Genomic DNA, 141,506 nt, shown 5'->3' on the forward strand with positions numbered 1-141,506 from the left:
AATTATTAATTGCAAATTATAAGAAATTAGTGTCTAGACCACAAATGTGCCCAGATTTAAAGAGAAAATGAAATGCTAAATTTCTGCTTTTTGATTAGTTATTTTGCTTTCCAGCTTTGGGCCAAGTCTACACTATGCTAGACTTTTTCTAGAGCCTTATATAGTTAATTTTAAAAACATGCAAATATGTGGATAAACAAAGAGAATATAGCATTGGAGGAACTCTTCATACACATTGTTGCAATTTGTTTTTTAAAATTTCTGGATCATAAGATTGCCACTTTATCAGTTTTAATAGTTTTCAGCCAGATAAATACGGCAGAGAGGGAAAAGTGTGCCAGTCAGTCCCCGTCTCCCGCACATAAAGGCATGTGTACTCATGCTGTATACATGCTGTATCCTTTAAAAACATCAAAAATTATTAATATCTTACAATACCTTATATAAAGTCCACTTAATTATAAAGTTTGCTCTAAATATGTTTTAACTAATGGACTGGTTTGGTTGCACAGCAGACATTTTGACTTGTCATGGAGGAGGCTCACCGATGTGTTAATTACTGCTGCATTCCACTTTGACCAAGTCCTGCTATTGTGTATGCTGGTTCACTGTCTCTCTTGTTGCACTTAAGGTAGCTCAGTCCATGTGTGTTTTTCCTGCTGTGAAAAGAAAATTAAATAACTGCTATGCAACCAATCTATTATATGATCAAAGATATAGATATCGGACTAGCAACACCTGTAATATTATACTGTCATTTTCTCAGCCTTTGGACCACCTGTGGACATATTCTCTGAACTGCTGGGCAGGGATGCAGCAGATGTGTCACCTCAAGTACACTCGCCTGTACAAGAGCAGTCTAAAAGGGTGTGAACCGTGACTCACATGTGGGAACTGACAACCGTGTAATGAAATCGTTTTGGATGTGAAAAATGAGATCTGCTGTATTATTTAATGAGACTATAGTGTGTCCGGGTGTCCATGATGTCTCCATATGGTTTCCAGCTCTGCACACACAGCTAGCTGCTGTATGCAGGCTGACTGACTCCATACCTGCTTCTGTTGAAAACAAAAAACAACTGAAAGAGCTTCAAGGTCATCTCAGGGTATTTACTGTTTGCCTAATGAGCCTCACATAGAGAAACCTAAACCTTCATTAAATCTTTAGGGTGTCTGGTCTTCTCTCTCTCTTTCTCTCTCTCTCTCTCTCTCTCTCACTCTCTCTCTCCCACTCCCTCTCTCTCTCACCCTCCCCGTGTGTGTGTGTATATGGTCTCCAGTAACAAGAGGAGTGAGAGTGTCGTGGTCCTTTGGCCATTTAGGAAAAACAAAGCAGTCAAGCTGAGCTAAACACATCCACACTAAATGCTATTTCACTTCTAAGAATCAGTATTCACCTAATGGGAATAACCAACCCTATGTAGCTACCTCTGTGTAATAATAACAAAGTCTAAATGTTGCAGCTTCTGGAGAATAACACAGCATCTGCATGATAAGCCACAGTGGATCACCTTTGGTTTCCAGAATTTACTGCACCTATCCAAGAGCACCTGTACAAGAGCAGATCACGTGCATCAGTCGTCATAGTGACGGCACTGTCAGATACCTGAGTTGGGTGCTGGCGGGCAGACAGAGGAGAGCCGACCTGCTGGGGGGGTAGACTGGACGAACGCTGCAGAGGACACAGGGGACAGAGGCTTTTTATTTTTCATAATGCCAAGAAAACGTGATGCAACTTCAGCAGATGAAGGTGAGCTGAAGACTGGAGGGCTGGAGGATTCATTTGTTTTGTGCCTTTATCATGATCGAAGCTGTGCAGGTTATAATAACGTCTGAGGCAGTCTGGCTCATTTTGGAAGAGAAAAATGCTTTCCGATAACAACACAAATGTGGAGAATAATTTCTACTTCATATGTGAACATAAATGATTGTTGTAGTCCGTCATTGATCGTCATGGGCACTCACTACTTACAGATAATGTGATGGCCTTTAATGTCTGAGGTGACGACTCAAGTCTTGCGTGACTCCTGGCCATTTTCCACAAGAAGGAACTTAATAAAGTGTGACATAGCATGTAGCCACATCACTGCTTCTGCTTTTGTTTCCACTGGTGTCTGCTGCTGGGCACCTGGAACTAAATGCATGTTCCAGGGACTCTGACGGGATTAAGGTATCTATCGACCAGGAAAGCCAATACTTCAATACGGCCGAGACTGCTCAGCTATGATATTGGCTTTGTGAGGCTGTATTTAGACATAGCAGCACTATAAAGGCTCCCTTTGAAGTTTTCTTGTAAACAAACAAAAGTTATGTTTACATTCAGTTAATCCCCAAAATAAAGTAGGTAAAAAGTACATTTCTTGCCCTAAATTTGATAACGGATAATTTAGAATACAATTACAATTGTTTGCTCCATGAATATTTGATTGTGTTGTTTTTTGTGTGTTCTTCTTCAGTTGGGGTCGAGATAGATGGAGATTCGAATGACAGTGATGGTGAGTGAATAAAATAGCATTTCATGGAACTGATTTAAAAATAATTATAGTCTAGAGTCTAATCTTTCACCAGAATACCAAATGTGGATTTATTTGGTTTTTATGTAGACGGTGTCACCCAAAGGAGAGCAAACAGAAGGCAGGCAGCTGGAAGAGGAGGTGCAAAGGGAAGAGGTCGAGGGAAAAAACCAACCAGCGAAGATGAAGATGAGGATGATGATGAGGAGGAGAATGAAGTTCCCAGGAAACGCAAGGGAGCGAACAAGAAGCCCACGAGGAAACGTGGCGGTGACGATGAGGATGACAGTGAGGAAGAGGCTCCCAAGAGGAAACGAGGAGGAGCAGCCAATAAGAGAAAAGGAGGCAAAGCCCAGGACAGCGATGAGGACAGCGACGTGGAGAAAGGAAAGAAGGGGATGAAGGGAAAAGGAAAGAAAGGAAGGAAGGAGGAGGAGGAAGAGCAAAGTAAGGGTAAAAAGGCAGATGCTAAAGGAAAGGACAAGGGGAAAGACAAGGACAATGACAAGGACAAAAAGAAGAAAAAGAAGAAGGATGAAAGGTAAATAACACAAAGTAAAACTACCCATAAGTAAGATACCCACCAATTGTAACTTTACCAAAACACTGACAATCTCTGTTTTATACCACTACAGAAAAGGTTTCTCTGTCCTACACTTTGGTACACAAAGTATAATGTGAAGACAAGGCTTATAGACGGCCAACAATGTCAACACTAATACTATTTTTGTTTTTATTCTTTGTATCATTTGCTACTGGCTTTTGTCCAGTTATGTACTGTATTGCATATGTGTTTTAGCACAGTGTTGTATGTTTTTAACTATTGCACATATTTTATTATTTTTCATTATTCCAGCATGCCTCGGGCAAGGGGATTACAGCCTTCTATCTAACTTGGTTGCATTTACATTTGTTTGAATGTTGGTAAATGTACAGAGTCCTTTTTAAAATAACAAATAAATTAAATTTAGTTATTTTTAAGTACAAATCGAGGCTTTGCCAGAGGTACAAAAAAAGCCTCTGGAGAACATAATGTAACCAGTGAAATTCATGAAAATGTGGCCACTAATGTTCAGTGTATAAAGTTGTAGCTTTGACAAATGCATTCCCTCCCTTCTCTGTCTCTATCTGCCTTTTTGCCTCCAGTTCCTCTGATTCCAGTTCAGATTCTGATGAGGAGGAGGAGGAGTCCATGTCAGAGGGAGAGATGGCTCGGTTGATGGAGGAGGTGGAGGAGAAGAAGAAGCTAATCGCTAACATCAGGAACAAGCCATGGAGAATGAAGCGGAGGCTCACACACCTGAGGTAATCTCTTACTTTTGTTCTGGTTTAAAAGTCGAGATAAAAGTTGTCCTTAACCATAAATCACAAAGCCACATTTCAAGTTTTGACATGAAAAAAAAATTAGATGCCATTTTTACTCAAATTGTTCAAGTTCAGTTTGTAGGTGGAATGCTAGGAATACCGTCACTGAAAATTCTGCTTTTAATTTTAGTGCATGTTTTCATTTGAAGCTTTTTATCTGAAACTATAAATGTGCACTTGGAGACAACACTTGCTAAATATTAGGGTGTGAAATCATCACGCATCTGAGAATTTTACCTGACATTAATAATGTCTGCCTTTAACTATTGTGTTCTTATTGTGACTCATGATGTAAATCAGTGCGGTAAACCCTAAATCTAGCTCAATTTAATGGGCGTTTATCTCACACGTGCTCCTGTTTGTTCACAGGGAGGCTCAGGAATTTGTGGATAAGTTTGAAGGAGCTCTTGGCAAAGGAAAAGGCAGAAAGTGGTATGCATACAAAGTGATGATGACAAAGGTTAGGCATTAGATTTAAAAAAATATATATTTTTTTAATCTTTGCTTTTTGTTTGTTTGTGTGTGTGTGTGTGTGTGTGTGTTTCCCTCCAGTAATCTTTTCTTTATTATTATTTTTTTTTAATCCCAGAAATGGATCAAGTTCCAGAGGGATTTTGAGAATTTCAGAACAGCCTGCATACCCTGGGAGAGGAAAATCAAAGAGGTGGAAAGTAAGTGTTGTTACACCAGAAGAGTCATAATGTTTAGCAGCTAAACAGCGACTCCTAGTGGATAGATAAGGAGCTCATTAATCTCCTCAACTTCCTCAGGTCACTTTGGGTCATCTGTGGCGTCCTATTTTATCTTCCTGCGCTGGATGTACGGCATGAACCTGGTTCTCTTTGGTTTCACTTTTGGACTGGTCGTCATCCCTGAGGTGAGATGATGTAACCCCGAAATAACCCCAAAATAAAAAATGAACAAAAATGCAGTGAACAGATTAATCAAGTGAAATCAAGATAAAAGATTAGGCTTCATTAAATGTTACTTGATTTAATTTTCTTTTCAACTGTCCAGGTTCTGATGGGCCTTCCCTATGGATCTATTCCCAGAAAGACTGTACCCAGAGCAGAGCAGGCCACCGCTCAGGATTACTCCGTCCTCATGGACTTCAACGTGAGTCTGATATATGGTTCATTAGTTTCAGTCCATACATTGTCAAATGATGATAAACAAATATAATCGGATGTTCGCAAGAGAGAAAATCCATAGGTTTGTAATCGACCATACCTGAATATCCTACAAGAGATATGAAATTAATAATAATTCAAGTTAAACAATATTTAAAAAATAATTAATCATTATTATCATTAATCATTATTAATAATTAATAAGTTTGATTCAGTTTTGAATAATCATTAATTCACCCCATGTATGTACAAAAAAACAAACAGTTTTTCCATGTTCTTCTATTACGTGAAACATTTTTGCAATAGTTTCATGTAATAGAAACCCACCCTTCATTTCATGTTTGTTATCTATAATGTTCTGAGATCTGAGATCTGTTCGACAGCATCCTAGCCAGAATGGCAGCACAGCTGTGCTGCACAAATGAATACCAACACTAAAGGCAGATGATTTAGGAAAGAAAAAAGTTGATAGCACCTCTCCTTTTCTTAGGGTTACTGCAAATATTCAGTCCTGTTCTATGGATATTACAACAACCAGAGGACCATCGGCTTGCTGAAGTTCAGGCTGCCTCTGTCCTACCTCATGGTTGGGATCGGCACCTTCGGATACAGCCTGATGGTTGTGATCCGCACGTGAGTCTGCAGTAGGATCCAGCTCAGGGCGCTTAATGCAGTATGGCCGCTTTTCAGTCGTTTACTGTCAAACAAGTTATCAAGTCATTCAAGTTTAAAATGAGATAAAGCAAAGCATGACACAGAAATAATGAAACTTTTTAATGCAATCTCTTTATAAACAGCAAAACTACAGTCTGTGAATTTGGTGGTGATGCAAATGTCCAGATTGCTTTTGATAATGCGCAAGCCTTCTATGTGCCCATAAAGAAGCTGATGTTTTTTTCAGAATGGCCAAGAATGCTGATGTCGGTGGTGGAGACGGAGAGGAAGGAGAGTTCACGTTTGCATGGAAGATGTTCACCAGCTGGGATTACCTCATAGGTAACGCAGAAACCGCTGACAACAAGTATGCCTCCATCACAACCAGCTTCAAGGTGAGCCTGGCAACAGTTTTACAACAGACACATACATGTCAACTGTTTTTTGTTTGGTTGGTTTTTTGAGTACAACTGCAGCATCCATTTGCTAATGTAGCAAATGATACAGCAAATAATTATGTTTTTTTTCATTGTTCCTGTTTTGACAAAAACAGGAGTCGATTGTGGACGAGCAGGAGAACCAGAAGGATGAGAACATTCACCTGCGGAGGTTCCTCAGAGTTCTGGCTAACTTCCTGATTACCTGCAGCCTCGGTGGCAGCGGATACCTCATCTACTTTGTGGTGAAGAGGTCTCAGGAGTTCGCCAGCAGGGATGACCTCAGCTGGTATGAGAAAAACGAGGTAATGATGGTCAGATTTTCATGGCCATGAAGTCAGCTGTAAACCATAAAGGTCAGCAAACAATAAACTTCCAAGGCCTACTAATAATTCCCCCATACGTACAAGTAATAATGATAAAGACTTGATTTGAGCAACTCTTAATAAACATTAATGAGCACCAAGTTTGATTTAGTAAAACTGAACTTTTTGAGGATTTCAAAAATTCTTGTTAAAAAAAATTCCTGAATTGAACAAAAAGAAGTGCTGCAACATACCTTTGACAAAATGAACAGTTATAGAAATGCTTTCCATCAGGGCACACTTCATGCCACTCAGAAGGAAAATCTGTACAAATAAGAGTGAGTAAATATCTAAAAATACAAAGAGACAAATGAAACTGTGATGTATATCGCATTGAAACAGTTATTAAACATGAAGATGTTCGTGGTGATTTTAACTGCTTTGGACAGTTGGAGATCATCATGTCTCTGCTGGGCCTGGTGTGTCCTCCTCTGTTTGAGACCATTGCTGAGTTGGAGGACTACCATCCTCGAATCGCCCTCAAGTGGCAGCTCGGACGCATCTTCGCCCTCTTCCTGGGAAACCTCTACACCTTTCTGTTCGCACTGTTTGACGAGGTCAACACCAAGGTATGGCAGCAGCGTCTGTGTGCGAGTGCGAGTCCTCCCTTGCTAAAGTTTGGCTGAACCGCTTTCTAACGGTGACCATATTTCCTGAGCCCTTGATAATGAGGACCCAGGATGTATCAAACACTTTTAACTGTTCTAATTTCCATGAAACTAAAGAACTTTTCTCGTTGTGCCAACCTCAGGTTTAACTTTTCTAGCCCCGTGTCTGCATCATAGGTTGAAAAGAACTTTTACTCACTAATAATTTATATAAAAAGGAGAATATCTCTCTACTTTTGCCGTTGTGTGACTGTTAACTGATCAATTCTTTGTGCCTTGTAGCTGGAAGAAGAGCAGTCCATTAAGAATGCTTCCATCTGGGCCATGAAGGAGTACTACGCCAACTACTCACGTCTGGTCAACGACACCGAGGCCACCCCACCTCCCATGAACCCTGCTGATGTAATCAGGGGACCCTGCTGGGAGACTGCTGTTGGCATAGTAAAGAAAATATTGATTCAGTTTTTTTTTTAAAATGAAACAGAAATTTCGCAATTTAGCCACACATTCTTCTAAATCATTGACATCATTTTCTGTTACACCTTATTAGTAAGCATCACTCCTGTTATGCTATGAGGGAAAGATTTCCTCCAATCACTTGGTCCATTTTGCAAATCATGCACTTGTCAAGCAAAAGAATCATCTGATTTTCAAATGACTGATAGTTGTTCAGACAGCAGTGACACAGCCTACATGCTGAGTAATTTTCCAACCTCTTGTTCAAAATTTAGAGCTCGCTTGAATCTCAGGATTGATTTCTTTTGTTTGTTGTTGTGATTTGAAATGTAATTTCAATCTTATATTCACAAAACACGGCTGAAACACATCACTTTCTGTCAAGCAGTTACGAACTGGGACACAAACCTTTATGTCAACATTGTGGTTCCAGGAGTTTGTGAAGCTGACGGTGTCAGACATCCAGGTGTCCTACCTGACCATCCTGATCGGTGACTTTGCCAGAGCTGTCATCGTTCGCTTCCTTAACTACTGCTGGTGCTGGGACCTGGAGGCTGGATTTGTAAGTCTGCCTACTGAAGCATGTTGAGGTTCAAATTTAATTAAACGAGTTTAATTATGTCACAGCAGAGAAGGCTCATGTGTTATTAGTAACATTAAGGGGTAGCTTTGGTTATTTTCCAACCTAGTCCTTATTTTTCCATTTTTTAGTGTCTAAGTGACTAAATGAGACAACAATTTTTGAAACTGATCCAGCATTAAGCAAAGGTGCTGCAGCCAGCAGCTACGAAATGGGCCACAATGTAATCTCTCTGGGCAATGGCACACCAAAGTACATCAACTTCGAGGGCTTGCTTTTGATTTCTAATCTGGCAAAGGAGAGAGGGACAGCTGGCCTTAAAAGGTGGATGACTGGAGGCAGGTGAGAGTCAGGTGTGCAGGAAAGCGGCCGATAGGGAGAAAAGTCCACTCCATACCTGCAAGTAACTGTTGTCTCTGCACTTTCAGCCCTCATATGGAGAGTTTGACATCAGTGGTAACGTACTTGGATTGGTCTTCAATCAAGGGATGATTTGGTATGAACTTTATTTTAACATTGCACACGCTCAGTTACATGTGTCTGTGTGTTTACACGCATGGGTGTGTGTTGCTGCATGCATATCCAGTATCACTGAGTGCATAAATAATGTCAGTATCAAAGATACTGCCAGTGTTTTGGTTTCAGGTTGCAGTGGAGCTACCCTGCTTGCATTATCAACAGCGCTTTGAATGACTATCACCAGTTACATGTTACATGTTGTAGTAGGTTTCATTGTATTGTGTAACATCACATTATGCTGAGTCATGTACATCACCTTGCTATGCTACAAAATGCACCATAATCCATAGCATTTTTATGTTCCATTTTGTTGCAAATGTTACATTATGATATAATATATATTGTTGTAGTTTTACATTATTTATTGTAACATTGGAGCTGTTAATCCAGAGTATGTTTTGATGATCTGTTTCAGAGCTCAGAGTTCATGACATAATTTCTGATGTATCAGTCAATGTGATGGTGTATTTCAGGATGGGTGCATTTTATGCTCCTGGTCTGGTGGGCATCAACGTGCTCCGCCTCCTCAGCTCCATGTACTATCAGTGTTGGGCTGTGATGGCCACCAACGTGCCCCATGAGAGAGTCTTCAAGGCCTCTAAGTCCAACAACTTCTACATGGGCCTACTGCTCCTCATCCTCTTCCTCAGTCTGTTACCTGTCGTCTACACCATCATGACTCTGCCGCCTTCATTTGACTGCGGGCCCTTCAGGTAACAAAGCATACATAAACCTCAAAGATAATAAATAATTGCATCATGGGAGCAAATACAAATACTGATGTTTGCAGTGGGAAGGGGAAGATGTTTGATGTGATCATGGAGACCATTGACCTGGACCTGCCGGCCTTCATGGGCACGCTCTTCAGCTATGCAGCCAACCCAGGCCTCATCATACCAGCTGTGCTGCTCATGGTGTGAGTGCAGAGGAGACACTGTGATATCATGCACACACAAATACAAAAAAAAAAAAAAACACACACACTGAGGGCTTTCAACCCATATTAAACTTTGGATCTAATTTTAAAAATTCTTTGTAGATTTTTAACCTGCCATCTGATTTTAATCGTAGGGTTAAATTTTATTTTTGAGTGTCTTGTCAATTTTTTCATTATCAGTTTTTTTTTTAATCACTGGACATTGCTCATTCACATGTACACATCTTATATAAACATGTTGTCTGTGGTCAACCACATGCACCCAGTGGTACACACACATATTCCAATGTGTGCACTAATGAAAATATGCTGATGTTGTAGAATGTGTATCTAAAAAGGCCGTAAATCTCCGCATGCTGCCTTGATAGCTGTTGACAAACGACAAAGTCTGTTATTTCATTTCATCATTTACAGACTGGCCATCTACTATCTGAACTCAGTGTCTAAGGCTTACCAAAACTCCAACATGGAGCTAAAGAAGAAGATGCAGATGGTAAGTAGAGGATGCAGATAAACGTGGTATACACGTAAATGAGGACTCCTGAAATGACAGAATTTAGCCACAATACTGTTGATAACAAAGAAGTGCATATTACTGTTAACTGTTTTTAACCATGTCTGCAAAGTTAACAACATTCCCTTCGGCCTCAGCTGCAGAGCTACATTGTGTCTAGTGCTAATCAGAGAATGTTGGCATGGTAAAATGTTAAGCCACTAGGGCTGCCTTGATAAACATTTACCTGCCTCATCAAACATCAGCATCTTTGCAAGTTATTATGAGCTTGTTAGCATGCAGGGGTTAGCACTTAGCATAAAGGAATATAAGTACAGTCTCACTGTATTGCTGCTTATACCAAACAAGTACCGATCTGCAGCAGTTTTCCCTATTTTGGGTCAAATACCTCACTACAGATACAGTTAAAATGGGGTCTGGTCTTCTATTCATATTATTGTCAACAAATCAAATGAAGACCACAAGACACAAATGATCTTACTAACAAGTACTGTCTGTGCAGCCAAAGCCTGATATATCTTCTTCCTCTGTGCTGTAGAGCTCCATTGTTATGAGCAGTCCAGCACATGAGCCACACTGTTGCACTGGCTGACATGTTCCTTCATTACCTTGAACACACAAAGTGTAGTTTCTTTTGACTTAATCCCACATAAACTGTCCCTGTCCACAAGTGAAAATTTTCCCTTACAAATCCACTATGTAGCCCTGTAGCCCTTTAACTGTACAGTGTCCAGCTGTTTTAGAAAGTGTTTTGCTCATTTGGTAAAACTGTAAATTATTAACATCCTCAGTGGGAATTAAAGGGCTTTGGGCTGAGAGATGGACTAACACAATGTTGGGTTTGGTGTTTGCAAGGCATTTATCTTTTGCAGATATATATCATATTGCCAGTTTCATCCTGGAAGCACCTTCTTGAAATTACTTTAACAAAACTTCCAACACAAATTCACATGCTCTTTATTTTATCTCTCTTCTTAAATGTCTCTGAAAGTCTTTTTTAATCATCTAACCACTTCTCTGTGTGTATCTGTCCAGGCTCGGGATGAAGAGAAAAACCGGAGGAACAACAAGGACAGCACCAACCAAGTCATGAAAGACTTGGAGGACCTGCTGCCGAACCGATCCCTAATCCCCCCTGCTCCTCCACCAGAGCCTGGTCAGTAAGCTCCTAAACAGCTGTACTGTGCAGGTATACTGTATCAAGTGAAAATAATATTTCACTTGATACAGTGAAATGTCTAGATGATAAACATATTTTCAATTTTTAATTTTGTTGAGAAGTATTATGTATATTACCTTGATATAAAAATACCAGACAGATTCAGCTGATTCTTCACTGTGTCTGTCTGAACAGAAAAGACACCAGAGCCAGAAGCAAAGCCGACTAAGACGAAGCCTGGATCAGCTGGTAAAGGGGTTAACCTGCAAAAAGATGTGACTCTGGCATCGCCCAACCCCAACGCTCGAGGACCAGTGAGCCGTCCGCCAGGGCCTAGAGGACCTGGGGCAACGCCGGGTCCCGGTCCTGGACCGGGTCGAGGCCGTGGGAGAGGGCCCCCTCCGAGATAACAATGTGAAAAAGATCTTATTCCTGCAGGCTGTGTTCATCCCTCAGACAATCTGTTCGTTCATAGATGGAGACATAAACAGGGACAAGAAACAAGGCGTAGAGATTGTGGCCTTCTTACTTACAAGGACCTTCATTAGGTCCTTATATTTCCTTTAATGATATAAACATTTCAAGGTTGAACAAAGGTCATGTTTGAAAATTAGAGTTGTATAAACTGTAACCCATAACACAGGATTGCAACACAGTGTGCTCAAAACCTGATTTTTGTCTTGATTCATAAAGGAAAACCATGTTGTTGATCCATGTTGATCCATGGGTAAAGCTGGGCAGGCACGGCGTGTTTTCATTCATCTTGAACGTTCTTTTAATTATTCTTAATCTTTAATAATAGAATCATCTATGTGTCAGGCTTTTTGTTTTCTCTTAACATTTACAGTGACTTTTATAGAACCCCAAAAAAGCTGAGGTGCTTTGTAAAACCTAAACAAAACAAAATGTGATAATTTGGTATTCAAATATACCCAGTACATACAAAGACAATATATATATCATGTTTTATCTCACTGAAATCATTGATTTTTGTAAATATATGCTTATTCTGAATTTTTTGGCACAAGTCAGGACAGGAGCAGCTAAAGACTCGGAAGGTCTTGTATTGACCATTAAAACACCTGTCTGCAACACTCCACAGGTGAACAGCCTCACTGGTAACAGGTGATATCGTGATTGGGTGTGACAGGAGCATCCTCGAAACGCTCAGCCGTGATTGCATTTTGTTTTTATTTACTTTTTACACAGCGTCTCAACTTGTTTTAAAATTATGATTGTACTTCACATTACGAATTTGACTTTGCAATAAAATATGAACCCTTTTAATAACGTCTCAGTTTATATCCATGTTTTTAAATTGGATTTTATCCCACTTTGTTTTTGTTAAGTGTTGATAAAATTTACTTTAGTTTAGATCTTTGCTTGCAACAAAACAGAGAAAAAAAAACAAACTTGGAGATCGAAGTAAATAACGTGTTGGTAAGAAAAATGAAAAGACTAACAAAGGCAACAGTTGATTTGTTGTATGTTTCCACCTTGAAAATACTTCAGCAGTTTAGCAGTGCTCCCCATAACCTTACCGTGATGTACAGTGGGAAGGGGAAGCTGTTTGACGTGATGTGTCACCAAATTTGATAAAGCAGAACCAGATGTATGTCTCTTTCTTTATTCCAAGCATTCTTCTTTCTCGTAAAAATTTACATTACACACTTACATTACCTTTAATGCAATTCAGCTGCTGTCAGTTCAGACAGAGATTCAGGTGTGTCATGTTAGGAGCAGCTGAAGTACTGTGGAGCTAACAGATGAGGAGTGGCCTCTAGAGGTATTATAAACTTCACACCACCAGAATTCAAATTTATATTCTTCAGACTCATGTGACATCGCTTGAGGCCTTTGTGCAGCAAAGTCTGAAGCCACAAAAAGTTTTATACAGCTTTTCCACAAATGCAACACTACTCGCAGCACCAGTAAACGGACACTGACATGTAAAATCAGTTGAGCTCCCTTTCTGCAGTATCAATAGAGGAGAAAAATGTGGAACATCAAGTTCAGCCATGTAATTGTACAACCCCCCCCCCCCCCCCCCCCCCCCCCCCCAAAAAAACAAAACAATGTGTTGTCTCAGGTCAATATTTAGGAGTGTTTTCTTCACCAGCTCCTGTAAAATATCCTGTTTGTCAGTGTTCTCTGCATGTCTGTATGAATGATAAGTTGTTTGATTAAAGGGTGATGTGTTTACAGGTTTACAATACAAGTCTGTACAGAAGAGTCACCCAACCAGTCAGAAGTGCTCAAACCTCTGACTGTCACCCTAAAGGAATGTTGTCTTTGACAGGTGGCAGACGATTGGCTGATCCTCTGCAGGTGAAAACAAACCTGGCAGAAAATCATCTACACAGTGACGGGTGGAGACACTGCAGAGTGACTTAAACACTGGGAATAACACAGAGAGCTACAGGCTGTGGCGTGAAGACGTCTCAAGTAGTGCAGGTGAGGGTTCTTTTGTTTTTTTGGACTTGTCATTATGAAGAAGAAATTAAATCATCTTGATTTCTTTTTTCCTCCTCTACAGCAATTTAGTTTCTGGTTTTAACATCCACGCGAGAATGTCCATCTTCAGGAGGTTCTTCAACAATGTCATCCACAACAGAGACCCCAAAGATGACACTGTCACAGTAAGTACCAGCTCATGTTAGAACAACTAGTCAGGAGCAGAAAACACCTGTTGGCTTACAGCAGTTTTATTTAACATGTCGTCATTTTTTTCTCAGTTTTTTTTTCCCAGTGTTTTGGAGTGTTAATATGAACTTTGTTGTTCTTTGGTAAAATGATTTGCTGACAGCTGTCTGTAGCTCTGTCAACCCTTGCGGCGCTGCTTGTTGCCACCTTATCGGCCTTTCCTGTCTCGTCTTTCCTGTCACTTTCCCTATGATGAAGCCGGAATGAGTCAGAAATCATTTTCAAAGCTGAAGATGATCTGTATTTAATAAAATGTATTTCTGGCTGTTGTAGGTGAAAGGTAAGCCCAAACCTAAATATTATGGAACAGTCACCCCACATCCAGACTTCAATGCCAGCAGTGATGCTTCAGTTCTTCAAACTGCCATTGAAAGCAAAGGTGTGTGTGCTCACTTAACTGACCTTATGCCTGTATGGTTGGGTTGTTTTGTCTGTGAATAACATTTATTTTGAGCTGGATGCAAGTCAAGCTGCTCCTCTGGTTTTCATAATGTTTTTTTTAAAGGTACAAATCTTCTTTCAAGATGCTCTCATGCTTTACTGCTTTAAAGCAACTAAGGTAAAGCACGGTTTGTCCCTCACAGGAGTGGACGAGGACGTGATCATTGCAGTCCTAGTGAAGAGAAACAACGAGCAGAGACAGAAGATCAAAGTAGTTTATGAGGCATCCACTGGCAAGGTGAGTAATTCATTTCTCATGAAGCAGTATAGTCTGATAATAACAAAACAACAACAATGAAGACCAAAAAACATCCAGAAGTTGAATTCTGTACTGGTGTAAATGTGATATGTAAAAATACAGATTAGCAGAACAAATTAGATCAAATATTATGACAGAAACAAGTCGTTCAGTCCAGGTTCACTGCATTAGAAAGCTTCAATTGTAATTTTTTTTTCTTAATAAACAGTTCTTATTAATCAACTCAGGTTTAGATTATATAAATTGTTGAGTTGTTTTATGTGAGAGTTCTTTGTTTTCGTCTTCACATTATTTTGCTCATTTCCACTTAAAAAAATTATGTAACTATTTAAGAAGTGAAGAAACAGTTACAGATTAATACAGTTCAACTTATGAGGCTTGCAGATCCTACAAACTGCGCCCCATGTAGACCACACACCTGCAGACCACACCCATGATCATGTTGCTAGCATGGAAAGAAGACAACTGATCTTAGCAAATCAAAAATAAATTTGAACTTTGATTAAAAATAGCAGTTTTAACAGCTATAACAGCAAAGAAATGATGTGTCTGAGCCAGAACACCAAACGCACTGCAAATAACGAAGGGGGAAAAAGTTTGCCATCTTGGTTCAGATTATGGATTCCTTGTGTTATTATTTTATCTTCTAAAGTACAGGCAAAACTCCTAACCCTCTGCTCTTCTGTGACCTAACCAGCCCACAAACCATACTGGGAAATTTAATTTCCCTCAAATTCCACTTCAGCTTCGCCATTATCCTGTTTTTACTACTTGTGGCTACGGTGGCCACTGTTAAGCAGAATATACAGTCTTTCATTAAAGCTGCTAAGTGTAGATTTGAGCATTTCCCACACATAGTGGCAGTATCACAAAAAGGCACTGTGGCAAATGTTATAATTTCCACATCACCAAAACACACACACACACATACAAAATGCAGCAGTCTTGGTCTGATTGGAACTGCCATGATTATAATCCACAGTAGAACTCTCATGTCTTTGTGTGGCTGCTCCCTGTGTGTTGCAGAATCTGGAAAAAGATCTGAAGTCGGCGCTCAGGTCACATTTAGAGGACGTCTCTCTGGCTCTGCTCATGACACCAACTCACTTTGATGCCTACCTGCTCAGGAAAGCCACAAAGGTCCATATGATGTGTCTGTATCCCTCTTATCTGTCTCCTATATCTCTCCATTTTATCATTCATTCAGAGATTGTATTGTACTCTTTTCCACGACAGCAGAACATTAAACCAGAAAGAAAAAGAAAACAGCTCAAAATTCAGCTGGGCTGCTTTTTCAGCAACAGTTGCCCACACTTAAACCTGGAAGCTCCTTTTAGTCCAGCCACAGTTTGATCTGTTGGCTACTGAGCACCTGTGTGGCAGCAATGCGGTGGTTAAGTGTTGTGATCAAGAACACCTTTAGGGGAATAATGGCAGACAGGCAAACAGGTCAAGTTCAGTTTACTGCCCAGATTTAATCTGCCAATCTGGGGATCAAACCAGCTACCTTCTGTTCACAGTCCTGCTTTTCCTTTAAGATTTAGATTAATTTTAAGCTCAAAATGGACAAATAAACAAAATGATTAGAATAATGTTTTAATACATTCATAACGGTTTGCAATTATATTCAAAGGCTTCTTTAAAGCAGTTTTCAGTTTCGTCACGCCTTGCGTTTGCTCTGATCCAACAGGGTCTGGGCACAGATGAAGGCGTCCTGGTGGAGGTTCTGGCAACAAGATCAAACCAAGAGATTCTAGAGATCAAGAGGGTCTTCAAAGAAGGTTTGGCCTGATTCAGTGCAGTCACCCTGTTATTTGTTTGTGTACATCCTGAGCTCTGAGGTCCTGAAAGGTTTTCACATTTTAAGTAACGTCTTAGACTCTTAAGTGTCTCGACTGCATGCAGCTGAGAATGACACTGAATTCCTACACAGTGCAGCACTGTAATCACAAGGACTCACGAGGACGGCAAGCCTCTAAACAACAGCCTTAACCACTGCAGTTATACTTAACTACCACTGTTATCTTGGTGCTGAAATGCTCTTTGTCCCTCAGAGTATAAAAAAGACCTGGAGGATGTTATTAAGGACGAAACCAGTGGTGATTTCTCCACGGCCCTTCTGGCCATGTTGAAAGCTAACAAAGATGAGAGCAGTGAAGTCGACATGGATCTTGCCCGAAGGGATGCAGAGGTAAAATCAGGAAAATCAACTTTTGTACAAATATATTATGTCTAACTTCCAACAAAGCCCATGAAAACTAAACAGAAAATACTTTTTATTAGTTCTTAATGAAGACAAACATATAATTTCATTTTAACAAAAGGCTCAGTAGTTTCCTAAATCAGCTGGCCACTGTAGATTGTAGCAAATGTTACTCGAAAAGGAGTCTGAATCAGGTGTTTCCAATAAGACAATATATCACTAGACTTAACCTGTGATGAAAATGTGTTGAAGAGAACACAGTTAACTGGTAATAGTGTGTAACTCTTGTGTACCCGTAGACTCTGTTTGAGGCAGGTGAGAACACCTGTGGAGTCAATGTTTCTGCCTTCATCGACATCCTGACCACGCGAAGCGGGCAGCAGCTCTCTAAGAGTGAGTGCACACGACAGCTGATTTCGTTTGACTCATCATGGGTTGAAACAGCCAAAACCTTCATTTCAAAGTGAACACACACTCACACACACACCTGGACAAACAGGTGAAACCACCCTCCTCCAGGTAACAAATGGAACACACCCAGGACTGTAGGAACAATACAGAGTTAAGTCAGCCTGATTCCTCCAGTAATTTTTAGGAGGCTATGTTTTGCTTATTCCAAGAAAAACAAAAAACAGAAAACAGATGTACCCTGGATGAGGTCATACATTCCTTTGAGATTTCTCTAGATTTATGTATCAAGTCAAGGTTTGTTTAAGCACACATACTGGTTCAACTTGGCTCCAGCCCATTTACAAGAACTTTTCTTGTGCTACTTACTTCACATGAGAACTGAATAAAGCAGAGTAAGAAAAAAAACAAAAAACTTCAAGCTCCGGTTGATGCGTCGCGTCTGGTGCCCTGTTGTTATGTACAGTAACAGTAATTGTTGTTATTTGGCAGTCACTGTACAATGATCTTTTACCTTGACTACAATAACCTTTGAGAGACACATCTGCTTTCTGTCTGCCAGGCAGCCCATTTACCCATAAATACTTGATGTTTCTCTCTGTTTACCTGCCAGCATTCCAGCAATATGCTTGCCTCAGTGATGTCACACTACCTAAAGCCCTGGACATGGAGCTGAGGGGAGACATTGAAGATTGTCTCATTGACATTGGTAAGGAAAATTTAATTACTCACAGTAAGGGCAGAACAAATTTTAAAGGCCCTGGAAAAACATTTTATTACTATAAGTGATGGGGTCCTACACAAACACAATATTTTCTACCAAACTCTGATGAACTTTTCCTTGATAGTTTCTCTCACTGGTTTGAGGATTTATCAGCATTTGATGTTTTGGGTTGAGACTGTCTGTGAAACCACACCCTCACAGTCCTGATGGAACAGATTAGCTTAGCTTTTTAGTGTTAAACACTTCATAAATATTAACAAAGGATGTTATTTACAAACCTGCTGTGTATTTAGTAATAGATATTTAATCATGCGACATGTGACATCCAGGCAGAAAACACAGGAAAGAGGACATCTATACCAAACCAGAATAAACAAAGCAAGTACAAAAAAATCAAAAAATCTGCAGAAACTTAAAAAATTAATTTCAATTTGAACACGTGAAAATGAAAAGAAGCACATGAAATATGAACACCATCTTCACTTCCTATTCTCATGTGACACAAGGCCATCAAGTCATATTGCGATCAGGGAGCACATAAAGCCTTGCGTGGACATAAAGTTCACAAGATGAACTACTACACAGAAGTACACAAAGAAATATCCTGAACTGTCAGACATATTAACATCTGTATTGTGCATTTTTTCGGCGTTTATGTTTTTGTGTCTTTGACTCGTAGTGAAATGTGCCTGGAACACACCAGCCTTCTTTGCTGAGAAGCTTCATCTGGCTATGAAGGTGTGTGTGTGAATATGGATAATGGTTGTCACAATTATTGCTTTTATGTTTTCACGCATGCTTAAGAATTTGTTTGTAATTGTGCAAATCAACTAGAAAGTCCACAAATGCTGCGTGAAAATTGACTTTACAAATCGCAAGTTGGCTTGTAAATGAATTTCTGTATTGCAGATGACAGTTTTTGAAGCTCTGATAACCATAAATCTTGTAAACCTCTGGAAAACACTACCTAACTGTAGTGAAACATTATGCAACCAACCGTACACAGTTGTAGACTGCAGTGATGGTATAACTTTAGCAGATATCATGTAACTATTGAATGAGAACTCTAACAAACCTGCAGCATGAGGTGATTTGCCTTCACTCATGCTCTCTCCCTGTTCAGTGATGGAGCCTCTGCTCTGTTCTCACAGGGTTACGGCACATGTGAAGACACACTCATCAGAGTGCTGGTGAGCCGCTCTGAGGTCGACCTGAAGAAGATCTTGGAGGAATACAGGGCCATGTATGACGTCAGTCTACAGGACGACATATTGGTAAAATGACACACCTATCAGCTGCCACTGTGTTGGGTTTTTCACATGATCAGTACAGAAACAAATGACAGTATAGTATCTAAGTACTTCAGCTGACCACACCTTTGTCTCTGTTTCAGAGAGACACAAAGGGACATTATCGGGACATCCTGCTTGGACTGTGTGGACCTCACTGAAATTCTGTTAGAACCTCTTTACTGGAAATCATCCAAGTTTGTCCACTGGATTCCACTGAATTCTCACATTTTTCCAAATGTCTGAAAGTGAAATTAAAGTGTCTTTTTCTTCCTTTTTTTTTTTGAACAATGAATTGTTCTGCTGGCTATGCGTGTCCACTTGTATACTGAACTGTAATTCACATCATGTTTGATGATTCATTATAATAAATTCAAATATATGTGGAAAAAGTTGTAAAGAACATGGAAGAGGTCGAAGGTGGAGCAGCAGAAAATAGGAACTAGAATTTAGGATAGAAAATCTAAGGCAAGTCAAGTCAATATTTTGAAATTTTCTGTCAAAATTATGACCTCTTCTGTCCTTGTGCGCTGCCACAACAAGTGAATTTCCCCACTGCAGGATCAATAAAGTTCATCTTATCTTATGAATAAGATCCTAAAATCTGTGCTTTTCCTGGCGCAGACGGGCTTCCACAAAATAACGTTGTCCATTTGGTTGGAAACGGAATTCAGCATCTGACACGATAAGCTAAATCGCAAGAACTTAAGAACGATAGCTGACACGTAACTACTAATGTAATGTAATGGAACGAGTAACGTGAAGTTGCCACCATCAGCGCAGGAACCTGAACTGCGCATGAGCAATTCTGACGACTATACGCACGTGACGTGGAATGTTTACCGTGTCCGGAAGTGCTGTGGCTTCTTAGCCAGCTGGGTTGTTTTATGCTTTCATTACGGGCTGTAGCTGTTAATGTGGGCAACTCAACTTTAAGCTATTAAGTTTCGTGCTCTAACTAAATGACCACACGTGTTTGGTTAACGGGCACCGTACCTAGAGGCAGTTTCGCAGCTAGAAACTTTGGATAAAATCTCACTAGCATGCCAGATGGATAGCTAGCTAACGTTAGCTCAGAGACTAAAGAGGCTGCCAGCTGACTGTATGTAGATGTGTATGTAACGTTACAGTTTAAGTAGGTCTAGTCAAGTTAAACAAAAGAATGTGAATATGAGTAAGGGTCAGTCATATTCTTCAGCTGTAAACGGAGTGCGGTTTAATTTCACTATTTAGGTAGTGATGTTAAGGATACTAAGGACATAATTACTGGAACTGGACTTCAACAGGTCGGGTTTGGTAGCTTGAAAATGGAAGAGAAATACAGCAGCAACGTGCTGTCAGGAGGAAAACTGGGCATGGTCGAAGTTCCCAATTCTAGGTATGTATCTATTTTTTAAGGTTACGTTAAACTCGTAGTCTGTATGTTATAGTTTGCTGATTTAGGAACAGAACTCCAACTAAAACTAAATTGTGGACATTGCTACAATGCTGCGAGGTGACATCTATAAGTTGCTTGTTGGGTCTGAACTCCAAATATATCAAATTAATGATAATATAAAACAGAGGAAAGAAGTTGACATTTTTGTTTTATAAATAACTTTCATGATCGGTGGATTATCAAAATTGTTTACATTTAATTTCCTGTTGATTGTTTCAGTCTATATTTTGTAGTGATAGTTTAGAAAAGTACAAAAGCTCAGTGGGAGTACAAAACCTTTTTAACAGGATGATTTTTTTTTTGTTCTGAATCACCTATCTCCAGTAAAAATGTATTTTCTTTCTCTCTTTCCCCTTTTCAGATTAACCAGATACTTAGTTTTACTGGTTGTCTCGAAAGTCCTCAAGGCTCTTGGGATCTTTGAATCTTACGATATCCTAAAAGTTGTTCACATAGTTCAGTTCATCTTTGTACTAAAATTAGGGTAAGTGCTCCTCAGTTCCTCAGTATTATTGAACACGTGCTTGGTGTTGTGTGTTATTATGACATCGTATGGTGGGATTTATGGATGGTGACATGATGGTGACAGTGATCCTTCTCTTTTCCCAGGAGCGCCGTTATTCTGCTTTTCTTTCAAAAGCCTTTCTCTTCTGGAAAAGTCATCTCAAAACGACAGGTTTGATTTGAATTCTTTCTCTTCAGCTTGAGCTCAGTCCAAGTCTTCCGTCATCACAGAAAAATGTTTTTCTCTGTGGTTCCGGGCTGCTTTTTCTTCTTCCTTTGATTATATCAGTAAGAATACAGACTGGAACTGTTTAATACATGTCTTACCTACCTGTGAATGTTTTTCTGTTTTCTTTAGTGTCTTGATGAGACTTTAAGGTTAAGCCTTGAAGAAGTAAAAGATAATTTAAATGAATGATAGTGGTATGAACCATGGTGCCACCCTGCCATAATGATTAATCTGTTTTCTTTTATCTGTTTTCTTTATAGTGGATAAAGCTACTAAAGCATGCTGTTTTTAGCTGTGTCATCTCCCTCCTGGGTTTCTTTGGTCTAACTCTCTGTGGACCTCTAAGGTAAAATGTCACCATAAATGAATGTGTGTCTTTTCCATAGCAATAAAAGACAACAGTACTGTACAGTACATAAGTGTACATGTGAGCAATTTGTCTGCGTGTGTGCACGTGCAAACTCTCGGTAGAATTCCCGCTGTGATACACATCTAGCTTGTGTCTTTTACAGGACATTGTTGCTTTTTGAGCACAGCGACGTGGTGGTCATTGCTCTCCTCGGCGTCCTGTTCACAAGCTCTGGAGGCGGGCCCTCTAAGGTAGGCCACAAATTCATACAGCTGCTTTGAAATCAGAAAATTGTATGTATGAAAAGAAATATCCCATATATTTACACTACGCTATTCATTGATGTATTCCAGTGTCTGCTCTTAAACCCAGTGACAGTTTTTATGCAGATGAGCACTCACTCAATTCAACGATTTTTAAAGAATTGTTGTTGTTTTTTTTTTTTTACCACTTGTGTGTCATTTTTTGTTTTATCCATCATTCTTATCAGTTTTAACTACACTGTACATATCCTGTACTCAGTGTGTAGCAATAACTTTGGTGGCTAAAATTTTCATAGCTAATGTAAATGATGAACAAAACTCTCAGATAAGAATCATCCTTCCATTCTTCAGCATTTTGTGCCTGACACAAGGTCATGTCACTGTGTCACTGCCTCAGATTAGTCATTCTGGTAAAAGTGTGTGACTTGAATTTCTGTTGGTTTGCCTGTGACTCTGTGCAGACCAGAGGCGCCGCTTTATTCATCATTGCTGTGATCTGCCTCCTGCTCTTTGACAACGACGACCTCATGGCAAAGATGGCGGAGCACCGTATCCTTTGCTCCGAGCGAAGGACAGCAGTTATTATCCTGATATGCTTGTGTTGTGTGTTATTGTATTTCTCTGTTTGTGTCGTTTCTCTTAACTCGTCTTCTAACCAGCTGAGGGACATCATGACAGCGCGCTGACTCATTTCCTCTATACTGCCATTGCATTTTTAGGGGTTGCAGATCACAAAGTGAGTAAAACTCAGGTCACACATGAAATTTTATGTTTAATGCTACCTACTTATGTGTAGTAAAGTATTGGTTTTGCTTCCTAAATGAATGTCCTCCTGTTCTTCCCATCAGGGTGGTGTTGTGCTGTTGGTGATCTCCCTCTGCCTGAAGGTGGGCTTCCACACTGTCTCTAGGAAACTGTCAGTGGAAATTGGTGGTGCTAAACGCCTATATGCCCTTGACAACCTGGTTTCGGCAATGGTGCTGCTACCCTGGGTCATAGTGCTCTCAGCAACCACAGAAGTAAGTCCACAGACCATGTGACTATATGAGAAATGTCAACATATGATCTTTTGGAATACTGGGTGGCATCACAAAACTCACAAAGGTCTGGAGATGTGAAGCTTAGAGATTGTGGAGAGGTAGTGTGCTGTGTCCCTCAGTCTTGACATCTTAATTTTTTCCCCAGAGTAAAGTAGAATCATGGTCCTCCCTCATTCTGCCATTTGGGATGATCATCTTCTCCGTAATGATCTTGGAGTTCTATGTCGAGGCCATCTGCAGCGCAAAGATGGAGATGCCAAGGTGCGCCCGCTACGGCGCCATAACCCTCTTCCTCAGTGCCCTGCTGTTGGCAAACTTCTGGACTCACCCACTGACCGACCAGCTGCGCTCCATGAGCAAACCGCCCCAGCAGCTCAGCACAGAACATGTGCTCTCTGGAGGAGTGCTAGTCAGCGCCATCTTCTTCATCATGTGTAAGTAACAGCTGTGAGTCACATGCAGTCATTTTCCGTTTTTTGGGTATACACAAGTGTTGCCTAGCACTGGGAAAAGCATTTGTGGCAGCTTATTTTATGTGTGTGTACCTCTCTCATCATTATTACTGAAAATTTTGAACAAGTTCCTGGTCTTTACTCAACTCAAATGTGTATCTACTTTAAATTTACATCAAATTGTCAAATTTAACAGTGTTAGTATTAGTTTAGTAACAGCTACTAAAGCTCACATTAGTGGTTTTCAGTGTGTAAAAGGCTAAGACTCATGGAATATGAAGACACACACTATAAACGCTGTGTCAGCATTTCACACTCCGCCCATCTTTGTCTCTGCAGCCTCCAGTATTCTCTCATCTCCTTCGAAGAAAGGTCAGAAGGGCACCTTGGTGGGTTACTCACCCGAAGGGACCCCTCTGTACAACTTCATGGGTGACGCGCTGCAGCACACGTCACAGTCCCTGCCACGGTTCATCAAAGATTCCTTGAAACAGATCTTGGAGGAATATGACTCCAGACAGATCTTCTACTTCCTGTGTCTCAATTTGGTACGTGTGGTGTCAGGAAGAGAAAACTACCAACTGACCGTCAGGTGAAAGATCAAGGGTGTAATTGGAGGGGGGCATAATTTTGCCAGGGAAATATCTGAATTAAATTTTTTTTATTTCAAAATAAGAGTTTTGGTAAACCAATAGAAAAAAAAAACAAAAACATGTCACTTTATTGGAGGTACAATAGAACATACAGGAAAAATGATAAAGTCTTTTAGTAGGTTGGAGGCATCTGTGAGACATATGGACATGGAAATATTTATGACTCAGACTATTTCAAACTCGGGAGTGGTGTATAGGGTTGGTTCCAAACTCTCGCATTGTGAGTTATTGTAAGGTTTGCCGCTTTGCATGTTTCAGGCGTTCACCTTTGTGGAGCTGTTTTATGGTGTTTGGACCAACAGCTTGGGACTGATCTCCGACGGCTTCCACATGCTGTTTGACTGCTCGGCTTTAGTCCTCGGCTTGTTTGCTGCCCTTATGACCCGCTGGAAAGCTACCAGGATCTTCTCCTATGGGTAAAATCTGTCAAGAACATGTGAAAAGACTTTGCTATTGGAGTAATTTCATAATACAGATGGATGTTTTAAAAAATGGCCTCTTGTTTTTGCAGATATGGTCGTGTTGAAATACTTTCTGGATTCATCAATGGCCTGTTCCTCATGGTCATCGCTTTCTTTGTCTTTGTTGAGTCAGTCACGCGTTTGTTGGATCCACCTAATATAAACACGGACATGCTGACTGTGAGTAAAGTCTCCCAGAGATTTACAGTACATTTTCCTACTTAAAGCAGCTACACATTACACACTTTAAGGTAACTTTAACTAAATAGTATTTTTAATCTAAAACCTTTGTGTAAAAAAAGAAAAAAAGAAAAATGGTTTGCATCATTTCTTGTCCCTAAAACGTAAAATAACATAGAACTTAAAGGAGTGCTTCACCAATTTGAAACATCTTCAAACAGTTGTATAATGTTTTATGTGACTTAGTTACAAAAACGTTAAAGAGAAAACCTGTACTACAAACTGGAGTTTGAACTTTTGCCAGACCGGCAAGATCTGGTGAAAAGATGGGCTATCAAGACACTACTGACCTACAGAGAAAAGGGGCAACACAAAAGGAAAGCAAGCAAAACATTGGCTATCCATGTGTCAAAACAGAATATATCAGATTAAACACAGTATGTAGTTTCTGTCACTAGAGGTCACAATTAAAGCAAAAGATCAAGTAGTAAAGGGCCATAGGAGTTGATCTTTTCATTGTTAAACAACCACCATTGCCAATGAAAAGCTTCCTGACATGAGTCAGGCAGGGATCTTCACAGTCTAGGTCACATTTTAAAATGCTTTATGTTACGTTCAGTCTCTGCGTCTGACTCTCCTGGAAATTGTTGCTAGAGACGACCAAATGAAATGCATCATACTCTGCTCCTATGCATTTCCTCATCCAGTTCACTCCCTTTAATCATTGCATCTATAAAAAATATTTAAATACTTGGTAAACAGTGACATTGTATAGGTGCTTCTACTCATCAGTGTAAGGTATTGGAAAAAGTGTGCAGTGATATTCAAGTCCCACTCTGCCCTCATTTTAACTTCTGTAAACCTTGTATGCTGCCTTGAATTATGGGAAACATCTGTTTCCAAGTGATAGCTCATAAGCATGTGGTGAAAGATTGAATCTTAGCAGTTTATATGGTCATATCATGAGCAGCTTTGGCACAGAGTTATCAGACTGACTCAAAACATCCATAAAATCTGTGTTTTTAATAAGTCACTGAACGCCAGTCAGTGTGAACTCTGCCTGTTGTTTTTGTCTCCTGCAGCCGGTGTCTGTTGGAGGTTTACTGGTCAACCTGGTGGGTATCTGTGCTTTCAGTCACGCTCACTCCCATGGTGGCAAAAGCTGCTCGTCCCATGACCACAGTCACTCGCATCATGGCCACTCCCACAGTGAGCATGGCCATGGAGGTCACGGCCACTCTCATGGTGGACACGGACATGGGCACGGCGGGCACGGGCACTCCCACAGCTCTGGAGGTGGAGGCATGAACGCTAACATGAGAGGTGTGTGTTTCCATTGATGCAGCAAATAAAGAACTTTGCGGAAACCCAGATGAAATCCACCCATCCATCCATCCATCCATCCATCCATCCATCCATCCTTCTATCCTTCCATCCATTCTCTGTACCGTTGATGCATGCAGGGTTGTGGGGGGGCTGAAGCCTAATCCTAGGTGCAGTGTAGAGTAGCCAGTTAACCCAATGTGCATGTCTCTGGGGCTGTGGGAGGAATCTGGTGTACCTGGAGAAAACCTATGCAGGTACAGGGGGAACATGCAAACTATACACAGCAGGGCCCAGACCGGGATCCAAACCTGGAACCCTCTTGCTATGAGGCGACGCTGCTCTAAAATCCTAATTTTTTTTTGTTTTTATTTCTTCCAGGTGTTTTCCTGCATGTCCTGGCTGATACATTGGGCAGCGTTGGCGTGATCATCTCCACCATCCTCATCCGTCAGTTCGGCTGGTTGATTGCTGACCCTATTTGCTCACTCTTCATTGCCACGCTCATTTTTTTCAGCGTCATCCCTCTTCTGAAGGACGCTTGTGAGGTCCTTCTTCTACGAACTCCCCCAGAAAATGAGAAGGACCTAAACAGTGCGCTGGAAAAGGTGAGGAGTCGCTCACGATGAGGACAAAGTTACAGCAGTTTGCTTAGAAAGATGGTGGTTTTACTGTCCATCATACTATCATGTGATGCTTTTTACCTCCACAGAGGAAGATATGTGTTTTGAATTCAGTTTGTTTTATGCAGGATATCTCAAAAAGGTGTCTACGGATAAATGAAATTTGCTGCGAAGTTGGGCCAAGGAACAAGTTTTTGGTTTTTGATTCAGATCCAGGAAGTTTTATTATTTTCTGTTCTTTGCAGTAGTTCAACATAGAAAAAGATTCTTAACTTTTGCACTCACTTGAACAAAGAAAATTTAGCATTTGTCCTATGATTACCTGCCACTGTAAATATTTTTATCAATTGAATCTTTTCAGTTCAGTAAAATCCCATAATTATAATATATTATAATCTGTTGAAATGTACTTAATCAAATCACTCCCATAGAGATAAGTCATTCACGAAAAGCTCTTGAACACCTGCAACACATAAGCTTTATGCCCCATTAGATATTTAAAAATAAACTGCTCTACTGATTTGAATGTTGTTTCAGATTGAGAAGATCGAAGGGGTTTTGTCATACAGAGACCCTCATTTCTGGAGGCATTCAGCCAACATGGTCGCAGGGACCATCCACCTCCAGATCATGTCAGATGTGGTGGAGCAGAGGATCATACAGCAGGTAGGGTTGAGTGTCATACTGATGGTTTACTGCACACTCCATGTCTGAGGGGTTAACTTCATCATGGCTCAAATTGTTGCCATGATCTCTCGCCCTTAGTTCATAGGGTTTTTTTTAAATTGCTGGAGTTATTGATGGTCTCAAATTGCCTGAAGTTTTAAGTCTGTGTCTTTGACAGTTCTGATTGGTCTGTGACTCTGTGGTTCCCCTCATTTGTAGGTGACAGCCATTTTGAAAGATGCTGGAGTGAATAATCTGTCAGTTCAGGTGGAGAAGGAGGCGTACTTCCAGCACATGTCCGGACTCAGCACCGGGTTTCAGGAAGTTCTGGCAATGACGCAGCAGATGGAGACCATGAAATACCTGAAAGATGGGACGTGTATCATGTAATGACCATCTGTGGTACCAAATGAAACTTTTCACTTAGTCTGTTTTTTCATTGAAATGTACAGTATGTATGTAAGTGGCTCAAATAAATCTGAATATATTGGTTTTACATTTTTCTCAGCTGCAGTGGTTTTAATTCATCATTATTATTATTTTTATCTGATTAAAAAAAAAAATCAAATATTGATATTGGCCACCAAAAGGCACTGTTGTCACACTATAAATGTCATGGTTTTATTCACCAGTAAGTAATCTCACAACCATATAAGGACTGTAGTTGTCACTTTCCACCCTGGAAAATACTTGGATATAGTAACTGCAGCTTCCTGGTAAGCTCTGACCAGATCTTTTCCATTGAATATAACAATTATTAATGTTGTTAAAGTGATCCGGACCTGGAAACTTGTGTCGCTATCTAAGTTTTAGTAATACCCATATGATGACCTCAGTCTTTCCTCTCTAAAATAAATTGTCAGATCATACTAAGCTGTTTTCCCACTAGGTGACACTAAAATTCAGTGTTCCCTTCAGCTGAAGAAAGAAAAAGTCAAAATAATGTTGGATAACTTTCTCGCTTTATTCGAGTGTTGAGCATTAATCTAATGCATAGAAACGTGAAGAGAAACACAGTTTGACACATTCTCTGTTGCTACAGTGCAGAGAGAAATGCCGACTATGACACGGCCGATATGTTTTGCTCTATGAAAACTACATGGCAAGTTTCATTTTACCCACATCTATTACATGTTCAAATTGACATGTAGGAGTCAGGTGTCTGTGCAAAAATTTTTAAAAAAGTGGAGTTCATGCATCCTACATAGCTGCTCTCCTCTTCTACTCGATCTCATTGGAGGTTCCACTGGAGGCCCTGATTTCCATTTCTGCAGGGGAATCGGAGAGAAATCAGGAAGCTGCTCCAGACCATTGGATTATTCACTTTGCGTTCTTGGATGTCAACAAATATCTTAAATAGATTGTTTACCTGGGCAAGGTCCACCTTCCAAGATAATGTCATCGATGGCAATGTCACTCCTCACTGATGAACCCCTGGTTGCTTCAAACACAATCTGGAACAAAGAAACAATTGCTTGTCATTCGGCTTCTTTCTGCAAATGACAGGCAGTAGTAAAAGAAGCCATTTTTTATTTGTAATATTGGTAATATTCTCAATAATAATTGTTGTTAGACCTCTTATAATATATATTAAAAAAATGGTATCACAAGCCAAAAAGATCGAGAACTACAGCTTTAATCTTTATTACACCAGGTCTGGGTGAATACTCATTTCTGACTGGATGCAGGGTGTCTATAATGACAATGGATACTTACTAAGTAATTCCAATAAAAGTGTTCACTGTTCAAAACAAGTGTACAGGCTTTGAAACCAATTTGACACAGGCTTACACTGCGAAGGAAGCAGCTATAAAAAGTGGATGCTTATCCCCATGAAATTAGTCATTCACTATTAGAAGTTGATCCATTTCGTCTAATATCATTTGGAAAGGCACAATTAAATCATTCTATCACCATAAAAATTACTGGAAGTTAGCCAGTGTACCACTTACAGTATTGCAATGTAAAATACTATGGGCCAAGTGGGAACTTGTGGGAGGAGCCTGGGGGAGAAACACTACTGCTCTTAGTCAGCGGACCCTGAAACATGGAAGTGAACCTGGAGGCTAGAAAAAAATTGAATTTGACTGACTAGGTGTCATCTTTGGGTTGGGTATCTAGTTCTAACATACATTTAAACATACCTGGGTAGTTTCATGTGTGTGTGTTTTCATGTGCGATTGAGCAGCTTTCATAAGAATGAACTGTCTCCAATGCTGTATTTGTGTTATTGATTTTGTAAGAAAAGAAAAAGTATGTAATGTGGAATCTAGCCATAGACTAATCTGTAGTGTAAATAATCATCAGCTGTGGCCCTACACATGTTAATGACTGGAAAGAGGCTTTATAAAATGTATAAAAGTCAGTTGCCATGATTGTCTTTCTGTTATCTCATCTTCCATGTCCAGCATAGAGGCTTTAAAAGCGGGAGATATTTTGTTACACTCTTGCCTGATAATGGCTGTCACTCTGGTACTCCACTGTGGCCCTCAGCCAGGCGACGCTTTGCTCGCCGCTCCGTTGCCACAACGACGAGTCCTCTCCATCCTTTCTGAGGTGAACGCTGAGCTGGCCTGTGCCTGAGCCGTACATGTGGTAGTAGAAGCTCAGACACTGAGGCCCTCTGGAGCCCCTCAGAAGGCGGGACAGCAGCCGGACACTCTGACCAGGCAGCATGGGTGACGCCTCCATGTGCAGGTAGTGTCCTGTCAATCAAAAGTCAAAGGTTTGTCTAATTACAGTTGTAAAAAGTTAAAATACAGAATTTTACCCGCGCTGTGTGAGCAGTGCCTGAAGGGTTTGTGTATTTTTGTGCAACAGAATAAAAATGAAACTTTTCCGATCTTTTGCTGAACACATCTGGTTTTTGTGTGCGCTAAAATATGCGAGCATTTTGGCGGAGAGTTAAAACATGGGGCCCTCACCGAGTCCTATGGTGTGGTCTCCCCTTGGCCCGGTGTACGAGGTCGGGGTGGGTCCTCTTCTCCACTCCCAGTCAGCATCATCACTTTGCTTATCCTGAGTGTAACCACACAGGCCAGATTCAAAGTCACAGTGTCCTGGGAAAGGCGACAAAGACAAACCTGCAACAGGTAGAGGAATGACACTGTGTTACTCAACTATCAGTTAGCTGGCTACGTGTCTCTGTAAAGTTTGTCATTCTGCCATTAGACAGATTATCAACAGGAAATATTTAACAGTTCAGCTGCACTAACCATAACCGTTCCTCAACAAATAGTGTTTTGCGACATCTCTTAAACCCATGTCTGACTCGGGCCTCTGCAGCCATCATGGCCCCAAACAAGCACATAAGGAGTTTGTTTGTTATGCACAAAAGCCACAGAGAGGTTTGGACTAACCTTAGGTTTTCCTTCATAGACACATAATTATTGTATTTTAATGGCACAAATTAGGAATTTAATTAGTAGTTGAACAAATTACTAAAATCAATTAATATGCAGTTTGACACCAGCCTTGATTCCCAGACTGGATTTATTTTGTCCTCCAGAAATCCTGGCTGCCTTCAGCTAAACGGCTTCAATATCTATCACTGTATGTATTTAGATGCAAATTGAACATTTGAAACAGTTTCTATTGTAGAAACCACTCTGTGGTTCTTTCTACAGTTCCTGCCCTGCTTGCTGGGTTTTTACCTGCTGTGAGCTCACAGTCTCCCAGGCTCAAACTGATGTCATCCAGAGCTGCAGAGCCACAGTCCCAGATGCTCCTACAGGTGCTGATGAAAACCACCTGAACAGCAAAGGACAGCAGCGAGCAGAGGCGTCTCCGTCAGCTACACCATCACAGAGGACTTTGCACATTCCTCAAACCTCTAATCATTTACAGATCAGCCCTAAATAAAACCAAAACACTCTTCTTGTGGCGGTTGTACTCTCACTTTGTACTCTGGTGTTTGTGTGAGATTCCCCTGTGAGGAAGAAAATAAATGCTCAATCGAGTGCTGAGCTCAACATGTGAAATTAAGAAGTTTGAAGTTTTATTGGCTTGTTAGTTTTTTAAATGATTCTTAAATTAGCTTCTTTGAAAATAGTTCCTTCGCTTTTTGTTAGCTATGCCAGGTGCTGGTTGATCAGCACCGTGGAGCGGCAGGGCTTTCAGCTTTCAGCCGCTCTGCTCCCCAACTCTGGAACTCCCTCCCTCCAGTCCAGACATCTGTAACACTGACTCCCTCCCTCAGTTCAAATCCAGACTCAAAACTCACCTCTTTAAAACAGCATACTCCCTCTACATCGTCCCATCTTACACTGTGTGCTGCTCTTATCTGTTGTCTTTCTATTTGTTTTATTTTGGTAACGTGTCCTTGAGTTTTGAGAAAGGCACTGATAAATAAAATGTATTATTATTATTATTATTATTATTATTATTATTAAATTTAAATTTAAATTATTGGGTGGAGTGTTCTGAAATCTGGGCCAAATACATTTCATTATCTCTTAAAATTAAGTTGAATTTAAATTGGTCCAGTGCATTGGTTTATACTTTGTGTTTAGTACTAACTGTTAAATGTTAGTTAAATCATGGACATGCTAACATCATTTTGAGCACGTTAGCATTTAGCTCAACACAAGTAGAGCCTCATCCGTCTTTTATTTGTTCTTCTATCTTATTGTTTTTCATTAATTTTCCCATCTTTCTTCCCTTCAGGCTTCCTCTGTTCATTTCTTTCTTCACTTGCTTGTTTGTCTCACCATCTTCCTTTCTTGATCCCTCATTAATTTCTTTTTTCTCTTTTGTACGTGTTTTTGTACTTAGTTTTCTTTATTCTTCCCCATCATACTTCTGTTCGTTCTTCGTGCATTCATGTTTTGCTTCCTGTGTTCCTACCTTCATTTATTTCTTTCTTCATTAAATAATTAATTTATTCATCCATTTATTTATTTATTCCTCTGTTCTTTACTTCCTTCTTTTATTTCTCTCTCTTTCTTTCCTTCCCTTTCACTTATTCACTTCCTCCCTTTCTTCATCCTTTCATTTGATCTTCATTTCCTTCATTCACTCTCCTTTTTTCTCTCACACACTCATTCTTTCCCTTCCTTCTTTGATTCCTCTGTATCCCCCTATCTTTTCATTCATCTTGCAATTCTCCATTATTTTTCTGACTGGTGTGATATTTGCACTTCTTCTCCACTGACTCTGGCAGGCTGTGATGTCTGGAAGGTGACGTCTGCCGCGATCCAGATTCCTCTAGACTTCTCCCCCTGAGTCCAGATCTTCTCCTGGCTCCTGCTCTGCTGCAGATAAACTGTGAGAGCTCGGTCCGTCTGGTTGAAACCTGCAGTTGCCAGAGTTATTTCTAGTTGGTGAGTCGGTAAAATAAATCACAACAGAGGATTCACACATAGTTTCAAACACCACTACATATCTAGAGAGTTTTAAGGTGCAACTCACCCCTCAGAGAGAAGTAAAATCTCAGGCAGTACTTCATGTTTCCAGGCAGAATTGGACCAATCAGACGGCTAACGTAGCTGGAGCGTGGGCTTAGCCCAGAGTGAGCCAACAGGAAAGATCCTGGAAGAGAAAACAGTTTCATTTTTCTGCAAAACTCTGTCTTCCTCTGAATCTTCTGGCCACGAGTGTTGCCATCACCAGTTGCACCTGGCACCGGCCTTGATTTCCTCAGCCTCACATCTTGTGTAATCCTACAGAACGTCATCCAGAAGTTTCACTGTTTTTAAATTTGCGTGATATGATTTCTGGCCACAAGGGATAAGAAAAATTCAAAACAAGCTGACAGATACACGGCCAAAACCAGATTTCTTGCTCAGGCAATTTATCAGACTTCGCAGAGCTCCCTCTGGAGACCCCAAAGGCTTTATTTTATTTTTCTTTTCCACATATACATAAATTTTGATGTGTAAAACTGGTGAGCTTTAGTGCGGGTTTCAATCTGAAATTCACTATCAGTTACTTTTATCCCACCTGCCCCTGTGGTGTGGTCTCCATTCCTAAATATGTTGGGCTTCACAGATACTCTCCTCCATGACGACCCCATCACCTGGTCCTGGGTGTAGTGACAGAGACTCGACTCAAAGTCACAGTTGGCAATGGAAGGGTCAAAGATCGGCTCTGTGGAACAAATGTATGCAATCAGCATGAAACTTTTGTATCTCTGGTTTTAGTAAGATTCATCAGCAAGACTCGCATCACAATTTTTATAGACATTTATAGCACCCAGATGATGAAGCTAACATTTCTCAATCCTCCTAATTTCCCTCTGGTGCTATTGTACTTATGGTGGTACTTTCCACCATACAGACAAAATATCAAAATCTAGCACCTCTATAGCTATGAACTCTAAGGAGCACACCCATGCTTATAAGAACGAAACCTGTGGATGACCTCATGGTTCAAACCCAAGAGGCACAGGACAAACTTGACATTTTCCCATACATGTAAACCTCCAAACATTTGATCTGTCAAACATCTCTCTCTCGCTCTTCTTTGATATTAAAATGAGCCTGTTTAGAACTGACAATGTCTGCGGTTGCAGCTCACCACTGTCTGTGCTGCAAAACTCTGGAGAAAAGGAAATGTCATCAACTGCAATGCGTCCACCACTCGGACTGTTAAAGGCCACTTCAAAGACCACCTGGAGAGGCAGACAGACACATGGAGACACACCCTCATAAACAAAGCTGCGCGTACATGCAGATTCGTACCCTCACACAGACATAAAATTCACGTACAATTCAAGTGCAATTTTGAGGTACTAGCACTAACAATTATTTATTCTGCTTGCACAAGCTAAATTAGCTAGGTTAAAGGCAATTATGGACATGCACTTTTTTGAAACAGAATGCAAAGAAAGCAAAGAGCATCTTTTATTTATTCTTATTTATTATATTATTTAGAGGGACACAAAATCTCACAAAAGTCTTCCAAATCTGCCCACTAAAACCCTGTCACAGTTAGTGGTTGCTTTGTTTTACATAATCTTTCATATGTGAAACATGTGATAAATTCATGAAATATGACTTTTTATATTTGAGCAGTCATCATCAATAATGATTATAACAATCTTTATTGAAAATGCTTTTTACTTAAATTACTTTTCAATATCATTGGTGAATTTTCTCAATTGTTTTGATAACATAAACAAACCTGAGTGTAATATCTATACTTTTCACTATGTCTTTACGTAAATTTGATGCTTTGTCTCCTTTACCCTGCTTGTGTAAGTCACTAAAATTACACAAAGTAATGTTAGCTAATATAATGTGATCACATTAGTTGATGTAATCACTTTCTCAGTTTCAGCACTTTGAATTTGCTTTATTATCTGTTTATATGAGAAACATGTACATAAAGCTGATAAGACATGTTCACACCAACCTGTAGAGAGTATGGTGCCTTCAGGTCCACCTGCACAGGTATCCATTCTCCCAGAGTCCTACTCCAGTCACTCTGGTTTTCTGTCCCCGCCCTCCACAGCTCCTGGTACTGACCCAGGCGGTCCCTGGTGAAAACAGAGAACATGTTCCCTCTCTCCTCACTTTGCTGATACTGAAAACTCAGGCAGCCGGACATGGGCACCGTCGTCATGGGAGACACCAGCTTGGCCACTTCTTTGAAAGTCTTAGCGTAGACGGAGTCCACATACATCAAGTGGCCTGAGAGGGAGGATAATATGAGTCTGTTGTTACCTCAGTGACCTAGAATTTGTTTGTACAGTAGGCGTTGATTTGGTAGTTAGCAGACTAAGAGATATCTAGGCATCTGTATCAAAACTGAACAAAATTTTGTTGAAAGTTTAATTTTTTTCTCTTTTCTCTCTTTTTTTTTAGTGAGACCCCTTGTTGGTAGCAGTGAACAGTTATATGACAAGGCTGATGATATTCTATAACTTTTTCCATTTTCAATAAAACCCACAAGACCAAAAACAATAATTTGATCCTACTAACAAGAACTGTGTGTGTACCCACAGCCTGATATATCTTATGCCTCTGTGGAACTGAGCGGTACTGTTTTCCAAACACTATTAATATGAATGAGCCACACTGTTGCACTGCTCCTTAATTACCATGCACTGTATTTTGAGTCAATCCCACATACACCTTTTTTTTAACAATACTCACCTGTCTTGTTGTTGTATGTGTGGTCATTTGGTATGGTGTTGTGAAGGAGCTGGAGTCCACCTCCTCCCACATACCAGTTTACATTGGCGTTCCACTGATTACTGTATCCACACAGGTGAGACTCCTCAAAATCACACTCTAGACCCATGAAAACGAGACCAACAGAGCTGCCATTATAACGTGTGTAAAAGACTTTTAATGAATATGCTCATGAGTGTCTGGAACAGGAACAGAGAGCACATGGTGTCTATACGTATATGTGAATTATTTCTCTCTTTCTGATTGAGTAAAGATGTGAGGGTGAGGTATGTGAGAAGAAACTGACCTAGGCAGTATCCAGGGCTTATGTGGATCTCAAATATGGCCACGCTGCTCCCAGCACCCTGTCCAGGTTTACCTTCGATGACGATCTAATCAGCAACACATGTTCAGTTAAACACTGCAATCAGTGATGTGGATGACATCATAGGAGGTGAGCGAATGCACAGAAGGTCAGAGAGAGTGCACTCAGAAATACACAAAAATTGAATTTATTTGCAAAGCTTTGGTGAGCAGCAGGTTTGCTTTGAAAGAAACAACACAGGAAGGCAGAGAAGAATTGTTAAAACATGAGGTCAGGGCTCACACATGTGAGTGTGCGAGTGTGTGAATGTGTGTGGAGGGGAGAGGGGGGTGTAGAATGAATACCATCTTTTTTTGTAATGAAAAACTGTCGACAAACCTCTTATGTATCAGCAGTTAGTTATCTATTTCAAAATCCAGCAGACTCATAGCAACATTATTGATTTGCAGTCATGTTTGTGTCCACAAAGTCACTCCTTTTCACTCTGGTTTGGTCTCCACCATCTCCTGAGAAACACATTTGGATCTTTGGCTGCTAGATGCTCCTCTTTCTTTTGTGGCTAATGTCAGATATTAACTTTGTTGATGTAATAATTCTGGGCATATACATATAGTGATATGTCTTTGGAGAGATGAGCCAGGTTTTCCCTTGTCTCCAGTCTTTGTGCCAAGCTAACCAACCACATTCTTAGTCAGCTACAAAATGTTGATTTATTCATTTGATGGGAAAAGCAAAGTGATGAAAGCAGTTTTAGTCAAAACAATAGTGTAATGTCAATTTCATGATGGTCATTTGAATTCTGGACAGTAGGGCCAACAGTTTTGTGGCCAGGGAGAATAAATTGGTGGGTTTGTGTTTATTGAGAGTAAACAATAGAATATTTTATCAGCAACTTTAAACCTCTTAATTAATTTTTTCCGGGCTGAAACATGTTTATGTGCTGAGGGGCCCATGTCACAGACCCGACTTACCATAATGTGGGTCACAACCCTGTCACAGTCAGCTCTGCCTCTGCATATAATATAAACACTCTGCTCTACTTTTCCCACATAGTGTTTAGAAAATGTGTGTGGGTGTAGACGGGTGTGTTTCTCCACACACTTCATATTGGCCTCGTTTTAAGGCTGCATGTTTAATGTAAACCTATACGTCTTTTCTCTACACCGATAGCATGAGATGTTTCCTGCATTGAAGGTTAACAGTTACAAGTGCTCATTACTGCACCTGACAAAGTGCAATCTTCAGTTACATGTTAAAAATAATAAATAACCTGTGAATCAGTGTAAAGTCAGCAAACTGGTAAGAAAAAATATCCCTTCAGAGAAGGGAGAACTGCAGGGGACCCAGCAGTGCACAAACATCACAGTAAGCATAAATGTGAATGGTCTCCAGAGGTCACATTGGCCTTGTTGGTCTCCTGTTTAAACAAAGACTGGAGGCTCTTCTAAAAAGTATTTTACCTTGTACGGCTCAGTATTGTTCTGCAAGTCCATGCTTGAGATGACCCAGCTGTCAGAGGGTGCCTGGCTGCTCCACAGTGGCCTGTCAAAGCTCTTTCCCTCTGTGCGCTGCAGGACCACCAGGCTTCCAGACCCAGTGATCTGGTAGACTAACCTCAGGCAGCTCCACTCGCCCTGCTCCAGAGTCTGGCTCAGCAGGACCCCTGTGATCTCTCTCTGTGGTACATCTGCTACTACCTCATCATCCTGGTCTTCATTCATGTCTGCATCCACTGCAACAAAACGGCCTGAAAAAAACAAAAACAATGTGAGATTAAGAAAAAAACTGTAAGCATTGCTGCTGTCAGGAAAAAAAAGCGATTTAAGGGACAACATTTTATTGTACAGGCACAAAATACTGTCAGCATCTTTTTTTTCAATATCAAATACTGTGACAACAAAGGTTTTGAATGCTGAATGGACCTCAGGACATCTCATTAAGAATTTCCCTTCAGGGATAAATAAAGGAATTCTGATTCTCGATTCTGATTCTGATATGACTCACCTGTATGGCAGTGTTTGCAGTAATGATTTTATCAAAGTATTTTTCTGTGAGGAAAATGTTCAGTCCTATTCTATGAGATGTGAGCAAATCACCTCACATGTGATCAGTAACACAAAATAAGGGGAGAGGTTTGAAAGTTGAAAAAAAAAAAAAAACTTTATGCAAGCTTTCATGCAAAATCTGAAATATGTCAGTGGAGTACAAGATTATTATAGTATTTTCTGGGATTATTGACAATTGCTGAGACACTTCACAATGGTCCAAAGTGACCAAACCATCCCTAGAGTCCCACTGATGTTTAACATGTAACGATTTGACTGTTGGTCATTCATTCTGTACAGAGTCATATCTTGGCAAAACATGGTTTGCTTTCAGAGCAGCGTTCTTCTGTTCACCTGGATGGAAACACCTGATGCTAACATCTCCTCTTTAGGTAGATCTGTATAGAATAAATGTGTTAATGGCTAGAAAGTGAACACCATCCAATTCATGTGACTCAGGGGCCTCTGAGCTCTCTTCACTGGTCTGTCATTTGTGGAATGCCCTGATGCCTCGGGGTCCCTATATCCTGGCAAGCACACATGTATTCTCACACTCACACCAGAGCTGAGTTCATTTCACCCTCAGTTTGGTCAGTTCAAAATGTACTTAATTTCTTTTGCCAACAAAATGCAACTGTTTGTATTTACACACTAAGCTGACTGAATATCCTTGGAACACACTCAGTCGGACATGGTGTCTTGATTTAATCAGTTTTAATTCCTCTTTGGATTCAGAAAAGAAGAAAGTGCATAAAAAGAACTGTGTATTTGACATGACTTCACTTCTCCGACAGCCTCAGTTGTGCGCCACACACCACAGAAAGGGAAAGGAGGACTGAGAACTGAGGGCACCATTAACATACCAACTACACTGACCTGTTTAACAAGACGTTGGTCATAGCAACAAGAAGGGAAACAGGAAAAGAGAAAGCAGCCGACACATCCCAGGGGGAACACTGGCAGTGAGACAGGCTGCAACAGCAGAGCAGTGGTCAGACAAGTACGAGCAAGGACCACGGTGGGAAAAAACTGTCTCAAGGAGTTTTTCCATCAAGGTCTGGCTGCAGGCACAGTAGCTACTGGAGCAGGCACTAGCATGCTAGGGGGATGTCAGCTTCACCAATGAAATGGGTTCAGATGAAGGAGATTCATCGGAAAACAGCTCACTCATAATGGAAAAAGAAAAGTTTGGTTGAAGTTACTCTGACAAGCACTCATGACTTGGCTATATCTACTGCATTCATTACTGCTATGCCAATGGGTGTTATGGTGTCTGTGGATTACAAAGAGTTCAGATGGAAGCAGGGGAGAGGAAAAAGTTAAAAATACACTTACCAACACCCTCAAAGCTGACTGATTAATGCATTTTACCTTTATCTGTTTAATTTTTACCAAAGCAGAAATGTAAGAACACATTTTGGTGGTTTTAGGGGAATTAAGTGTTGGAACAATTTGTAGACAAATAATAGTTTATCCACCCACCTTATACTTCAGTGTAGTGTTTTGTAGTGTGATTTCTGCAAGCAAATGTTTTGTAAAGTCACTGAACCCAGCTGTTACAGTTCCAGCACATAACTCCTTCTAAAGCCATAGATTATTGTCCACATTTCTGTTTGTGAACTTTGGATAAAGTTGGGTTACCTGTCTTCCCCTGCTTCCTGTCTTGAGCTAGGTCAGTTGCATCCTGACTCCAGCCTGGCAGCTAATAGGACTGATATCGATCTTCTCTTCTCAGTTTCAGTAAGAAAGCAAATAAGAGAATCAAGTGTGAAGTTGTATCCACTTCTTAAAGTTTATAGATAAGACAGAACACAGTGTTCTGGCACTGGACAATACTTGGACTAATTCTGGCACATCATTCATAGAGTCTGTCATAACAAGTCTGCCAAATTTGGGCGTGTTAAGTGGCCCAATTTAAATGTAGGGATCGGTGTTGTGCATATAAGATCAAGACAAAGATCTGGGAGAGTGTTTTCTAACATCAACATGACCTCCACCTCTTGAAGCGGGCCCCATTTCATGTCACAGTTAATGTGACATGACCCTGCTGCTAGCCTTACATGAGTCATCTGTCTCTAAAGACTCTCAATATTTTCTGAACGGATTTCGATCTACACAAAAGTGGCTTCGTTTGTATTAAATCTCAGTAATATCAAATGAAATGAGAAGTTTACAGAAGTTGTGTCATTTCTACAGCAAGGTAATCACAGTAAATAAATTACATGCAAATGATCTAATCTGCATTCATCTGCTGGCTTTGATCACTTCAGATATTAAATATAGAGACTTACTTAATTTATATCACTCACTCATCTGTATCAGCTGCACTACCAACCCAGCAAGAATACCTAAATCTGTTATTTCACTCACTCCAGATGTCCGTAGATGCTTAAATCAATGCAGACCAGATGGGTTTATTTTCACCAGTGTGCTTCAATGGCCACAACAGAACAACTGCAACATCACAGCTAAACCTGTAGTTATAACTTAAAGATCAACAACCTAAAAATGCTGTAAAAATGAGAGGACTGAAGATGCTCTGTGGCACATATTAAATTCTCCCTGTACCATCTTTATGCAGGATCCAGCTAGTGAGGTCTGCATCTGAAGTGTATCCACAGGTGTTGGACTCAAAGTTGCAGGAGCCTGGCAGCAGCTGGCTGTGGGCTTGGACGGTGGCTTGGAGCACATAGACAGAAGAAGAGAGACGGAATGGTAAGTATGAATCATAGCAACTGGCATTAACTGAAACATGCCCTCATGCACCAGCATCGGCACAACCGTTAAAACGTACTCACCAGCAAAAGTCAAGAGGTAGAGTGGAAGCATTTCAGCCTTCTGTGCAAATAAATCAACCCCAAGAGAAATAAAAAAACAAAAGTAACTCTTTTCATCCACAGTTGAACAAAAAAAAAAAAAAATCCAAGAAATGTGACCCAAGTCTTTTTTTGAAGCTTTCTCCTGTGTGTGTCGTCTGAGTGTCTCTCCAGCTCACAGACTGACAGCACACTGCAGACAGAAGTGTGTGTGTGTGTGTGTGAGAGAGAGAGAGAGAGAGCAGAGAGGAGGAGGAGGAGAAAGAAGGTGAGTGATGGGCTGATGGGAGGCCAGCAAGGGAGTGGAGAGGAAAAAGAGAAAAGGGAGGGTGGGGGAGAAAAGGAGAGGAGTGGTGGCTGTGGAGAAAGCGAGAATGCGGTGAGATCTGAGAGGGGTTACTGAAGAAAAGAAGGAAGATAAAAGAGTAGAAGAGGAAGAGTTAGTTTTGTAAAAGGAGATGTCCTGATGAGAAGAACAACGCATGATCATGTCAGTTTTGTGCTCAAACAATTAAAGTTTACATTTTCCTTAGAAGCAGGCTTTGGTGATGGTGCATATGACTGTCTCCAAGAAGAAAAGGTGAATGAGCAGACAGGTGAAGTGGTCACAAAACGGTCTGCTACCAACCACCGTTTAACCATGACAGTCAGTCTGTCTTAACTTTAAGCCGATCATTGCAATGATGGTCGTTTTGGAAGGTACTGGCTTTAAGGTTAGCAAACCTGTTGTACATCCTTCAGATTAAGTCCAGAACAAATTTTTCTCAACCATTTTATTGTAATAAGTGCATAATATGGCCAGAAATATGTGGACAGAGATCCCCTTATTCCTATCCTGGCTATACTGCTCTGAATTCCAGTGAAGGGACATCTTATTGCTACTGCTTTCGGCGACGTTTTAGACGGTGTTTCAGCAGATTCCAAGAATCGGATTTATAGCTTTCACACCTGTGATGTGTAAATCTCAAATCACCTTAAATCGATGTCATCAGCCTTATGATTTCGCCATACATGATGCCAGCACAAATTAGTAGAGTTTAGTCAGGAATAGCCACAGACCAAAAGAGAAAATCCAAATTTTTGGAAGACAACATCAAGAACAGATTGGAATCAGGCAACCAGTATTATTGAATTAAATGGTGGGTAGACAAACAAAGTCAAACACGCAGTTTGGCAGCGTGTCCCTGCTGCAGTGAACAGCGTGGAGCAGAAATACATGACTGTGTGTGATATTAAAAAGAAACTGTCTGGCAATAAGTTCATCACACCTTTAGTTGAGAATTCCTAACACACTGTTTGTAAAGCTCAAGCAAAATTTACCACGAGTTCATCATGTATCAAGCGTTCATATGCTTTTGGCATGTAGTATTTTATCAACTTATTTTTTTGTATTTGGTGCTAAAATTGCTTTACAACATGCCTTTGAGACCATATCCAGGAGTGGTATGATGGTTCTTCACTGTTTAAGGTGAGGCCTGAATACAAAAATGGTCTAAACTGTGATTTACAAACCTGCAGAGACTCAAAACATTTTGCAACCATCTAAAATATTTGCCCTAGCTTCAGCCTTGAACAGCTTGCAGGCATTTTCACATGAGGCAATTCTGCCTTAATCCTATAGACACCTAAATACTAATGAACCATGTGTGGCCATGACAAAGTCATTATCTTCAAAGACTAATGACTTGATAAATGTGACTCAGATTTTGAAATGGGTTCACTCATTATGTCCATTCCAAGCGCAAAAAACAGGTGCACTCGATTGTCATTGCAGAATAGATATGAAAGGTAGACAAGAAAAGAATGTAACATGCTGGACATGAGAAAACACACTTTGTTCTCTTTTCATGACAGCACACTCTCATCCACATTTGTGATCCGTCTGTCAGACTTGCATTCTCTCCCTCTTTTTCTCCCTTTCTGCTGTTGTCTTATATATCAGTGTTTTATTGAGGAGCCTTGCTCATTCTCAGACCAGGCAGGGGGGCATTTCATCCCTGATTATCTCCAGAAAGCCTGACTGCAGCCATAAGTGCTATTTCTTTAGGACATACTGAGACTCTGAATCATCTCCAGATGATTTTTGGGATAAAATGCTAACGGTTCAAATGATTTGGTTATGAACATTCATCAGAGAGGAGCTTGTGTCCAGGGATCTCTGCATTTATTCAGTTCCAAAGAAATTTCCATCACTTGTCTGTTTTAGTTCTGGATTGCCTGTGTCTCTGCAGACAATACTATAGAGCTTCATAAATAACTTAAGGAAAGCCAGAATGTGTCATGTGCAGCGCATGTGCAGCTTATTGTTTGCATGATGATACAATTATGTCATCCTCAGTATGTGATTTCCTGCCAGAGGGCTCAGCAGGTTAGATCCCCTATGGCCCTCCACCCATCCTCTGGGAATGCCCCAGACTTCAGCCCAGTGACTTGGAACAAGCAAATTAAAACAGCTATTATCTTAAGAAATTTATATGAAAATGTTTTGCTCTTTACATGAATCTTTATTTTAACCACTAAAGTGAACCTGCTCTGTTCTCAGGAGTGGAAGGGGCTCACATGATCTCACCTGAGGCAGGGAGGACAGCACCAACACTCCTGCCTGAGAGGGACATGTTTGATTTACTTAATTATCGCACATTGTTTCTGTTGAGATTTGATTTTATGTTAATCTTTGTGTTGCTCCTTTGCAGAGCCTCAACCACACATAGCAACTGAAAGAAACCCATAAAGAAAGTAAATCTGTATTTGCAAAATAAACCTGCCTCAGATCTTGTGCTTTTACTCCATCTGCTGGGAGCATTAGTAACAGTTCATAAGGTAAAGCTTTAACTTAAGAACCTTGTAATAACTGTTAGTTGATATGCAATAAACTACCTGCAAGTCCTTAAGATGTTTATTAACATATTTGTTTATGACTCTGTAAGTTTATAACCACCTAACGATGTTAATTAAAAGCCTGAAAAGTTTTTCAGAATTGCTTATGATAGCATGATTACTTCTAATCATTGCTACCACTGAGGTGGCCATGAGCAAGTCTTTTTATCCTCAGCTGGTCTAGTGGTGTGAATTTGTGTGTGAACAGGGTGCTTCCTAAAGTGTTCGTTGGGTATTTACACCACCCTGTTGAAGACCCTGACCCTGGACAGGTAGGGATCTCTACCCCATGTACATAATGCAGCCGATGGTGTGCGTTTTGAATTGAGGCCATGGGTTTCTGCATGATGAGAGATAACTGTAATGGGCCATGATGAAACATTAATGTGCCTTAACTCCAGTAATGGGTTCAACTCCCTGCGTGCTGTACGACTAACAACAGACCACATACAGTAAACCTTCATCCATGTATGCAGACGAGGCCACAAATTATTTATTTCTTCTCTGTAAATAGAAGAGCAGTGAATTGGACTCAGCATGAAACACAGAATGTGTGACATGAGTTAATGCCAGCAGCAGTGCCATAATGTTACCTCACATACACGTTGATGACCTATTTCTGCATGTTGCACATATTTTGAAGCTTTTTGATTGGCTCATGACTCAAAATGTATCACACACACACCACCAGCTGGTACTTTACACAGTCGTGCAGGCTGTTTGCGTGGGATCAGAGATGTGTGGCCGCAAAGATGGCAATAACAGATTGGATGCCATGGTTACTACATCACACCATCACCATTCTCTGTCACATATTGTTGTCACGGTAACGACCGTTCCGGCGGAAGTGTGCGCGTGACTTAGGTGAGAATACGATACAGTGGCTCGGTGATGTGTGGACACAGCAGGCCTCAGGTGACACTGAAACATGACCAGATTCTCTTACCAGGAGCCCCCGCAAGCACCAGCAGGACAACGGGCCTGGAATGAAAAGATTTAATGTGATATTTACAGAAAAGCAGACAATAAAACAGCAAAACAGCATTTGGAATATCAGATCGCTTTTTTAAAACCTCCATAACCTGTTAATGCTTTAAAATATAAATCAAGATTGAACCACTTAGGTGTTAGATGTAGACAGACATGTTGTATTACTATATGACTGCGCAGCTTAATTAATATAATTAATTATCCATTAGCATCCACGGTGATTATGATAAGACATTAATAAGTTCAAGAGCATCTCATCCAAATGAAGTCATCACCTGATGTCAGATCATATCATCTTCATGGCTGTGTCGTTTATTGTCATTGTTCATAAGTGAGTATGATACACTGTGTTGCATAGAAAACGTGAACCTTTGCTCTTTCCCACGTGTGACCCTTTTTCCCAAGACCTTGTCAGCTGCACTGCGATGTTCTACAGTGAGAGTAATTAGCAGGTGAAAGCATGACCAGATTTGGGAGACAGCAACAAACACGCATGAAATTAAACAAAAACATGTAAGAATATGGGATTATTGCAAAAAACTTGTAGACATTTTCCACATTGGTTAGGGTCACTTTCTGTCTTTAAAGTAACTCCAAACATGAAGCATGAAGCGCTGAAGACTATGAATACCTGGACAAACTGGCGGGTTACCTCTTGTCCAGCTCAGGTGTTTTAGCAGCCTAACTCAGGAGCGTGTTGAGATCCACAGGTAGATAACAGCGACACCACCGTCAGAGCGTGGGAGCTTAAGCGCCAACAGCGTTGCAGTGGGCAGGCAGAGCCACGGCAGCGCTGCGCAGGGCAGGCTCCTGGTGGTGGTGGTGGAGTAGGTGGGACGATGCTCCACTCGTGGCCGTAAAGAACTGTTGGTGTGTGCAGCTCCAGCATCAGCAGCGTGTGTAAAGGCGCTTTGTGCATCGCTAATCCGCTCTGATGTCACGGTGCAGAAGGAGGGGCTGAGCTCTCCGCTTTAATCAGAGCAAGTTGTCTGGAGGGACAGGCAGAGCCAAACCAAGCCGAGCCGAGCCGAGCGAGCAGGGTCGATGTGTGTTGCCGCAGCCGGACCTGGGCCTGTCCTCCTCCTCTGACATGCAGGTAAAAGGAGTGAATGCCACGTCCGGCAGCCGGTGACGGGAAGCCGGGTTTAGTGTGGGGCGGGAGGAATGTGCTGGGAGTCGTTTTCGCTTATGGCGGATCCGACACCTGCGGAGATTTAATCGGCATCGTCGGGGATCGAGGGAGGCATTTAGACAGGTGACAGTTTGCTGCACTTTTACCTTCAAACGGATGTCAGGCAATTGAGGTGTACATTGAAAGACTGTGTGTGTGTGATCCCCGGGACGTAGCGCGCATCATATCCAGAATACACCGTGATCATGTGTGATTTGTGCCATATAAGCGCATTTTAAAAGGCGGAGTGTAGGACACGTCGCTAATTGAAAATAAGAACCCATAACGAAGGATTTTGCCCTTTTTAAGAGAATAAAATCGTTTAAGTCCACGGCAGGGGATTTAAGAAGCGAATAAGCCTTCAAAATAAAAGCACTTGCCAATTTGGCACTTGTTCATGAATTTATCTTCTCCCTCCAGAGCAATGGCGTAGTCTGCATGTAAACACAGTGTAAGTAATAAGACTATTGATGCATCTCAACACGGACCATATGTTCCCTGAGTGACTGTGCTTGTCGCTGTGGCGTGTCTGTGGGAGAGAAATAAGGACGATGAATCATGCTCCCAAGAATAAAAAAAAAGATGAGGAGAATCTTCTAAAGTAAGGACAGTTGTAACTAATTATTATTTTCTTTGTTAATAATTTGTTTTAAATGTCAGATAGGAAAAGATTTTCAATATTCAATATACCCCAAAGCTCAATTTACAGTAACATAATTCAAAGTAAAGCTATAAGTCCTCCCAAGTGAAATAATTAATAAATATCAGAATCTTTGTTTAAATGTGGTTAAAGGAACTAACTGGTTATGAAACTGTTTCAATTTAAAACCGATGCCTCTGTATGACCCAAGCAAACAAGACCACAAGGGAGAAGATTATTATTCTTAGTGCTTGCCAACTGGTTGGATTCAAGAACTTAAAACTTTTTTTTTTTCCTTACACCACAGTGCTGAGGATAAAGTGACAGCCTACACAGGCACTCAATACCTTTACGATATCGAACGAAACAACATAGCACCAAGTAACATTGTAACTTCCCCAGTCAAACAGTGTCTGTATTTGATTCATTTTGCACCCCGGTCTAAAAAATTAAAATTTGTATGGCTTTGCTTGCAGCCAATCACCGCAAGCGTTCTTTGACTTAATGCATTTAATCCATACAGCCTGTGGTGTGGAGAAGTCGTGCATGGTGTGTCAGATGAAACTGGCACTTTAAAAACTGGTATTGGTGCTGATGTCATAAGTTTTTAAACGATACCTGGCGCTAGTTATGACATTTTGTTACTTTGTCACTCTCCTACAAAGATCTGTGTTTAAAATAGAAAAGTAGTTTTTTTCCCTTCACTTACTTCCAAAACAAATGCATGTGCTAGCCAGACCTTTAATGGCGGAGGCTGTGGTGCTCTTTCCATGTTTGTCCACAGGGGGCGCCAGAATGAACTGCACCAGAGCAGCTTAAAGCTTAATCAGTGCAGCTGTTTTTAATTTTACAAACAAGGAACACACAGCATTAAACAGATTCACCTGATGAGTGAAACAGTCAGTGCCTCTACTTGTTTGGTCTCACAGACTTGACAATTTTTTCACAAGGTTTTAATTTGTGTAAGTACCGCCCAAGTCACCAAATATCATAAGGTTATTGACATTGTCCACGCTGGACATTACGCTCGGGTCCCTGTGGTCTTGATCTGGTCAATATGTCTTGGCATAGTTGTGTCCTCTAGAAAAGCTAGAGCACAAACAAAAGTATTAATTCTGAAATTAACGACACGGACCCTTGAATTTGAACTTGAATACATAAGAATCAACTGGTTGCTGTCACTGCTATCAGCTAGCTATTTAGGACCAGGCCCTGGGAACAAAAGTGTTCATTCTGAAAATTATATTGTTAATGCTTGAAATGTTTGAGTTTAGCTAAAGACTGCTTCAAAGACGTTGATACAGTGTCACTTCTCCAGTCTCTCCAATCTCTCCTTCTTCAGGTTTGTGTGTATACAGTAGTGAGTCAGGACAGCAGACTCTACTGTAATGCTGTTTGGTGGCGAGACAGTTATGGTGTGTTCCTTTTGGTCTTGTAAGTCATTTTCTGAGTTGTTTTCCGACTTCTGAAGCCGGAAGTGACAAATAGAACGCCCTCCTTCCAACTCAACTCGCAGAAGACGCTGACTTCACAAACCAGGGTGGCTGCCCAGAGCATTGACTGTGAATAAAAGCTGTGGTTTTGTGTGTTTTTAGCCCATTTGTGTTTTAGGTACCTAGCTATGGACTTGTTAGTCATGAAATACCACGTAATGTGTTGTTTATCAACTGGTGCTGCTTGTAGCTGGTCGATGTTGCTATAACAACAATGGCTGAATAACATGACAAACGATCTGTCTTGTGTTGTGGTAAATCAGTACAAATTGAATGCAGTGTTGATGGTGGTCACCAGTCAACACTGCACAGTGTGTCCTGCTGGCGGTAGTGGATTCAAATGCTCTCCCTCCACGCTGTGGGACTCACTGGTGAATAGATGTATTCAGTGAAGGTCCTTGGAAGTACGTATAGCACGTGTGTGTTGTTGTCAGTGAGAGCCTGTCTGACAGTGTAAGATCAGCGAGTTAATGGTCTAGTAAATCCCCCACCCCGCAGCTTTCACTGCAGCCTGACAGATGGAAGTGCAGTGCTCGGCTCTGGAGGCCTGTACGTTTCACTGCCAGTCTGCCAGGGCCATCTGTGACCCGGGCAACCCCCCCGAGTCACCCAGCCATTGCCGTCCAGTCTTAAACTCCAGCCAGCGAGGAGTCCGCCCTCACTCCTGCTGCGTGAATTCTTGTTTCCTTCCTAGCAGTTGTGGTTTGTGCTCAGATTACAGGATCAACATTAACCTTTGCCCTTTGTGTCTTCTCTCCATACACGTGTTTGGTTTTTAAGTTTAGGATTTATTTATCTGTACTTACAACATCACAACTACATCAGTAAACCTTCTGTTGCCTCTTATTTCAATTTGAAATGTGCTGTTCTTGGGCTGTCCTTCACAAAAGAAAAATAAGGGAAACACTTAAGCTCCTTGGTCCAGTTTGAAATCCCTTTCTTTCATTTGTAATAATCTCAGTATAGAAAACACCAGCGATGATTTTTTTTAGGAGTCTACAGTCTTTAAGATATTCATTAAGTGCACAATAAAATGTAGATGTCTCATACATGCTGTCAAATTTATGGGTTCTTCTGATCATTGAGGTCAGATAAATAACTTATGAAGCTCAGTGGAACATATGGAGTAGCAATAATTAGAAATGCTTTTAAGATTTCACGTAGACCTCCTTAAACAAGCTCTAGCCTTTTTCTTTCTTTAAATCAAACTCAAGTATAATTCGGATCTGGTGGCCTTTGTCAGCTCGTTGACCTCAGACACAGCAAAGCTCGGGATGAGAGATAACTGATGGATAACCTGATAGGCTCGTCATATTTAATAAATATCAAAAATGGGCTTCTCACTCGCAGAGGGCATTTATTATTCAGCTGGCTGCCCTGTTCATCTCTTTCTGTCAGGTCTTATCTGATACTGAGATGTCCCTGCTTGTCCTTCTGCCCTGCCCTCTCCTCCTCCTCCTCCTTTTCTCTCTTCCCGTCCTGTGCCATCTGCCAGCTGCTGGTGGATGGATGAATGTGGTGCAGATTAAAGTGCACCACACACCCAGATGAATCCCAGAGGATTTAGGGTTTTGCTATTAGCAGTATAGAGACAGGGAGTCCCCGGCCTGATACGCAGCATCGCTTTGATATTTGCTGTTTGTGTGAGTGTGTAATATTGAATTTCCCTCGGGATCAAGAAAGTATCTATCTATCTATCTGTCTGTCTGTCTGTCTGTCTGTCTGTCTAATCGAGTGGGAGGCTGTAGGCTGATGATGGACCAGGGGGTAGCCTGCAGTTGGTTGTATGAAGTGTTTTGTCCTTTTTTCAATGGATGCACTTAATAGCTGGGTTAAAAAGCCTGCTGACCTTGGGCAGCCATTCACAAAACCATTAATGTCCACATTCACATCTGTGGGCCATTTAGAATCCATAGTGAACCTAATCTGTTAAGACTGTAGGAGGAAACCTTTTGCTGAGGCTAACAGCTGCACCGCTGTGCTGCCTATCCTTGATCTAGCTGAAAGAATGCTGTCTTTTGCTTTCCTGTCCTCCTTTTTTCTCATTTATACAGTTTTGTTTCTTATTTGCTTATTCAGTCACAGAAATGGGGACTACAATGGAAGTAGCTGTGTGAATAAGAGAGAGTTGGTGCTTAAAAGAGAAGTTCGTACTTTGTGTTAAGCATACTGACATAGTATACTTATAAAATGTCAAAAAGGCCCTTCACAGCAGTGACCAACAGGCAAAAGATATTCAACTGACAAGATACCAACCAAAGAAGCATTAAATGGTCATATTTAAGTTTTGTTTTCCATATTTGGATCCTAAATGCCAAAATTAATAAATTAATTTTCATAACTGAGTTTTTCCTGACTGACCAGATTAATCAATAATCAGAATAATCATTAGTTGACCCACAACACAAAGAATATGTACAGAAACGTTTCCCAAAATGAGACAAAGTCAAAACAGAATTAAACTAAACTCTGCTCAAAGTAAATGAGCAAGAATAAAAATCATGCATTTAGTGTCATTTTTTTTGATACTCATTGGCTTTCAGTGTCCAGTCCTAACAGGGATTCTGTTTTACATGTAAACATTAACTAAAGTAAACTTAAACCTTTCCTTTGACCTCTCATGTATGTCATTTCCTGTTTCTGTTTCCGTCTCTCCCAGGCTGTGTTATGAGCGAGGTTTTCTTATAGACAACAGGAGCATGTTCTGAAAATTGGAGTCAGATCACTCTCCAGCCATGAGCCACAACTATCAGGGAGAGGCGTCCAGGGATGCAGGTGAGGAGCACAAGGTGCCCCCAAAGAGCAGGCAGCCCAATGGGACAGCACCCAGCGAGCCTCCTATACGTCGGTCCTGGAGGCCATGTCAGATGCTCAACCAGGATGGGGAACTGAATCCTCATCATAATCATCCCCGTCATCATCATCATCACCCTCCTCACCACCACCACCACCCACCAATAGGTCGTGGACCCCCAAGGCATCGCCGGCGGCCTCCGTCAGGGCAGGGGCAGGGGCAGGGGCATGGCCAAAGTCAGACTCAGAGTCCTGGTCTGGCCCCGGGACCTTCTTCCAGACAAGAGAGTGGTGAGTGTCAAGACACAGAGACTCGTCCCGCCCAGAAACTCCGCCCTGCTGTTGCTCGTTATCGTCGTCATGGCGACCCTAACCCCAGACTCAGAGGTCACAGACGGAGGCAGTCAGTTGAAGAGATCCAGGACTCTTCACCTGGTGCGGATAAGAAAGATGGTCCAGCAGAGGTGCAGGTACAGCAGCACTCATCAGGTGATCCTGTAACAGACCAGTTGCAGGACAGGGAATCTCCTCCCCAGACTTCTGTTGCTGTTGTCAGCCCTACCCACCTCTCAACTGGTGCTGCAACCCATAACATGCCACTTCACTCCCGACACACTCCTCCTGCTGAGCCGGAGGTGGACCTCCAGGAGTGTAAAGTGGAACATGAAGAGGAACAGGATGGAGCTAAGGAGAAGGATGAAGAACAAGAACAAGCAGAGGAAGATGAAGAGCTCTGCTTAACTTCAGCGCCATCCAGCTACAGCCATGATGACATGCAGACAGTTGATGACAAAGCGGAGGAAGGTGTGGAAAGGGTGGAGGAGAATCAGGAAGAAGTGATGGATAATGTAACAGAGGACATTGTAGCTCAGGGAAGTGAAATCACTGATCTCTGTTCAGATACAGAGAGCGCTGCCTCACTAAGTATGGATGGACCTCTTCACAGCCCGCCACCACTCCAGTCACCAACTCCTCCTTCTTCCCCTGACGTTCCTGCCTTCCCCCAGCTGGACCACTTCAGTGAGGATGCCAGTTTGAGTCCCCTGCCTGACAATGACCTGCTACCTGAAGAAGAAGAAGAAGAAGAAGAAGAAGGAGCAGAAGAAGAAGAAGAAGAAGAAGAGGATTGCTCTGAATCATGCTCGTCTCACCTCACTTCCTGCTCTGAATCTTATCCAAAAACCTATGCAGACTTCTATTCAGAGTCCCACCAAAAATCATACCCCAAACCTGTTTGTGAGTCATACTCAGAGCCAAAATCCCATCCTAAAGGTTTCCCTGAGCCCCTTAAGACTTCCTACCCAGAGTTACACAGAGAACCTCGAAAGCAATCTGGTTGGAGGACAGAGCCTAATGAGGCCCAGCAGGAGTCCCATCTAGAACTTTTTACAAGCCATAGACACGAGAATTTACAAAAAGGCGCCCCACCCTCCCCCACCAAGGGCTTCCAGTATGCCCCAAGGCAGGACAGAGACCGAGGTTCACATCACTCCCTTCTGGACCGCTCTGTTGGCTGCAGGCTGCATCACTATGACGGTAAGTCTGACGGTGAGGGTGACAGTGCAGACCAAAGTCCCATTCCCAAAAGTCGCAGGCGGGCACCCAGACAAGCAGAAACCCAGGCCAAGGGCCCTGTGTCTGGGCAGAGCAGCTCAGGAGAGACCCAGGAGGAGCAGACCATGGTGGGTCCTCAAGGAGAGGACTGTTTGAAGGAGTCAGGAGATGCCATCACCCTGGCGATTAAAGACATTAAGGAAGCAATTGAGGAGGTGAAGACTAAGACGGTACGCTCCCCCTACACACCTGACAAGCCTGTGGAACCGATTTGGGTGATGAGGCAGGAGGTCAGCCCCACTGAAGATGGATACTCACTGCAGACTACAGCTGGCCATGTAAGCATGACTTCACCCGTCATTAAATACAAAAACCATCTTTGGGAAAAAAATTTTAAAAACACTGCTGAGACAGCTGGAGTCCCTTTCAGTAATTACAGAATGTTGTGCTCTGCACTGATAATTGTTGTTGTTTAGACAGTGCATGAGACAATACAGGACAGGTTTAACCTGGACTAGAATGAAGACACGAGACGGGAGGAAACAGCCAGCCTGCCTCTGGCCAAAATGAAACAGTGTGCATACAAACAACTCTAAAGCTGTCTTTCTTTGCATAACAAAATGAACATGAACAGCAATTTAAGTGACCAATTTAAGGCTACATTTTCTGTTTAGTTATTTATTTTTTTTAGATTTCTTGGTGCTGTTTCTTTCCCAAAATGCTGAACTATACCTTTAAGGCTACACTGTTGAGTGACATTGCCTTTAGTCTGCAGTATTGCAATAATTAAATTAGATTTCATTGCTTTCATAAACCAAACTGAAGATTTACATTCCTGGTGCTCATTTCATTTAAGTCTTTTCTCTTTTTCTGTTTTCTCCCTCTTTCCTCTCTCAGTCCTCTCCTCACTCGCCCTCGCAGTCGTTGTCGGAGTCTCCATCCAGCTACGCCTCTGTATCAGCTCGTGAGCCGTTAAGTCCGCTTAGAGCTGAGTCAGCCAGAGCATTTCAGCCTCAACATTACCACCAACAGCAGCCCCAACACAACAATCATCACCACCAAGGCCACCATTCGCAGCAGAGGGACAACGCGAGGCTGCCGCAGCCGTACCCGCACGTGCCGCCTAATCAGCGCCAGCAGCGTCAGCAGCAGCAGCAGCAACAGATTCAGCACCAACAACAGCATCAGCAGCTTCCAGCTCAGCAGCCTCGGCCGCAAGTTCAGCCACAGTCGCCTCCGCAGCAGCCTTCTGCCCAGGAGGTGAGAGTTCTCAGATGAACATGCATAAATCAATAAAATACAGTATAAAAGATGCTCCTTATAATGCCAGATCTTGCCAAAGATTCACATATTTTTAAGTCTCCTTCAGTATCAAAGTAATGATTTCCACATCCATAGCTGCACTGAAAAAAGGAACCACTCATGACTAATAATACATTTAAGTTTTATTGCTGCCAATTTGCCACATTTTAAACAAACGCAGGATAAAAAAAAATACTGCAACCTCAAGTAGCGATCCACAGCGCAGCTAACTGACTCTGCAACAACACGGATGATAAATTGTGCAAAGGCAGACAGGCATCTATTTTTTTTGAGATGTTTATCTGCCAACAGCTACATGGCTGACAGCACTAAAAGTCTTTGAGAATTTAAATGAGAGAGGGACCTGCAGAGTGTGAATAGAAACAATAAGGATGCTGATGTTGTTTTTCTCTTTGTGTCGCCTCAGATTCGCAGATCTCTTCCTCAGTTTCCAACATTTGTGGACGGTGAGTGGGCTCGTGAATTAATCAGATCATTCTCAGTTCCCTCTTCCTGCTTTTCATCTGCTAGTATAAAGATCAATACTTGGCATTTACAGTGTGTTTAGTTTTCATATTTCATAAATTTACTGATAGTTTTGATGTTTGGGGTAGAATTTTCCAGATCATTGCCACATCTACTTTTTAAACTTCATAGTATGTGTGTGTGTGTCAGCATGTACATGCATGTGTGTCCATGTGCCTAATGAGTGCATTTGCTTTATGCAGTCCCAGGACCATGTGACCCCGAAGACCTTATTGACGGCATCATCTTTGCAGCCACCTACCTGGGCTGCACCCACCTGCTGTCAGAGAGGACGCCCACGAAGAGCGCCCGCATGCAGCAGGCACAGGAGGCCATGAGCAGAGTCCGGGTGAGGGCACACTACAGCTTAACCGATTGAGTCACTACTTTGTTCGCTTACTTCTTTTTTCCTACATGACACAGAAGTTTGGGAGTTTCATCACTGACATGTGTGTCTGAAAAACAGAGGAGTGCATTGTGGGATTGTTAGCAGAACGTAAAAAAACATGCAGTGGACATTATTTGCTCCATTTCACTGCTGGAATATGTGTATTAAAGTGTATGAAATTCTCAGTCAGTTCAAAAACAGACTCTAATTTTAACATTTTTAAGAGTTTAAGTCATTAGAAAATACCACAATTTCATTTTTAATTTTATTAGTACCTGTCAGTCTCTACCTCTGTTAACAAACAACTCAAAAAGCTTGATCTAGATTTTATTATGGTTTATATCTTAGCATTGAAAATAAAGCAACAGTCTTGTTTGACTGTATAATTATACGTTATATTTTTTGTGCCTGCCCAGAAATATATACAGACTTGCATTTACGTAGTGACTTTTCAGCACTTGCCACATTCACCCATTCATGCACACATTCACACTCTGATGGAAAAGGCTGTCATACAAGGTGCTTTCTCCTATCCAATGCGCCCCATGATATTTCTATGCTCGGCCATTCACACAGACACTCACACATTGATGGAACAGCCATTGGGTGTAATTTGGGGTTCAGCATTGTGCCCAAAGACATGTAGCCAGAGCTCGGGGATAACTCCACTCCACTGATCGCCAGCCTTCTGATTAGAGGATGATGTGCTATACCACCTGAGCTACATTTTTTAACACACTTGGACACTTTACACAGTGATGTAACTGAGGTTCACCTCATATTTGGGTCTTTTAAAGTCAGAAACCCTGAGCAGCCAGCGGGCAAAAAGTCCCTGGGTTTGTGCACAATGCATCATCTACAGATCACTGCTCCTGAGCCACAGTCACACGAGCTTTAGTCCACAGCTCCACTGCATGTTATATAAACTTCTGATCAAGGCTGTGAAGCCCTGGAGACTGCAGACCCTTTCTGCTCCAGTCGCAGTGCATGGAGTCAAACACGCAAAGGAAAAACACTTGGTGATCAAGCTAAGTATAGCAATCCTTAGCAAATGTGGCTTACATCCCATATGAGTTCACGTGGGTTGTTTTTGCTGTTCGCATAAGAGGGAGCATCCAGTTATGATAGTGGATACACCAAAATACGGATCTGTGCTCTGTGTGTGAATGTAGTTCGAGTCAGATGAGGGCAGGTGGTGTTAGGGAGTGAGTAGCTTTCAGTGACAATGTGCCATTCAAACATAGAACTGTGTGAGTGTGTGAGGGATGAGATGTTTTAGAAAGATGAGCAAAGATAGTCTGAGGCGGGAAGAGGACAGGAGCTGCTGAGCCTGACTCTGCTCTCTGGATGGCTGACTGACATTTTCAGGACATCGCCTTCGTTAAGGTCTGAAACCTACAGGGCGGGAGAAGGTTAGAGGTTGTATAATAGATCGAGGGGGATATATAAGTCATTTGACTTTTAACTAGAATGGAAAAGACAGACTGGAAGCTCGCTGTCTGACAGTCTAAGTGAGCCAGCATCTCACTTATAGGGATGCACCAATCTGACACAAGGTAGCGGCTAACGCAGAGAACTGAGCTGATAGCAGAGCCAGCATGAGGTAGCAATTCTTAACTAATAGAGACGTTCATACACCATCACACTGTCGGCTTGTTATATGAAGGTAGCAATGTGATTAAATTTTATTTTGTCCATGAAGCTTTTCTAAATGACCTCCCAGTGAAAAATCCAATATAATGTTTAAATCTACATAATAATTATAATAATAACAGTGAAGGCCTGATAAACAAAAATATTCATAGAAAAGAAAAACATTTCTCACTTTCTCATTTCTCAGGACAATTAAAGGATTAAAAAGCTCATATATGCCTTACGTCTATGAAATATAAAAATAAAGAAGCTTGCAGTATATAGAATGTATTTTGAAGAAAATATCTTGTTTAATTTTTTTTCATGGCCATTAAGATTGAATATACTATACTACTACTAAGTACTAAGTAGTGGCACTGTATAATGTTATATAGTGCTTAATATTACTATAGGAAGTACTGTGTAAGACTGTTGCCATCTTGGATGTCCAAATAGTCCAGAGGGAAGGGAATCTGATGAATCTAAGCTCAGTCCAAGAATAAAAACGGGTCCAAACAAGCAGAAGTCTGTGTGTGAAAATAGATTTCATGAGGTGGACAGTGACTTTATGACAGCCTCAGCTCCACAGGCGGGACGGCATAGAAAGACGGACGCTGATTATTATACGATATGTCTCTCACATATAAAACGTAATACTGGAGGTGACATGACGGCTGTTAACAGAGTGACGCACGGTGACATCCACCACAGGTCGGGAGTCAGGCTCATGATGATGATGTGACGTGTAGCCTGAGAAACACTGACGTGTTTGCTCTGGGCTCAGAGAGGACAACAACAACAGACCATATAAACTGACATTCTCCTTACCGCTCTAACATACTAGCTAGCACTGTGTGTCAGCTTTAATAGAGGCATGAGTACCATCATTTATAGAAGTGAGATTATTTATAGATAAGAACATGAAGCTGCTCTCATCGGAAACGGGAACTACTGGTGCGTCAGTCCCAAGAACCGCAGAATATTGTGTCGCAGTAAAGTCAGAATATAAAAATGTCAAAATCGTACCATTGCCGGTTTCATAACCGAAAATTCAAATTTTTATATATGAACAATATAACAGTACACTCGTTACACATGAAAGCAGAAAATTGTGAGAGACGCCTTTAAAATGCTTTACCAGAAAGCAAAATAGTTATCTGGGTGGAAAATATCCAATTACAAGTACTGAGATGAAATTGTTTATCAAAAACGCCTATAAGAAATAATTGCATAGTAATAAACAAGATAAGTCTGCACCAATCATATCTGCAAACGGGCTCCACTTTACCACGGTTCACTCTGTCTATCATTAATCCAGTTGAATTTCAATTCAATTTATTTATATAGCGCCAAATCACAACAAGAGTTGTCTCATGACACTTTCCAATTAGAGCAGGTCTAGACCAAACTCTTTAATTAGATTTTTAGAGAGACCCGACAAAACCCCCATGAGCAAACGTTTGGCGACAGTGGCGAGGAAAAACTTCCTTTTAAAAGGCAGAAACCTCGGAGCAGACCCCAGCTCAATGTGGGCGGCCATCTGCCTTGACCGGTTACCATCTGATAACTACAAAGCTAGCCGCTGACTGGCTGTCTGAAAATAGTGACGATGATGATGATGATGAGGATGCTGATGAAGATGATGATGTGATTTGTTAGAACATTTATTTAGAAAAGGGCTGCATAAAGAACACAGTCTCTTATCTTTGATCCAGAGTGGTGAAGCTATCTTTGGCTGAATATAAATAATACAAACACCAGCATGCAGAGAGCATATTAGCCAGCATTTAATAGTAACATATTAAACAACCAAGAGTATTACATTGTATAGGTCTAAAGCAGCTAATGACTGTTTTCATTACTGATTGATCTGCTGATTTATTTTCAGTGGTTGCTAACTGAAACTGTTCAACCTGTTCAATAACTGAAAGTGCAGCTCTTTCAATGTGAAAATAACATTTTTTAAAATGGGATTTAATGTAACAAATCTAAATATAGCTTCCACAAATCATATAGCATATCAGGACTACACCTGTTGAAATGAAAGGGACTGCATTTTGAATCCAGGTAAAAGCTATGATCCTTTTGGTTTCACAGATTAGACCCACTTTTAATTGGATGTTAAACCTTGCAACAACACAAGGCACAGTTTAAAGAACAAAACGGTGGCACAACAAGCCAACATTTGGAGACGCAAACCTCGAGCTGCCACGAACACATGAGGTCGCTTGTCTTTCTTCAGGGTCGATTGTGTCACATTGATGAAGAGGAAACTTTTGATAATGTTTGCTGCAAAGGCCTCTGGCAGCCTGGTGTTGTCAGATGTGATAGACAGTAACATCGCTGTCCTCCCACACACACACACACACACACATGCAGCATACACCTTTAAGGTCCTTTTGTCTCTTAATTTGGCATTTGGAATGAAGACAGTCTACAGTGAATGAGGCGATTAGGTTTTTGTCGATCCACCCAAAAAGCTATTTTCTCATTCTGTCTTGATTTGTCTCTACTCTGCTTTCTGACCACTGCAGGCTGCTCAGAAGCAGGCGAAGAACAGGAAAAAGGTATGTTTGTTTTGTGATTTTATAAGTTTCATGTAAAACAAATGACTTGCATATACAAAAATTTGAGTGCCTTTATACAAAGTCCTTCTATGCCTTTTTAAAGTGTTTATGTGCCTTGTTTTCCATCTTTATCACCACCTTGATTGTTCTCTTATGTTTGCACCAGTGCAGATTGCATGAGACATTGGTGCGTTGCTTTTATTAGAACGTTATTTGCTGTCTCTGGATTTGCTGGCTCTTGTGACACCCGCTGCGCTCTGAACACCTTCGTTGCCTGTTCATCAACCTGTTGCTTCATCTGTTCACTTCTTTTCTTGTTGTTTCTCTCTGGCTGCGCAGAGCCCCGACAGGGAGACTCCATCCACTGCTGAGGTTGATCTGTTCATGTCCACGCAGAGGATCAAAGTCCTCAATGCAGACACTCAGGTATAAAAATGACAATATGCTTTGCTTATTTATCAGAAATTCCAACATTCAGTGGTTAAAAAATGTCCATCAGCAACAAATGATCCTTTCAGTAACCTCCAAATATCTCTATGTAGCAGGTAGCAAAAACCCCTGAAGAGGTGATTAATTAAGAGTCCCTTGTATCATGTTTGGATCACCAGGAGTCTTTAATGGACCTGCCATTAAGGACGATCTCCTACATAGCCGACATCGGTAACATGGTGGTGCTGATGGCCCGGGGGAAGATGGTGCGCTCCCGCAGCGCACAGGAAAACCTGGACCACGCAGCTGAGCAAACCACCATGACCAACGATGACAGACGGCTGTACAGGATGATCTGCCACGTCTTCGAGTCTGAGGATGTGAGTTATTGGAGCTTATATTTTGGGTTTATCAGAGGCAGGAAATCTGAATTTGTGAGTACTCTAAATGGAACTGCTTTAACTTTGTTGCAGTCTGCAGTCCAGGACCAGTTTAAACTGGCTTCAGTAGACGTAGGCGAACCTGCTGGTCTCAGAAAAATAAGCCTTCCAGCAACTGACTGTTTAAATGTTATTATCTTGTTAGGTAGTGAACTAGTCACCTATATGTCCAGGAATCACCTGGATTTTGTTTAGAGTTAGCTAAAATTGAGCAGGCCCACCTATGAACCATTTTTAATTTTAACACATACTGAAATTTGGCACTGGCATGTGATGACATCTCTGGAGTTGTTAGAAGTTATCTTTAATGACCTTAAGTCAAAAATTTCCACCAGCTTCCACCTTTCGTGCTAAGCTAGGCTAAACATGTCAGCATTACCTCTGTTCAAAAAGATAAAAAAAATAACTTCAAGGCTACTTGAAAGAAAGCAAAAAAATGTATTTCTCATTTTTTAACCTTTATGCTCTAATAGCTGCTACTAATAATTGGATTAGTTAGTATTAGTATTAGTATTAGGAGGAAATAACACGCTAACTTATTGTGCTACCCAGAGCAGCATCTTAGACCATTAGAGGAACTCTGGTGTATTTTAAACTGTGTTATATTTGTAGGTTTGTCCCTCACTCCTATCAGATATAATAACACAGTACTCACTCGTGTTAATTGCTTAGATCTGAGAGTGCAGTTCTTTGATAAAAAAGAAATAAAAAAATTGGAAAAATAATGTTTATTTATTATTTATTATGAGTTAAACTCTCAAAAATTCAGCTAATCTGTGTCATTATGACTGTGTGCAAATCTAATTAAACAACCCAACAACATCATCAGATTTTGATTAAAATATAATCAAATCCTGATGGATGTTTTGTGTCTGAGGCCACAAAGAAGAGCGCAGACACATGAGCAGGAATGTTTTGTTTTCCTGTTTGCGCCCCATCATGGTACAGTGTGTGTGTGTCATGCAGTGGGATGTAAACAAGCCTTTCAAACATTATGTCTGTGACAGAATTTCCACAAGGTCTATGAACACTATTTACAAGCCCTCGTCCTTATCTTCCTCCCTCTCTCTCTCAGGCCCAGCTGATCGCTCAGTCTATCGGTCAGTCTTTCAGCGTCGCCTACCAGGAGTTTCTCAGGGCCAACGGCATTGACCCCGAGGACCTGAGCCAGAGGGAGTACAGCGATCTGCTCAACACTCAGGACATGTACAACGACGACCTCATCCACTTCTCCAAGTCAGAGAACTGCAGAGATGTAAGTGAGCCAGCAGGTGGCAGCACAGTCAGCCACAGGAGTTTTTCCCATTTACTTCCTGTGCTTAAAATGAGTTCATTTTTACCTTCAAAATAATCAGACCCCCTCCTCTCTCTGCCACAACAGCCTATTGTTGCGTTTTTTTGCGTATCTTGCAGAACCTCAAAGCGCTTCTCTTTGCAGGTTTACATCGAGAAACAGAAAGGAGAGATCCTGGGTGTGGTGATAGTGGAGTCGGGCTGGGGGTCCATCCTCCCCACCGTCATCATCGCCAGCATGATGCACGCTGGTCCGGCTGAGAAGTCCGGTCGGCTCAACATCGGAGACCAGATCATGACCATAAACGGGACGAGTCTGGTGGGTTTACCGCTCAGCACCTGTCAGAGTATCATCAAGGTACGTTGCTGCTCTCAGTTCAGTTTACACCTTTTGGCTTGTGAATTAATTCTTAGTAGAGAGTGTTAGTCACCCTATTCTATTGCCTTCTCTGGTGAACAACTCAAGAAATAACAAAAAATGTTTAAAATTACATTGCGCGGTGTGAAAAACCTTTGTGGAAGATGGTCACATGTAACATTTAGGATACACTTCCTGACTTCCATCACACATCGTGTGTGTTTTAAAGATAAATGTACATTTGTGTTTCTGATGTCTGCCTAACCAGGTTCTGTCTTTCCTCAGGGTCTCAAGTCTCAGTCCAGGATCAAGATGAACATCGTCAGGTGTCCTCCCGTCACCATGGTGCTCATCCGCAGGCCAGACCTCAGATACCAGCTGGGCTTCAGCGTCCAGAACGGCATTGTGAGTATAGAGACTGAACACTCACACACGCATACAGAGAAGGTGATCTACTAAAGACAAGCTTTTATTTTGTTAATAGTGCTCTAAAACTTATATCAGTATCTTGACATTTATGACACGGAGTGGTTGTTATGGTGATGTCCAAGGAGGGACGGGGTTAATCTCTGCTGTCTCTGGTGGCTTGACATGATCCTCTGTGTGTGCTGGAGGCTGCCAGTCTGAGTTGTGTTTTTAACTTCGTGTGCAGATCTGCAGCCTGATGAGAGGAGGCATCGCTGAGAGAGGAGGCGTCCGCGTCGGTCACCGCATCATCGAGATCAACAGCCAGAGTGTGGTGGCGACGCCTCACGAGAAGATCGTCCAGATTCTTTCTAATGCCATGGGAGAGGTAGGAGTTTGCATGCGCGAAAGTTGTCAGTTGTCTGTTGTTAGTGAAACTCAACACTTCCTGTACAGACACTTCACATTAAAAGCACTTGCAAAGGGCACAATTCCTCCCTGAAAAGTATTCAGTTTGAAACATGTAGCAAGTGTAGCAAGACAATAACTCAATAGAGATTTGAAAGAATAGGAAAGTTGATGCAAATTGGACTTGAAAACAGTATTTCTGTGGAAAAATCTTTACAGTACAGTTAACTGCTCCTCCACATCCAGGTAATACACCCCTCCTACGTGTCTTTGCCCAGGTCTTGTAAGTGACCATTGGTATTTGAAACTCTGACATTACTTGAATATGATATTTTATGGTAATGTACAGTATTTAAAGCCCCTTGAAGAAAACTAGGATTTGTAATATTGGACTAAATAAATAAAATTGATCTTTTTATGGTCCCCAGAATGTGATTCAGATAGATATTGGACCCTGGCCCAACATTTTGCTTCATAACTTCAACCTAATAATCCAAAGTTATATTTTTATGAAATTCATTGTAGATAATTTTCATTATTTATATCACAGACTCCCTGATCTCTCACGTAGCGCCAGCATTCAGCCTAGACTTATGTCCAGCCTAAATTCATGTCCATTTTTATATAAAAAATACACAAATATCTGAAGGACAGTTCACATTCTTGCTCCCAAGAGGGCGAGCCCTTTAGTTTTTGTGACCCATTGAGCGTCCCTCTGGCCCCTCTGACCTCACAGCAAGCCTTACATTTTTAGCTTCACTACTGGACAGACTCGCAAAATAACTAAACCATCGGTATGTTGTTTTGTTGTGCTTTTGAATTCTCGTCTTTCTGCTCCAGATCCACATGAAGACGATGCCTGCAGCCATGTACCGTCTGCTGACAGCGCAGGAGCAACCTGTCTACATCTGAACACACACTTCTCACTCTTTTCACTGCAGCACTCCATCTTTCAGTTGTTTTGAACACCTTTTTCCTCTCTGTATCCCGTTTGATATCACTTGACTTGCCTTAATCTGTACAGTGAACTGTCATGTAAACATGTACATCTACAGTATGACAGCAGAAGGCAGATTATCTCACTAGGCTGAGTGTTAATGTGATGTGTGATGTTTGACCAAAGAGGAATTGTGGATTTTAATGTGAATACTTAGAAGGCAAACAAGAGTAAATATTATCTTTGGTTAAATAGCTGTAATATCTGAATGTACTCTAATCATGGTGGACCTATAAATTGTCAGGGCAACCCAGATAGTAAGGGACCTTTAAACCGAAATGGTCAAGCTAAAGGGGAATGCATGTACAATTCTGCTGAATAAACTCAAAATAGTCAGTCAGTTCCAGTTTGTTTTATTCAGCATGAGGTAAACTGGATGCAGCTGCTTGTTGCTTCAGAAAATAAATTAAGCATCAAGAAATTACTGAAAGAACATTTCAGTCTTATCAGTGTTAGGGTTAAACTTGTGCGGCTTCTTACTCTGAAAATGGGGGCGCGACAAGATGGTAGTCTTTAGTTGTCAGTATACGATGGTCAAACAGCGTCTTCTGACATCAGAATTTGGGAGGGGTCGTTATTCTTTGGTTGGGTCGATCGCACCCTTTTCATGCAGCGACTGGCCAGCTGTGAGGACATGAGAATGCACTCCATCACATTTGACAGAAGGCAGGCATCTCTACAGCCAATATCTTTAAAATTCACCAACTCACACCAAAACAGTCTAAACAGATGAATAGCACTACAGCTAGGATGAACAATTTAACAATTTCATTTTGGTGTGAATTGTCCCTTTAATTCCTCTAAAAGAGTAAAAGTGGAACCTGACACATCCAAATAGAAACACTGTTATAAAACAACGTAAAAAACAGATTTATTTATTGAATTTGAGTCTTTTGTTGTAACACTACAGAGATCACAAAATAAAAAAAAAGAGATCACAAGACATTTAAAAGAAACTCATCAACCGACATGATTGTCGTCACCACATTCCAGATGCTCCCATGTACAAAGACTGAGTTCAGCGTCAGTATAAAAACAGAAATGCAACAACAGTGCAATTGTCTTTGGCTGCAAGCAGCAAATAAAGACAAACGCACAAACTGTCAGAAACGTCAGGCTTATGCTGTGCTGCACTTAAATCGAACTCGAACCTCATAATTCTTCCCGCCGTTATCTGAAGTGTGTGAACTCTGACATAAATACAGAAGACGGACATCTGCACAACTTCCATCCTAAGGACACCTTACACTGTTTTCAGACTTTCAGCACAGATATTTCAACCATTTTCATGAGATCCTCCTGCACCACAACTCATCATCTCCAGTGACTCTTCTTTGGTGGAGGTGATGTATCCTGTTAATTAAATCTACAACTTGTGTGCTGTCACTGTTGAGAATACAGAAAAATTTACTCAAAACAGTACTTTCTTTTAACCCTTTGTTGTTCGTTCCATTTCAGTAAAGCTTCAGTTGTTTTCCCGAGCTAACATCAGAGCTGCAAGGCACTTGAAAATATGTTGCTGTCCGAGAATGCACTCATATTACACAGTGTAGAGTACATACAAAGTCAAATCAGGAATGTACAGGCGCACAATAAATCAGAGAAGACCTTTGTAGGAGAATAATCAGAAAAGAAAAACTAACACTTATTTGACATCAGTGCAGCTGCTGACAGAGTATCAGCCTGTCTCGCTGTTTGATTTTTACACTGTTTGTGACAGAACATTGGAGACATGCAAAAAAAAAAAACACAAAAAAAACCCACTTGCTAACAGGATGTAAAACCCAACAGTGTAGATAATGTGCTTTGGTTGGAAGTTGGTGTTACTCTGCACCAGTTTCTGCCTTCAGCCTTACCATTACATTCCAGTAACAGAAGTAAGCATGTGACTTTCTGAAAAATGTACACCTGCTGAGATTTGAAAAACCCGAGCGGTTGTCTATCAACACTTACAGATGCTCTGAAACTATTTACTGAATCCTCAGACAGTTCAAAGCCCAAAAATATTGAACCTGCCATATGAGAAAGATTTCTAACCCCTTTCCCAATTTAGACGTTACGTGGAGTAGCTGGTCACATATCCTCAATTTCTATTTGTCTATAGTATTCATTTAATAATTTAATTTTAATTTTAACATTTATCATGCAGAAGACAAAATATTTCTTGTCACAGGCTGTAAGCTAAATCCTCACAGGCTCTGAAAATCCCTTCAAAATCACAAAAAAGCACATCATTTTCAAAAATCACAAGGTATGCATCGTTCAGAAAAACATGCTGAGTCACTCCACCGCAGTGAAAGACCAACACTGGGGATATATGTCTGTGCAATGGTTGGAAAATAAAACGACTCTTCAGACATAACCAAAGCATATATACACTGACATATCAGGTCTGAAAGAAGGTATGCCAGCAACATCAGCCATGTTTTCTGTTTAGGACACGTGTGACGGCGAACTTGCCAAAATACACTCTCCATATGAATATTGCGTGTATGCTGCCTGGATCAGCATACAATCTTTGTACAAGCTTGTATGAAGAACAACGTGCACAGCAGTGAGACGACAGGACTGAAAAGTTTCCGAGATGAGAGCTGAAACAAAGTTCTGAGAGTTTTTCACCGAGCTGCGTGAGCTGCTACCAAGGCAACAAACGCGGTCTGTTCGTAGTGATGATGTGTGCAGGGGTGATGTCACTTCCTGGTTTCCCAGCCTACAGCTCAGTGTCTTTGTATTTCTGAGGATTGTAGTATCCTTTCTTGGTGTGCTCGGCCAGCTGCCTGCGGTACTCGGTCTCGTCGTCCTCGCGTCCTCTGCTCTCAGAGTACGGTGGCCTGAAGGGAGTCTGCTGCTCGGGATTGGAGCTGGAACTGATAACACACACACAAACAGACAGCAATGATGGAGCAGTTTCCTTTCATAAGACTAAAGCTCAATAACCTACATCATCTTCACAAATAAATGTCATTTTTATTGTGCTACAGAGAAGAAGGGCGCCCTCACCCTATTGGCTGAGGACGACTGAGGTTGGGTTTTGGCAGTTTCACTGGGACGGCGTAGATGTCTGGATGCTTCTGGGCAATTTCCAACTGTGTAGAGAGAAGACCTAGATATGTCAGAAGTAATACAACATTTAAAAAACACCACAAGACATCCTAATCCTGTTTGTCCAGCATGTCCCACTGTTTACTTAAAGGAGAAGTTCAGACTTTTTTTTTTTTTTTTTCCAAGTCTGCCTTAAACAATGCTCACATGTCCAACACTGAAAGGCTTACTGGTTCCTTGTTGTTCAACATATGGACATGCAAGTCCTGTATTTAGACGTGAAAAAATGTGAACCCTCTGTATCCATTGTGTATTTAAATGACTGGTGAGGTGGAGGTTGGAAGACGCCCTCAGGGTTACACTGTTTGATTTAACAGTGTAAGCGGAGGCACATAAGCAATAAATGTAGACATTTAAAAAAAAATAAGTTTTTCTTTTTGGTTTTTTTTGCAGCTGTCTGCTCTGTTGCCACAGTCAATGTGAACGACTGGGACAGGACACATCACATCCCGCTTCAGGCCTTAATATGAATAATCTGAATAAAAACGGTACTGACTCGAGCACTTTCGGCCTCTTGCAGCTCCAGCATCCTCTGAGCCCGAGCTAGGTGGTCCATCTTCTCAAAAGCTTTAATCTAGAAGGAAACGCATTAATATGTTCAGCACCGTTCCAGTTTTGAGGATTCATAGTACACACTGCACATTCACATGGCGTGATTGATAATGAAGGTGACCGTCAAGTCAAACGTCTCAGTGTGAGAATTTAATGAAATGAAGGTGGCAGGACACTGCTGTGACGGATGATGAGTAGTTACGGATTTGAAAAGGAGGGTTGAGATGAATGCAGACACATTCGGTTACCTGTTCACCCATTCTCTATTTCATATCAGAAGCAATAAAAGCAAAGGATGAAGAAAGAAAAAAAATTATTAGTTAACTGAATTAAGGCCTCTGTCTTAAACAGGAGAAAAACAAAGTCTAAATGTTGAGGAGCCAAGCGACTATCAGAGTATTTCTTCAAAGGAAAATGCCATATTTCATAAAATAGGAACTACTTTGTTGGCCTAAAGCTGCAATAAACAAAGAAATAATGATGACGCTAACCTTGCCCAGGAAGGATTTGTTGGCGGGGTCCTCCGCTGATTCCTCCTCCTCCCTCCCCGGGCTCGGCTCCTCTGAATGCTGGTTCAGACGGGTGACGCTGGGCTTCAGGGCCACGGGTGGGGGAGCCGGCTTGTTTCCAACCACCGCGTCACTGCTGATGGTGCTGCTGGAGCGTGAGTCATAACTCCGCGATGAGTCAGTCCGAGTCTGAGCCCGCACCTGTCACAGGAACAGGACCGTTCACGATACCATCTCAAATCTTTATTTAGCTGCCACATGGATTTTGATGGAGACAGTCTGCATCAGCATCATCCATCCTTCAAATTAAAACATGTGTTAGACCTGCTGCTTCTGAATGATGAAGGTCACTCCAGGGATTCAAACTGGCAAAAGAGACTATTTCTGGGTTATTATATCAGTTTGATATTTATCTGTTTACATCCAAATTGTGCAAATTTTCGATGATTCGATTGAGGCAAAGTTTTTGTACAGCTGCTTGTGTTTAGACAGTGTTTCATTTTGGCTTCCTTTCAGTATTCCTCACAGGGTGCTACTGAAAACAACTCACATCGTATTGGTTCATTATCGAATCTGGAAATTACACAGAGCCTGTTAAACTAAGAGCATTAATATTAAATAGGTGCACACAATTAATCGCCTTCTTATTCAAGATATTTAAGTAAAAGCCATCTGCATACTTACATTTTCATTTATTTATCTAAAAACTTTATTATAAACATGATGAGATTATCATTATTAACTATACTTCCTAATTTTTTCTGTTTGTATTACTTATTTTCTCAATTTGACACATTGTGGAAATGATGTATATTGTAGTCTTTTGGATGGACTTTTGAACACAAGTTCTTAACAAAGTGTGAAAAGGAAAGTGAATAGGAAATTAGTCATAGGAAAGCAGTCAGCAGCCAGACGGATATTATGAAGAGTTTTTGGGAACGGAGGAGGGAAGATCTCACCTTTGGGGGTTCAGGGACAAAAGAAGGGGGGGGACTGGGCTCTCTGTTCAGCATCTCTCTGCTCCCTGACCTCCTCATACGAGCCCGGGGTTCAGGTTGAGGCCTCTACACACAAACGCACACGCACACAGCACAGAAGGGTTGTCAGGTTATGCAAACACAAGTTGTATGGTGGGTGTATGCAGGGGAATAGTCTTATTAAACACATTGATCACTTAGTGGTCCTGTCTCCTTGTTGTGCTGTCTTACAGAAACTGCTCAGATTCTGCTCAAGTTGTGGTGTTCAGTATGACAATACGACTAACTCTATGAGACAGTGATGTCATGATTGTTGAAGACCAAGGAGGATCAGAAGTCCTTTATTCTTTCTCTTAAAGCAAAATATTAAGACCAAATTATCAACGAAGACTTATGTGATGATGATGATGATGATATGCAGAGCCAGTGTTGCAAAATTAATGCATAGGCCAATATGCACTCATGAATCTTTCAAATGAGTACAGATGATGTCAGAACAGTGCTTTTTAGAACCAACCGTACTCCATTTGACACAGCCATCTGTGCTGGAGTTACTGTAAAGCAAAAACTATAAAGGCTTCAGATGGCATACAAATGATGCAAAGTGAGTCATATGTTTGTAACTGGTGATGTTCCCATCTTTGATGTTGTGTTGAGTAATTCTATGTATAACTTATGATTCAGTTAACTGAAAATGACACAAGGTGCAATTGATTTTAGAAACACTGGACCAGATGTTTCTGTATTGTCATGCTTGTATGATAATAATATAAATTTAAACTGGGATAAAACTAGCAGTGAGTAAATGATGGTGAGAATGAGAGGTTATACACAGTATGGTGTCAGCGGGTGCTCCCACCTCATCTGGCAGCACGGGTTCTGATGATCGACTGATGGCCGACACCGGCTGGGGCTCATCCATTGGCTCATCTAGCTCGTTGTCAGTGTAAGCTCCGCCTTCATCTGCCGTGTCTTCGTAGTCGCTGGTCAGACGGCTGTCCATGCTCAGGTAGTCCGCGCTCATGGCTGACAGGTAGGACATGCGGTCGTCATGGAGATCCAGGTCCTCCTCTGAGCCGTCCAACTGAGAACGGGAAGTGACAATACAGACTTCATACTGGATGTCTCACAGAACTTGTCACAACAATGGACACATCATTGCTGTTTATTTTTGGAGCCCATTAAACTGTTTGAAAACTGCCTGTCAGCAGCGTGTCCTTCACACAGATGACAAGACCCACCTTGCCTTCAGACACCCACACAGCTCTGTCCTGCTGCTCCTGAATGGAATCCTTCACGTTGCCGTACCACGCGTCATTGGCCGAGTTCAGGTCGATGGTTGCTAAACGTGCAGAGAAAGCAATCAACAAAACAATCACCAACAATCAGTGTGAATCTTAATGATATCCAAAAGCCAGCTGTGGGTGATGTAAGCGCCAAGTGAGAAGAATGATGTTGTTCACGCTACGTGGATTTTGAGCCCCTTTAAAACCCTATCATGAATAAAAAGCATTTTATTAATAAAATACATTTATTATTCTTGTCATTATTGCTGGGGACAGCTACTATCATAGTAAAATCTACCTGTGAAAAGGTGCGAGCAGGTCTTCCTCAGCTTGACAGACTGCTCGTACAGTTTGCGGGTGCTGCGGTTGGACCCGGGTACGAGGCGGTTCCTCATGGTCTTGACCCCTTGCTTGCTGTCTGGGTTCAGGAAGATGACGATGGGATACCACTGGGTATAGTTCAGAGTGTCCACAGCTTTGGGAGTCACATCCAGCAGAGCGTGACGATCCTGAAGAAACAGGAAGAAGCTGTTAGTGTTAAATGATGTAAAGATAGTTCCATAAATGTGATTTTTTTTTTCCCTCGTGTGCTGCACCTGTTCAATGATTTGTCTGATGGTGTTGAGTCTCACAACTCCGGACGACTTCTCACTTCCTGCATCCTTGGGCTCCGTTCCTGTGTGAGGGAAGAAATTACAATCAGAATGTAAGAATCCGTCATAATAAAATACTACTTAATATTCATCACGTTGAACAGACTATGTGTGCTGCAATGCCACTTAAAACAACTTGAGTGAAGAGGTGATGATGTAAGCACTTACTGGCAACGACAAACTCGCTGGGCATATCGGTGGCCAGTTTTTCATTTACCGCATCAGAAATGGGTCCAAATATCACAACAGGTCTCTTGAAACCAGCTGAATGGAACATGTAGTGGAACATACAAATTCAGTCAAAAGAAAAACAAAGGACAGCTAAAATATATTTGTCTGAAACTGAGAGGCCACTAGAAAACTTTTTGGATACCTTCACGTAAGACCACTCTCTCATAGGCGGGGAACCGTGTGGTGACTGGAGTTGTGCTGAGGTCCTCCCTGCTCTTGCGTAAGTCTTTCTTCTTCGCCGCCCTTTGACCTCTCAGCCTCCAGAAGTCTCCCCTGTCGTTGCCTGATGCTGCCCGAGCGGCATTTTGAACGTTGGCCATTTGCTCAGCTCTGTTAGACAAAAAAAGCGCTTAAGTCCATTTCCATTACTTTTTAATTTTCTATGCTACATGATTTTGAGTGACTCCTGATGATGCAGAGCTTTGTAATGCCAGACTGTGGCACTGATCAGAGGATTCAATTGTTTCTAGCTTCTCCAAAGCCAGTGAAGGACTGGAATTTTTGCCAACATGTCCAATATTAATATTACAGATGCACATATATTATGCAAATCAATTTAACAAGCACTTAACCCAGCATACATGATGACCACAACCCCTGCACGCACCTGCTCTTGTTGGGGATGATTCCTTTCTCCAGCAGCTGGTTGTCTTTGTCCGAGCGTATCGCCAGCCAGTTGCCTAGTTTGCCATCGTAAAGTGTGTCCGTCACTTTGAAGATCTCTCCTCTGGTGAAAGGAAGGCTCTGAGGAGCCTCTTTCTCATACTCAAAGTGGGTCCTGATGAAGAAAGAGTCACCTCTGCCAGATGCTAAAATGTCCTTGTACACTGAAAACATAAAACAAATGGGAAAAACACCACACTTAACTAAAAACTAAGACTGCATAAATGTCTCAACCTCACAGCACTGATGAGTGGATTTGGTGAACCACAGGGCTCAAATTCTGGATCTCATGCTGTACATGTTGTATCTCAGTAAATTCTTTCAAAAATCTAGCACAACCACTTATTCCTATACACCCAAACTGACATTACCGAAGAGGCCAGTTAAGTGAATCAGCTACACATATTGTCTTAGTTTTCTAGTTATCTACACGGCACAGTACCTTCAGGTTTGCTTTGTGCAAGAATGGTTACATCTTCTCCTTTGGGAATCTCCAGGAGGTAGAGAACAGCATCCTCACGCACCATGCCTCTGAAGTCCATGTTGTTCACCTAAAACAGGCAAATACATACAGACTTAAATACACAATAATCAGTATATAACACCATATTACAACATGGACTGTGTCTGAGGACTGAGAATGAGTTTCTTTTTACATAATTTTACATTTTCTTTAATTTCTTTGTATATTTTCTGTCTTTTGCAATGTTTACAGTGGTGTTCAACAGCCAGTATCTACACACTGGTCAGAGTCTAATGTTTTATCTGCAGGGTTTTTAATGTGGAAGTGTCACCTTCACGATCTGATCTCCTACACGGAGACCCTCCTGCTCAGCTGCACTGTCCTCCTGAACACCAGCGATGAAGATGCCGACATCATTTCCCCCCGCCAGCCTCAGACCCACGCTGTCGCCTTTCTGGAAAAGCACCATCACTGTGCTTGGCCTGAACGATGAAAGCAAGGTTTAGTTACATGGCCGCAACAAAGGAAGGAAAATATCCAGAAACTTTTAACTATGGACCCCGGAGAGAGCAGATCCAACAGACGTGTGGCCAAAATTCTGGACAGAGACATGCTGAATAACCATTTGTTATGTACTGACCCATATACTTCCAGGTCCTCTACGTTTGGCTTCAGTGGCACCTTAGGAGGAGCATGGACCTTTGGGGCGACAGTGACTGCTGCTGCAGAAACAAACAAACATGTTTATGCTTTCCAGTTTATAGCCACGCCAACCTGGTAAATGATCAAAGCTTACATTGTGAATGAGACACTTGTTTACCAGGAGGTGTTTCTGATCGAGGCTCCTCCCTCTCTGCTGACAAAGTGGGAGTGTCTTCCGCTGCTCTGTCAGGAACTCTGAATGGTGTTGGCATGGCGCCCATTTTTGCAAGCCTGTTGGGCGGGTCATCTCTGGTGATATCAAGTTCAAGAATCATAATATGTCTTATCATGCTGGTAAATGCACAACATCAGTTGGCTGTTATGTGTCATCACTCAACCTCCGCAAAAAAAAAAAAAACAAGGAAAAAGAAAAGAGACATGAGTCTAATAACTTCCTGCCGGCTGATCAAGACAAAGGCAAAAAGGCTGATGAAAAATAAATGTGCGGGCAACTCAAATATTACAGCACTTAGTTGATGCAGAGAAACTGCTTTGCCTTGATTTAATGTGATGGACTGATTAATCTTCATGAGGCATAAATCAACATAATCCTGCATTATCCTGATTTTCTGCTGTATTTAACAACACACAGATAATGAAATCTTTGAGGATGTCTTCATGAAGCTGGACTTTGTGGCTTTGATAATCTAAAGAAATAAAAATCTCTGTAACTCCTGACTACAAAGCAGTTAAATCCTTGGGTGGCGGAAACAATTCCTTCCCACAGCTAAAGATTTAATGATATCTTACCTGGGCTTATCTCTCAGCCTCTCATTGGAGGAGTGTGAAGAGAGGTCTGAGTGGTGGCCCCGCCTGTCATCCTGTGGAGAGTAGGAGCGGTACGACTCGATCTCTGAGATATCTGCAACGCACACCGACAACCAGGTTGAAAAACATCACAGGCTCTCGGAAGCAACCTTTGGGTTCACGTTCAGGTAATAAAAACATGTCTGGAAGAGTCAAATGTTTCATTTCTCCTTGATGCGCTTGTATTTTTTAATTTACATAACGTGGCAAACTGACCCGCGGGTTATGGAAAGAGGAATGCACACAAACACACACACAAATGAAGGTGACATCACGACACAAAGTGAAGTATTTCTTGTAATTATTTGCAGTAGCAGCTCCAAGGATCTTGATCACAACAGAAACACTGGAACTTAGGAGGAAAAGCTAGATTGATACATTTTAGCACAGCAGGATTGATGAAGCAATACAATATCATTACCAATCAAAAAGATGCACTAATTTGAACCTTGCACAGCTAAATAAGACACACAATCACACCCAACTGTCAGACATCTTTACAGAGAGGGATGCTGGGCGGCAGGCAGCAGAGACCTGCTGTGGTGTGAACCTTAACTTAATGAAATTCTGTTATGCCCAATAGTAGGATTATGATGAGAGATTAGATCACCCTGCCCGAGGAGAGCGAGCTCTTTCACACATGCGAACACACACACGCTCTCTCACACACAAACACGCAGTCCCAAAACCAGATAAATTGGGTCACAAGTCTTCCGGCTACCCCCTCCCCAACCCCTCCCTGCAAACATTTGGTCAGTGAACAATCCACTCACACCACTTATCTAGATTGGTCCTGACCAATCACAGCATGCCATCTGGTCATGTGACATCAAAAACAGGTATAAAGGAGTGCGTAATCATTGGTGGAAGAACAATGATGACAGACTGAAGAATCTCTGGTTAGCTCATAGCGCTGGTACTGCTATGTAAAATACTTATCCAAAGTAAATATATTCAAACAATAGTAAATACTGATGAGTGAGCAGAACTTTTATTTTATGATGGAAAAACAGGTTTGGTGAACAGATACAACAACAACAAAAACAACAACAATAACAGCAACATTTCCACAGTTGATTCATATGAAGTTCATATGCAGTGGGTTTCTATATGATGATGGTGGCCACATGTCAGATTTGCCTTTACACTGGATAGGATCTGCTGCTTTTCAGTTTCGTTTGTCTCTCACCATCGAGCTCAGAGTCGCTGTCCACCATTGGGGGGACGCGGATCAGCACCTGCCGCCTGTCTCTCTGCACCACCAGTTGCAGCTTCCCGCGAGACTTCTCAATCAGCTTTCCTGCATCGCTGAGAGACAGGTTCTCTGTCACTGTGCCGTTAATCTGACAGAGAGAAAGAGGAGAATGCTTATCACGGCGAAGATTCAACCATATTCAACCACACAACACCATGAAAGATGGTGAGTTTATACCATTAAACCAGGAGACTGAGCACAGAGGACAATTTATTTAATTTTAATAATCAAATCTTAAAAATGCAAATGTATGGATGTACTGCTTTTAGGCTGTCCCACAGAAAACATCTCTTCTGCCTCAGTGAACTTGTTATTGGCATTTTTACACTATGTTTGACATTAAAGCTCCAGTGTGTAAGATTCAGTGACATCTAGAGGTGAGGCTAAAGAGAACCAACAGCAGCGGATAAAAATGGCACTCTTTCTTATACAGTAACGAAAATTTCCATTTCTGCCAACAGATCCTTCAAAATACTACACATTGGACCTTTGAGATGGCTAAACATATTAAACAAAAATAATGAGATAATTATAAATTGCAATCCATAATCTGCACTCTGAGAAAAAAGTTGGATCCTACCTTTAATATAATGTCCCCTTCCTGCAGGTTCCCATCTCTGGAGGCAAGTCCTGTGTTGGTCATCTCTTTAATGAAGAGCTGACTGCCCAGACGAAGGCCATACTCTGGAAAAGATGGTAAATAAGAATTAGCTTTGTATAGTTTCAAAAGAGAAATGTGTTATACCCCCTACATTTAACATTTGACTGACTCTACTCTGATTGGCTTATGTTTAAATGGAGTGTTACTTATACACACAAAGATCTGTCAGTGAGGGTTGGCTCAGGATTTCGCCCCACCGCCCCTTCATTAAAGCTATTCATTACTCATTTTTGGGCTTTTTGAGTCGCCGATTTTAACTGATTTACAGTTAAAAAGAAATGCATGAAGTCCTGGTTACTACATGTTCTTTAACACTTGGGAACCTTTCTTGCCTTTGTTTTATAAAAGTAATGTAATGTCTTGTGATTTCAAACACCTCTCAGCCAAACTTGGCTTTTTTGTTGAAATGTAGTCCAACAGCCTAACAAGAGCAACTGGTAACAGTGTTAGTTTCTCACCTTCGTTGGGCCGGTTCTTCAACAGCAGCACATTGAGCGGTTTCTCCAGTGGTTCCAGGTCCCGGGCGGGGCGGGGTAGAGGGATGGGCATGGCAGCGGGTGATGGCGAGCGGTCCAAGCGGTCTTTGCTCCCACTTCTCTTCAGCGGTTCATCGTACTTCCTCGGGTCGGCAGGGCCGTGATCACGTCCTCGTTCAAAGCTGTGGTCACGTCCGTGGCCTCGAACTGGGCTGTGGCTGTCTCGTCTGCGGCGCAAGTCCGGGCTGTTGGTGCGGTCCAGCGTTCGGTCACTGCGGTAGCGTCTGTCTGGGCTGTAGTCCCTATCAAGGGCGCGCTCGCTGCGGTAGCGCCGATCAGGACTGTAGTCCCGGTCCAGTGTGCGCTCACTGCGGTACCTTCTGTCTGGGCTGTAGTCACGGGCGAGCATGTGTTCGCTCCTGTAAGGGCGATCCGGGCTGCGCTCTCTATCCAAAGTGCGACCTCTGCTGCCGTCTCTCCTGTAGTGCCGGTCTGGGCTCAGGTCTCTCTCTGCGCTCCTGCCACGTTCCCGCCGATCGTAGTCCCTGTCATAGTCACGCTCACGTGTGTGGTAGCCAGAATCCATGTAGCCTCCCCCACCTCGTTCCCTCTCCGGGCTGTGGTCCCGCCCACCACCACTCCGGCCGCTGTACACACTGCGGCGGTCCTGCTCGTAGTTGTAGTCATCATTGTAGTCATTGCTGAAGACTCTGTCATCAGGTGATGGGGGACGGTTCAGCAGGTTCACTGGGACCTTCCTGGGCCTCTTGACTGTCTGTACATATGAAATTCAGCAAATAAAATTCTTAGAATTACGATGCTATTTAATCCTACTTATTATTAGGATTTTTTTTTTTAATTCTGGGTTTGTAGCCTTTTTGGAGCTGAAAATAAATACTATAAGAGAGGAGTGTCACAAAATGTGATTAGATTTCCCAAGCCAATTTCAAACCTACATCACAACCACATAGTAAAAAACTTCTCCATTATTAGCTAAGTGACGAGACTAATGTTCACACGACAAACCAAAAGCTTTACTTACAATTTTTGCCACTTTGCCGCACTTCCTGAGGGTATTGACTGCGAAGGAGTGGATGGCCCCCTCCATTGGGATGGCGTTCACCTGCACCACTCGGTCATTCTCACTAAACACAAACACACACTGATGTGAGCTACAGGCTGCTAATTGTGAATGTTCATTTCAAATTTGAGACATATTTTTCATACATGATTGTATAATATTCATATGAACCTAAAGTGACCAGTTGGAACACTAATAGCTTTGTATCTATTCAGGTGTTTGCTTGGAGCCCTCCCAATATGGCATTTAAGCTGCAGCAAGAACGGAAATAAATCCCTTGAGCCATGAAGTCCTTCAGAAAATGGTTAAGTCCTGCCGACAAATAAAATTATGAGTCCCTCCTGCTAAAAAAACAATCTGCAATCTCACAAGGTGAGCTGTCGCAGTTGTCTACAGTTATCTACCCTGTCAAAATCAGTTAAATACTTAGCCATGAATTTGGAAATAAATTCTTGCTGGCAGTTCCTCCCTGTGACCTTCAAACTCCTCCCTTCGACTCGCATTTCCTCTATCATCTTCCTGCAACAACTCACCTCTTTCCCTTGAGTGAGACTCGTGTTTCTGGTTTAACAAAAAGGATTTTATTTTATTTTTAACAAAAAGGCCCATCTTTGCAGGCATTCTTACTGTAATTTTGTCAGACACTCAGAGTGACAATCTCAGCCTCCAAGTGGCAAGAAGAGCACTTTAATGCGCATAATTTTGACGGTCACAGCTGCTTTAAACAATAACTTTGCAGCCGCTGTAGCAACGTTGTGGCTGCTGGGTGAAGTGATCAAATGATCAAATCATTTACATGCCTAAATAATTACCAGAGCCTCCCTTTAAAACAAAGCTTCCGAAAGCATCCCAACTTCACCACACAATTTGAGACACAGCCGCAATGTTTCTCAATGTAGCCACGTTTAACTGGTGACCAAATCATGACCAACGATGGTACGTACAACAACAATCCATCAGCAGGTCCTCCCTGCAGGACGTCGGACACCACAATGGACGTCTCGCCGGTGTCTTCATTTGGGTTGTCCCGCCCCCCTGACACTGCAATGCCAAAGCCCATCTTTGGATCCTGAGAACAGAAAAAGAAAACATGTGGAAATCATGTGGCGCCCCAATCTATTGTGTGTCAGTGAGTGTGTATGGTCCTGTACACACACAGGTCCTGTAATCCCTGTGATGTGTCACCTCACACAGTATTATCATTGCTGTATGTGTATTGTGTGTGGCGATTAAAGGGATTTTGATCGCGATTACAGTTGTGCATACTGGAGTCATGTATGACTGCAGCAGTTCAGCGCCTACATGTTCATCATCCGTAGTTCTGTGCATCGCGGGTGATTAACATTGATGCTAATCCTCAGCTTCACAGCGTTTGCAAGCGTGCATGAGTATGAGTGGCTGTAAATTAAGAAGCGTACAGTGTTTGATCACATGCGAACAACTCTGTTATTAAAGGCTCCTTGCTTCTCTGGAAACATGTTTCAGCTTTAAATGATTCTACCTGCTCCAGTTTGGCCAGATGAGATTAGGTCAGAGATTTGATGACCCTGTCTCTTTATCCTCTCCCTTCCATCTGTAGTTAAAAAACCCCTCATACAATTCACCACTTCCCTCTGTCTCTAGCAGATGGCTGCAGAGGCAGAGGGAGGGAGAAAGTGCGAGCGGACAAATAAAAACAGGCGAAAATGAGGAAACACGGGAGAAGAGGACATGTATAGAGAAGACATCTTTCTTAAACATGAATTACTATGAATGAAGAATCAAATAATTATGAAGCAGTTGGAAATAAAGAATCGGAAAATAGATTGTTGTTGTCAGATTTCCCAAAAGTATTAACTTTTCATGATCTGAGCTTTGATTTTTGACAACAAAGGATGTCTGACATGATTTTTGAAAAGGTTTTAGGAGCCTGAGAGGCCACATAAAAAAGAAAAGAAAAAACCAACTAGCTAGAAAAAAAAATCTGGAAAATCACCACAGGGATATAAAAGAGATTTAAAACTGACAGCAAAGACTGCAAAAGCAAACAAATCACCTCATTTCTTCTCCTCCACACGTGTCTATACTTCTTGTTTATTATTTATCTGACTTAGATTTTCAGCAACAGAGTTAACAATCATTTTTCAACATCAAGACTTTCTCTGCCATTTAAATAGTGAATTCAGCGGCAACATTCAAATTGTGCCTCTCAAATCTCCCAGTGCCTCCGATATCCTCCACGTTTGTCTTTATTCTTATTTGTTTTATCTAATAATATGAGCATATGATGCACATGTTTATTTAAAAAAGAACTTGATCTGTTTATCCCACATTTTGAGTATATATTTCAGTTGATTTTAATATTGCTCATCTTTTGTACGTTAGATGCTTTGTGTGTTGTGTGCCTGTTATAACTGTTTATAGCACTGTATGTTATTGCCTTTGTAAAGTTAACTCTTGTCTGTTGCACCTGTATGCTTCTATTCAATTAACAATTTATTAGTAGGTTAAGTTTTGTTTATTCCATGTTCTGCTGTGTGTACTTGTGTTTATTTATTATTGTCTTTTTTACCATCAAACGGCAGCTGAAAATTAGCCCTGGCACATTTAGAGATGAATATTATGTTATATAATGTCATGAATATTCTTTTGAATGTTGAGCCTGAAGATAGTGGAAGTCTCATACACTTCTACGGATGGTAACGTTCCTTTAACGAGGTGGGAGGTGTTCTGTTTGGAACAGAGGCAGCAGTGGAGGCAACATATTTAAAAATGCAGCTCCGTTAACAAATGGAGAAGAGAATATAAAGTCGATGTAAAAAGCAGAGTGGGACAGCTGGCTGTGGTGGTGGGGTGGAGTCACGGGGGTCACAAGCCTGCAGGAGAGGACCTTTTGGACTAAATCTGCTTTTCTGGCCTCAGTGAACATCGGCACAAGACAATGAGCTCATCCTGATGATTACCTAAGCTCAACTGGTTTACCGTGCTCACACAGTCGTACACGTGCTTAACATTAACGGCAATGCAGAGCCTGGTTGGCTTGGCTGGTGGCGAGATGTACAAAGCAGCAAAGATCTGAACCAAGGAGATGTAACATAACTCATGATTATTTCTACTAGAATGTGTCACAGAGCACGGACACTGAATCTTGCTTATTTTTTTTAAATCAAACAGTTCATGATTTCAATCTTGAGACAAAGCTCTTTCAAAGCCACTTATGCTCAGATAACACTGAACATATGACAACATTGGCTTCATTAAATTACAAAAAGAGTTTGTAGAAATACTTGCGCCCGTGTCAAGTCCTAAACACATTACAGGTTCCGAACCTGTAACATGTCACGATTCCTCACTTAGACTTAAGTAAGTGTTTTGCAACAACATGAAAATTTTATAAAAAGCACTAAAAATTGGACAGCAGTGTAATGTTTTAAGCATTGGTCATTTTACTTGATAAATGGCTAAAATCAACCATCACAAATTTTATTAGCGTTTCTGTCAACTGATTGATTAACCATTTTTCTTTTTCAGTTATTACTGATTATTGATTGATCGGGGGAATATTTTCAAGATTTATTGTTCAGTCTATTAAATGTCATAAAAATTCAGAAAAATGCTCATCGCGATTTCCCAAATTCCATCTTTTGGCCAACCAACAGAACAAATGGTTTAAATGGAAACAGCGTAAATGAGTTGGAGATCTGGTGTGGATCTGTGCAGATGGACTCACCCTTTGCAGGGTCACGGTGTACTGCTCCCACACGGTCTCCTCCATGACCGGGTTCTGTGGAGAGAAAGGGAAGATTACCCGAGGGTAGTTTCATTTCACTGGACAGATTAATAATGTATTACGTGATGTAATAACAAAGACAGTTCATTAGCCTGTGCTGTCGTTATACAACCAGGAACTCCCAGGAGAACGACAGGCCACTGCTGGCCTGTTTACAACACTTAAGATGAAAAAACAAAACAAAAACTCCTGGCTCGGGGCGGATAAAATGATGATGAGAACACTTGAACATCAGTTTACTTTCTTTAACAAAATAATTCAGGATGAGGGTTCCTATGACAGGCTGCTCTATGAAACCGCCAACGGATAAAATGAAAATAAACATCCACAAAACTTTCATTTAACGACCAAAAAACTGGCAACTCAAAGGAGTGTAGCAATTGTTTGCAACTAACTCCTACTTATTCATCTAATTATCAGTTTTTGATTGATTGTTAGGACTAACAAGGAAGCACAAGAGATTGATTTTGTTGTCCAACAATCAAAAAAACCCCTGAATGTATTAAATTGTGTGAAACAGAGTAAAACGACCAAATCTTTGCATGTAGAAAAATGAAATCACACCCCCACCCCACTTTCCATAATTAACGAGTTAGTTAACTCAACATTTTCCTGTTAAACAAATGATCAATAATCTAAACAGGCATTACAACAATCACAATAAAAGACAAACTAACTTTTGTCAAAAATATTCCAAGTGAAAGACCAAGCGATAGTAAATCCATAAACACAGGCCATACGTCAGCTTCTCTACAAAAATGTACCGTTACCATAGTCAAAATACCATATTTAATTTTGGTCCCGGACGATCATCTTACAACAGTTGATGCCACTTTTCTGCAATTTTGGCTCCCTCATTTTAGAACCAAACTCAACTCAACTAAACTTCACCTATTCTTGAAACACACAGCTCCACTAAAAGAAAACCCACAACTAACAGTCATGATGACAGAACCAGTCAGGTCCAGCTGCCTGCTACAGATCCAGTCAAATTGGAGCCACGGTAGCAGAGTCTCACTCACGAGTCCCTGAAGGATACGTATGGTCTTGACCGCGTGGGCCCATTTCCTGTGCAGGCTGAGGACGGTCTTCATCATTGGTGCTCTCCGGCTCTTCCTATCTGCGTCTTTCCCTGTTCAGTGCTCTGGCAGACTGATGTGCGCCACAGCCTCCTCCATGGTCACAGCTGCACAACCACCAGCAGCTCTCTTCCTGCATCTGCCCGCCTGCCTGCCTTTGACGTAAGAGGGATTCTGCTGGCCTACATTCAGCACAAATCCCACCGTCTGCAGACAGCGTAAACATAGAGACACACCAACTCCCGCACTGGCACGCGGTGATTAAACACCCCGGTGTTCATCCATAAACACAACAAATCACACTACATATTTTTGGTTTCATGTCTGCTCCCACCCAAAGATATATCAGACACTTGAAGTTCCAGAGCCGATTCGCACGTCGGCAAAGACAAACTAACACTAATTGCAAACTGGAGTTAGTGAGGGCACAATGGTTAGACTGAAATTGTTTTTTTGTGGTAGATAAAGAGGAAAGTGAAATCTGTGAGCCAATGACAGGCCTAGGCTTAGTGAAACGGGGGCACGCCTCGAGCTGGCAGCTCACCCATCATAACCCACTTTTTTGATCTTCTGGCCTACAAGAGGAAACCTGATGACCACCGGCAGCAGCAGCAGGGGGACTGCAGAGAGCCAAAAGGACTGTGTGAATGAAAACAGAACAAATGTAGCATCTCTACACACTACAGAGGCAAGAACACATTTAGAGTTTCGTGTTAACCTTATCAAACCAAGTGGAAACAGAATCTGCTTCCAGAAGTTTGTTGAAGCAAATGAACAGGGAGTATGCAGTCTGTTTGAAAGATGTGAGTGCGCCAACAATGTGAAAAGTGCACTATTTTACAACTAGATTTACTGGATAAATAAATGTCATCATCTGGAGGCTCAAAAACTGTTAATTTATATTGTTTGCATAAATACATTTTTAATGCTGTACCAAATGCATTTTATTCACGTTTGAACCTTCTATTCAACTTTCCTCATGAATCTTTACTGAATATAACTGATCCAAAGTGATTTCTTTGACATCATTCTATAGTCAGTATGACATTGCTGGTATCTTGATGGAGTGAATGCAGAAACATTATATTATCCTTTTTTTACTTTAACAGCTTAAGCAATTTACAATATTAGTGCAGACAACCCTGTGAATGTCTCAAGTACGTATCTGCCTTTGTGTGTATGACAGGCAGGCGTGACCGCAGTGGAAATGTTGATTTTGAAAGGCTAAAGTATATATATATACAAATATAGTCTGAAGAAGAATGTTTCATTAGATAAAAACATGTTGTGAATTTTGAAAATGATTACATTAACCTTTTTTTCAATATTTTAAAATAACTTTTCAGCATTCTAATGTTGATTTAAAAGTCAAATCTCCAACTATTCAGTACTGACGTAATCTTTTTTCAGTGTAAGAAGTTTTTGCTGTTACTATACACTGACCGCCTCAAGCTAAATTACCAACTGGCAGTGATGTAACAGAACATACTTGATCTGTGGTCCACAATAACAGAATAAATACAAAGCAAAGTTACATTTACCTTCCTTTTGTGTTTGCTGGTTGAAAAAATGATCGGTGAATCAAAACTGCGATACGATCCAAACCGTGACTTTTGTCATCTGATGCACCACTATAAACTGGAGTAACAGAGACTCATCTTTCAAAGTGATACACTGTAAAATATCAGGGTTGTGTGCGAGGATGGAGGCAGAAGAGGCCGAGGTGAAAAAATGAGCTGTATGTGTGTGGAGTATTAAAAAGCAGCAATTCCTCTTTTTGTTGGTTTATGTCTATTTGACATCCAGTTCTTTCAGTAAGGTCAAAAAATGTGCGGGCAGAAGAAACATATTAACTCATGGAAGTCAGATAAATGACTAGAGCAAATAAAACAGGGTTAAACCAGTTTTATCCAGGCCATCTTCTTGCACTGTGCATTGTGACGGCTGCTCGCAGGCAGGCCTGCTGGATAAGTCGCAGCCTCCGGAGTGTTGGTCATTACATAACAAAACACAAACGCATTTCCACTAATGAGGAGGGAGGGTGAAATACTGGGTCATCCTTGGAGGACGTGACTTACAAAACAAATCATTCGGACAAGAGTTCAACCATTTTCAAGCATTTGTGGGTAGGAAAAAAATTTAAAACTGCTCTAAAATGAAGTCTCTTTGGGTTACATTCAAACTCAAACACTATACATTTGCCATAAAATCTTTAGTACTCAGTAGAGACACCATGTTTTGTTTTTTTAACTGATCATGTAATTTATAGATTGCTTTATTCATTGTTTTGCCTGTAAAATTTCCAAATATGTCTGAAGTCATGCCTACAGTTATCTTGTTTTATGTGAGCAACAATTCATACCCCCAAAATATTCAGTTCACCATAATATTAAATAAGGAGCAGCAAATCCTGAAATAGGAGATGCTGGAACCAGAAAAAGTTTGATATTTTTCAATTACTGAATTGACTATTATCTAAAGTGCTGCATTGAGACGCACAATGTTTATGAGAGTGATAAAATATTGACCCCATAATGGGATATTTATATTATCAGATATTGGCTGATGAAGAAATTATATTTTTAAAAATTATTTATTTTTATACATATATTAGAAGTGCAGCACGCAGTTGTCACACTCGTGACATCAAACCGCAGCACTGGGTAGAACCAGACACTGTAGACTAGAGAGTCAAATATTAAGTTTTAACACTACAAATATTATTAGAGTTTTGGAATATTAAATGCTCACATCTTAGTCTCTCTTACCCTCAGGTGTGCACAAACTGCATATTATGAAATTCTTTTCAAAACACAAACTTGTGTGATTATGGATTATCTTATTGATATCAGTGATGAAAAGCTGGTAATTCTCGATTATCAGGATTGATTAAAAGATATACGAATTGTGCATCTGAACCGTTGCACGTTTCTTCAAACTAATCAATTAAATCTACAAGTGTTTCCTTTCAGGTTTTAAGTAGAGTTGGTGTTGCTGAACATTCTCAATATTGGCTTCAGTACAACACCAAGACAGTTGGCAAATGAATAAAGAAAAATCGAAATAAAATAAAATAAAATAAAATAAGCGGTAAGTTACAGTGTTTCTTTGTGGTGCTGGCGGCCGTTAACTAAAAGGTTGAACAAGTCTGCCCTCTACTGGAAACACAGCTGCGTTACACCAGCAGGCACAACAAACAACAACATCGTAGCACGAACAACTTAAAAAAATGAATCCATTACAATGACGCAGGATATTTGTAGCCTTTGGTGTGATACGTACTACATTCCGCAACACCGTAATTTGTTAGCAGAAAAAGTGGAAAATTCAAAACAAATTTCTTGACCACCAAAGGACAAACAAAGACCAGACCAGGCGATCAAATATGTGAAAAGTCGAGATATGAATATGAGCTATAAAGGTCAGACTAAGTAAACTAACCGTTTATAAAACTAGCTGACAGCTAATCACAGCAGGTGCAGCAGGATGCAACAGGCTTCAACAGGGTTTTGTGGAAACTCCAGAGTCCTCCTCAAAAACGTACATACAAAATGCGGTAGCAACAGTATCGGTGATATTGCTCGTCGACTTTTGTGTTTATTAATATCTTAATTTAAATATGGAAGTACTTACGGTGAAATACTGAGTTGCATATCTGCTCAGAGACAACAGCCCCCCTCCGTTAACTGGCATCACGCACTTTGAACTGTCGGGGACTGGTACCAAAGATTAAAACAAAACTATATTATCTACTTAGATGTTCCAGGTCGGATGCAGGCCAAAGTTTTAAAGAGACGGAGTTTCAAAGTGTAAAAAGTGTATTCTTATCTATTTCACTTGAAATACAGTATTAGTTACTACAAACATTAAGACTAGACATTCGGGGTAAAACTTAGCGCCGACGAGTCCTGGCTTGGGTCAGATTATGCCAAATGAGAGCGGGGGTGGAGATGGAGTTTAAATTTAAAAGCAACTGTGATACTTAACTGCAAACTAAAGCAGTTAAGTATTATAACCTCAACCTAAACTAAACTTGAAAACCTATTTACTTGGTTAACAGTAATAACGAATCGCTGATAACATTATACATACATGTTTGAAGGGGTCCAGCACCTGTAAAACAGCTGAGATGGATCCGTCCAAAATTCCCATTGATTTTTTTAGGGAGCCTGCTGTGAGATTCTCAGACCGACCCAAAACACATTTCATACTGCAACTCGGAGAGAGACATGTAATTAAACAAAAAGGATCTGGGCTAATAGAAAGAAAATGTATTTTAGAATCAATAAACCATATTTTAGACCACTTATCCTTACAGCAAAGACTAAAAAACAATTTAAGTGTAGTGTGTACGGAATTTAAAAGCACTTTAAATTAAAGATAGCATCCCAAAAAAGATGAAACCTAAACATTACATTTTCTTTTCCTTTTCTCAAATTTCAACACCTCTGTGCATTCCAGTTATGTTCTTCCACACCAAACTGAGAATGCCATTTCTGCATGCCTTAGCAACATTGTTACATTGAAATGGGAAAGGACCTTGAGCATACTACTGCAACAAAGTGGGAAATGTACAATTATTTAAATTATCAATGACCTAAAGCAAAACCATATGAGTGTGGACTTTAGCCGTACAGAACTATGTGGAAAATTTAAGGCACGAGCATAGGCACTGGAACAACAAGATGACTATGAGCAGCTGTCCCACACAAACCTATTGTTTGTGTGTGCGCGCGCAGGTCTGCCCTTATCTGGTATTTTGTCAGCATGAGACAAATCACAGATAGGGATGCCAGCTGTCCCCACAAATATAACCCCCCCAAAAGAAAAAACTAAAAATAAACCCCCAAAAACCAATACCATGTAAAATTCAACAGTTCCCTTTCAACACCATATTGACAGAAGCTTTTCTCCTGGCAAAAGGGACAACATAAAATTTCAGGGAAAAAAAAAAAAAAAAATCAAGGTCAATCAAATAAAATGACCGCAGTTCTCATCATCTCAAACATGCAAAATAGGTCTTAAAATAGGCCATTGTAATGCAAAACGGCTTCACTGGCCTGAATAATCTGTGTGACCAAAAGAATGATGCTTTCAGGACATGACGTGTCTCTCTGGTTAATCACCGTCCTGAATGCAAGAGGGGTCACTAAACCGTAGTTGTGTTCAAATAAGGGAAAAGGAATGAAGTCTGGGAAACACTGACTCACTAAACCAAATCAGTGTTTCAGGACAGAAGGAATCTTGTTTTCATTTTCAGGTCAGCAACTATTTTTGGAAAAACTAAGGAAAAAAAAAAACACATGCATGCATTTTTCAGCTTATCCAATGATGGGATTATGAAAGTGTTTCATAAGATTAAAATTTATGATATTTTCAAGAGGAGAGAAACACAAGAGACAATCATCCAAAGTGATGTGAAAGCATGAAAATCACAAAAGCTAGATGGACCTGTGAGGGTGTGCAACTGCCTTGTGTGTACATCTGACTGGATTCAAAACTGAAAAGTCCACTGCTAATACGAATGTTTTCATAATTGAGAATATTCAAAACAGATAAACTATGAGTGCAGACATGTTAAGTTTAAACCCTAAAACACAGTCAGGTGTTCGCAAACACACACACACAGTGAAGAGAAAGCTGCCAGCAAACCAGACTTCTTATGTCACCCTGAAGACACCAGCTTCACCTTTAAACATCACGTAACGTACCATCATGATAGCCGAGTAGCTGCGTGAAGAGAGGCGTCGAAGATATAAGTACTGGGCTTCTTTGGACCAGCGGAACTTGCGGCTGGACTTGAGCAGGTCAGTGCTGGTCTGGTCAGAGCCAGGCTGGTCCCTATGCACACAGAGGAAAAGAAATTTAGACCAGAAATTTCTAAGAAAAGCTGTGCTCCTGATTGGTCGAAAGCAAAGGACCCAACCCAGTTACCACAATAAAAAGTTGGCATTGTACTGCAAACCAAGGCTATTTTACGTATGTTTCATACATATCATATCAACATTTATCACATAACAATCAGATTACATGTACATGAGCTGACTCTGTTATCAGGAGGAGGGAATGGCAGTCACGTGAGATCCAGTCAGCAACCGCCAGCTCTGAAAAACAGGTATGTTTTCCAGCCTTGTTTCTGGTAAGGCAAAATATTCCATTTTCCCAGTCATATCCAAGTGGTTTATGTGCCTAAATCTAACCAGAAATTAAGCCCAGCATGGTTAAAACATAAAATGGGAAATGTAGGGTGCAACGATCCTGGAACCTGACCCCTAATTAGCACTTAACACAAAGTACTGCTGAGGTTTTTGCGAATGTTGAAAGGTCACTAAAGTTGTTACAATTCATTCTGAGGGGGACATGAATGTGTGTAGATCTACTAACTTCCATGGGAATCCATCCAATAGTTGTGAGACATTGTATTAAAATCGCAAATGCCAATCTTGTGGTAGAAAAAAGATCCAGGGCTCAGCAAAGTTAGTGGGATACTTTATGTGGGAAGAATTTTGAACCGATACATCCAGTAGATGTTGAGATATTTCAGTCTGGACCAAAGCAGACACACAAAAAACAACAGTTGCTACACGTTTACCAAGTAGTGCTACATGAGAAACTATGAACCTTCACAGAGTCAAAAGAACTACGCCACATTATTCACCCCGATACAATTAACTATAATACTATAATCTGCAGTCTCACTTTAAGAACAGCACCTCTGACATGATCGCTAACAACATGTCAGAACATGTGGTGTTCTCCACCAAGCTGAAACAACCTTTTTCTTAACCACCTTTATTGCAGCCAGTCAGAGGTTTCTGATGCATTCAGATGTCTGACAGGATAGTCAGAGACCTCAGTTGTACTGTGCACAGATTGCCTCTGCATGACTAAACCTGCTGCTCCTAAAACATTAGGCGCAGACTTGCAGGTTTAGTAAAAACATGTTGAAGGGCTTGGTATCGCCACAAACACCTGAACTTATCAATACATAACTCATTTCCACTCCAAGACACAAAGGTTTCCTCAAGCAATTCAGTATGGCACTTCCATGAAGTTGAAAGACTCACAAGAGACCAGATGGGTTGAAAATCCAAGAAGTAAGAGGTTGTGTTATCCCGATGTTTGGTGCCTAATCTCAATAGTGCCTTTCGTTAGACCATTCCTACCTGGTGACTGCCTTTCGAAGTCTAGTCTTCCAATTTGTAATGCAGTCTCTCTCTCACAAAGTCAGATCTCGGGATTAGAATGCTAAGTTTTGATCCTGAGACCTGAAGGTTGCACTCCCGAGAGGAGTACTGCCATTAGAATTTTCAAACCACTGACTCTATTCAGACCAAACTTCTGTTCAGTCAGATATAACTACAAATCCACTCAGTCATACTGAGCGATAATTCGTTACATTTACCTGCTTTAGAGGTAACACAGTCTACCAAAATAAAATCACTTACTGTAAATGTTCACTTGACTCTGAATAGCGCAGTAATTTAATACTAATGTTTAATGCCTTCCAGTGGAATCACATCATGGTGACACGACAATGCTGGGTGCATTTGATGATGCCCTATTCTACCATACAATACACACAAAAGATAGCTGATTTTATAGCATTGTACGTGTTTACAGGTTTGTTTGACATTAATGGAACATTTTTATGCAATGTGGTAAACACCAGTCTGATGTGGTTTTAGTTTAGGGTCACCTCAATTGTCATTACACACAGTAAACAACAGCAGTTTAGCATCTAACTAGACAAATAGACAAATAGAAGCAAATTAATATATAGAGAGACAAAGTAGAGAACACAATAAAACAGCGAGGCAGTGTAGTAAGAAGGCCTGTAAATGTGAATATTAAGAACAACATATACAGTACAAGTGAATGCAGCTGTGATATTTACAGTACTGATACAGTACATTGAGTAAAATGAGCCTAGGAAAGATATATACTGTGTAAACAACATGTGTGTACTTAATTGTCAATTATAAAAATGTGCCTTAATGTATGATTTATGTTGTTATGCATTCATATGCTTGTTTATCAATGTAAAGAATGTTTGCGTTGAGTAACAAATTTTATAAAAACACAAAGCTGTGTGTAAAAGAAACTATTTTACAGTAAGTTTCCTATTATACTGGACATTCAAGATGAACCAAATCACAAAAAAACAAAAGGTCAGATTATGAAAACAGCATCAGATACAGAATAAAATAAGACCAACTACAAACCTATAACTGATTAATTCCATCCTTTTCCATCTCTCAATTATAGTCATCTCAAGAATGTCTGCTATGAAAAGTCCACTGTGCTCACATGTTAACACTTCTAATCTGAGCCTTATTCCCTGTCACTCACAGTCTGTGTTAGAGCCTAAAGCTTGCACTACTCACGGTTAGGTCTCTGGTTAATGAATCATTTTTAACAATCTAAGAACTTCTCATAATCTTGGTATTATGCTGTTGATGCAAACTTGGCTGGACAGTAGCACTGGTGAAACAGCTCTTGTTCAGACAGCCCCTCCTTATTTCAATTTCATGAATGTTGCCAAATCTAATTGGAAAGGCGGTGGTTTGGCTGTCTTGTTTAGAGCTGAATATCAGTGCAAACCTTTAATCGTTTGAATATCTTTCCTTTCTCTTAAAAATTCTGCTTCTTTTAATGATGACTTTGCTGAGCTTTTATGCACTACATCCACTGAGTTTAACAGGCTGACACCAACCCCCACATCTGAGAGTGAGGAGTTCCACCCTGTGTTGAATACTTTTGATATCTCATTTCAAATGTTACTATTACTGATGTTGCCCTATCCAAAAACTGTTTTTATTTTCCTTGAAATGCGTGACACACCATTACCCCATAACAATCCTAAATGTGTTAATTACTCCCAATGTACATTAGCTAGTTCCTCCCCAAGCAGTCCGTTTTCAGCTGCCTTCCCAGCCTTTCCTAACACCAAAACACCTGAGGTTGCCCTTCCCTAACTGTTATCTCGATTTAGTCAGTGCTGCTCATCAATCTCAAACACTACTGCCCGCCTTGAAGAAATGAAAACCAAGTCCAACTCCCACCCAAACCTTTAACCGTGTGATCTGCAGGAAAGCAGACAACATATGCAAACAAAATCAATTTGAACTTTCATTCGAAAGACACTATACATATGACGTCGGCCCCAGCATACTTACCATCATTAACAGCTCTTTCTCTGCTGGGTCTGCTCCTTTATCCCTCAAACATGCCATGATCTACCTGAAAAACCCAACCTTGACCCTGAATTACAAAACCATCTCCAAATTACCCAGAAAGAGTCATCATCGCCCAACTAGTACTTCAATTACAAAAAAAAAATGGTTAGATCATGCCATGCTCATCAATCATATTCAACCTCCTCAGGCCCCACCCTGCCCTAGATCTCTCCATTCATCCAGCATGGGTCGCATAGTTAACCCACAATCCAACTTCAAACTCACTGGTGATTGTCATGGCAACTAAACTTCGGAACACTGACCCATTCTCTCGTAGAACAGCCTCTTCTTTAAGCTAATTTAAAACTCAATTGAAATCAACCTTTATTCTTCAGTATTTGTGTCATCCTGAAAGTTGCCCTTCTGTTTGTTCTGCTCGTATATTTTTATGGTTTTTTGGCTTCTGTTGTTTTTAAATGTGTTCTTTCATCTAAATGGGGAAAAAGTCATCTATGCCTTTGCAAATCTTGCAGCTTGGTTTGTCTTTAAGTATGGTAATTAACTTAAAAAATATATTACTAATTAACTTTGGTTTCTTTCTGCTAGTATATGAATAGAAACATGAATATGAACATATGATTTCATCTTTTTGTTCGGTGTCATCACTTTTAGACATGCACAGTCACCAGGCACAATGCACAAACAAAACTTCAAAAATATGGTGTTCCCCCACATTCAAAGCTGTCAGACCACCAATGTAATAAATTTGTTAGTCGATTAGTTTTGATTAAGTCGGACCACCACCAAAAGAAACCATTCAAAATATACATCTTTTTGGTTACTTCCAGGGGTACCTAAGAGGACAGATAGTTTTGTGCAGCTTGGGAGACGTCATTTTCTCATATTTCTACCTCTGTTGCCCTGGACTATCAAAAATAATTGGGATTTCTGGAAAGGCGTGTTAATGTTGATGTAATTTTTCAATGCTGTAAGGACCAGGAATCAAATTCCATTTACCTATGGTGTATTGGAGTAGAAACAGAAGATTCAAAACCTGAGCAACTAAAACCAATCTATCTGCATGATCAGATATTACAAGCATGTTTTCCTGCTTCCTTAAATTAGATACTAAAAGCTAACCATGTTTCACAACCATTATCATTCTTTCAGAAAGAGAGCTGAAAAGGGCAGCTGAAGCACTTGCTACAACATAGACTTCACTACTGCCATGCACAAGTCTGAGTGTTAAAGGTAATGACACAGAGACACATGCAGTGATCTGTCTTACCCTGGAGGTCTCCACAGTTTCCTGCCGGGTGGCAAAAGCTCCCGTTTGTTGAGAGGTACAATCCCCATGGCCGCCTGCATGATCGTGATGAATTTCTTAAACTTCATATTCTAATTCTCCTCTAACTGTAACAGCATCACAAACACTTGACTGCTGCTACACTTCCATTGTTTATCTTCTAACAAAGTGCAAGACCAGATGCAAATTTAGAGTCTCCACAGGATCTCCTTCCGCATCATCAAGGCTACAAACTCGTCATCACTTTCCACCTCATCGCATCACTTTCTCCATGACAACGAGGCACAGCTTCAGCACCCACAGTGGCAAGGTCTCCGTGCCGTGACGACTACGAGTCCTATCCTTGACTGCTGAATCTGACAGATGTCCTTTTGGCTTCTCTGAGTGAGGGAGGATAAAAGAAAAACAAACGGCCACGTTCCTGCCAGGCGGTGGGCTGGCTGAGAGGGGATGACAGCACGTCACTCTTACATAATTCTGGAGCTTCTCTGGACATTACACTAATGAAAATGCAGCCTCTGCCGCTGCCACCACCACCACCACCACTGCTGTTGCTGCTTCTGCTGCCACCACTGGGATAATTGTGGTACTAAGCCCTGACAGATCATGTATGCTCCCCGCCCCCCTCCTCGTATAATCCCCCCATCCAGGCTTAGCGTTCTCGCCATTTACACCCGGACAGACCAATCTATTTCACCGTCACATCCTCACACACCCATCTAACCCGGGCTGACCACGAAACACAGGCTTATTAATGGCAAAATGACTACTATCAAACAATTCTGTGCCAATCACTGACGTGCTTTCAATAGCTTTTGGACAACAATGAAGACCTACTGTATGGCTCAGAAGAATAAGATGTATCAAGCTTCGGATACACACACATTACATTACAGTAATCCACATACAAATAATCAAACTTAAAGTCACATGAGTGCAATAAAACTCAAGCCTCAATCTCTTTTGAAAACTTAACTATAGGGTGAAAACAGACAAAACTGGCTGTTCTAGCAAAATATTAACGCCAGCCCAGCTCATTACAACATTACAATGCACAACACAACACTACAATAACACAAAAATGATATGAATTGTTTTTTGTAATTTTTTGGGCAAGGCTGCTGAAATTCGGTCACATCGAGCAACAATAATTAAAACACAGCCATCAAATTCATTTCAGTGTATCACCTCCACTTTAAATCTAATCTCACCTGCGCACTCAGACTCAGACTGCACCAGCATAAACATTATATTTTACAACTGCTCAATATTTTTGTCAATAACTTCCATAAGGGATAGCAAGAGCATCCCCAACTCACTCTCCCTGTTTAAGAGCACACTTCTTCACTCCTACACTTGTGCAACCCCACCACGCATGCCACACAACCGCACAGATTAAATGTCTGTATCTTGTAGTCCCAGAGTCACCAGCTGACAGCAGGCTGCCATGTCCTGAGTGGTTTGAAATAAATAAATAATCTCTCTGGCCTCTTGATGAGCTGCCAGCCAATGCAAACTCTGGACAGGATTTATATCCCAGCAGCTTGGACGTCTGGATTACGGTTCTGGATGGTCGTGCCATGAGAGCTGCTGCAGATTTCACCGAGCAGCAGAAATCCCACAGCACTTCAAGGGGGGCTTAAAATACCAGAAGCACAGCGGGGGGAGACACAGACATACCAAGCATCCATTTTTGAAAACACTGGGTAACAACAGCACAAAGGAAAAGAAGGAGAGCGGTTTTTTAAGTTCACTCCATATGTCATCTTTATCAAAAGAAGCACAGATAAGGAGCCTCTTCTGGGATGAAAGCACAGAGGAGACCAACCCATTAAGCTGTGCAAAATTCACGCAGCGGCATGAGATTCACAGGCGGTTTTATCATAATCCAACACCTTACAGTAATCTCACAGAGAACACTGATCCAGTCTGAACTGCACCCAGACAGTCTGTATGTGTGTGCGTAAAGATACAAACACTACACCAGATGAACATGCACACAGAGGCAGATATCACATGTGTGCACATCTGGTACTTGATGAATGCAGCAACCCATAACCTAAAGACCTGTAATATTTCTCTGTTTGTGTTAAGTGCAGTCATACTTATTCTGCACATGCTGGGGTGATTATTTTGTTTCTACTGTTGGTAAAGAGAAATTAGCGCTATAATAACACCACTATAACATCTCCTATAGTTAAGAAACTGAGATGTTTGTCACTCTAACAAATAACATTTACTTCATAAGCACAGAATAAAACTATAGCAGCACGAGTACTTCATAACTTGGTTTTGTTCATATCCACAAAATACCTCAAAGTTCTCTTCTGAAGTCATTTTTTCCAGTCTTATGCTAAGCTAAATTCATCGCTAGATGTAGATTTACATTTATGGTACAGATATGAGAGTGGTCTCGATCTTATACTTTTATTTCCTAGAATGTCAATATATTCCTTTAAAACAGAACTACTGTGTCTTAAAAAAATGTAGTGGTAAAAATTCTAAACCTTCTGGAAGAATATACTACAAAAATTGCAAAAACTATACAAGAACTACCAGAGATGATCATCAACACTGAAGCTGTATGGAGCATTTTAGCCTCTTTCAGCTCATTGTTTAGGTTTCATGGAACACTTCCTGTTTTCGTCAGTCTATGCTCTTCCGACTCAGCAGGAAGCTGTTTAAAGGAAATGCTACCACCAGACTATGAGACCGTATATTGGACTTACATTCATCAAATGGACACTTGGATGATAATGTAGTAAACTGTTTTCTAACTCACTCACCGTATTTATTTCATAATGCAATAATGTTTTTTAAAAGAAATGTAGAAAGCCAGAGCTGTTTTCAACTACTAAATGAGTCTGTCTGCTTCAGTCTGCACTCTCAAGTACACTGAAACATTGATGGAAATCAATTTGACAGTGCGTCACAGTACCTTTTCTTTTCATCTTTCACTGCAAGACTTCACACACAAACACAGACTTCATGCTTTATAATGCAATGCCATCGATTTGGCTTTGCACAGATAATTAACTGATGATGACTTGTAGTCATTTCCTATCCAAGATTTGAACAATATTTTAAGCTTCTTGGCTCGGCTGAAGATGCATTTTCATAACTACAACATGAACCATTTTCCCCACGCTTTCCCACTAATCACTGTTTGACTCATTGGGAGCAGTTTGTATAATATTTACAGTGCAGGTATATTCATATATACATAAACTGTATTTTCACTAGCGTAGTTTGTCTAAGTTTAAAGAGAACAATTCAGTCCATTTTGAAATAGTGGCTTGAAATACTCACATATGGATATTATATTGTTCAGTGTGTTTTCACTCTTGAAAACTTCACAATTCAAAGCGTCACTTCTCTTCATCTGTATTTTTTCACTGTGAAATTTACTCAAGTAAACATTCTGAATGTGAGCTGCATCAAACCTGCAGAATAGAGCTTTTACTGCTTGAAATTTTTCCTTCAAATTATGAAAGGAGAGAGATTCATTCTTGCGGATAATTCCTTTGTCACTGCAAGTGTTCAGTATTTAATGAAGTTTGAGAGTGCCTTTCATTTTTTTTTCTTCAGCTTACACAGGGTGAGCAAATGCAGCTGGAGTTGTTTGGCCTTCTAATGCCTTTACATAAGCGGTTTGTTTCTCGGCCCCTTGTCACATTTCCCCACGTGATGGAGTAGTGCTGTAGTGCTGCATTAGTAAGGCCCAGGGCCATTATGCAATGTCCATATGCAATGCATGTGCGAGCCAGATGGAGAGACACATGCCACTCACAAATCTGTGATGAGAGTGAAGACAGAGAGAGTGGGGGGGGAAGAGACTGAGTGTGTGCACGTGCTCTCCACAGGTATAATCCAGATCGACAGGGAGCAAGACCTGGGGAAGCAAAGCAGAATCAGGAAAAACATGACATATTACAGTTTTGCTTTAAAAAAAAATGCCTGTTCTCACTGCTGCAGGATTTTGTTGTCAAGAGAGTGGAACAATGCAAGTCGAGGAATGTGAGAGCAGCTCACATTACATCCAGGTCTGTCCCGCCCTGCTGAACCCACCACAACCAGGGCTGTAACTGTAACCGAGTTCACTGAGGAGAGGACGTGTTTTCTGTATTGTCTCTGGGAATTTGGGATTTAATGACCTAAAGAAGAATTTACTTTCTGGAATTACCTTCTGTGAGTTTTTTTAAAGGCTCATTCTGATTATTAGCTAGAATCAGTATCAGCCAACAAGACAGCAGGACAAAGGGCTTTACATTACCTGTATTCACATGCCAATGTCATTTATAAAGCCGGCCAGGCTATTGGGGGTAATATGACAAATGTACAGTCCACAATGTCTTAGAAGGGATGGGGTTGTAGAGAGGGAATTTGTATTGTTGACCTTATATTTGTAAATTCTGGCTATGTGGCTCTAATCACAACTGTAAATATGAATCATATCACCATGATGAAGAAAACAAAGTTAAAAAAGTGGAAAAAAATCCACTGAATATTTTGTCCAACCAATTTACATTCAGTTGCCAGTTTATTAGGTACACTTTGCTAAAGCTAATGCAGTCTGCAGTCCTGCAATAAATCCTTCCTTCATGAAGCCTGTGGGTTACAGGTTGAGGGGAGGTGCTGACTCAACTGTGCACTCACTTTGGGGGACGTTGGAATATTGTAAAGAATACGGTATAGATATGAACAGTGCCCCGAGATAACTTCTGTTATTATTTGGCAGTCAAAAAAACTGCACTGACCTGAGTGTAAATTAGGGTGGGGTAAACTACCTCTCAGTGTAAGGAAATGCAATTTCAACAATATAACCTTTCCTACATGAAGGTGGTAGGCAAAGTATTGCTGAGCAGAGGTCATTTAAGTTTTGACTTAAAAGCACTAGCATCAAAATAATCTTTAAGCACCAAAAGCCAAAGTACTCATTATGCAGAACTGGCATCATCTTAAAATAATGTAGGCCTTTATTATATTACTGGATTGTAATAACTGATGCATTAATGTGTTGGCTGGTAAAGGTGGTTTAACTGCATGATATAGTTCATTTTCTGGTGTAACTTGTGAACAATACATTTTATCTAAAATATTACGTGTAATTTCTTTGTTGATTATATTTTACTATTTTAAACTAAATCTGCAAAGTATCTCGGAACTAAAGTTGTCAGATAAATGTATGGGAGTGGAAAGTACAACACTGGGCTCTGAACTGTAGTCGAGCAGGAGCAGAAAATGGAAATATTTAAGTAAAGTATTGGTACTTTAAAATTCTGCAGTAAATGTACTGAGTTCATTTCCACCGCTGCATTTTAAATAGATATACACGGTACACTGGGAACTGAGTGCACAATCTACTCCTGCTGTCAGATACACAAATATAACAATGAAATGGTGGGAGGGAAAGTCAAGTCTCACAGAACGGAAAGTGTTCACTCAGTCACTTTCGGCTAAGTTGGAGTTATCTGTGACTACTCAAAGTAAGTCATGAGTTACACTGTACTGGCTGTTAGCCAGTAAATCCACACAGCACACAATTCAGATACACAAGAAGCTTCATAACAACATTAACGCCAGCCCAGCCCTATTTGTGTCTCTTACGTATTTACACTGGAGCTTGTAAAGTTATAATACATACACGCAACACAGAGCAGGCTCGTTATCAAAAACACTGGGGCCCGACACACCGCGGGTCACGTTTGGCCAAAAGCTACACCTACCTATAAGATACACGCGAAAATAACAGACTGCTGCCTTTAAGAGCACGATAAAATATTGGCCTTATTAAGCTAGTGAAACCATATGCCTGTTAGGTATCAGTACAATGCCCTGACGAGGCGGGCAGCGCAATGAAGCACGGTGAAAACATGTCGACATCCGCGGCGAACAATACGTGATCTACTTACCAGGTGAAACTCCTTCGGTTTCCTGTTTTTATGTGAGCAGAAGTTGATCCGAAAAGTATGAGTGAATGTGAAGGATGCAGAGGACGATGAGTTTCAACGAGAGCGAAGTTTTGGTGAGTTGTTTGCTTTCGAAAGCTCCTAAAAACGATTTCCTGGTTCTCGCAGGTATGTGGGCGTGGCTTACAGACTTCAGGTGTGGTGTTGTGTGCAGGGCTGCAGCACTACCGTGGTTTCACATGTGTGGCCCTTTGGGTGCGGTAGGAGGTGTCATTCTCCTGAGTCACCCATCCTGTAGCCTTAATGTGACAATGACTCAGTTTACTGTTGGAAATCAGATTACCAAAGGTCAGTGAAGGCGTGAGTTGTGTGTGTATCTGAGACTGATATGAAATGACGGGATGTTATTCACCCCAGTAATTAACAAATAACTAATGAAGTTTCGGGGACCCAAAACAGTTCAAATTTGTCTAAAACATTATAATTTCTTGTTTAAATGTCTAATAAATGAATAAATAAAATGTGTGTCCTGTAAAAATGTCTAATTGAACAAACAACTCAAATGCTAACAATTTATCAATATATTCATTAGTGATTATTTCATTAATCACTGAAAGTGATCTTTAAATAGGCAGTAGAAAGTTTATACTGAATCACCACATCAATAAATAAGTTGTATTAAAAAGGGATCACATATAACAATCGGTTATAAACAGGATAATTGATGATATATATTGATGCTAAATGTGCAGAACCACATGTGCACATGCGTTTCTTTGGTTCTCTAAAATCTCAAGTCTCCAGTTTTTCTGTCTTTCAGATTATAGGCTCCTGTGTCGCCTGAGAAAGCGTGGATAATAATAACAAACATGCATCTAAATAAAACAAGGATGTTTTTCTTGTTTTTATCTTTGTTTCCCTGAAGTTACGGTGTTAAGACGGCCATTTACAAAATGTTATGTTTAGTCTAAATCTAAATTGCACTCATAATGTTTACCTTAGAATGTTTCTTGCTTACATGTCTATGAATATTCACATTATGAGCTGTTTAAAGCAAACTACTTGCTGTTGTATGGACATCAAGCTTAACTTTGCCCTGCAAGATATGAAAATTCTCTTTGATTCCCCACTTGTCTTTATGCCATCTTGTTTATCACCTCTTACAAATTACTTTGAAAACCAATGCTGATCAATGGATAACCGCAGCAATATTCATAAACTAAATGGTTCCACTTCTGCACGCATTGTTTGCTACTACTCACATAGTGCACATGTGCAAAAGCAACAGTGGGATATGATTTTGGCACTCGTCTGACTGGTTTAACATGTTCAGGTTATTAACACTCTCCAGCAGGTCTGAGGTTAGAGAAGCCTAGAAAAAGCTACAGTTAGTTTACTTTTCAGAATGAAACTCAACTCGAGCCCTGCTCCACTTCTTCCATAATAAGGGGAAATATTGTATAGTTTTTATATTTGCTTACAGTAGTATTGTAAAGTTTAAAGTGTGACAAAATGTAAATTAAAGTGCCATCTAGCCCAAAAGTCACACTATAAAATAGAGAATAAGTAAATATTTTGTTAAATTCCACCTCTGGCAGACGTTTTCATCCCAGTCAGATTAACCTAAATCCTCTAAACCTGCAGTGTTGGCTTCACACTCTGCTCTGTAAAACCTCTGAGTGGGTGAAGACAGACACAGAACGTTACTGCACATTCAGTATTCAATGGACCTGAACCAGACAGATTCATATTTAATAAAGTTAGATGAATACAATATATTTATTCAGTTTACTGTAACTTTTGATATTATCCAGAAAGAAACAGTTAACTTTGTAAACCAAAGACAATCATTTTATGATGCATTAGTTGTATGGACAGTAGTAGTGGACAGGCCAGACATGCAGACATGCAGAGTAGAGACAGAACCCGGCTATCATCATCTACTGCATCTTGCTGTATCATTGTTGCGCCCTCTTGTGTCTGAATTAAATATGACAACTGATGTGAGTGAGGCATAAGACGTTATTCATGGGTTTTTTTTTACTCTTATAAAACTTCATAAAATTTAACCTCATATAATGTCAGGGCCACGAGTGTATGCTGCAGTTTTTAAAAAATGTAGTCCCGCACTCAGATATATTCGGCATATTTTTTTTCATGTTGTTGTTCAATTTCTCTTCTCTTATTTGTGCTAGAAGATACCTTTCCACAGTGCTGATGCCCTGGTGTGGAAAGGTACCTCCCACTATTTTATAATGAAACTGCACACTATCTTTAAAAACATGCTGTAGTTTACATATATGTTTTTTTTTGTGGGTATTTTTCTTGAGATTAAATAAATACTTATTACTTTAATACCAAATATTGTCTGTGCACAAAATTGTAATAAAAAAATCAAACAAACATCACATTAAATATTAATTTATTTGACAAATTGAAGTTCAAATTATTGCTATAATACAGTTGAAGGCCTGTAAATCTCATCAAACACAGATTTTCAAACATCTGGAGGCATGTGGGCAAAAAGAAGGCAGCTGACATAACATACAGTCTGGTCTCTATTCACCTCCAGGATTCAAAACAGTGTATGACAAGCATTAGTTTTAAAAGATCCCAGTAAAAATGAAATGTATGTTCTCTAGAGAAATGACACAGGTGAAGGACCAAAAGTATTGATGTTGGTCGATTTACATCCTGTAGGGTATACAGGTAGTAAAACATGAAATGATCTCTCTATGACAATAAACTAAGCAAATATAAGCAGCTGCATGTTCAAAAAAATACACAGAAGATATAGAATAAATTAATTATTGTAAAATCAGTCCTATATAATGTTTCTAGGTGTACAACACACACATCACTCGTGCACATTTCAGTGTCTTGTCAGACAAATTGACATTTTTCCTCCAGATTCCAGAAAGCATAATGAACACAGCCCTGTATAATGATATTAGATATGATTTGAAAATAACAGCACATGATTACATTTTCTGTAGTTGATTAAGTTCCAACACAGTTTTTTCGTTGAGGGATCCAGCCACTCAGAAATGTGAACATTTGCAAAGAAAATCACATCAGACATCTGAGAGGAAAAATCACACTGAAACTCGTTTCTTTATTTTTAGCACTGTTGTTGTTAGCAGCAAAGTGCGCAATTACAGGAGAGGAAACAGCTTGATAGTGTTTTACATTAACACAGTGGTTCAGTGAGCTTAACACACATGAACACATACTGTATCAAGTTGATAATAGGACTTCTATAAAAGAACGAGTGATTTGGCACAAAAAGCACTATGCTCACAGGGGTGAAACTGTTACTGCTTGTAGTTTGTCTAACATTTACACTGCTGTGAGGTCCTGATGTCTCCACACCGTGGGACCGGGAGGTCAAAGCTCAGCGGTACACGTGGTGGGAGAGGAGCCATCACTCATTTCTGCTCACTAGAGAAGAAAAAAAGAGGATTTGTTTTTCTCTTTGTCATTTAGGTAACAAAGGATAACAATTGGTGTTAAAAGTTGAAGTAATACAGGCTTTTGCAATGTAGACACATACAGAATGTTGAATGAGTTTACCAGGCGCAGGCTCAGGGGCTCAGAGATTGCCTCATAACCCATCTATGATTCTACGCCATTATTTTCTTTCAAACACACGTTGGTCTTTTGTAAACTCCATTCAGTAAATACTTTTGCTAACTGATCCATTATTTTTACTATTTAATAAGTATTAAATATTTCATATTTTATACAAAGAAAGTGGATAGTGTGCAAATCCAATCCCAGCTGGGTGCAGTGAAGTAGCATGCAGAGGAAAAAGAGAGGTAGAACTAGAGCTTAGAAATGATTTATGCCACACTGGAGTCACAGAGCGGTGTCGGGTGGATGGCAAGTGTACACCAGAAACCACAGATTAGGTTTAGGCAACAAAAGCTGAAGTGAACATTTTAATCATCCTGGAAACATTCATTTACTTTAACAAAGATTTAACCTGACAGTTAACTTAAGTCTTTGTTTTTATTTGATAACGGCAAAGATTAGCTGGTTAAAACCATTGACTGTATGTAAAGATGGATAACATGAGAGCCAAAACATCTCAGTCACCCCCTGGTGGCTGGCTGCAATACAGGTTAAAAAACCCCTCCCCCCTCCATATCAGCAGAAGGCACATAGGCCAAACTGAAAACTCAAAGTACATGTCAAATAATTTTTTTCCCCCAAAGATAATTACTTATGTGATGCTATAAACAACTGTGGAATGTCATGATTGACAGCTGAGCACCTCACTGGCATCCTGCATTCCTGCAACTTCACCTCTCAATCACGATTCTGCAGACTCTGGAGGAAGTGGAGACGTGTCGTCCATCTTTACGTATGTCAATGATTAAAACATATAAAGATGCTCTTATGAGCCTTTAAATAAATGTTAACAATAATTTGATGGGGTAAAGAACACTTCTGTTCCTCTTTTGTAGACTGAATTTTATATATATAAAAAAATAAAAATAGGTGGAAATGTTCAGATCATTTCTCCAACCAATTAAATATAAGATAAAACAATTTTGCTGTTGGATGAATTCAAGGCCAGGTTTTCACTTTCACCTTCACTGTAATTTTTGAATCCCACTGTCTACTGTCGGAGGCTTTGAGAGTAGATTAACTCCGACGTCTGCAAGCTTCCCACAGAGCCTGAGTAGAACTGCTTAATGTGGGCTGAAGAACAGCTTCAGATAAGCCTGAATGAGGATTTTGTGGTTATGTAAGTTAAGTGCCATAGAAAAGGGGATTCGTGGAGGTTTCTCAGGCTGACACAGACGTAAGGACGGGGGGGGTGCAGGAGATGGGATTGGCTGAGTCATACTGTATAGACGTCACAGGATGCCAGTGGGCTCCCAAAGAAAAACAAGTCCCAGGAAGATGTAAGAAATTGCATGCTGGGATAGCGGCAAATGACAGGGAGGAAGATGTAAGCATGTGCAGACAATAAGGTATAAGGACCCTGTGTCTTTTTATTGATGAAGGTTGATGTCATTTGCTGCTTACAGTTTATGGCTGGAACACAAACGACTGATCAACTCCAGCTGGGTCGCCTGGGTGAAACTGTGTGACACTGAAAATGCAGAGACACCCAGTGACCCCTGGATTCATTGTGACGTTTCCAAATACACCAGATACACTCGTACAGCAAATTATTATGACCACAAAGGTCAACTATTTTGGTTTTGTTTTGAGAAAAACAAATCATAGAAAGGGCTGAGAATACAGCTGTACTTTTAAGAAGAAAACTGGAATTTTCAAGAATATTTGCTAGATAGATAGATAGATAGACAGATAGATACTTTATTGATCCCAAGGGAAATTTAAGCATTATTAACCCAACCATTTGAGAATTGTAGAGTAAGCAGTAGGTGATAGCAGTCTGTCAGCTTACATGTCAGAATGAGGGAAGAGGCTGAGGCAGGCTCTTTTAAGACTTTAAGATATTTAAGCCTGATTAGTTCATCACATGACAAATTAATATGAATTACAACAGACAATTTTGAGTAGCCTGATATCTACTTTTTTTCTCAAAATATTATGATTTTGTTCTCAAAATGTAGGATTTATTTTCCCCAAACTGTGGCTCCAATACTGCAGGTGGCACATTTAAATACTGGTACGTTTATTTGCTTTCTTGATGGCAGTTCAATGGAGGAAGTTTATACTACTCTCATTTCTATTTGCTAAATATGATGTTTCAGCCAGCAGATTAGCATCTAAGATAAGTGGCTGTTGACTGCTAGAGCGTTATAATGGATACCACAGTTTTTCTTGGAAGACCTGCCCTACTCTGCCTCTGATTGGTTGCCTTCGTTGGTTGCCTCAACAGCCAGAGGTTGGTGTGAAACTACAGCACACAATGTGCTGCATCAGTATTGCTGCTGCAAGAAAAAACAGACACAAACGCTTATACAGCAGCTGCTGTGCTTGACTCAGACTTTTATTCATAGTCATGCCTACCCGATGCAACCAACGAAGGCAGCCGATCAGAGGCACAATGGGGCAGTTGGATCCATCATATCTTGGCCAGGCCCGTTAAATTAAGCTACATATGTTACATAAGTGTAACTGACAGGATTTTCAGCCACTCTCATGTGGTGGTTGCTGCTTGCTCCTTTCTCAGCGGTTCTACTCGGGCTTTGACCATATTTGGATTTCCTGGTTTTGGTATCTGACAAGATAGTAGCAAATGTCCTTCCTTCAGAACCTTGTCAGTGATATTAAAAATGATATCTCTCAGTTTGTCATCTTAATAACCTCGTAGTTTCACAGCACTAAAAAGCTTTCCTTATGGCATTACTGTCTAAATTCAGATTTACCTGCTCTCCAGTGAACAATGGCACATTTTTGTAGCTGTCAGACTACACTTCATTGCAATTTTAGCACATTCAGATTATAAAGGACAAGGTTGGTGAGAGTCTATATTTTTCAAGGGACCGAAAGTTTCATGGGATTCGTTCGACAATGAGATGAGTTGAAAATGTTTTCATGCAGACTATTTTAAATAAAACATGTCATACCAAGTAGACGTCCAGTTCAGAGTCTGATTGGCTCCTGCTGAGAGGCGACAGAGGATCATCCACAGCGATTGTCGAAGTGGAGGCTCGTCTGTCATCACTGCAACACAAAAGTACAACTGAATATGGCGTAAATATGTGTTGATAAATGATTAATGCTGTTGTTTCGTTGGTGAGTCTCAATGATTGTTTTTGTAAATTAAACTTGTTCAGATTTTGCCAGTCCATATAGTTTTTAAGTTTAATATGCAGTATTAATATATTTATTAGGGAATGAGAAGTGATCATATAAAGATGACTTGTTACTCCACAGAGCTTAGATGAAAGCTGCACAAGTAAAATACCAGTAGTTGAAGTCCTCTTCATCATTTCTGGGAGGCTCCAAAGAGACAGCAGATTTTGGCAGAAGATCTGGTTGCTTGGAAGAACTGTAAACTGTTTCAAAAAGCAGATCCTAAATCAGAAACTAAAAAAAAAAACCCTCAAAGCTGCTTCTACAGTTACAAAGATGTTGGCCACTAAAGGAAAAATAAGCTTACAGTTTCCATCCAGGTTGTCCATGCTTTGGGCCTTCTTCTCCTCCTTCCTCTCATCCCTCTGAGGCGACAGAAACTCCTGAGATGCTGACTTTGCTGCATAAAGGGAACTCTTCTTCCTCCTTGAAGATGCTCCTCTTAAAGCTAGGAAAAATAAAGAAGAAAATATTTTTAAAAAAGTGAAATATGCAGAATACGGGAGTTGTGTTAGTGACTTACGATGAATCTTCTTAAATACGACTGAGCCCATGAATTTCAGAAATCTGGCAGCGTAAAAGCTAGGCCTGTGAACCGACACCGTGTCCTGAAAAACAAAGGAAGCTGTCAGACACACACATGCACACACACTTGTGCAGATCCATGTGCATGTACATGGACATGTATGTGAGGAGGATATGAAGCTATACATACTCCATCATGTACAAGAGCTTTCCAGGAGTGTTCCACCTTCTTGATGAACCTGAAAATAATTAAATTAATATGACAGATAACATTTGACACTCGTCACCTGTTTAATTTCGGTAATCACACTGTATACTGTATCTATGTACTGGAGTCTGGTAGTACACTGCAGACTTTGCTGACATATTATGTAACTTTAAATTAAAAATCACTTGATACATCTTTAATTAAATCAAGTGAAATTGATCTTGAAATGAAAAACAGAAATGTTAAAGCAGGAGACAAAAACATCGCTGAGAGGGAAAACAGCAGGAACAAACAAATTTTATTTATTTTGTGATTCTATTTTGAAATGTTTATTTCTAATTGATTCTTTAAGAAAGAATAAGGAAAAAGCAAAGCAAGCGAAACCAAATTTATTTTGTTCTTTTTTTCTTTTTTTTTACTTTGAGTTTTAACATTTTTATTGACTATTTTACAGCTGGTTTTAAAAACACACTTAATTATTGAATGATTACAATGAATCACTGAGAAGGTCTAAATGTAAACATTAAAGACTCCAAGTGCGTATGTCTGTGTGTGATAGCGTGTGCTCACCTGTATGACTGAAGGATGTCGATGAGTCCCAAGAAGATGAGAAGATTCTCGTCTTTATGTTTGGCAGGAATTCCACCCAATCTGAAAAAAAGCTTTACTATTGAATTTTAGTGTTTTTAATAACACAGGGATGATGCTTTCCTAGTTTTTGGGGAAAAAAACAAGGGAATAATGTTTACAGTAAAACACTTACGTGTCGTCATCAGCCACCGGTTCAGGGTCTTTCACGTTTCCTTGGATGGACTCTAGAGCAGTGGAGTAGAGGACTTTTTGACCTTTCCTGCTGTCACAACGGTTTCCTCTAGTCAGCGGTTTCCGGTCCAAAACGTGAATCCCAAGCAGGAGACTGTAGTCCATGATCTTAAAGCTCTCCAGGACCTGACCAGAGACAACCAAATATAAGCAACTTCTAACTAAAAGATCAATTAAAGAAAATCTAGAGAAGTTAAAGTCGAAAGTAAATTAAGACAACAGCGCTGTCCTCATTGTAATAAGTTGTAATAAAGGTTATTGTGGGCTGATAAACATGTCCCGTTATAAAGGCTCCCTTGCTAGTTTTTATTTAGCTCCTTACTTGGAGATCCCCTGACTTTTAGTCCCGCATTACCTTGAGGTTTCATATGAAATGTTTCATCAACTATAAAATGAATTACTATGAAATCTGGTACACATGCCAGCCTCATGGTAAATGTAAGAACTTTGGTGATGCCCTAAAAAGTGCTTTGGTTTGTGACCTTTGTGGTTTGTGGTTTTGTAACCTGCAAAACTATATGCTGCAAAACATTTCCATCAGCCTCAGCAGTGCCTTGTGTTCAGTACTAATTAGCAGATGTTAGCATGTGAAGATGCTAACCCTCTTGGTGTTCTGAGATCTACACTCTATCCCACTGCAGTAGCATCAAGCAAATTTAGTATGCATAATTACATCTTTTTCTTATTAAGTAAGAAACAACTAAACATGTTCATGGACAGGCTTAGTGTATAGAATGGAACTGGGACACACAATGTGACACTACACCTGGCTTTGCTCCTGAAAGAGCACATAGCTTATCAAACATGACCTCTGACCTCTATGTAATGTACAGTAAGAAAGCAGAGAATTTCCCTCATTATTATAGCCACTATTTTGTGGTATTATATCACCTTTTAGTTATCTCTGCAACTCTTTCACTCTGAGATCCTGTCAGTTTAATAATGAAAAAAGTAAAATAACACATAAATGCAGTACACTTTTACTTGAAAAAAGCTTTAAATTGACCTCCCGTCACCCTAAAAACCTCCAGTTAAAAGTACAAAATCTGGTTCTGCATACCAACAGTCAATCAATCCCTGTGACCAAACACTGATGTCATGAGGTAAGTCCACTAAACAAAGAGGCCCTAATACGCCCCGACGGCCCAATGTGTGCTCCAAGTCCAGCTGCTCAGCCTGATCATGTGAGTCAGGTGGCCTGCTCTGCTGCGTGTTAATCCTCCAGCAAGGTGCCACCGTTGTTCCACTCCAATGAAATAACAGGCAGGCGATAATGAGGCCAACATAACAGCTCTGTGCTGGACAGAGGGAGTGTAGCTCACTGAGGTGGGCTGTCATGGTTGCATAATGTTATCAAAAAGCATGATGTGGTGATCACTGGCTGAATTTCATTTCATTTCATTTTTTATTACTATAAATTAGATGTCTTTGGCTTTTGGACAAGATGAAACAAGATGATGTTAGGAAAATTTAAACTTGATAATAAAACTAATTATCAGTTGCAGTGCTTGTCTTATTTCAGTTTTATATAATGATATGTACTGATGTTTGTTGGCCATTCAGCCTTGTAATTCAAAGTCCTTTCCTTTACAGCAACATTCAGGTCACACTGTCAGCTCTGATGCAAGATATCTCATCACTGAACAGATTGCCAGGAACTTTTCCAATCACATTCCTGTCCATGAATTAAATCCTGATGTGTTCAATGACCGTATGGCCATATCTGTAGCACCACTCTCAGGTCAGGATTTTAGTTATTACTTACATTCTAAGAAATTGTCCAGATCATTCAGCCTTCAGCTGTGTTTGTTATGTATATATAATCAATATTTTAACTTCTAACTTATTTTTTTTTTAGCTTTGATAAACAAATTTTATAAACATGTGAACTTTAATCATGCAACATTTTGCTTGTGAAATGAGTATCACAGAAAGACGAATAATTTAACATGTAAAACATATGGAACTCAAATGGTGAAATACCCTGAAATATGATGATATTTTTTAACAGAGCAGACACTGTATAATACAGATTACCAACACCATGACTGACTGCTAAGAGATTAAAAGATTTTTGTGTGAACACACCTGGCAGTCCCTCTGCAGGGTCTTCATCAGGGCATTGTAGGTGTCTGAGTCGAAGTACAGGCCATCGTGCATCTCCTGAAAGTCCAGGTCCTTGAACGTGGGGGAGGGCTTGGCACGTTCTTTGCGTGAGGCACGACGCTTGTATGAGGAACCCTTCAGGTCATACTTGTAGTGCATCTTCATGGCACGTGGCAGCACATTGTTCATCACCACCACACGGACAGTGATGCCGCTGCACTGGATGCAGTAAAGGCCGTAGAACTTTGGCAGCAACGTCCTTGGGTTCTGATTCAGGTTCTACAGTAACAAAGACAAGTCAGATTGTTTTTTGAACTTAACTGTTAGTAAATCTACAAAAAAGGAAACTACGATTTATATAAATAAACCCAGTAAGTTATTTGGAAAATTCAAACAGCACATGCACACACGGGAAAAACTGTGTGCTGCTTCACAACAGAACATTCCCAAAAACATGGTGTTGGTTAGAGGAGAAAAGTGAATACCAATGAGCGGCATGTAAAGGTATGGTCAAACTGAAATGTTTTTCAGTCACCTGTTTATATCTAATACACTTAGGAATGATCTGAAAAACCAGCTTTTCTAACTAAAAGTACACAACACTTACTTGAGTAACATTTCCTACTTTAGCAAAGTGTGGGAGGGACCTTTGAGAGCAACTCAAAGTAGTCACATATTCTGTCCTGAGCAGGACGTAGACATAACCTACAGCTACTCCACCTCTCATTTTTTAAAGATTATTATAATGATTTTGCCCCTTTTGTTCATTTCACTTGGGGGGAATGTTTAATATTTGTTTACATAGAAACCTTCACTTTTAACATTTTGATACATAAGTGGGATGTTGTGAAAATGTAGTGAAAGTTTCAGGAAAAAACTTACCATATAGTAACCAGGAAGAAGCTTTTGCAGGAACTCTGCCTCTTTATGCTGCACCGTCTTAATGATGAATTCATCATCGCTGGTGAGGTAGAACCAGGAACTGCTGGCACCGGGGTTCGCCAGTTCGATCAGAGGCTCATTACAGATGGAGTACTGAAATTCAGATTGAATTGCAACGTTGTTTCAGCATTAGCAAGTGTTGCAATCAACTCAACTGAAAGTTCCACCCATTGTGCTGAATCAGAGTGATGATGATATGAATCCTCACACACTGACCAGATAATCATCTGGTTTAATGCCGAACAGCTCTCGGAAGTAGCGAAAGGCCAGTGGTGCGTATGTTTTCAGTCGAAAATCTGGGAAGTGGTGCGCTGGAGTCAAGTTGCTGCCTTCACTGGAGGACATATTTGAATTGGAATAAGAAAATCATCAATGTAGAAACAAATAAACAAACAAACAAAAACAAACTGCTATAGTTCTTTGTCATAGAAGATGTCACAAAGCAGGAAAAGCACATGTGTAAATAATGAATTGAATGATTGTTATAAATAACAGTCAAGTGCTTCTCGTGCTGTGACAAGTCAAACAATATTCTTGAAATGTAAGCACAAGTAAACAGGTTTTATATTTCCAGTGACTTTTCTATTTTTCTTTACATTAATAATAATCTGTATATTGCCATACCTCCATTTTTGAATATTTGATACCGCTTAATTGTACAAGTTCTCTAGTTTTCTAGTAATTTCCTATAAAACAAAGCACTATTTCTGTTTGGTAAACAGAAGTTTTAGGTTTTGGTCAGGGATAAGATATCACCAGAGAGGAAAGTACGTTTTTTTAATTTGGCTAAACTGGTCTTTCAAATTTAATCTGAAATTTACTTTAAATATCATCAACCGTATAATGTCAACAATAAAAATGTGGAGTAATGAGTGTGTACCTGGGCAGGAAAACACTCTCCACCACAGAGAAGTCCTGCATGAGAACATCTCTGTCTGGTTTAGAGCTGAGGTTCCCCACAGCGTAACCGATGCCCAGCTGGATGGCGCCTTTCAGGACAGATGCCGTCGGCTAACAAACGATAAAGGGAAAGAAGAAAACATATTTGTCTATGAATTCTTCTTTTAGATAGCCCAAGCTTTCACTCAAATCTACTGAAAACTGTTTTCAGCAAAGCTGTGGCTCGACGAATGGCTATGTTGGTCTTGGTCAGCCTGTCCAGCCAATGGTAACATTACATTTATACTTCTAACTTTACTACTCTGCTTGTTCCACCATGAAGCATCAGTTTACTATCTGCTCTGAGTCAAATGCTAACAGCAATGTCTTAGCTGATCAATAACTTTCTGAAAACAATACCATGCTTTCAATGGCTGAGACAGTTTATCTCAAGGGAAACTTGAATGTGTGTGAAAAACTTCATGGAAATCCATTCATGTAGGCTAGTTGTCAAGACATTTTACTGAATGTCAGGGGATCATAAAAGTCATTAGGATTCATCCTCTAGGGACCTGAAGATGCAACGGAAATTTATCCAGTTGCTGTTGAGCTGCATTGGAGGAAATGTCAGAAGGCTGGCAAAGCAAATCCATGAGAACTCATTCAATAGTTTTGTAGACGTTCCAGTGGCCAAAATGGTGGACCGACTGACAGACTGACATTGTTATATATGTTTTTTCACCTATCAATGATAGAGAATAATTAAAACCAACACCTTTAAACAAACTGCTTACGGTGTAGTCATTCTAAAACCAGCACTTCATAACCACATTAGAAACATATTTCATTATGAAGACATTTTGAGGTACCTCATACAGTCTTCATACATAAAATCATTTCCTCAGATAAAATGAAAATTTTATCTAAAATTTTTTCAAAATTTTTTCACTTAGCTTATAGGAATTTTCCTCCAACAAACACAGCAGCAGTGAAACTTCTCTGTAAGCCAGATAATAAAGCTGATCAACTTATCACCCTGTCCATCACCACACTGTTCAGCAGCTACCAGCTCTGTTACACAGCACAGCTGACTAACTTAAAAAAAAAATATATTAACTGTAGTTATGGTGTTGCTTTTTATTTTACTTTGATGGAATTTCATGAACCCTTAGATTTTCACTAACAGCAACATACAAAAAAACTGAAAGCATATTTCTGAACTAAAACTGTTTGTATGAACTACACTTCAAGATATTATTTATAAAAATTGGGTTTCAATAATTAATATGTTTACCTTTTTATGATCCTTTGTTACTTTAGAGGCTTTGGTTCCTCTTCCGCTACTGTCAGTACCAGTGGCTGACATCTTTTGGACAGGAAGAACTTGATCAGATGGAAGCTCAGATGTCCTTCCTCCAACTGTAACTTTGACTGACTTCCTTTATTCCCACTCAATGATGAACAACCAGGTGCAGAGATTTACCTTAGATGAGCTTTACCAAAGCTGCATTTTGCTGATATACTGCTCCTGTAAATGCGGGTAAGAGAAGAAGAGTTACGGTGTGTGGCATTTGCATCAATGTCAATAAAAAGCAAGCATCAGCTGGTGAAAAACTGAACAGCTATGACTGATTATCCAAGTTGCATTAGCTTCTCAATGCAACAATCAACAATCTCTTTCTTAGTTAGTATGTCTAGTTCAAATTTTCATTATTCTGTTAACTTCTTTCATATCACTTACAGAGCCTCCAAATGTGCAGACCGTCTGGTGAACTGCTAAGTTCTGACAGACCACTGGTGTTGGTGTGAGACTTTAGCTTCCCCACAACAACCGTTAATCCTAATTAAGAAGGATTTTAAAACCATTACACACCAAATTCCCATGTTTTATAACAGTGCTCAAAGAGGTCTCTGTGCTTTGTCACTTACACATATGATTGTCAACACAGGAGTTGCTGTGGTTATTGCTGCAGGTTTAGGAATGAAAATGGTACAAGTTATTTCTGCTAATTATGGATTATAAGACAAACGCTGCTATAACAATCAGTGGTAATTAGCAGCATCTGTCTGCTACAAAATAGCACAATAATAAATAGGCTCTACAGAGGCCAGATCAGGGTCCAAAATGCCAATGGATTCATCATAAAAACTGCCACATTACTTAAGTCAGAAAGTGCATCCACAGAGGAACAATACAGCTCAAACTAACCCATAACCAGTATTTGCAATTGATCTTTAAATAATTAAAGAATTTAGGAAAATACAAAAACAAATACTAATGATTACTCCCTACAAAACACCGTAGAAAGTAATGCAACGACAGAAAGATTTTTTTTTAATACTTAAGCACAAAAGCAGAAACTACTTGTGTGCTAATGCAAATATGCCAATAATATACATTTTTATCTTTATACATTAAATTATGTTTTAACCATTTTTTAAACATAGTGTACCACACATTTTCACTTTCTCACTTCAGCTACATGAATTCATCACTGTGACAGAAATACAAGGATTGTCTTTGTTTCCTAAACATACAGATTCCTCTAACATATTGAATGTCTCTCATTTTGAAGTGCTGGATGCTCTCAGGTAATAAATTATTTAGCAGTAAATGTGATTATTGCCCTCTTAAAACCTACCAAGTCTCTTAATTTTATAAATAAATTACCCACCTGTTTATTAAGTAAATTAATAGGATTTATTTAATAAACAGGGGGGTAATTGGCTCTGAAATAGTTTAGTTAACATTTTTATGGTTCACTTTTGAAGTATAAAGATTTAAAGAATTTATTCAGTGAGTAATGTATGACAGTATGAGTGAACAATATACCATAATATGGTATGTATATGGTATGGTTGTTTTGAGACACTTAATAATTTCTAATGATAAAAATCATTCACAGAACAGTTTGTACTATCTGTCCATAGGATAAATTTATTTTTTTAAAAAATTGATAATTTACCATAAATAAATACACCAAATAAGTACACAATAAATAGTAATGCGCCTAACACTGAGCCTTGAGGAACTCCACTAATAATTTCATGCAAACACTAGCATGTGTACCATAAAAAGTTGCATTCTTATCAAAACCTCTTTACGTGTATTAAGGGAACTTGCAAACTCCAGCACAAATTTGCCCCTGTTTATTTTAAGTACTGCCTCAGGATGTGGTATTGTGGTGTGACTTGAGGAGAATGAAACTGTTTCATAAGCGTCATGATGTGAGAGCTTGTTTCTCAAGGATTTGACTTGCATTTCTCCAGGTTGTTCACATATTTTAAATGGAGGCTGCAGAGATCAAGAAACCAGCTTAGGATTATTTCTTGTCGTAAACAGACTTTGTGATTAGTGGTTAGAGTTGTGAATGAGGTTAATCATATTTTCATACATCCTGTCTTTGACAGGCCATTTCTGGCTTCCTCTGCTGCACTGTACATATTCAAAACATGCATGATGTAACAGTGCAACTTGGGCAGAGCATGCTGGATTAAGCATTTGTAAGTGCATTAGTTTGCCTTCTGCATAGTTAAAAAGATTAGATGTGTGGCTTTCCATTTAAACATGATGACAAAATAAGTTCTGAGTCTGCCTAATTGCACACAAAGATTTGACTGGTATGTTAACACTAAACACCATAAACACAGTCTTCAGCATCTTACAAAATAAAGTATGATCCATCCTCAGTGGTGATCACCATCTTTCATTTTACTATACACTTCATTCAATCAGCGAGGACAGGATGAAGATTAGCCACGCCTCTGAGTATGATACATAATTTAACAGCACATACAGCCTCCAAAGTGACAATAAGGTTCAATCAGCACCTCTCGAAACCATGATTTTAACAATAGGTAAGCATTATGACCTCTGTGAAGGTAGGATGTACGTCGGGACTGTATTTGCACTTGATCTTTAAATAATTAAACAATTTAGGAAAATACAAAAACAAATACTAATGATTACTCCCTACAAAACACCGGCTACATGAATTCATCACTGTGACAGAAATACAAGGATTGTCTTTGTTTCCTAAACATACAGATTCCTCTAACATATTGAATGTCTCTCATTTTGAAGTGCTGGATGCTGGTGCTGGAGGACAGGATGAAGATTAGCGATGCCTCTGAGTATAATACATAATTTGTGTTACACCACATTAGTTTTAGCCAGGTGTATAGGCTATCTAGTGCACATGTAACTTGTCAGGCTCAAGTGAACTAAGGTGAAAGTTTAACTCACACGTTCTCACATGACAAACCTTTGCATGTATGTAAACGATGACAACCCCATCCACTTCATTGCTGACATTTTACTTTCTGTCTCTGACTGAAGGGAAGTGGAGCTGATTTCCTCTTGTTATAAATCACCAGCTCATCTTTCTCCTGAGCAACACAAAAACAGCCCATGCAACTGCATGACACTATCATTATTATTATTAATTATGCACATCAGGAGATAAACAAGTGCAAACCTACAGTTGAGTGTAATTCATTCAAGAAACCGAAATTAAAGTTAAACAAGTGGCTCCATTCTCACTTTATATAATATTTATATTACAGTTGACAGGAAATGCTGTCTGCCTTCTTACCTTAACAGGCATTGTACTTTATGAAGATGGTGAATGCAGGTCAGTGACACACTGACGGGACACCGATGTTGTGTGATGTAAACTGTGTGGCAGACTAACTGACTGTGGTGAGGTGAGGAGCAAAGTGCTGCAGCGAGAGAGCATCTTCACCACTTCCTCTTTCTCTCTCTCTCTCTCTCTCTCTCTCTCTCTCTCTCTCTCTCCACCCACCTGTTGTACAATTCCCCAGTACCCATGAGTTGTTGTTGTTAGTGTTGCATATTGAATTCTGTGGGAGAAAAATGTTAGTAAGACCAGCTATATAACAATTTCTTCTCTTTCTTTTATTTTTATAATTTTTTTTCCTACCTGTTAAGTGGCTTCTCCATGTTGCCCCTATAAGTGTGAGTGTGTGTGGTTGTCTGTCTTTGTGTGTCAGCCCTGCGACTGACTGGTGACCAGTCCAGGGTGAATCCCATCCCTACCAACCGGGATGAGCTCCAGCACCTCGCCACAACCCTGACAGATAATCACAGAAAATGGATGGAAGGGATTCTGATGTTTGTTGTTGATCTTTTTTTACTTTTTATATACTTTTCAACATGTGTGTTGTCTTTATGTTACCTTTTCAACATGAAAAAGTTAACAAGAACAATTACTGTATTGTAAAAAAAAAAATTAAGTAGCCTTGCAACTATGTATTTTGTCATAGGAATAACATTGTGGTTATGATAAATGGAGAGATGACAAGAAATGAAGGCTTATGTGAAATGCTATATGACACTTCCTCAGCTGGACTTGAACTAGTGCTTGTACTTCTACTTCACTACATTTACCTGCCAACTGTAGTTAGTGTTTACTTTTCAGAATAAGATTTAACATAAAAGCCAACATATAATAAGCTTATAAGAGTTCATAACAGTTGACATGCTTATAGTCAAATAAAATAGTGGTATTTTATGATGAATGTTAAGATTAGCAGTTCATCCTTCTTGTCTCCTCTTCATCTATTCCCCACGTGTCCTGGTGTTTGTTGTGAGATCTAAACAAAGTGACCCCAGAAAGGAAAACAGGAAGCTTTGAGACCGCTTTTATATATGTAAGGGGTATTATGACGTATACAGTACAGAAGGTTACTGACTGGTAATTAAAATGACCTCTCACATACAATGTCAATGTTTCCCTCTGACCTGTAGGGGATGCTGTTGCAGCTCTGGTCCTCCTGTCAAACCATGGATCACATCTTCTGCCATATACAGTAACACTGCTGAATGCTAATAATCTGTGCTGATCTGGACTACTGTGCACTGTATTCCAGTCTGAGGATTCACATTTTCGCTTTTTCTTCCTCACTGTGGTTTCTTTGTTGTTCTTGTTCCTTCCTCTTTTTTTTTTTTTCTTTTGTAGTGTTATTCGCTTCTGCAGCTTTTTTTTTTTTTTTTTTTTTTTTTTTTTTTTTGTATTTCTCACTCCTTATCTCACCACTGTCTTTCACCGTCACTCCAGCTCTTTGTCATTTTTCCTTTAAGTGGGCCAGAGTTCGAGTTGTTGGAGGTTTGTTTGGGAACACCAGAGGGGACAGGCTGCCTGCAAGTTTGCCGTCAAGACAGTGAGTTGAGGCCATCAGATATTAGCTCAGTCCTCCAAGAATCAACACGCAACCTTTGTCATATTTGGCTGCAATACAGCCAAGAGGGTGTGGAGCTTACTGGTACACTTTGCTGGGCACACAATTAATACTGCCAGGGTTTCAAAATGAAGATCCATAATGCTTTTAATGAATCTGTAAAGCTTTGGAATTGCCTTTGTGTATGCCTTTTGAAATTCCTGTATCTCTGTGTGTGTGTGTGTGCGCACACGTTCCCTTAAATACTTTACTGATTTAGCACTGCACTCCTAAAACATTATCAGAATCATAGTGAAGATGATGGAACAAATTCAATTTCACATATTCTTCTTCCAAAACCTGGTGCCTGCATTACCCATAATGCAACTCAGCTGCCAACAGTTCAGACTTTGGGTGTATTATCATACACATTATCTTCACTTTATTTCTCTCTTTCTCTCCACACCCTCGAATTTTTAGCATTTTCAGACTGGCCTTCAGTTCCACCTGCCACAAATTCAGATTTTAACACATATGCAGTAGTAGTTCCCAACACCTGTAAACAGAGAGCTGAGTATAAATACCTTTAAATACCTTAAAAATCTGTGAAATAAATGTGACAGTGGAGTGAGAAATGTCACTGGGTGTCAGGACACATCATTCCAACTGCAATAGCTTGTACTGTATGTACACTGTGAACAACACAAACTACATGTATAATCATAGAATATATTTTTAGTTTTATCATAGCCCACTAAAGGGATATTCCGCTGCCTTTGATTGTACATGACTCACCATTTCGACAAACTTTCATACTGAATGTGAAATTTCATGTTGATGTGTTCTTTCACGTACATAATGACCTGAGTGCAAGCTGTCATTTAATAACATATATAACAATAACAAAAGACATGAATGAGTAAGACCTCTATTAGATTATTTATTTCTGGATGATGAAACTCTTAGCTGTGTGTTCTAAGCCTGAAGGTTTTTCTGACTTCAGTGTGCTTCTGTTTATTTGGGTGTGTATGAGCAAAGTATTTTCACAAGGCATTTCATCATCATCACCAACCACAATATTGTGGAAGTCACAGCCACAACATAATGACTCAGAAACAACTTTTATTTTTGAACCATTTTCAAAGATATGATAGTTGTCAACACAACATATGATACATAACAGGCTGTGTTGTATGCATTAACACACAATCTAAATTAGGCTGCACACTTGTTGATTTTGACACATGCTTTTGTCAGTTTCAGATAAGTTCATTTTGTCCGCTTTACAAAGCCATCCTCACTGAGGGTGGATTGCTTCAGAGTTCCTGTTGATGCAGCTGTGCTCATCAGACAAAGCTGGAGTCGGAATCTGCCCTACATGCTGCTGGGAGCCTCTCAGATACCTAAAACAAACACACAAGGACAAATAAAAAAAAATGCAATGACCAAAGATAACCATAAGACTAATGTACAACATGCCTTGACCAGCAGGGTGTTTGGATATTAAAATTCTGAAGTCCTCGCTAAAAGAATATCTAGTGTGCTTATCACTACCCCTCTAAAACATGTGTGTGAGCTAAGGTGCTTCTTCCCTTCACTTTTCATAACAGATCACTGCGTTGTGCCGACTGTCTCACTGCGACTGTAACCCACAGTGATGCTGCTTTAGTCAGTCAGTCCTGCAGAGCTGAGAATGTACAACTCACTTACAACCTACCAAAGAACACTGAAAACATATCTTATAAAACTGTACTTTTACTTAGAAAAATATTTTACTACATCTGTACTATATGTTGTTATTTATGTATTATTAAATGGATTTTAAAAATCAACTTTTGAAAATCTTTTCCCGCTTTGTTTTCAACGTCTTGCATCTTTATGTATATTTCTCTTCTTAGAACATTGCATTATTTCAAACAAAATGTGCAATTAAATAAAAAATATTATTATTATTATCATTACTTGTGTTGTTATGTACTTCTTTCTCCAGGCGATCAATATACTGCCAGCGTCTGTCAATCAGTCTGTCTCGGGCTGAAACCTCTGAGGTCAAACTGGCGAGCCGTCGGGCCTGTTTATCAATGATAACCTACAATACAGCAAAGATATCAGACGGCTGGAACAGTCAAACCTGTCACCTCCACTGACAAACATGCAACTACTAAATCATAGAAACTACACCAAAAATATCACTGTCACTATTTGATAGCTTTGTTTAACTTTTAAAATTTCAGATAACAAAACCAAGCAAAAAGAAGGCAACACATTATATGGCCTAAAGGATACGCACAGGCCTCTGGTGTTGGCTTTTCTTCTTGGTTTGAGTAAGGTCCCTCAGTTCCAGTAATGGGAAACCTTAAATCTTGCAATGTACAATGATTTCTTTTAAGGACTGTGTGCCTTCAACTTCGTGGCAACAGTTCAATGAATTAAACTGAACACAGCTCAGAATCAAAAGTATTTATAGTGTTATGTCCCTGTGCTGGTGTCATCAAGACAGATAGTTGTTTACAACAGTTAACTTCTTGATCTTTCCTCACCTTCACAGAGCTGACATCGAGCTGACCCTCCAGGCTTGGCTCAGTCAGACCCTTCAGCCTCTGGAGGATCCGGTTTATTCGGTGCTGCGTAGCTCCCTGCTCAGTCTCCAGATCCTCCAGCCCTTCCTGCAGATCTCTGACAGCCCCCCACAGCCTGTCCCCCCTGGCACTCAGTATCTGCAGGTCCTTCCTCACCTAAAGAACACAGCATTATATCATATCATTCATCACAATAATATTTTTCACAGTAGTTGTATGTACCTAATACACAATCTCTCTTTATCTTTCGTAATTCTCAATTTCTTAATCTTTTTTGTTTCATCTTCCCCGGCTGATGTTGACTGCACTTTATTCAAGTGTGTCAAAAATGAACAACCATAATTTTACTAAAAGGTAAATACAATTTTTGACATGATGGTCCTGCTCAGAGCAGCAATGAATGAAAGATGTCTGAATCAGTGCAATATGAGACACAGAGGAGCCTCTTTTCCATCATTTAGAGCTGCATGTTATACAGAGAAGAGGACTATTCCAAGATTTAGTGTCATAGAGTATAAAGGTCATGGTGTCATTCATAAAAAAAATATTTTTTAAATTAATAGAGTTCACTATTTTTTTAAATAGATTTTTTAAATAGATTTAAATAGATTAACAGCAGTAAAAAGCACTGGTATCATCACTAAAAGATAAAAGTTAATCATAACCAGAAAATACAATTTAATTTAATTTACAACCCTGGCTAAGATGGCAGGATTTTGCTTTCCCCTTAAAGAGAGTAACATCCGCAGCATAAAAGCATCAACTCTAAAAGATACCTCACCAAAGTCAATTATAAATATTTTAATATTTTATTCAGCATGAGGAGTACAGGCCTCAAACGAGGATCTTAAACAAGAGAAACGTTTTCTGTTAATTTTCAGCCTGTTTAAAGGAAAACTGAAGTCAAAAGAGATGAGTTACTGGAGAAAAATGTTACTAACTTCTAGAGCTGAATCATTAATTGATTACTGTGGCAACTTTTTTCAGTGCCAAATTCCAAAAATATATAAGACTGTGAGAGACTGTGGGTCAGAAACAATGGCATCGCCTGGCTGTCTGGCTGCCTGAACTGCTTATTAAAGTGGATTTCCTTAGTAAAGTGATTTTTCCTCACCTGCCTGTGAGTTCGTCTTGCCTGTAAACTGTGCTTGCAAAGGCTCTCCAGACTCCTTGTGACCTTGTCCAGCTCTTCTTCCACCAGGTCTCCCTGCTGCTCCAGACGCTTGGCATTCTCATCCAACCCCTGCAGCAGGTGAGCCAGTCCCAGAGAGAGCATCCTCAGCTGGGAGACAGTGACTTCACCTTCCTCCTGTGATGTGGAAGGATCAGCTGGTGGTGGGGCACGGTGGGCCTGACAGAGTCCCACCACCAAAATGGACAGCTGCAGCACTTGGCTCACCTTCATACTCCAGGACTTAATCAAGTGGAGGTTCCCTTCCTGCAGGCCTAAATATTAGATCCTAAAGCTTGAGACCCAAGAACCAGATCTGATCAACATACCAGATCTATGGCTGCAGACAATGGCTTCTAAAAAGCTCAAGAGTTATGAAGAGCTGAATCCGAATATGTTGACCCTCTAGTATGCTGACGTGTCTCAGATGTTCCCCAAGGCGGTCTGGAACTCAAGAGTAGTGAAGGATAGTGGGATGAGGAGAGGGAGGAGAGAAGGGGGGAGTTCCCAGACCGGCGGGTGATCTATAAAGTAAGAAAATTTAAACCAGAGCTTTGTATATTGTATTTAAAATCATAACCACAACTGGTCCACATCACATATCCATCAAATAATATAAGACATTATTTAAGGATTCCTGCATGAAGGATTAATGAAAATGTATGTTTATAATGAATGCTGACAAAGTCTACATTTTGAAGTGAAAGCTGCAGGTTTACTTGGGACACGCTCAATTTGGGACACTTTTCTCCTCATGCAAATAAGCTTGCGTTTATACATTAAAGAAAAACAAGAGAGACATCTGCTGGCTGTTTGAAAAACTGCAATGAGCTCCTCAACGGTCTATTAAGTTCATTCTTCCCTCCAAGCCAAGCCAATGATTAGTAATAGGCTACTTTTTAATTTTCCTGATAGCATTTGCAATTATCTGTAAATATATTAATCTGTAGTTCACTCTTACTACACTCCTTATGTTGTTATCAGGCCCAAAAGGAAGCTGTTAAAGTATTTAACTGTTTTTTTCAGTTAAAAAAAACACACTATGTTACCTGTCCAACTCCAGATGTCACACAGCCAAATTCAGAGAATAGCTGGTGAACATAGCTGGTGAGCCAGATGCTTTCCTCACGTGCTGGTGGAGCTCAAAAACAGAGCTAATACTGAACTCGTATTCGTCTCGTGGACGCACAAACAAAGACACTGAATGAACGCTTATGCTGCTCTGTGCCTACTCGGCTTGTGAATAAGCAACTGTTTGATGACAAGTCCGCCGTGTCAACTTAATAAGGTGAAAATGTGTCAGTGATCACGAGATGTTCCACTTTCTTTAAAAGCTGTAACATACTAGTTTTTCCTCTTTGCAGTTTGGTGTTGGGATTGATGGTGTATACAGTGAATTTAACAGAGCTTCTTTGCTTATAGAAACAATGTGGATGAGTGCCATAAAGCCAAATCTATGCGCTAAAAGACATTACACACATTACACAGTCATTTGGTAACATAATATCATTTAGTGGAGCATTTAAAAGAAGATCTCCAATTTCGGATCCATTTTCTGATAATTTGCCTCCTAAATTCAGAATTTTTATTTATCTATATTAGATTTTTACATCTGTATTTATTATTTTATTTACTCGTCCTTATTAGAACAAATTTTACACAAAAAGACAAGTTAAGTATTTTTTATGGCCCTGAATCAAAAATTATAATACAAACAATATGTACAGTCTAAGGACACCCTCTGTTTGAGGAAAAGCTCCACCCATGAAAAAAAAAAAATAGAAAAAAAGGCATATATGTACTTTTTGTGTATATGTTCCTCATGATATCAACATTATTAGCTATATACTTCCCTGTACTCTGTAGAAGAATTTTTTATTTACTGGTGTTGCTTTTTTGTTTGTTTTTTTTTTTAAATCAAAGCATCTACACCAGTAAATCTTTGTGGAATTGAACTGGACTGAGACAAAACATGACTTCCTGCGGTCAGACTCAGGCTGAAAGAGCTGCTTTGTGTCGATAACAGACAGACCAACAAACTGTTCTTTGAATTGTTTTGGAGTTGGGGCAGGCCTAATGCACAAACGACACTATGTCAACTCATAAAGCCTGATTTATAAAGGAGAGAAAGGCGTCACTCTCTGCCCACTCCTTCCTCCTGGCATTTAGGATTCACGAGAAAGCTACAAGGAGGCAGTGTCACCGGGCCCCTGCAAGAGTGAGGACAGCAGTATGCAGTAAGTCAATACAGTTTTATCATTTGAATAATTTCTTATGTGGATTGAAGGAGTAAATGATTTGATCTATACAAAAATCAACAGCTAATCTTTAAATATACTAAAGTCATGTGGGTATCCATTCCATATTGGAGTTGTCTTAGTAAACCAAAGCTTTATGAATATTTCTTAATCTCTATAGTTGTCTGTAACCTTTCAACTTGCAAGATAAAACCTAAGACTCCTCAGTGTTGAAAAATTAAAGGCAGAAACATGAAGGGAAAAAAAAATCCTTTGTTACATGACTTGTATATGAGACAATTCAGCTGCTTTCTTTCCAAGGGTTAGATGAGAAGAACAACACCACTTTCATGTGTTTGGATTAAGTATGGTGGTTGGGCGGTTTAGCATAAAGACTGGAAGCAGATAGCATGAGTCTGTCCAATGGGAGGAAATGTGTCTGCAAACAAAGCTAAATCTAAAGCTCAAAAACTAACATTTACTCACATACAAGCCCAAATGTAAAAATTATAGATTGTGGTATAGACAGTAGCTGTTTCCCCTTGCTTCAGTCTTTGTGCTAAGCTAGGCTAACTGCTGTCCAGTTTCAGCTCCATGCAGACTTCGGTCGCCAACCCTTAAAGACTGGCTGGGAGACTCCCACAATTGGCTTAGTCCTGGCAAGTCAAATGAAAAGGGTCAAAGGCTCATTTCTCCATCATCCTGAAATGCCTCATGCCACAAAAGCCAATTACTGTGATTGGAAGCTAAGGAGGTCTCCACTAAAAAGAAGTATTTTTATGCATTTAATGAAAAGCTGTTGGAAAATGAGACCTTGGCTCCAGACTTTGGATTTGCAAAGTGGATAATTTTTTTTGTACCCTCTGAGCGTCAGTCTTTGTCTGTCAAGTTTGAGGGGACAAATGAATTCATCATTCTGCTAGCAAGAAGCACAAGGATAGGATATGGGCAACTAATGAAGACAAACACCCCAGTTCATTAGTACCACTCAGAGAGATACCACCTGCTGCCGCTTCATTGTCATCATTGCCATCCACATCTTCACAATCCTCCATTAGCTCATGATTTCCATCAAGCACAAATCAACCAAAGTGAAAAGGCAACTACAAAGTTATTATAGCATGTTTCACAAAACAAACACGACATAAAGTAAAAATTGATTTTAAAAAAAGCTCAGTCTGCTTACTGTTTGTATGTGCATCACTACATTGATGTGATGTTAGATGTGTTAATGACATGGGCTAGATTCCAACAAGAAATTTTGACTTGAATGACCATTTCATTAAACTTTACCATCTCCAAGGTCACGTGTTCTGAGTTCTGAGTACAATGAATTGCAGCATACTTCCCTTAACAGGAGCATATAGCTGCATATAGCCACCAGGACTATATCTGAGGTCTAATGTATAACCCCAAATTCTCTTTCAGTCGCAACTCTGGTTGACCACTGGGCTGTGTTGAATTTCTTTTGCCTCTGGGACAAGTGTCCATTATCTTTGTATGGTGTGGTGAGAGATGTACTGAATGGGTCTCCAAGCAGGTGGTAGTCAGTTCCTGATGTATCCTGGAGGTGGACATATAATGGGCAGTTCTGAAACAACACGGCTTTGTACATAAACCCCAGCCAACCATTGCATACTGAAGTTGAATCCTTGTCCTTTCATGTTTATGTTCCATGGAGTGTGGGTGCTGCGATGGGAATGTGTGTGCCATGGATGGCTACAACGCCTCCTTAAAAGCCAGTTTTGTCTTGAAAACCATTTGCAAGACTTGCGTGCTCATTTTCTCTGTGCTATCATATGTATTTATTCCTCAGTCCACACATGACCTTGCAAATATCCAAGAAAACATAATGAAGAGTTCATTTTGGCTTTTAAAACTGGTCTCTCTTGGTTTGCCAGCAACCGAATGGAGCACAGCAATCTATTGGGGCTGCCAGAGGTTAAATTTAACAAGAAAGGACTAGATTTCTGATAAGAGAACATGGGAACAGTACATTATGCATTCATTTACTGAAGAAGTGTCTACATCCCTATGATACTGTAAAATGAGCAAGTTTTGTTATAATTGGTGTTGTATACACACTGACGTTCATACTGCTATATTCATCATTGGAATTTTAGGTAAGTAAATATCTAACATCAGAATAAATTTACAAGACTAAATACTTTGCATATGTTGATTTGCCTGCATGGCAGCCTCACTGCATTTCTCTTTGCATATGTATATGCTGATCAAAGCTGTGTAACATGATCCTCTGGTGTCCACTCAGACTGGAATCTTCAGTGTTGGTGCAGAAAAACTAACCAAAAAGCAAAAGGAGAGTTTCAGTATCTTTTTAGCAAGTCCATCTAGCATTGTATTCTTCTCTATCCACATTAGTGAACTAAGCACAGATAGTTTCTCCTCCACCTGCATCACCGTTGGGCTCTTCAACTCAGGGTTTATCTTTTGTGTGGATCCTCCTCCAGATAGTAAACAAGAATATAAACTGGAAGTACTTCCTGAGTGAATCTCTCAAATTGGTTATAAATTGGAAAGCCCCATTTACTTGCATATTCAAACTGAACTCTAGAGCAAAGCACTGGTGTCAGATGAGTTTTTGACCGGAAAGGAATTTGCCTGACACTCTTCACATTGAAATGTATGGGGATCAAATTCATCAAATCAAAAAATCAGTTTCACTGCACCATAAGAACACATAACAGATATTCCTGTGGGTGCAGGAATATCTGTTATGTTTATTATAACAATTGCTGTTACCCCCAAAAGCATTTTTATTGGTGGCATGTGCTGTTGGAATCCAGGAATTTGAACCTGCTCTTCCACCACAATGCTTTAATGTTGCTAATGCAGTCTCCAGTCTTCACCTTTCAAAAAGGCCCCAACAAGTCAAGCATGGTTTGACTTTGACTCCCAGGGGTTTGGAGGTCAGAGACAGGTTGGCTGAACAGCTGGTGGGGGTCACATGCCATGATCATGCTTGGTATGTCATGCCTGTGTGGATCAAACATGTAATAACTGAAACCCCAGAGAGCAAGATCGCGCATGTTATTGTAGTGTGATTCCCATTATATAAGCTCCAGCAGTCACACGCACTGCCAACTGCTCACATACAGCAGGATTGTGTAAAAGTTTAGCATGAGCCTGAGCATGTTATATTCATTTTCAGCTTGAACATACTCAGACTGTGAATATGATGTCTTGCAGGGATTGGGTAAGAACTAAGGATTTACTATGAAACTTATTTGACATGAATGTGAGTGATAGATTTATGAATATCTATGGAGTGCAGTCACGAGCCATAAATCATCAGTGACTGTCTAATGAGATAATTTATTCAATGCTGTTACAGTATTTCAATAATATTTCCATCCAAGATGAAAACAATGTCAATATGCTGAGCTTATTATCTAAAAATGTCTGATAGCTTCAAGCTGAAAATGATGAGTATGATTACAGCCTGAGAGTTCACTATTAACCCTGCAGGATCATGTCCTCACATGCAACCTGCACTACACCAGCCAGCACCATATGTTTGGTTTCACATCTTTGTATGTATTCAGCCAGTATGTATTCAAGATATAACCTGGAACATATTGTAAATGAACAGCTTATAAATCATGATTGGCTGTGGAGATAATTCACTGCTGGCGCCATTTTTCATTGGTCTTTACATTCAAGATTTTAAAGTTGGCAACAACAATCTGAACGTTAGGATGCTGATTGCTTGATATCCACCCTCAGGCTAAAACTGATAATTTAATTACAAGATGGTCTGTAGGAAAATATCTAGCTTTTAGTTAATTACACCACTGTGGTCACCATCCAGTCACTAGCTTGTTTGGTGTTGGGTAAGTAGCATACTGCCAGAGATATTTTCTTTGAAATAGCTGCCTGCTGCATCTGGAAACAATGGTGCTGATAGGTCTGACACTGAAACAAAGCTGCAAAGTTCTCATTAGTGCTGTCATTACCCTTAATTCCAGAGCATGAATGAATGAATAACAAATTAACGTTCATCAGGTGGACACAAATACAACTCGGAATTAATGGCAATGTTATTCTATAGACTTGTAGGACATCAAATCTTAAAATCTCTTGGGACAATGTCAGTCCAACAAAGAATTACCATGTTAGCTCAGTCACTGTGAGTGTTTAGCCTGCCGTTGTTAGCATTTAGCTCGAACTAGTTCTGTGCCCCTGAGACTAATATTAATTGGCTAAATTATTACTTGACACTTGATCATTAATACAAGACGGTGAGATAGATCTTGTTTCTCATGCAGGTGCAAAACTGATGGGAATATCAGTTATTTCATCTGCAACTTTTAATAGCAGCCATCATGTGAAGTTTGATCCACCAGCCTTCCTGGGTTTTGGTTCTTCCAGGTTGAGTAACACCATTACAATACCTCCACATAAGGAGTTTTGATCTTTTTTGACTTTTGGCTGGGGCTGAAAATAAGGCAGATTTCTCATTAATTTCTGGATGACACAAATTTTTAAAGCAATAATTCTCAAATAGTTTGTAACCTGGATGTACGTGGAGGCGCCCTTATAGAACAGTTTTTGGCTGTTCTTCCTCTTCCTCGTCAGTTTCTTCTTCTCTTACTCTCAGGGTGCAGCCTGGAGTTACGTCCTTCTGAAGACGTGTTGCCATGACTGAACTTCTGCTCCTCATTAAGTGTTGATGGTGCTCTCCCGTTGAGGAGTCGTCCGTAGGGACCAATAAAAGTCGTGATAGGAGGCAGGGCCTTGTTGACATGTCAAACTGCTTCTCTTTTGACTGCATGAGGACGCACGGATGGATTTGGCTTGATGATGAACCTCTGGAGATATGGCTGGTTTGTATCATTTTTACATTGTTCTGTTTGTCGTTATCATCACCAGACCTTCACTTCTCTGTCATGCCATATCTCATCATGCACAGTTGATGATTTGTTAATTTTATTGGCTGATGCTGAGTAGTGATCCAATACCAAAAGAAAATTTGAAAATAATAGCTAAACACTGCTAACCCTGTATGGATGTTATGCTATAAATGGGCTTGAAGTTACACAAGTCACTTTGCCATTTAAGGATTGTGGTCACAAAAATCTGTGAATTTCCATTCAGGTGAATTGAACTTTCAAATCCAAGTGGGTGTGTACAAGCTAGTTTTGAGCAGAAAAAAGTGGAATCTACACCAAATTGCCTGTATTAAGATCATATGCCAACAAAAATCTGCCATATGCTGTTGGCTAATTTGCTGATGCGAGTTTATATATGTGATGTAATGTGAGAGGAGCTGCCACATGCTAAGCACCACATTCAGACTGCACGAATCATAATTGATTGCTGATGTTTTCTCCTACAAGTTTCGGATGCTGGCAGAGATTAAGCAAAACCATTAAACCTGAAAACCTTCTGCTTGCTGTGACTGTCGCTCTCTCATGGAGGATGAAAGAAAGTAAACACAGTGACAGGCAGGAGTCACCTGTTTGGGACTGAGATACTTAACACTTAATGTCAGTTAATACCAAAATACTCATAGACTACAAAGTGCAAAGAGTCACCAGAGACAGAGAGACAACAGACGGAAGTAGAAAGGATTCCGTGTTTTGTCCAGTCAATGACTGTTTAAGCTGATGTACCTGAATGCACCCACACCTGCTAGGGGAATTGCCCACCCAGCAGAGCACAGGGGTGATTATCATTAGTTACTATCAGAGGAACACGCTGTCGTTTTATTTCAGAGCCAGACTTCCTCGGGCCTCTCTGGAGTTCCTGATATAGGCGTAGCAGTTAATGAGGGAAATACCCAAAGTTAAACCGAGCATGGGAGTCTGAGAGGGGAGAGTGGGGGAGGGAGGAGCGGAGAGGCTGGAACGTGAGAGAAAAAGTAGCAAGAGAAAAGACAGAGATGACGAGAGGAGGGCAGAGTGGTGAGTTTTTCTCGGAGGACGGAGTGGTGTGTTTTGCTGTGGCTGTGTGGGTCTCTGGCATGATGATTTGGGACAGAAAATAAAAATCACATTGCCAGGGATTACTACACTGCCATGGTGTCTGCTACCGCGGCTTGTGGAGCTGGAGGAGGATACATACCGTCTTTTGATGTAAGGAGAGCATCACACTTTCTTCTACCTGCTCTGGTTTTATTCACCTTTGAAGGAGTGGAGTTTTTTCGAAGCTGCCAGTCTGTGGATTACTCTGAAAGAGCAGCTCTTCTGAGGCAAGATCAGCGGATTAGTGTGTTTGTGTTGTGATGTGAGAACCTGCTGTGTCTGATCAGGTGCAGAGCTTAGTCGACTGCTGAACAGGGAGTCTTAGCAGTTTGTTCACAGTGGCTAAGTTCTTCACTTGTACAGAGATGATGGGGATGTATGGCAAAAAATCTGTAGTTCATTATTTTCTTGAGATAGTCTTGTCAATAAGGGCATATTGCAAATGATTTTAAAGTAAACTAATCACATCAGAATATTCTGTGCTCGACTGTAAAAAGTGAGGATGTGGGAATTTTTCTTTACTTTTCTCTTGCAAAATGATTTGTGTTTACATTCCTGTCTTTGAAGGATAGGGACGACAACCAACTGCAGTTATGTTACAGACAACAATTAAGAGAAGCCAAAAGCAATGACAAATATATGTCATTAATTAATATTGTCTATGTATCCAAATCCTGACATAGCTTCTTCCTTTGTGCCATAGGACTCCATTGTTGGCTACAACTATTAAAACCACATGAGCCATGCTGTTGCACTGGGTGACATGTTCCTTTCTTACCATGAGTACACACACTGTAGTTTGTTTTGACTCAATCCCACATGCATCCTGCTGCTGCATATACTCAAATGTGTATTAATCCGCAGCTGAAAATAGTCCCCAACAAATGTACTATTTACATTCTGGAAAGTTTTGAAGTTTCTTGGGATTTTTTTGATAATAAGAATAATACAGAAAAACACCAGCTTTGTCCTTTATTTGGATCTCACTTCCATATAATGTCCTCTATATTAAACAATAGCAATGATCTGAGATTATACCCCTCGAAGGCTCTAAAAGTCTTGTGGTTGTTTTGAAATACAGAATGTAGGCCAACTGGGGAGCTTCAGCAGGGCCTGGGTTCAGCATTGTCTAAAATATCCTTCTTTAACAGAGAATAAAAAACCTATGTTTTTGAGGATCTGTAATTAAAATACTTCATTACAACAGTCCTTTGTATCATAAGGTTTAACATTAATTACAAAGACACACCTGGCATGTTCTGGGTTGTTGTGCAACACATTTGTGTTCTCACAATGCACAATGAACAGTTGAGCATAACTGATGATCATATAATGAGGCTCTTTTCTACCTTCTGTCTGCATTTTTTGCCCTTGGGGAGGTGGAGAATGTGCACCTACATGTATATCACATGTTATCACAGGTTTTGTAACTTCTCTCCCTTTGTTGAGCAGAATGTTTAATTGCCAGTTGAACTTCACTCCAAGAAATTAATCTAAGCTTCTTCAACAGTAAGAAAATTATTTTCAATGAAAAATTATATTTGCTTTTCATTAGCTTTGATGTCAACAGATAAGATACTATCATAGTATAAAAAATGCATCATTGAAAAATATGAAGATGATTTGTTACTTGCAAGTAATTAGAATAAAGGAGATGTGTTTTGCTTGGAAATTGAAAATTCCTGCCATGTTTTATTTAACGTGCAGATCTATACACTTTCCTCCCCAGCTTTGAACGGAACCACCAGAGAACCACATGTGGAGTCTCTTGACCACGGTCTTGAAACATCTGGCCTCCCTCTTGTGCCTTCTGAGCTGACGGCAGTTCGATCAAACACACTGGCTCAGTTCAGCAGGAACAGGAGTCTAGTCAACACACAACACTGTGTTGTGAAGCAAATGGTCTGTGATGACATCTTGGGAAGTTTCCTGAATCTCAGTCTGCCATTGTATCAGACATTAGGTGGCAGATAATCTTTTTTTCTGCAATTTCTAAAAGTTTGTTGAGGGTTCACTGCCCTCTAGTGGTTAGCGCCAGTAAGTACAACATCTGTACTGTTGATAGTTGCATTACGGGACGTTCTCTATATCCGTGGCTGTTCATACCAGCTTCAAGTCAAACATGCACTGTCCATATCATTTACCAAAACAACGCAATCAGAAACGGTCTGACAAATGAAAAAAAAGAACAACAAACAAAATGAATTTCTTTATTAATTAATTAAAGAATTAATTTGACCAATTAATAAATGATCACAATTAATAGATAGAAAAGTGATTTGATGTGGAGCTGAACATTATTTGGTTAAAACAGAAGTTGAAAAAGACTGTAGAAGAGAGTATGAGGAAATTGCTCGGCTGTTTTTTTCTTTCCAAAAGATTCGGAGGAAAACAAATTTTAGCGTGTAATAGACAAAAAATAATCTATAAAAAGATATGTTTTTTGTTTTGAATTTTTTATGACCACTTCACGTCCTCTAGAGGGCAGATGTCTTTCTGAGAAACGTGTGCCGTAAATCACAAGAAGAAGAAGGAAGAGTGACAGGCTGTTTCTTGCTCAGCGGGGGGAGAGACTTCCATGTAACAGTAAGCTACTATGACAAAGTAAACAAAACAGTTTCATTACTCACGAGCATGTTCAGCCTCAAGACTTTTGAGAGTCACTTATCTACTACAATGGAGACTCTGGTGAAGACGGCAGTGACCGGGCTCAGCACGCTTCTTGACAAGTACTCGGCTAAAGCTATGGCCGCTCAACAGCGCTCTGCTCCGGCTACAGTCGCGTCTGTCAAGAGCGAAGAGGAGGAGAGCGACGTGACCCCCCCGGACAGGAGACGGCAGTGTAATGAAGCTATAACGGTAACGCACCAACGAGGAAACACATGTTTATTCACTTCACAGAGCACAGACCTTAACATATATCGGACTTAAGTGAAAGTAATAATACCACGGTGCAGAAATAGTACTCTGTTAAAGTAAAAGTCATGCGTTTCAAATCAAGTACCAAAAGTAAAATTATTAATGGAGAATATTTCAGAATGAACATTCTGTTATTCGACAGCAACCAAATATTAAAATATAAAATATTACATTGTAATGTATTTGTTCATTAGCTGATGGAGTAAATATATTTGTTTATATATATTCCACCCCTGCAATCACTGCAGTGTGTGCTTGCGGGATGTGTGTTATCAAACTGATGAAGTTTCTTGTGTTTTTATATTTTCATGTGTTCTCCTAAGCTGCAGTGTGTTGCAGCTGTTGCCCACCTTACAGGTAGCCGATCAGGCGGTTTTATATTCCTATGTTTGATATGAAACGCTGTTAAAAGCTACACTGCCTGTGAGTCTTTTCGCCGGTTGCCATGGAGAGGACTTTTTGATGTTGGTTTGGTGTTGTTCGGCACATATGAGCTCACTACAGAGTCGTAACCCGACGACGGTGAAAGTTTAGGGCAAAAGAAAACCTTTGCTCAAAGTAAAAAAGTCTTTTATCCTTAATAAAGTTTGCAAAAGCTTATTTGTTGATTGTCTATATTATTTTTTTTAGTCACTCAACAAATTGTTAATTGACCAATTGTTTAGCCACCATGTTTAACTAACTACCTTCACAGAACCAGTTTGCATCCCTCATGGAGGCCTGGGCCAACGCTGCAGAAGGGAAGATACTGATGATGTTGAAAGTGTCCGTTTGTGAAAGTGAGGAGGGATCTGCTGCAGAGCCGAGGGCCGAGCTGAGCGAGAAGACCAAACAGACAAGCATAACGCCGAAAGACGGCCGAGTGACCGCGTCCAAAAAACGTAAGTCGGTTGACAGCTTGAGGGGAGGCTTTTCGTGCTTAGACACTGGCTTTCTTTGGTACATTAAACACGTTTCTGCATGACCGTTGTGTTAAACTACAGAATCAGCATGCAGGAGCTCTCATCAGAAGAAAAAGAAAATAGAGGGAAGGCTTGAAACAGTAACAAGAAAGGACCTTATACATTACCAAGGTATTTAGCCAGCTGATATGGTTCCTTCATTGATATCCATGTACAATACCAACCAAACATTTCAGGTCTCTCACTTTCTCAGATTTATAAAAGCTTCTTAGTAACAACCTCTCTCAAAACAAATGTTCACATTTATTTTATATATTCACCTTTATAATGATGGTAATAACGATGTCACTTTGTAAAACATAGTAATCTCTATCTATTTTTGGTTTTATTTTTAATATCACAGTCATCATCAATGCTAGTTTATTTCAACATCCCTAATTTCAAGTCCGGGATGAAAAAATGCTGTTTTGCTGAGTTGCATACATGTCCCCTGATTAGCCTTTGGTTTTGTTTCAGCTGATGCAGCCACACATGAGAGTAACTCTGGGTCCCCACGTGAACCTGAGGCTACATTAGCAGAGCCCATCTCAGATGTGGCCTCTGATGGAAGCAGGGAAGATGTTGTCCAAGAGGATGCTGACAATTCACCTACCACATTCAAGATGAAAAAGAAGAAGACCACAGGGCCTTTCAAATGTCCCTCTTGTGACAGATCATTTGCTCTGAAATGTTTGATGGACAGACACTACCTGACTCACTCCAAACCTCACCTTTGCTCCGAGTGTGGCAAACGTTTTGCAGGACTGCGGGGGCTCATTGCGCATTCAAGACGTCACACCGGGGAGAAGCTTTACAAATGTTCAGACTGTGGGGCAGAGTTTGCTTACAAGTCTACCTTGGGCAGACACATGCGTCGACACAGCCTGAAGAAACCCCTCACCCACATGTGCAGGCTGTGCGAGAATCAGTTCACTGGGCTGTTGGCGCTTCAGCGGCACAGGTGTGGCGCCTTAAAAAAGACGTTTGTCTGCTCTCTTTGCCCGGAGACATTTGAGTGCAGACAGAAATTGGCCGATCACGAGAATCTACATTCAGGGGACAGAGATTTTGTTTGCGAAATGTGCGGGGAGAGTTTTTTCTCGTCCTCGTCTTTGGCTACTCACCGGGTGACTCACATACAAAAAGAAAACTGCTGCGATGTGCTTGGCCTTGGGTGCAGTGACTTGAGCGTTCTCAAAAATCACTTGAGCAAACACACTGGAGAAAAACTTTTCTCGTGCGAGGTTTGCGGTAAAGGCTGTAGTCACCAGAGCGCTCTGAAGCACCACATGCTGACCCACACGGGAGAGCGGCCATATATCTGTGAGACCTGTGGCAAGCGTTGTGGCCATGCCAGCGCGCTTCAGAACCACATGAGGATCCACACTGGGAAGAAACCCGGGCAGCAGCCGGTCTGCAACGTGTGCGGCAAAAAATTCCGCCGCATGGTCAATCTCAAATATCACATGAGCATCCACACGGGGGTGAAGCCTTACACCTGCAGTCAGTGTGATAAAAAGTTCAGCAACCCCAGCAATCTCAAGTTACACACGATGATTCACTCAGGGGAGAAGATGTATGGCTGCAACATCTGCGGCAGGAGGTTCACGCAGTCCAGCAGCCTTAAGCTGCACAGGCGGATCCACACGGGAGAAAGGCCGTATCAGTGCGTGGTCTGTGGGAAAGGATTCATGTACAGCAGCGAGTTCAAGAAACATCAGAGGAGCCACCTGCCAGGTGGAGATGGACCGCCTGAAAAAACTGCAGTGAAAGTCTAAAACATTTGACTGCCGTTCGGTCACTTCCTGCACGTTTACATACAGTCTACAGTCTGGGCAATGTTACAATAAATACTGTGAGATGATATAAAGATTTTCCAATCCTGTTGGTACAGAGTTGTCAGTCCTTTATGGATCCCTGACTGTGTGAGACCATGGCAGGCTTTGTTGCAAGTATAAAAGAATGACCAAAAACAATCAAACTTTTGCTCGTTTGTTTTTACCTTTTAGCACGTTCTGCTACAGAACATGAAATGTTTGACATGTTCAAGCGCTGTTTCTCCTGACAAAAGAATCTGACAATGGTTTGTACAGTCGTTTAGAAGTTAAACTGCCTTCAGAATGTTAATAAAGTACCCACTGGGGCTTGCCAAAGGTTTTTAAATGCCTTTAAAGTCTTAACCCCTGCTGTCATCATATTATTGTCGTCTTTCTTAAAGCAATGTTCGCCTTTAGTTAATTGTTTGGGGGGGGGGGGGTTGCATTAAGTTTTTACTGGAATCACACAAATTACTTACATGTGGGTAATTTCCTTTATTATTAAACAAAGGAAGTAGGTGGGGGTAAATGAGGTCGACAAAGAAAGAAAACCTAAGCTAATTAACTCTAAATTGTGCCTGAGACCTTGTAGAAGGGTACTGAGCGGACGGTGGCTTCGAGCAACATTGGGATTTTGGCAGGAACATCACTCACAAATACAGGCCAGTTTCTTGAAGTTTTATGAGGCACAGGAGCTAAATTTATACTGGGTGGATTTTCCCATGATGTAAATAATCTAATTAAGATAGAAGCTCAAAGAGTATGTGACCAACACTGCACTGAGATACAGGGCAAATCACATGAGGAAACAGTTTTCCATTATGTTATCCACTTAGTCCCTCACTGTGTAGTGTACAGTACTACACCTGGTTTGAAATACATTCAAGAAGTATTCACTGGTTACAGTGTCCACAGTCTCCAGATTTCCTCCAAAATGTTGCAATTTAGTCAAAACCTCTTGGTGAGGAAAGCATAAATAGCATTAAATTTTGAGTATTATAACAGTGAGCCTGTTCTTGACCAAAGGTGATAAAATCCACCTGTCTCTAAAACTCAACTCTTAAAAATCACTTACTATCATGTTCTATCTTTTGTTTAATCCATGAGGCTTAAGTCTTTCAAAGTCACCACCCCTTGCACAAAACCCCTTGTTGCGTTGTGGTAAAATTCAGCACTACACCCTGTAAAACCACTAACCTTAATTTTTCTACACAAACAGCATATAGTGTGTTAATTAGTGAGCTTTAGATATTCTGGTAGGCAGATATTTCTGCCTGCTTCCAGTCCTTATGCTAAGCTAAACTAATTGTCTCCTGGCTCCAGCCCCATATGGAACAGACAGACAGACAGACAGACAGCAGTACCCCTCTAATTTGACAGTGCATTTCATTTGGTTGCCTGTTGCTATGACTTAGCACACGGGACCAACTCTAACGTGCATAAAGCTTAAAAACATTAGCCCTGTCTGTGAAGAGATGGGTACATTTTTAAAAATATATAATGATTGTTTAACAACGAAGAAAATCCTATGATCCCACACTCATAGTTCTGATTTATCTTTGATATTTTTCATACAATACAAAACTGATGACATCCATCCAAACCCACGATGATTTGAATCAAATCCTCTAGAAGGACACACAAAAGACACAAGTCAGTAAGTAAGGGATAGTGTTCAATGAGGTGTCCGTTATCAGGAATGGTCAAATTGAAATTCTTTAAAAGTCGTGTTCTGCAAAATCCTCCACTAGGTGGGGCTGCAGGACCAGTGTAGGCCTACATGGAACTGGCCGGTTAATGCAACAGGATGGTACCACAGAGATATACGTTATCAGCAGTTGTGTATACTGACAGCCATCCTTTATTTTGACTTTATTTACACAAAATATCCTATTGAGAAAAGTATAAAACTGACTGCAGCAGAACTTATTTTCACGAGGATGTGACCTTTCTAGGATCTGATGTTGCTCTTTTTATCCAACAGTTTGAAAGGGAGAGTTGTTGCTTCTGTTTGATTTTACAGGTGTTTCTTACGCTTGTTTCATCGATTCATCCAGTTGTAATATCGGAAAGATGTGACAGAAAAAAAGTCCTGTTTTCCTGTTTTTAAAAATCACAATAAAAGGAAAACAGGACAAAGTAAATGGACAAAAGCTGTGCAAATAATCTTAAAAATCGATAAAAATAATCACCTACAAAAAAATAACATTTTGTAAACTTTGAAACTGGATTAGATGTGTGATTAGTTATTAACTGTCTCACTCCAAAAAGTTGTTGCATGAAGAAATACAGTTAGTTGGTTTTTTATTTAGTTTATTACTAGAACTGTTAGAAAATAATCATATACTGACAGGATAGCAAATAAAAACAGACAGGCTCAGATTAGCTTGTTGCAAAAACCTGCTGGGATTGTAATCACCTGCCAACACCAAATGGCAGTCAAACAAAGAGCCATATATTCCCCTCAGGAGTTGGTGGAGACCAATAACAGAGCTAATAGGTGCATCTGCCAGGTGACCAAATACCTGACTTGAAAAGGTGCTGTACTGTATGTTATGTTCACGGCTTTATTATCGCTGCCTCCATGTGCCATGTGCATCAAATAGCAGGTTTAAATGGCGGAAAACTTTTGGTGTCTTAACTATAACTTGGTTGTCGTTATTATACTTTAGCACAGATATATTTAGAATTCAGTGTTCTGAGAGGACACCCTCATGCTCACCATCCATCCATCCATCCATTTTCTGTGCTGCTTTATCCATCAGGGTCGCGGGGGAGCTGGAGCCTATCCCAGCTGACTACGGGCGAGAGGCGGGGTACACCCTGGACTGGTCGCCAATCAGTCGCAGGGCCAACACACAAAGACAAACAACCACACACTCTCACACTCACACCTAGGGGCAATTTAGAGCAGCCAATTAACCTAATGTGCATCTTTTTGGTATTATGGGAGGAAGCCGGAGTACCCGGAGAAAACCCACGCAGGGATTCGAACCTGGGACCCTCTTGCTATGAGGCGACAGTGCTAACCACCGGCCCTCATGCTCACCATGTGCCAAAAATAATTTCTCAGGCTTTCTTAGACTTCTGTGTTTATGTGCTCATAGAGCATGTGTCTGAGAGATTTCACTGCTGACTGACTTCCTGCTGGTGACCCACACAAATAAATTGCATGAAAACAATATACAGATTTTATTGGATTGGACTGAATTTTATTGGATCAAACTGAGATAACACAGAAGACTTAGACTTTCAGAGGTGTTTTGGTCATAATTTTATAATCAAGACGTGAGGTAAAGTCTTTTCCGGCAAGTGTGTGCATTGTGATCCTGCAATACCAAACGTGGCCACTACACCAAAATCACCTCCCAGCCCAAGCACTGCCCCTTGATCCCTATAATTGATCATAGTGCGCCATTGATTTGTTGGCCTACAGACAGAAGTGATTGCCTCACTTCATTTCAGAAACAGCAGTAGTATTGATACGTTCAGGTGAACCTGCTGCTGCCTGCTGACTGACCTCCAGCAACTTTCATCTGTGGTCCACTGTGGCTCCCTGTGTGTCGTCTAACTGTGATTAATGGAAGACAGTTTCAGGGGTCACTACCCTGACGTTGAGCTGGAGCCGTGTGGTTACAGCCGTGTCGCTGAATGCAGAGTGATAAACTGTAAGGACAGAGAACAGGCAATCAGCATGCAGAGGTGCTCTCCTCCTGATCGCTGGATCCAAGACCCAGATGTAGTCACACAGGTAATCATACCTTCGCCATCAGAGCTCCATGGAGACCTGCGTGTGTGGTGATCAGGGACATAAATGCTGCATCTCCTTTAAAACCTCTTTTAAAGACTCACTTAATGACTTCAGTTTCATATGTCATATATCAACTCTTGGTATTTGTGATTCCTTTATTATTTGACTATCCTGCTCATTTATCTGATGTATTTGTTTTACTGATTCAGTGCTTTGTTATATTGGAATCATGCATTTAATCGTGTGTGTGTGTACCCGTGTGTGTGTCTGTCTGCTGCTATACTTGCATGCCACTGGACCCATCAGTCTAATATTTTTTGTACCCATTTATATACGTTCAAGGACCTCTGAAGGTTGCAGTGATTCACGACTTTTGAAAACCTGTTTTATTGACTGTCTGCTTTTGCTTATTGCTATTGACTGCTGACTCCTCACTCCTCAAGTGATCAACAAAGGCTTCAGTTTGCTCACATACACACCTGGTGGAGATCTGCACCCTACTGAGTGCACTTCAGGATTTCATTTGTTACTGATTTGCACCACACTGGGTGACTGTGTTTTGAAAAGTGCTATAAAATGGATGGATGGATGGATGGACGGATAGACAAGTGGACATTTGTCTCGGGATCAGTGTATGTCACCTGACTGGACGTGAAAGTGTGAGTGTGTGAGAGCAGAATGTGATCAATCAGTTCTGAGGCCAGAGCTCACTGACATGATGACTCTGACCTTGGACAGACACCATTAATTAAACTCTCCTGAGCTCTTTATCACTCACGGCTCCCCCTCATGTGGACGGCCCATCAGTCAGCAGCAGCGGCCGACTGTCACCAATGAGCAGGACAATGCGAGTGCTTAGCGCGCTCACATCCCTGCATTATGCAACATTATGAGACGTATGTGGGTCGAATTGTAAACAGCAGGTCAGGTTCAGAGCTGAACTGGTGTCAGTGATGATGCAGACTCACAGCTCACACACACGTTAAATCAATGCTGAGTCTGCAGAAAGTGGGAAAGATAAATTGAAAAAAGTGTACAGTTTGTTGTCTGAAGTGCAGGTTTTTTCATACATGCGTTTTGGTCCTTACACTAAATAAATCCCAAGTTTTGAGTAAGCCTAAATATAAAAATTACAATGTACACAAGAACACCACTCAAATATTATAGAAAATCACTGAAATAGTGCTTTGATACATGATGGATATTTTTACTGTATACATACATACATATTCAAAGCACTTTCTTGATTTAAATGTAGCCTTGTACTTAAATATGCAATGTATTTTGGAGTGAAAATAAAAAAAAGAAAATAAACAATAGACGAGACAGGTCAGACTGGATCAGATACTGGATGAAGAGATATCCAGAATTACAGGACTTAAACAAGACAACAACCTGCTTTTAACTGAGTCCAGTGACGTTCCAAAGAGAAATGCTATTACCTCTGTATAGCTTAGGGCCTCCTAATCCCCTTCGACCCCTGGGCCAGGTACACCCATGCTCTAATTCATCCATGCATTTGTGGTGGTTAGCACTGGTGCCTCACAGCAAGGGGGTTCCAGGTTCAAATCCCAGTCTGGGCCCTTCTGTGTGGAGTTTGCATGTTCTTCCTGTGTGGGTTTTTTCCGGGTACTCTGGCTTCTTCCCACAATGTCAAAAATGCATGCACATTAGGTTCACAGGTTACTCTACAATGCCCCTAGATGTGAGCATGTAAAGAAGTAATACCCTGCTTTTTGCCTATCAGCTGGGATATGCTCCAGCACCCCCATGAAAATGGAGGGATGGATGGTAAGGTTTGTATTTGTTGACCTTTTAATGATATATATTTCAGTTTATATATGATATTATTATATTCCTGTCTCCTGCGTGTCCTCGTAGTGCCCACGTTTAAAACATACTCCTCACCTGTAAAATTACATATCATAACAATGCATACCTCAACTGTGAGTGGTCGTTTTGTTGAACAAAATGTGTGTATGTGTGTGTGTGTGTGTGTGCACTGCAGTAAAAACAATAAGCGAATGTTAGAGATGAAGTCATCCAGAATCAATGGTTTTATAGCAAATGTGCAGCGGCAGCAAATGATGCATTAATTTTTCCTGTGAGTCCTCTTGATGAAAGGAGGGTTCATTTTATTGACTGACAGGGAAAGGTCAGAGTGGGGGAATGGCACCCCCGGGCCTTTAAAGATGGAGTGATATTTTGTGTGAGGAAATCAAAACAAGGCCTCTTAAAGGAACCAATGGGGAACAGAGACCCAGCTGCACTATTGACAGAAGAAGAAGAAGAAATGAAGAAGCTCACTCAGAGATGAGAGCCACAGAGGGATCAAGTCTGACATTCTGACTGTCATTTAGCTGATTTCCCACTTGGTTCATAGTTTTTTCTACCTGTATGGGGACAGATATATCATGCAAGCAGGTGCAAAAACACTAATGATTGATGGATCATTACAGGTAAAGATTCTGCTGTTGTGTTTTTTAAAACAAAAAGAGCAGCAGATATGTAATGAGTGGGACATGACACAACCTAACTCCAGGAACAATAAAAATCATCAGAAATACAGGCATAATAAATACAGCACATCATAAGGACATGATTCATCAGCGTGGTGTAAAAGTAGCACACTACGTTCAGTACAGATCATTTCACACACTTCAAGCTTTTCACATGTCATTTAACACGTCCACACTTTCAAGTTTTGGACGTGCAGGAAAGGAAGTCAGGTGACATTTGTCATCTGACCTTCGTTTTCAAAGTCATGTGACCTGAGGATGCAGTTTGGTTATGGTCATAAAAACTGTTTAGGTTGGTAAGTAAGTAAGTTTACTTACATTACACACATGATGTAACATACATTATGTATCTGCCCTAAGCTAAAATCAGTAGCTTAAATAGGTGGTATGCCTCTGGAGCCATGCCTCTATCATGGCTAAAAACAAGAACATTTAGTACAGTACCACTGAATGACAACATTCTATTACATTAAGGCCAAGTACAAGACCTCAAATTACTTATTTGTTTGTTTCTTCATTCACTTGCTGTAGGCTATTAATTTTTACCCTCTAAATAAATACCCTCTGGAAATACTAACAACTAAACATTAAGTGTATCCACGTGTCTCATTTCTTCTTTGACGACAGCTTTTTCATGAGCAGTAACAGACTTGGAGAACTCCTGAAATGCTCCTGCATAATTTGTTTCTTATATTATCAGTCACCTTTTTTTCAGGTAGTAAGAAGGACAGCTTTATGATGCCCATATATTGAAATGTTTTCCAAGGGCCAAGGGCAGTCCGGTCTTTTGCCCATAAAAGTAAAAGTCTGAAAATCATACTTAGAGTTCCCTTACAATATTTCAGTGGCTGCTTTATAAAGCTGCCATAATAGACCTGTGATGTTCATGGTTGTTTCATTCATACATATTACATACGATTCTGAATACACCTGCAAAATTTGCATTCATTTCCATAAACAAACAGAAAATTAAAGCTGATTTGGATTTTTATCTTCAGCGAGCCTGCTTTACAAAAGCACTCTCTGAGGAGCAGAGGCTTGGAGAATTACTCTCATCTTCTAAAATCACTTCTTAAGACGTCTCTGCATTTATTTATCTCCACTGTTGTTAATAAAGTTCCTTTATTCTTACGGTAGTTATTTATTTCCTCAGTTTTGATTGTTCCGTTATCTCAGACTCAGCTAATAAAAATGTCTTTTATTAATCCAGCTGTCTGTCAGGTTGTCTTATTTCACTACATAAGTCATATCTCATGAAAACATATAAAGATATTTTTCACAGTCTGGGCTTTCTCTGGAATTTCTCCAAGTTCACACTTCTTTTCTTTCTGACTGCGTTCACAGCATGAAAGTGTAACTTGGTGTGTGTGAGCATCCCTGCACATGTGACTAATCAACCCGCCCTAATGGCACCATTAGAGTGTTTCATTGGGGCCCAAATAGGCTGAGGCCCACTCTTAATGGAGCCTGCGC

General features: G+C 40.4%; 9 protein-coding genes across 21 annotated transcripts; 5 read left to right on the plus strand and 4 right to left on the minus strand.

Annotated features, from left to right (window-relative positions):
* Positions 1-1,528: 1,528 nt before the first annotated feature.
* Positions 1,529-12,405, plus strand: tmc2a (transmembrane channel-like 2a). The gene is made up of 20 exons (XM_046374785.1): positions 1,529-1,750; positions 2,457-2,495; positions 2,604-3,054; positions 3,660-3,818; positions 4,248-4,338; positions 4,468-4,549; positions 4,649-4,755; positions 4,896-4,994; positions 5,499-5,641; positions 5,910-6,057; positions 6,216-6,404; positions 6,854-7,033; positions 7,355-7,513; positions 7,962-8,090; positions 8,537-8,604; positions 9,101-9,340; positions 9,418-9,543; positions 9,979-10,057; positions 11,114-11,234; positions 11,433-12,405. Exons 1-20 carry the CDS (start codon positions 1,714-1,716, stop codon positions 11,645-11,647), a joined length of 2,862 nt encoding a protein of 953 aa, XP_046230741.1. The 5' UTR covers positions 1,529-1,713; the 3' UTR covers positions 11,648-12,405.
* A 1,134-nt stretch (positions 12,406-13,539) lies between these two features.
* LOC124051427 (annexin A1-like) lies at positions 13,540-19,656 on the plus strand. The gene is made up of 12 exons (XM_046374787.1): positions 13,540-13,691; positions 13,774-13,876; positions 14,214-14,319; positions 14,525-14,619; positions 15,667-15,780; positions 16,331-16,421; positions 16,695-16,831; positions 17,143-17,236; positions 17,865-17,960; positions 18,655-18,713; positions 19,127-19,249; positions 19,369-19,656. The coding sequence occupies exons 2-12, from the start codon at positions 13,808-13,810 to the stop codon at positions 19,423-19,425; spliced, it is 1,041 nt and encodes a 346-aa protein (XP_046230743.1). The 5' UTR covers positions 13,540-13,691; positions 13,774-13,807; the 3' UTR covers positions 19,426-19,656.
* Positions 19,657-20,068: 412 nt separating this feature from the next.
* On the plus strand, positions 20,069-27,941 carry slc30a5 (solute carrier family 30 member 5). The gene is made up of 16 exons (XM_046374799.1): positions 20,069-20,642; positions 21,064-21,186; positions 21,312-21,378; positions 21,696-21,781; positions 21,948-22,035; positions 22,509-22,596; positions 22,707-22,783; positions 22,896-23,066; positions 23,233-23,521; positions 23,879-24,087; positions 24,451-24,608; positions 24,704-24,833; positions 25,916-26,156; positions 26,538-26,764; positions 27,317-27,445; positions 27,665-27,941. Exons 1-16 carry the CDS (start codon positions 20,572-20,574, stop codon positions 27,833-27,835), a joined length of 2,325 nt encoding a protein of 774 aa, XP_046230755.1. The 5' UTR covers positions 20,069-20,571; the 3' UTR covers positions 27,836-27,941.
* A 447-nt stretch (positions 27,942-28,388) lies between these two features.
* Positions 28,389-40,773, minus strand: LOC124051432 (MAM domain-containing protein 2-like). The gene is made up of 15 exons (XM_046374800.1): positions 40,728-40,773; positions 40,498-40,608; positions 37,345-37,631; positions 35,867-35,951; positions 35,542-35,679; positions 34,799-35,076; positions 33,962-34,055; positions 33,386-33,532; positions 32,855-32,974; positions 32,599-32,738; positions 31,099-31,195; positions 30,370-30,528; positions 29,897-30,150; positions 28,815-28,899; positions 28,389-28,713 (listed from the first exon to the last, which is right to left on the minus strand). The coding sequence occupies exons 1-15, from the start codon at positions 40,756-40,758 to the stop codon at positions 28,667-28,669; spliced, it is 2,073 nt and encodes a 690-aa protein (XP_046230756.1). The 5' UTR covers positions 40,759-40,773; the 3' UTR covers positions 28,389-28,666.
* A 4,486-nt stretch (positions 40,774-45,259) lies between these two features.
* LOC124051429 (amyloid-beta A4 precursor protein-binding family A member 1-like) lies at positions 45,260-63,361 on the plus strand. Of its 4 annotated transcripts, XM_046374797.1 has the most exons (14): positions 45,260-45,708; positions 46,204-46,384; positions 50,576-52,601; positions 53,161-53,523; positions 53,993-54,032; positions 54,294-54,439; positions 58,645-58,677; positions 59,017-59,103; positions 59,286-59,486; positions 60,622-60,801; positions 60,985-61,197; positions 61,483-61,602; positions 61,850-61,990; positions 62,851-63,361. In XM_046374797.1, exons 3-14 carry the CDS (start codon positions 50,652-50,654, stop codon positions 62,920-62,922), a joined length of 3,546 nt encoding a protein of 1,181 aa, XP_046230753.1. In that variant the 5' UTR covers positions 45,260-45,708; positions 46,204-46,384; positions 50,576-50,651; the 3' UTR covers positions 62,923-63,361. The 4 variants fall into 4 exon arrangements, with proteins under 4 accessions (XP_046230753.1, XP_046230750.1, XP_046230754.1 ...); XM_046374794.1 differs by lacking the exon at positions 46,204-46,384 and having other exon boundaries at positions 45,261-45,708; XM_046374798.1 differs by lacking the exons at positions 45,260-45,708; positions 46,204-46,384 and adding an exon at positions 45,730-45,867.
* A 492-nt stretch (positions 63,362-63,853) lies between these two features.
* tjp2a (tight junction protein 2a (zona occludens 2)) lies at positions 63,854-97,876 on the minus strand. 6 transcript variants are annotated; one of them, XM_046374792.1, is made up of 25 exons: positions 97,671-97,876; positions 86,985-87,114; positions 80,135-80,188; positions 77,370-77,494; positions 76,387-76,489; positions 75,327-76,119; positions 74,788-74,891; positions 74,142-74,295; positions 72,896-73,007; positions 72,240-72,394; positions 72,084-72,165; positions 71,775-71,925; positions 71,423-71,531; positions 70,925-71,144; positions 70,460-70,647; positions 70,255-70,350; positions 70,030-70,109; positions 69,732-69,942; positions 69,389-69,489; positions 69,007-69,231; positions 68,130-68,234; positions 67,153-67,371; positions 66,606-66,683; positions 66,008-66,093; positions 63,854-65,874 (listed from the first exon to the last, which is right to left on the minus strand). In XM_046374792.1, the coding sequence occupies exons 2-25, from the start codon at positions 86,988-86,990 to the stop codon at positions 65,718-65,720; spliced, it is 3,714 nt and encodes a 1,237-aa protein (XP_046230748.1). In that variant the 5' UTR covers positions 86,991-87,114; positions 97,671-97,876; the 3' UTR covers positions 63,854-65,717. The 6 variants fall into 6 exon arrangements, with proteins under 6 accessions (XP_046230748.1, XP_046230749.1, XP_046230745.1 ...); XM_046374793.1 differs by having other exon boundaries at positions 72,264-72,394; positions 97,671-97,875; XM_046374789.1 differs by lacking the exons at positions 86,985-87,114; positions 97,671-97,876 and adding an exon at positions 84,907-85,220.
* Positions 97,877-100,057: 2,181 nt separating this feature from the next.
* On the minus strand, positions 100,058-114,639 carry pip5k1ba (phosphatidylinositol-4-phosphate 5-kinase, type I, beta a). 5 transcript variants are annotated; one of them, XM_046374802.1, is made up of 16 exons: positions 114,528-114,639; positions 114,198-114,349; positions 111,416-111,460; positions 111,227-111,298; positions 109,934-110,064; positions 109,270-109,387; positions 108,994-109,146; positions 108,094-108,390; positions 105,947-106,131; positions 105,754-105,834; positions 105,166-105,214; positions 104,974-105,058; positions 104,758-104,898; positions 104,563-104,653; positions 104,222-104,318; positions 102,783-103,872 (listed from the first exon to the last, which is right to left on the minus strand). In XM_046374802.1, the coding sequence occupies exons 4-16, from the start codon at positions 111,296-111,298 to the stop codon at positions 103,792-103,794; spliced, it is 1,581 nt and encodes a 526-aa protein (XP_046230758.1). In that variant the 5' UTR covers positions 111,416-111,460; positions 114,198-114,349; positions 114,528-114,639; the 3' UTR covers positions 102,783-103,791. The 5 variants fall into 5 exon arrangements, with proteins under 5 accessions (XP_046230760.1, XP_046230762.1, XP_046230758.1 ...); XM_046374804.1 differs by lacking the exons at positions 102,783-103,872; positions 114,198-114,349 and adding exons at positions 100,058-101,108; positions 102,705-102,771 and having other exon boundaries at positions 111,227-111,460; XM_046374803.1 differs by lacking the exon at positions 114,198-114,349.
* Positions 114,640-117,318: 2,679 nt separating this feature from the next.
* LOC124051434 lies at positions 117,319-120,348 on the minus strand. The gene is made up of 4 exons (XM_046374807.1): positions 119,806-120,348; positions 118,653-118,847; positions 118,075-118,201; positions 117,319-117,515 (listed from the first exon to the last, which is right to left on the minus strand). The coding sequence occupies exons 1-4, from the start codon at positions 120,094-120,096 to the stop codon at positions 117,508-117,510; spliced, it is 621 nt and encodes a 206-aa protein (XP_046230763.1). The 5' UTR covers positions 120,097-120,348; the 3' UTR covers positions 117,319-117,507.
* A 10,213-nt stretch (positions 120,349-130,561) lies between these two features.
* LOC124051435 (zinc finger protein 883-like) lies at positions 130,562-134,126 on the plus strand. Its single transcript, XM_046374808.1, has 4 exons — positions 130,562-130,945; positions 131,700-131,886; positions 131,989-132,078; positions 132,424-134,126. Exons 1-4 carry the CDS (start codon positions 130,721-130,723, stop codon positions 133,722-133,724), a joined length of 1,803 nt encoding a protein of 600 aa, XP_046230764.1. The 5' UTR covers positions 130,562-130,720; the 3' UTR covers positions 133,725-134,126.
* Positions 134,127-141,506: the final 7,380 nt, after the last annotated feature.

This window comes from Scatophagus argus, chromosome 20, assembly GCF_020382885.2.
Source record: "Scatophagus argus isolate fScaArg1 chromosome 20, fScaArg1.pri, whole genome shotgun sequence".
In the NCBI taxonomy this organism is placed as follows: domain Eukaryota; kingdom Metazoa; phylum Chordata; class Actinopteri; family Scatophagidae; genus Scatophagus; species Scatophagus argus.

Excerpts from the sequence above, each read along its gene's own strand:
- tmc2a (XM_046374785.1), top strand. The coding sequence starts at position 1,714 with ATGCCAAGAAAACGTGATGCAACTTCAGCAGATGAAG. Across the intron at positions 8,605-9,100 it reads TTCAATCAAGGGATGATTTG|GATGGGTGCATTTTATGCTC; the intron begins GTATGAACTTTA and ends GGTGTATTTCAG. Across the intron at positions 9,341-9,417 it reads TTTGACTGCGGGCCCTTCAG|TGGGAAGGGGAAGATGTTTG; the intron begins GTAACAAAGCAT and ends TGATGTTTGCAG.
- LOC124051427 (XM_046374787.1), top strand. The coding sequence starts at position 13,808 with ATGTCCATCTTCAGGAGGTTCTTCAACAATGTCATCCACAACAGAGAC. Across the intron at positions 15,781-16,330 it reads TGCTCAGGAAAGCCACAAAG|GGTCTGGGCACAGATGAAGG; the intron begins GTCCATATGATG and ends CTGATCCAACAG. Across the intron at positions 16,832-17,142 it reads TTGCCCGAAGGGATGCAGAG|ACTCTGTTTGAGGCAGGTGA; the intron begins GTAAAATCAGGA and ends GTGTACCCGTAG.
- slc30a5 (XM_046374799.1), top strand. The coding sequence starts at position 20,572 with ATGGAAGAGAAATACAGCAGCAACGTGCTGTCAGGAGGAAAACTGGGC. Across the intron at positions 21,379-21,695 it reads AAGTCATCTCAAAACGACAG|TGGATAAAGCTACTAAAGCA; the intron begins GTTTGATTTGAA and ends TTTTCTTTATAG. Across the intron at positions 23,522-23,878 it reads CGCCATCTTCTTCATCATGT|CCTCCAGTATTCTCTCATCT; the intron begins GTAAGTAACAGC and ends TTGTCTCTGCAG.
- LOC124051432 (XM_046374800.1), bottom strand. The coding sequence starts at position 40,758 with ATGCTTCCACTCTACCTCTTGACTTTTGCTG. Across the intron at positions 40,609-40,727 it reads CTACCTCTTGACTTTTGCTG|CCACCGTCCAAGCCCACAGC; the intron begins GTGAGTACGTTT and ends ATGTGCTCCAAG. Across the intron at positions 30,529-31,098 it reads AGACTGTGAGCTCACAGCAG|GTTTGTCTTTGTCGCCTTTC; the intron begins GTAAAAACCCAG and ends TACCTGTTGCAG.
- LOC124051429 (XM_046374797.1), top strand. The coding sequence starts at position 50,652 with ATGAGCCACAACTATCAGGGAGAGGCGTCCAGGGATGCAGGTGAGGAG. Across the intron at positions 61,198-61,482 it reads CCTGTCAGAGTATCATCAAG|GGTCTCAAGTCTCAGTCCAG; the intron begins GTACGTTGCTGC and ends GTCTTTCCTCAG. Across the intron at positions 61,991-62,850 it reads TTTCTAATGCCATGGGAGAG|ATCCACATGAAGACGATGCC; the intron begins GTAGGAGTTTGC and ends TTTCTGCTCCAG.
- tjp2a (XM_046374788.1), bottom strand. The coding sequence starts at position 81,291 with ATGATGAAGACCGTCCTCAGCCTGCACAGGAAATGGGCCCACGCGGTC. Across the intron at positions 70,110-70,254 it reads CAGCGAGTTTGTCGTTGCCA|GAACGGAGCCCAAGGATGCA; the intron begins GTAAGTGCTTAC and ends TCCCTCACACAG. Across the intron at positions 66,094-66,605 it reads AAGAGGCCGAAAGTGCTCGA|TTGGAAATTGCCCAGAAGCA; the intron begins GTCAGTACCGTT and ends CTCTCTACACAG.
- pip5k1ba (XM_046374803.1), bottom strand. The coding sequence starts at position 111,298 with ATGTCAGCCACTGGTACTGACAGTAGCGGAAGAGGAACCAAAGCCTCT. Across the intron at positions 106,132-108,093 it reads CCCTGCAGAGGGACTGCCAG|GTCCTGGAGAGCTTTAAGAT; the intron begins GTGTGTTCACAC and ends GTCTCTGGTCAG. Across the intron at positions 104,899-104,973 it reads CGTATTTAAGAAGATTCATC|CTTTAAGAGGAGCATCTTCA; the intron begins GTAAGTCACTAA and ends TATTTTTCCTAG.
- LOC124051434 (XM_046374807.1), bottom strand. The coding sequence starts at position 120,096 with ATGAAGGTGAGCCAAGTGCTGCAGCTGTCCATTTTGGTGGTGGGACTC. Across the intron at positions 118,848-119,805 it reads CAAGACGAACTCACAGGCAG|GTGAGGAAGGACCTGCAGAT; the intron begins GTGAGGAAAAAT and ends TGTGTTCTTTAG. Across the intron at positions 118,202-118,652 it reads TCGATGTCAGCTCTGTGAAG|GTTATCATTGATAAACAGGC; the intron begins GTGAGGAAAGAT and ends GCTGTATTGTAG.
- LOC124051435 (XM_046374808.1), top strand. The coding sequence starts at position 130,721 with ATGTTCAGCCTCAAGACTTTTGAGAGTCACTTATCTACTACAATGGAG. Across the intron at positions 130,946-131,699 it reads AGTGTAATGAAGCTATAACG|AACCAGTTTGCATCCCTCAT; the intron begins GTAACGCACCAA and ends CTACCTTCACAG. Across the intron at positions 131,887-131,988 it reads AGTGACCGCGTCCAAAAAAC|AATCAGCATGCAGGAGCTCT; the intron begins GTAAGTCGGTTG and ends GTTAAACTACAG.